This window comes from Oncorhynchus keta, chromosome 26 (assembly GCF_023373465.1).
Source record: "Oncorhynchus keta strain PuntledgeMale-10-30-2019 chromosome 26, Oket_V2, whole genome shotgun sequence".
Lineage (NCBI taxonomy): Eukaryota > Metazoa > Chordata > Actinopteri > Salmoniformes > Salmonidae > Oncorhynchus > Oncorhynchus keta.
This window is the reverse complement of record NC_068446.1, coordinates 2,156,714-2,300,892: the sequence shown is the minus strand read 5'-3', so window position 1 is coordinate 2,300,892 and position 144,179 is coordinate 2,156,714. Positions and strand designations below refer to the sequence as shown.

The following is a 144,179-nucleotide window of genomic DNA, read 5'->3' as shown; positions in this document are numbered from 1 at the left end:
AGGGTAAACCTCAAACAGATATTTATCACTCACTCACTCACTCACTCACTCACTCACTCACTCACTCACTCACTCACTCACTCACCTCTCTCTCCCCTCACTCACTCACTCACCACCACCACTCACTCACTCACTCACTCCTCACTCACACTCACTCACTCACTCACTCACTCACTCACTCACTCACCACTCACTCACTCACTCACTCACTCACTCACTCACTCACTCACTCTCTCTCTCACTCTCACTCACTCTCTCTCTCTCTCTCTCTCTCTCTCTCTCTCTCTCTCTCTCTCTCTCTCTCTCTCTCTCTCTCTCTCTCTCTCTCTCTCTCTCTCTCTCTCTCTCTCTCTCTCTCTCTCTCTCTCTCTCTCTCTCTCTCTCTGATGCAGAACAAGCTTTACAATCTTAACCTCTGCCTACCACCCTCAGCTAGACTCATGTTCTCATCTTAAAGCCTAAATTAGCCACACCAAGTTAGACGGTAAGAAGATTAATCTCTTTGGCCTGATTTATGGCATGGAGGAGATGAAAGGAAGTACTTGGTCTGTTTTACACAGCCCTGGGGGAAGATGGCAGTGGATGGCAGCTCAGAGCTTAACATCGCACAGTGACGTCATCTTTCTGGAAACATGAAGTACCGATGCTTTCCGACCAGAAAACGCCTTTTTATTGGTCAAAGTTTAATACAGGTGCGCTGTTGTATTTCTTAAACCCAGTGCAGACTGGCATGCACTACACAGACACAATAGTGGAAAGAGGAATACAGTTTACTCCTGAGTTCAATGAAAAAGCTCACTCTGCAGACTGGTTTGCTACAGGAGCTGCCCAGTGGTGCCACTATTGATTGTGGCGTTGGCACAGACCTACAGGATGGCACATCAATATCCTACCGCCTAACCCCACTGACTGCACACACAAACACAAACACACACACACACACACACACACACACACACACACACACACACACACACACACACACACACACACACACACACACACACACACACACACACACACACACACACACACACACACACACACACACACACACACACACACACACACACACACGGTCACTGCAGGGTTACAGTAACAGACAGGGTCAAACACCACAGCCACAGGAATAAATGTGATTCCAGTATAATCAATAGGATGTGAAGCGAACGTAATGTTTAATTTACTATATGGCAAAATGAGAGACTGACGATCGCAGACGGTAAGCCGAGGGGTTTAGTTACGCCCACATACTGATCAAAAGGGATCAGAACATAACAAGATTCCCACTCACAAGCTCTCTCTCTCTCTCTCTCTCTCTCTCTCTCTCTCTCTCTCTCTCTTCTCTCTTTCTCTCTTCTTTCTCTCTCTCTCTCTTCTCTCTCTCTCTCTCTCTCTCTCTCTCTCTCTCTCTCTCTCTCGCTCTCTTTCTCTCTCTCCCTCTCTCTCTCTCTCTCTCTTTCTCTCTCGCTCTCTCTCTGTCTCTCACTCTCTCTCTTTCTCTCTCTCTTTCTTTTTCTGTCTCTCTCTCTCTCTCTCTCTGTCTCTCTCTCTGTCTCTCTCTCTGTCTCTCTCTCTCTCTCTCTCTCTCTCTCTCTACTCTCTACTTTCTCTCCACCCTCTCTTGTTTCGATGACTAATCCCTTGTTACACTTCTGTTCTTTCCAGTCCTGTTCTCCAGTAGTTGAGATCAGAGGAATAGCACAGAATATTGATTTCCACTCCTATTCTCCTCCCCACTTCTGGGTATTTGTTGTTCTTATTGAGCTAAAGGAATACAATACAGGAGTTTATAATTAGCTATTATGCTGCCTCGTGCAATCTCCATAGTCTCTAAAAACCTCTTGTAGACAGAAACTGGATCTACAGTGCTTGATTTTCCCCACATTTCGTTACGTTACAGCCTTATTCTAAAATGTATTAAATAAAACATTTTCCTCATCAATCTACACAAAATACCCCATAATGACAAAGCAAAAATAGGTTTGTTGAATTTTTTTTGCAATGTATAAAAAAAAAAAAAAAAATTAAATACCTTATTTACAAAAGTATTCAGACCTTTTGCTATGAGACTCAAAATTGAGCTCAGGTGTATCCTGTTTCCATTGATCATCCTTCAGAACTTGGAGTCCACCTGTGGTAAATTAAATTGGTTGGACATGGTTTGTAAAGGCACACACCTGTCTATATAAGGTCCAAAAGTTGACAGTGCATGTCAGAGCAAAAACCAAGCCACGAAGTCGAAGGAATTGTCCATAGAGCAACGAGACAGGATTGTGTCGAGGCACAGATCTGGGGAAGTGTAGGTTACGAAAACATTTCTGCAGCATTGAAGGTCTCCAAGAACCCAGTGGCCTCCATCATTCTGCAGCATTGAAGGTCCCCAACAACACAGTGGCCTCCATCATTCTTAAATTGAATAAGTTTGGAACCACCAAGATCCTTTCTAGAGCTGGCCGTCCTGCCAAACTGATCAATCGAAGGAGAAGGGCCATGGTCAGGGAGTTGACCAAGAACCCGATGGTCACTCTGACAGAGCTCCAGATATCCTCTGTGGGTATGGGAGAACCTTCCAGAACGACAACCATCTCTGCAGCACTCTGCCAATCAGGCCTTTATGGTAGACTGGCCAAACGGAAGCCACTCCTCAGCAAAAGGCACATGACAGCCAGCTCGGAGTTTGCCAAAAGGCACCTAAAGACTCTCAGTCCATGAGAACCAAAGTTCTCTGGTCTGATGAAACCAAGATTGAACTCTTTGGCCTGAATGCCACATCTGGAGGAAACCTGGCACCATCCATACGGTGAAGCATGGTGGTGGCAGCATCATGCTGTGGGGATGTTTTTCAGCTGCAGGGACTGGGAGACTAGTCAGGATCGAGGGAAAGATGAACGGAGCAAAGCAAGGAGAGATCCTTGATGAAACCTGCTCCAGAGTGCTCAGGACCTCAGACTGGGGCAAAGGTTCACCTTCCAATAGGACAATGACGCTAAGCACACAGCGAAGACAACGCAGAGGTGGCTTGGGACAAGTCTCTGACTGTCCTACAGTGGCCCAGCCAGAGTCTGGATTTGAACACGATCAAACATTTCTGGAGAGCCCTGAAAATAGCTGTGCAGCGATGCTCCCCATCCAACCTGACAGAGCTTGAGAGGATCTGCAAAGAAGAATGGGAGAAACTCCCCAAATACAGGTGTGCCAAGCTTGTAGCGTCATACCCAAGACTAGAGGCTGTAATCGCTGCCAAACGTGCTTCAACAAAGTATTGAGGAAAGGATCTGAATACTAATGTAAATGCGATATACGTTTTTTTTTTATTTGTTATACATTTGCAAAAAATGTAAACTGTTTTTGCTGTGTTTATTATGGGGTATTGTGTGTAGATTGATGAGGGGGAAAAAACAATTTCATACATTTTAGAATAAGGCTGTAACATAACGAAATGTGGAAAAGTGAAGGGGTCTGAATACTTATCTGAAAGCACTGTAAACATGGTATATTGTAACATATGCTTACTGACTTGTGTATTGTGTATTTCGTATTTCTTGTTCTTATTTCTTGTGTTTTGTTCTAGTAATACATTGTTATTGATTATTGCATTGTTGGGTTTTGAGTTCGCAAGAAAGTCATTTCACTGCACTTGTGCATGTGACATTTAAAACTTGAAATTTGTAACTTGAAATGACCGTATAAATTACAGTTTTCCATTAAATGTGCCTTTAATTACAAGAGTCACAAATCTAATAGATGAAGTCGAGTATGAGATAAGCTGTTCTGAGGCAGCAGTATGTGAGGATTGTTTCTTGGTCTTGACCCTGACTATGGTCAGAGAGAACTGAGATGACTCATAGCTTGGCACAGCCAGCACTAACAAGACAGGTCACACAGAGAGGCGAGCTGAGAGGAGCAGCGAGGATATAGCACACACACACACACACACACACACACACACACACACACACACACACACATGCAGTCGCTCTGGATAAGAGCGTCTGCTAAATGACTTAAATGTAAATGTAAATGTACACGTACACACGCACTGCGGGAGTGAGAGAGAGGGAGAGGGACCACAGATGAGTAGCTCAGTGGAGGCAGAGGGATTTGGCATGGTCTTTCTCTGTGAGCTCATGGATGCAAATAGATCTTATGCATGAGTGTGTCTGTCAGGTATGGAGCCACACACACACACACACACACACACACACACACACACACACACACACACACACACACACACACACACACACACACACACACACACACACACACACACACACACACACACACACACACACACACACACACACACACACACACACACACACACACCTCATTAGCTACACACATACACTGCATACACTACACTCGGCACAACCCCCTTTTCCGTCATGCTGCAGGTGTGCTTGTCACTTCAGAGAAGCCACACTGAGTCAGCGAGCAGAGTCTGAACAGAGACTAGATGACATAAACAGTATAGACGAGCAGAAAGTTATCTATGTGTGTGTGCATCTGAGAGAGAGATAGAGATCTTGTTTTGTTTAGTGTCTCATTATGTAGACTTAATGGGGAGGGATGTGTTTTTAGTGCTCTCCTGACAATTTCGGGCGAAACTTGTTTGAAATTATTTTAATCTCTTATTTTAAATCCTCGTAACACGAACAGCAATTTTCTTGGACAATTTCAGGCGTATCTACATCCAATTTATGAATCTACATATAGCCTTCCTAAAACAAGAAGAACATCTCGCAACAGCTTGGATTATGTGACTGTTGGTAAGCTAACTAACATTTGTTAATGTATTAGCTGCTACTGTAGTACTGTAGCTAGCATAACAGTTAAGTGAATAATATGGTGAATGCTAAACTCAAAGTTTTTTTTATATGATTTGTAGCCTGTATTATTTTTGGTACTTTTGATAATTATCTTCCATTGGATTACATAAAACACTGTAAAACGCCTGCAAAGATGTTTAGCGCCATGTTAACAGGCTCAAAATGGCTAATGTTACCTCACATGTTTAGCAAGTGAGCCAGCCATGGCACAGTGGGACCATATTCATTCGTCCTGCACCACCGAGAAGCATTTGGACTACGTTATATGAAGACTTAAGTTTCTATCATATCCTTGGACTAAAATGATTGACACTAAAAGCCTGACATCATGTGCAAATGACCTAACGCTATATTTATGGGCCATGTTGTTACTTTGTAGCTACTAGCAACTGTTCATCTACAACTATTTTGGACTGTCCATACTGTAACTTTAAAATGTAGTCTCAGGCTAGCGTTACTGTTTTAGGTGGAGCTATTCTTAGCTATTTTTCAAATGAATACTGTTGTGATATTTCACATCATCTCGATGGATACGCCTTTAAGGAGTAATAGCCGAGAGAAGAAGGCAGGAGACAGTGTTTTGTTTAGCGTCGCTTAGGATAGACTGCTCCCTCTAATGGATCAGTCGTCCACCAGGCTACGGTTAGGGAGAGGTGGGAGAAGAAGCGGTGGGTGTCTCGCTTAGTGAGACAGGGGAATTGGGGTTCAGTGTTTTACTGTTAGGATAGACTGCTCCCTCTAATGGATCAGTCGTCCACCAGGCTCTACGGTTAGGGAGAGGTGGGAGAAGAAGCGGTGGGTGTCTCGCTTAGTGAGACAGGGGAATTGGGGTTCAGTGTTTTACTGTTAGGATAGACTGCTCCCTCTAATGGATCAGTCGTCCACCAGGCTCTACGGTTAGGGAGAGGTGGGAGAGGAAGTGTTGGGTGTCTCGCTTAGTGAGACAGGGGAATTGGGGTTCAGTGTTTTACTGTTAGGATAGACTGCTCCCTCTAATGGATCAGTCGTCCACCAGGCTCTACGGTTAGGGAGAGGTGGGAGAGGAAGTGTTGGGTGTCTCGCTTAGTGAGACAGGGGAATTGGGGTTCAGTGTTTTACTGTTAGGATAGACTGCTCTCTCTAATGGATCAGTCGTCCACCAGGCTACGGTTAGGGAGAGGTGGGAGAAGAAGCGTTGGGTGTCTCGCTTAGTGAGACAGGGGAATTGGGGTTCAGTGTTTTACTGTTAGGATAGACTGCTCCCTCTAATGGATCAGTCGTCCACCAGGCTATGGTTAGGGAGAGGTGGGAGAGGAAGTGTTGGGTGTCTCGCTTAGTGAGACAGGGGAATTGGGGTTCAGTGTTTTACTGTTAGGATAGACTGCTCCCTCTAATGGATCAGTCGTCCACCAGGCTCTACGGTTAGGGAGAGGTGGGAGAGGAAGTGTTGGGTGTCTCGCTTAGTGAGACAGGGGAATTGGGGTTCAGTGTTTTACTGTTAGGATAGACTGCTCCCTCTAATGGATCAGTCGTCCACCAGGCTACGGTTAGGGAGAGGTGGGAGAGGAAGTGTTGGGTGTCTCGCTTAGTGAGACAGGGGAATTGGGGTTCAGTGTTTTACTGTTAGGATAGACTGCTCCCTCTAATGGATCAGTCGTCCACCAGGCTCTACGGTTAGGGAGAGGTGGGAGAGGAAGTGTTGGGTGTCTCGCTTAGTGAGACAGGGGAATTGGGGTTCAGTGTTTTACTGTTAGGATAGACTGCTCCCTCTAATGGATCAGTCGTCCACCAGGCTCTACGGTTAGGGAGAGGTGGGAGAGGAAGTGTTGGGTGTCTCGCTTAGTGAGACAGGGGAATTGGGGTTCAGTGTTTTACTGTTAGGATAGACTGCTCCCTCTAATGGATCAGTCGTCCACCAGGCTACGGTTAGGGAGAGGTGGGAGAAGAAGCGTTGGGTGTCTCGCTTAGTGAGACAGGGGAATTGGGGTTCAGTGTTTTACTGTTAGGATCGACTGCTCCCTCTAATGGATCAGTCGTCCACCAGGCTCTACGTTTAGGGAGAGGTGGGAGAGGAAGTGTTGGGTGTCTCGCTTAGTGAGACAGGGGAATTGGGGTTCAGTGTTTTACTGTTAGGATAGACTGCTCCCTCTAATGGATCAGTCGTCCACCAGGCTCTACGGTTAGGGAGAGGTGGGAGAGGAAGTGTTGGGTGTCTCGCTTAGTGAGACAGGGGAATTGGGGTTCAGTGTTTTACTGTTAGGATAGACTGCTCTCTCTAATGGATCAGTCGTCCACCAGGCTACGGTTAGGGAGAGGTGGGAGAGGAAGTGTTGGGTGTCTCGCTTAGTGAGACAGGGGAATTGGGGTTCAGTGTTTTACTGTTAGGATAGACTGCTCTCTCTAATGGATCAGTCGTCCACCAGGCTCTACGGTTAGGGAGAGGTGGGAGAGGAAGTGTTGGGTGTCTCGCTTAGTGAGACAGGGGAATTGGGGTTCAGTGTTTTACTGTTAGGATAGACTGCTCTCTCTAATGGATCAGTCGTCCACCAGGCTCTACGGTTAGGGAGAGGTGGGAGAGGAAGTGTTGGGTGTCTCGCTTAGTGAGACAGGGGAATTGGGGTTCAGTGTTTTACTGTTAGGATAGACTGCTCCCTCTAATGGATCAGTCGTCCACCAGGCTCTACGGTTAGGGAGAGGTGGGAGAGGAAGTGTTGGGTGTCTCGCTTAGTGAGACAGGGGAATTGGGGTTCAGTGTTTTACTGTTAGGATAGACTGCTCCCTCTAATGGATCAGTCGTCCACCAGGCTCTACGTTTAGGGAGAGGTGGGAGAGGAAGTGTTGGGTGTCTCGCTTAGTGAGACAGGGAATTGGGGTTCAGTGTTTTACTGTTAGGATAGACTGCTCCCTCTAATGGATCAGTCGTCCACCAGGCTCTACGGTTAGGGAGAGGTGGGAGAGGAAGTGTTGGGTGTCTCGCTTAGTGAGACAGGGGAATTGGGGTTCAGTGTTTTACTGTTAGGATAGACTGCTCCCTCTAATGGATCAGTCGTCCACCAGGCTCTACGGTTAGGGAGAGGTGGGAGAGGAAGTGTTGGGTGTCTCGCTTAGTGAGACAGGGGAATTGGGGTTCAGTGTTTTACTGTTAGGATAGACTGCTCCCTCTAATGGATCAGTCGTCCACCAGGCTCTACGGTTAGGGAGAGGTGGGAGAGGAAGTGTTGGGTGTCTCGCTTAGTGAGACAGGGGAATTGGGGTTCAGTGTTTTACTGTTAGGATAGACTGCTCTCTCTAATGGATCAGTCGTCCACCAGGCTACGGTTAGGGAGAGGTGGGAGAGGAAGTGTTGGGTGTCTCGCTTAGTGAGACAGGGGAATTGGGGTTCAGTGTTTTACTGTTAGGATAGACTGCTCCCTCTAATGGATCAGTCGTCCACCAGGCTACGGTTAGGGAGAGGTGGGAGAGGAAGTGTTGGGTGTCTCGCTTAGTGAGACAGGGGAATTGGGGTTCAGTGTTTTACTGTTAGGATAGACTGCTCCCTCTAATGGATCAGTCGTCCACCAGGCTCTACGGTTAGGGAGAGGTGGGAGAGGAAGTGTTGGGTGTCTCGCTTAGTGAGACAGGGGAATTGGGGTTCAGTGTTTTACTGTTAGGATAGACTGCTCCCTCTAATGGATCAGTCGTCCACCAGGCTACGGTTAGGGAGAGGTGGGAGAGGAAGTGTTGGGTGTCTCGCTTAGTGAGACAGGGGAATTGGGGTTCAGTGTTTTACTGTTAGGATAGACTGCTCCCTCTAATGGATCAGTCGTCCACCAGGCTCTACGTTTAGGGAGAGGTGGGAGAGGAAGTGTTGGGTGTCTCGCTTAGTGAGACAGGGGAATTGGGGTTCAGTGTTTTACTGTTAGGATAGACTGCTCCCTCTAATGGATCAGTCGTCCACCAGGCTCTACGTTTAGGGAGAGGTGGGAGAGGAAGTGTTGGGTGTCTCGCTTAGTGAGACAGGGGAATTGGGGTTCAGTGTTTTACTGTTAGGATAGACTGCTCCCTCTAATGGATCAGTCGTCCACCAGGCTCTACGTTTAGGGAGAGGTGGGAGAGGAAGTGTTGGGTGTCTCGCTTAGTGAGACAGGGGAATTGGGGTTCAGTGTTTTACTGTTAGGATAGACTGCTCTCTCTAATGGATCAGTCGTCCACCAGGCTCTACGGTTAGGGAGAGGTGGGAGAGGAAGTGTTGGGTGTCTCGCTTAGTGAGACAGGGGAATTGGGGTTCAGTGTTTTACTGTTAGGATAGACTGCTCCCTCTAATGGATCAGTCGTCCACCAGGCTACGGTTAGGGAGAGGTGGGAGAGGAAGTGTTGGGTGTCTCGCTTAGTGAGACAGGGGAATTGGGGTTCAGTGTTTTACTGTTAGGATAGACTGCTCCCTCTAATGGATCAGTCGTCCACCAGGCTCTACGGTTAGGGAGAGGTGGGAGAGGAAGTGTTGGGTGTCTCGCTTAGTGAGACAGGGGAATTGGGGTTCAGTGTTTTACTGTTAGGATAGACTGCTCCCTCTAATGGATCAGTCGTCCACCAGGCTCTACGTTTAGGGAGAGGTGGGAGAGGAAGTGTTGGGTGTCTCGCTTAGTGAGACAGGGGAATTGGGGTTCAGTGTTTTACTGTTAGGATAGACTGCTCCCTCTAATGGATCAGTCGTCCACCAGGCTACGGTTAGGGAGAGGTGGGAGAGGAAGTGTTGGGTGTCTCGCTTAGTGAGACAGGGGAATTGGGGTTCAGTGTTTTACTGGATAGACTTATGTTTGTTTGTTCCAACAGTTCTTTACATGTTTTCCTCAATACAAAATATGAATGCGGTCCTTGTGGATACTAAACATATTTTAGATATGCCTTTATGCTCTATCTTTGGTTAAATGACTCCCAAATGCAAAACAGAAATGGACTTTGTGGAATGTTTAAACAGGTTATTAGTAGGCTTCAACAACTTCATGCACCTATTGTGCTCCTTCAACAAACTTGTTGAAGGATGAGCTACTTAAAGTACGCAGGAGATGGCGAGGGCAAGTGATAACATCCAGGTTCTCCTCTCATTCTCGTGGTTGTAATTCACAAAATCTGTTTCCGTTTTCAAGTAGATAATATTGTAACTGATACAGCTGATAGATACATTTTGATACAGGGCACTCTTTTGAATGAGTGTATTAATCTGGTTAATCTTGATGGTCCTAATGATGATAATCCCAAATTCTTTAGGAATGTATTTCTATCGATAGCCTCCCCTTCCTGGTAAAGTCATAATGGCAGGGGATTTTAATTGCACTCTTGATCCTCATCTAGATCGCTCCTCTGGTTTAGACACTTCCCACTCAGTAGAGTAGAAAGAAATGACAGCATTTCATTCAGGACTTGAATCTATGTGAACCTTGGAGGACTCAAGAGTTAAAGGGAGTATTCATGTTACTCGTCGCCATTTGAATCATACTAATATTCTCGTATAGGGAAGTGGATATGATAGTGTTGTTCTGAGTGACACCCGTGTCATTATTCTATAGGGATACAAAACTAGTAAAAAGGATCCTCCTAGATGGCGTTTGCATCCCAGATGGTTACAGGACCCAGACTTCTTACATTACATTGGATGTGCATATAGATGTTTATTTTACAGTGAGACCAAACGTCAGCGAGTACTAGTTGGGAGTCTTTCAAAAGCAAATATTAGGGGGCAAATTATATGTTTTACCAGTTTCAAATCAATTACATCTGAAAAGGAGAGAGATGGACGGGAAGAATCAGAGAATTGGAGAGGGAAGCTTTTTTTCGGATAACTCAGTAGAAGTAAACAAGGAAGTATTTGCTCTTAAAGCTCAGTATGAAGAACTTTTCAGCCTCAAAGGCTGCAAACAGCTTAACGAGGCTGAAAAAGTCCTTCTATGATCAATGTGAAAAACCTGGTAAATTGCTGGCCTGGCACATTAAAAAGCTAAATTCAGACAGACATTAATGCAATTTAAAAAATATATATATTTTATCTTTATTTTACTAGGCAAGTCAGTTAAGAACATATTCTTATTTTCAATAACTGCCTGTTCAGGGGCAGAAGGACAGATTTGTACCTTGTCAGCTCAGGGATTTGAACTTGCAACCTTTCGGTTACTAGTCCAACACTCTAACCACTAGGCTACCCTGCCGCCCCAAATTCAATTTACAAGGACAATTATCAATGGATACTGAAGAAATAACCCAAACATTTGCTTCCTTATACAACACACTTTACAACTCCCTTTATTTCAGAAGACAATAGAAATTGGATGGTGTTGAAATATCTGATGCTATTTTCAATATGAAGGGAGGTAAAGCGACAGGTTCTGATGGGCTCCCAATAGATATTTAGAAGATATTTAAGGACAAACCTCTAGGTCCACTTTTGAATATGTATGCTGAATCCTTTCAGCAAGGTTGTCTCCCCCCTCTCTAAGGACTGCTTGAATCACTCTAATTCTGAAGCCTAATAAATCCCCAACAGAATGTGAAAGTTACAGACCGATTTCTCTTCTGAACTCTGACTCTAAAATATTTGCTAATGCCTTAGCCAGGAGATTGGATAGAGTGCTCTCATATCTAATACACAAAGACTAAAATGGCTTCGTGAAAAACCATTAAGGTTTTCACAATGTGAGGAGAGTACTACTAAACATGTGTGAAGGGTCCCCTCATACTGCCATACTCTCACTTGATGCAGAGAAGGCATTCGATAGAGTTAAGTGGTTATTTATTTGAAGTGCTTAACAGATTTTGGTTTGGGAACTACTTCTTTAAATGGATTAAGATATTATATACGGACCCCACTGCAGAAGTTGCCACTAACAACTTGATTTTATGTAAATTTCAAAGAGTGACTGGGTGTGGAGTCAGGCGCAGAGAGCCAAGGATATGGGAAAAACACGCTTTAATGTCCAACCAAAAAATTTACAAATAGGTGACGCCGAACACAGGCGTAAATACACTCCACCTAAAATACACACTGGTATCTAACCGGACAGCGGAAAACCCACAATCATAACGAACACATTTACATAACAGAAACAAGCAAACACAAGCGGGCTAATCAAACTTAAATAACACCAACCCAAAAACCCCAACAAGGAACAGGTGAAAACAGGAAAACAATTAGACAAAACCAAACGAAAAGGGAAAAAGGGATCGGTGGCAGCGAGTAGACCGGCAAGCCCCACCCGAACAGGAAGGGGAGCCACCTTCGGTGGCAGCGAGTAGACCGGCGACGACGACCGCCGAGCGCCACCCGAACGGGAAGGGGAGCCACCTTCGGTGGCAGCTAGTAGACCGGCGACGACGACCGCCGAGCGCCACCCGAACGGGACAGGGAGCCACCTTCGGTGATATTCGTGACATTTCACAACTTTCTAAGCTTTTTCGGGGCACAAGACAAGGATATCCGGCCAGTCCAAGACTTTTTCTTTTAGCTATAGAACCCTTTGCAAGTGCAGTAAGGCCCCACCCAATTTTGAACATTGAGTGGCACTGTATGCCGATGATACCCTTTAATTCCTAACAGATCTAAAGAATTATATTATATTAATTATTATCTTCCCTCTCCAATTGAATTAATAACTTTGGTCCGTTTTCTGGGTTTAAAGTTAATAAAACCAAATCTTCCATCCTTTTCTGGGTTTAAAGTTAATAAAACCAAATCTTCCATCCTTTTCCTCAACAAGCAAGAGAGACTGAATCCAGTTGCATCCATTTGTGAATACAGAACATGGTTTCACGTGTTTGGTATTAAAATCACACCAGAAATGAGCTCCTTGAGCTCAACGATGAACCCATGGTAATGTGTAACAGAATCCACCAATAGATGGACATCATTGCCTATATCTGTTATTGGTAGAATAAATATTATTAAGATTAATATTCTACTCAAATGTCTTTATCTATTTCAATCAATTCCTCTGGCTCCATCACTTTATTTTCCCCAAAGATCAGAAAGATACTCTCAGATGTTATCTGAAGCAACAGAAAACCAAGGCTTAGCCTTTTCTCGTCTTTATTTGCCCTATGACAGAGGGGAGTTGCCACTTTCAAACCTACAGTGGTATTACTGGCTGCACAACTTACAGCTGCAATGTTTTGGTTCTCCAAGAAACCATACTCACCCTGGCTGTAGACTGAAATGTTGTCCACAAAAGGCTTAACTTCGGATGGATATTTGTACTCTGCTCTCTTTAAGAAACTAAAGAAGAATACGACTAATACCTTTGTTAAAAACACATGGCACAAGTTACAGCATATCTGGGCGAATTCCCTGTATTTTCCAGTTTTACACCAATTTGGGGGCAATGACAATTTCACCCCTGGTAAAACAAAATGAATTGGGGTTTAAAGAATGGGCAAGAAAGGGTTTTGTTAAATGAATGGACTTATACAATGAAAAAAGGGCCCATTTCATTTGAAGAACTAAAGGGAAGATTTAACTTACCACAAAAAGCATTTTTTCAAATATTTACAATTGAGAAGCTTTATTCTTTCCAGTCTAAAACAATCAGCCCTACAACCTCCTTTGAACACTAGAGGAACGCACTCTGTCAATGTGTGTTATGGGAAAGGTCAAATGACGTCATTATATGGGAAATGGTAGCTACACATAAACACAACTCTGATAGTAAGAGACTTCAGTGGATACAAGATGCAGGAAGATATTTAAGCAGAGGACTGGGGTATGATATATGCTCTAGAGCTCAGATACAGTGGATACAAGATGCAGGAAGATATTTCAGCAGAGGACTGGGGTGTGATATGCTCTAGAGCTCAGATACAGAAGATAAACACCCGCCTGAGATTGTTGCAATACAGTTGGATAATGAGAACATATATCACCCCTGTTATGCTCCACAAATTTGACCCTAATATCCCAGACCTGTGTGTTTAAATGTAACACGCATTTAGGCACCTTGTATCAATGCCTGTGGGAATGTGCTGAGATACAAAAGTTTTGGAGCTCAGTACTGTGCTATATCTCTGAGATTACCTCTACTCCAGTACAATTTATCCCTAAACTTTGCATCCTAAATCTTTACCCGGGGAATATCACTTTACATGGAAGAGAAAATAAAATGGTTGACCTATTACAAGCTAGACGTTTAATTGCTTCCACTGGAAGTATGTCAGTTCCCCCTCACTTGGTCATTGGTAAAAAAAAATAATGAATTTGGCACTTGAATAATGTACTTATATAGTGAAAAAGAAAGCCCCAGAGTTTAATGATATTTGGGATCTGTTTTGTGAGATTTTGCAAACCAGTGATAGTGTAGAAGCATGGAAACTGTGAATCTGTATATTCTCCATTGTTTTCCTGTGAATATTGGCTATAGTTGAAGCGTAATCTGTGAATATTGGCTATAGTTGAAGCGTAATCTGTGAATATTGGCTATAGTTGAAGCGTAATCTGTGAATATTGGCTATAGTTGAAGCGTAATCTGTGAATATTGGCTATAGTTGAAGCGTAATCTGTGAATATTGGCTATAGTTGAAGCGTAATCTGTGAATATTGGCTATAGTTGAAGCGTAATCTGTGAATATTGGCTATAGTTGAAGCGTAATCTGTGAATATTGGCTATAGTTGATGCGTAATCGGTGAATATTGGCTATAGTTGAAGCGTAATCTGTGAATATTGGCTATAGTTGAAGCGTAATCTGTGAATATTGGCTATAGTTGAAGCGTAATCTGTGAATATTGGCTATAGTTGAAGCGTAATCTGTGAATATTGGCTATAGTTGAAGCGTAATCTGTGAATATTGGCTATAGTTGAAGCGTAATCTGTGAATATTGGCTATAGTTGAAGCGTAATCTGTGAATATTGGCTATAGTTGAAGCGTAATCTGTGAATATTGGCTATAGTTGAAGCGTAATCTGTGAATATTGGCTATAGTTGAAGCGTAATCTGTGAATATTGGCTATAGTTGAAGCGTAATCTGTGAATATTGGCTATAGTTGAAGCGTAATCTGTGAATATTGGCTATAGTTGAAGCGTAATCTGTGAATATTGGCTATAGTTGATGCGTAATCTGTGAATATTGGCTATAGTTGAAGCGTAATCTGTGAATATTGGCTATAGTTGAAGCGTAATCTGTGAATATTGGCTATAGTTGAAGCGTAATCTGCATTATCTGCGACTGCATATTATACTTTTTATTTATTTGTATTATTGGAAATGTGAGGACCTTTTTATTTTTGTATGTTTCTGTTCATGTTTGGTAGTTATGCTTTTATCTATAATTGTATTTCTGTAATTGTTGATTGTCCTATTTGGAACTAATAGATATATTTTGATTTCCTACATTGCTTTCACGCCCATCCATAAATATAGTCTCATTAATCTCACCCTTACTAAATACACCCTTACTAAATACACTCTTACTAAATACACCCTCACCATGGTGCGTTGTCTCGCAGTGTGGGATCTGCCTGAAATAGATCCATGTTGGTAAACAGAGTTATTGTTATCACTTGGTTATTGATTATGCTTTAACATTCATGACGGGAGAATATCAATAAAACGGACCTCCTGCCTCCGTTCACAGTTATAATGTAGGTTGGTCAATAGAGGATAAATGGTCCTATGGGGCCGGAATATGCCTACGCTTAATGCAGACAGATGACTCTATTTCTATGGGAATGACATGACTGATGAGCCAGGATGGTATTATATTGTGTGGTACTGTATTTCATTTGGGATATAATGTTGAAAAACCTACATGAAGGTCAGGTCAATTTCCTTGTCCTATCTGTGTCACATTTGAAATAACCAGTCAGCAAATTGTTGGATCAAGTTAAATGTTTAAGCAAACCTTATTATTGTTGAGCCATGCTGGATACTGTATATGTTTGACCAAATCTCTACTCTTCTCTGCCAGTAGGTGCCTGTACTACCACTGAGCTCTGAGCAGTCCATGCCCTGATGTTATCCTGAGCAATTGATAGTCGAGAAACGGCAGAGATGATGATGATGATGATGATGATGTCATATAGCCCTAACCAAGTGTTATTGAGTGCTGCAGTGGTAAAGAGGCTACAACGATATTAAAGTACTGAGGATTATGTTCACTGTTCATCACTGGCTGAGTTAAAGGTTCTATGACTCACAGTGCTTCAACAGCCAATCAGCATCAGCCAGGAGGGGGGACTTTTAGCCATGTTGTTATGTCATCACACACACACACACACGGACATGCACACACACACAGAGCACATAGCATGTGGGCACACACACACACGGACATGCACGCACACACACAGCACATACTTGCTCACACTGTGCTAAATGTCATACAAGCATGTGGTCACACACACACAGAGCACACATAACACATATACTTGCAACATGCAAGCACACACGCACACACATGGTTTAAACAGTGTCCTCTGTTTAATTGCCCCATCTTGACTGGTTTACATGAGTGATTACAGAGTGAGTCAGCTTTGATGACTTTTCTCTCCTCTCTGGCTGTGCACCCCTGACTGCTACACTCAAAACCATGACTGGGTTGGGGTGGAGGGGGGTAGAGAGAGAGAGGTACGAGGGAGTGCTTTGGCAATGTAAACATATGTTTCCCATGCCAGTAAAGCCCTTTGAATTGAATTGAGTGTGAGAGCGCGTGTGTGTGTGTGTATGTGCTTGTTCGCGTGTTCATGTGTGTTAGATAGGCAGCATTGTCTGTGTATTGTTACCTCTGAATGAATCTACTGCAGAACGAGCCACTACTGACTGTGACTGTCCTCCATTTACTGTCAACTATCGCCACCTGCTTTTTATAACGGGAAGCTACTGCTGCAATAAGTGATTTCTATAGCTGTCAGCAGGGGGCAGTAACGCTGCATGAATGAACTGGCAATGGTCCACCTATCACTATTATGATTTAAGCTCAACCAGGTCTACAGCATGACAACCTGCCATGGTGTGAGTCAGATAAGACCCTATTTTCTCGTATAGTGATATGTATTAGATGTATACACTGCAATTATTACCTTTGTTCAGCATTCGCTATAGAAATAGCTGATGTATCCACGTTGCACCCTCCTCTTCCTTCTCTCCATCTTCTGTTCACAAGGAATATAGAGAAGGATTGAAGGATGAATCATGAATGATATTGCTGCAGAATCACATTTTCTTCCTAAACTCCTATCTTCCTCTCTCTATCTTCCCCACTCCTAAATAAAATCATTTCTCCCTACATCCTTTCTTCCTCTCTCTATCTTCCCCACTCCTAAATAAAATCATTTCTCCGTACACTCCTATCTTCCCCTCTCCTAAATAAAATCATTTCTCCCTACACTCCTATCTTCCTCTCTCTATCTTCCCCACTCCTAAATAAAATCATTTCTCCGTACACTCCTATCTTCCCCTCTCCTAAATAAAATCATTTTTCCCTACACTCCTATCTTCCTCTCTCTATCTTCCCCACTTCTAAATAAAATAATTTCTCCGTACACTCCTATCTTCCCCTCTCTATCTTCCCCACTCCAAAATAAAATCATTCTCCCTACACTCCTATCTTCCCTCCCTATCTTCCTCTCTCTGTATCTTCCCCACTCCTATCTTCCTTCTCTATCCCCTCTTCTAAATAAAATCATTTCTCCCTACACTCCTATCTTCCCTCTCCTAAATAAAATCATTTCTCCCTACACTCCTATCTTCCCTCTCTATCTTCCCCCTCGATCTTCCCCACTCCTAAATAAAATCATTTCTCCCTACACTCCTATCTTCCCCTCTCTATCTTCCTCTCTCGGTCTTCCCCACTCCTAAATAAAATCATTTCTCCCTACACTCCTATCTTCCCCTCCCTATCTTCCTCTCTATCTTCCCCACTCCTATCTTCCTCTCTCTATCTTCCCCACTCCTATCTTCCCCTCTCTATCTTCCCCACTCCTAAATAAAATCATTTCTCCCTACACTCCTATCTTCCCCTCTCTATCTTCCCCTCTCTATCTTCCCTCTCTATCTTCCCCTCTCGAATCTTCTCCTAAATAAAATCAGAACAAAGTGTTCACGGTCCTCCATTTTGTTTATTTTTGTTTATCTGTCTGGCCCAACTCAGGCCCTGTGTTTAGTTAACCGACCCTCTCTGCCCATTCATCGCCATTTTACCTGTTGTTGTTGTCTCACCCGTTGTTGCCTTCGCTAGCTCTCCCAATCAACACCTGTGATTACTTTATGCCTCGCTTTATGTCTCTCTCAAATGTCAATATGCCTTGTATACTGTTGTTTATGATAGTTATTATTGTCTTAGTTTACTGCGGAGCCCCTAGTCCCACTCAACATGCCTCAGATACCTCCTTTGTCCCACACATGTGATGACCTCACCCAGCATATCCAGCCCTTCCAGAGATGCAACCTCTCTTATCATCACTCGGTGCCTGGGTTTACCTCCACTGTACCAGCACCTGGTCCGACCAATCTGATTCAACGCTTCAAGATTGCTTCGATCACGTGGATTGGGATATGTTCCGCGTTGCGTCAAACAACAACATTGATGAATACGCTGATTTGGTGAGCGAGTTTATTAGCAAGTGCATCGGCGACATCGTACCCACAGCAACTATTAAAACCTTCCCAAACCAGAAACCGTGGATTGATGGCAGCATTCACGCGAAACTGAAAGCGCAAACCACTGCTTTTAATCAGGGCAAGGTGACCGGAAACATGACCGAATACAAACAGTGTAGCTATTCCCTCCGCAGGGCAATCAAACAAGCTAAGCGTCAGTATAGAGACAAAGTAGAGTCCCAATTCAACGGCTCAGACACAAGAGGTATGTGGCAGGGTCTACAGTCAATCACGGATTACAAAAGAAAACCAGCCCCATCACGGACCAGGATGTCTTGCTCCCAGGCAGACTAAATAACTTTTTGCCCGCTTTGAGGACAATACAGTGCCACTGACACGGCCCGCAACCAAAACATGCGGACTCTCCTTCACTGCAGCCGAGGTGAGGAAAACATTTAAACGTGTTAACCCTCGCAAGGCTGCAGGCCCAGACGGCATCCCCAGCCGTGCCCTCAGAGCATGCGCAGACCAGCTGGCTGGTGTGTTTACAGACATATTCAATCAATCCCTATCCCAGTCTGCTGTTCCCACATGCTTCAAGAAGGCCACCATTGTTCGTGTTCCCAAGAAAGCTAAGGTAACTGAGCTAAACGACTACTGCCCCGTAGCACTCACTTCCATCATCATGAAGTGCTTTGAGAGACTAGTCAAGGACTATGTCACCTCCACCCTAGGCCCACTCCAATTTGCTTACCGCTCCAATTGGTCCACAGACGACGCAATCACAACCACACTGCACACTGCCCTAACCCATCTGGACAAGAGGAATACCTATGTGAAAATGCTGTTCATCGACTACAGCTCAGCATTTAACAACATAGTACCCTCCAAACTCGTCATCTAGCTCGAGACCCTGGGTCTCGACCCCGCCCTGTGCAACTAGGTACTGGACTTCCTGACGGGCCGCCCTCAGGTGGTGAGAGTAGGTAAAAACATTTCCACCCTGCTGATCCTCAACACTGGGGCCCCACAAGGGTGCGTTCTGAGCCCTCTCCTGTACTCCCTGTTCACCCACGACTGCGTGGCCATGCACACCTCCAACTCAGTCATACATTTTGCAGACGACACTACAGTGGTAGGCTTGATTACCAACAACGACGAGACGACCTACAGGGAGGAGGTGAGGGCCCCCGGAGTGTGGTGTCAGGAAAATAACCTTACACTCAACAAAACAAAGGAGATGATCGTGGACTTCAGGAAACAGCAGAGGGAGTACCCCCCTATCCACATTGACGGGACAGTAGTGAAGAGGGTGGTAAGTTAAGTTCCTCGGCGCACACATCACGGACAAACTGAATTGGTCCACCCACACAGACAGCGTGGTGAAGAAGGCGCAGCAGCGCCTCTTCAACCTCAGGAGGCTGAAGAAATTTGGCTTGTCACCAAAAGCACTCAAACTTTTACAGATGCACAACCAAGAGCATCCTGTCGGGCTGTATCACCGTCTGGTACGTCAACTGCTCTGCCCATAACCGTAAGGCTCTCCAGATGGTAGTGAGGTCTGCACAACGCATCACCGGGGGCAAACTACCTGCCTTCCAGGACACCTACACTACCCGATGTCACAGGAAGGCCATAAAGATCATCAAGGACAACAACCACCCGAGCCACTGCCTGTTCACCCCGCTATCATCCAGAAGGCGAGGTCAGTACAGGTACATCAAAGCAGGGTCCAAGATGCTGAAAAACAGCTTCTATCTCAAGGCCATCAGACTGTTAAACAGCCACCACTAACATTGAGTGGCTGCTGCCAATATACTGACTCAACTCAACTCATACCCTACATTACTCATCTCATATGCACTGCACTGAGGCTAGGAAACACGGTCTCCACCGATAAATCCATGATTATCGAAAACTTCAATAAGCACTTCTCAACGGCTGGCCATGCCTTCCGCCTGGCTACTCCAACCTCGGCCAACAGCTCCGCCCCCCCCGTAGTTCCTCACCCAAGCCTCTCCAGGTTCTCCTTTACCCAAATCCAGATAGCAGATGTTCTGAAAGAGCTGCAAAACCTGGACCCGTACAAATCAGCTGGGCTTGATAATCTGGACCCGCTATTTCTGAAACTATCTGCCGCCATTGTCGCAACCCCTATTACCAGCCTGTTCAACCTCTCTTTCATATCGTCTGAGATCCCCAAGGATTGGAAAGCTGCCGCAGTCATCCCCTCTTCAAAGGGGGAGACACCCTGGACCCAAACTGCTATAGACCTATATCCATCCTGCCCTGCCTATCTAAGGTCTTCGAAAGCCAAGTCAACAAACAGGTCACTGACCATCTCGAATCCCACCGTACCTTCTCCGCTGTGCAATCTGGTTTCCGAGCCGGTCACGGGTGCACCTCAGCCACACTCAAGGTACTAAATGATATCATAACCGCCATCGATAAAAGACAGTACTGTGCAGCCGTCTTCATCGACCTCGCCAAGGCTTTCGACTCTGTCAATCACCAAATTCTTATCGGCAGACTCAACAGCCTCGGTTTTTCGGATGACTGCCTTGCCTGGTTCACCAATTACTTTGCAGACAGAGTTCAGTGTGTCAAATCGGAGGGCATGCTGTCCGGTCCTCTGGCAGTCTCTATGGGGGTGCCACAGGGTTCAATTCTCGGGCCGACTCTTTTCTCTGTATATATCAATGATGTTGCTCTTGCTGCGGGCGATTCCCTGATCCACCTCTACGCAGACGACACCATTCTATATACTTTCGGCCCGTCATTGGACACTGTGCTATCCAACCTCCAAACGAGCTTCAATGCCATACAGCACTCCTTCCGTGGCCTCCAACTGCTCCTAAACGCGAGTAAAACCAAATGCATGCTTTTCAACCGATCGCTGCCTGCACCCGCATGCCCGACTAGCATCACCACCCTGGATGGTTCCAACCTTGAATATGTGGACATCTATAAGTACCTAGGTGTCTGGCTAGACTGCAAACTCTCCTTCCAGACTCACATCAAACATCTCCAATCAAAAATCAAATCCAGAGTCGGCTTTCTATTCCGCAACAAAGCCTCCTTCACTCACGCTGCCAAGCTTACCCTAGTAAAACTGACTATCCTACCGATCCTCGACTTCGGCGATGTCATCTACAAAATGGCTTCCAACACTCTACTCAGCAAACTGGATGCAGTCTATCACAGTGCCATCCGTTTTGTCACTAAAGCACCTTATACCACCCACCACTGCGACTTGTATGCTCTAGTCGGCTGGCCCTCACTACATATTCGTCGCCAGACCCACTGGCTCCAGGTCATCTACAAGTCCATGCTAGGTAAAGCTCCGCCTTATCTCAGTTCACTGGTCACGATGGCAACACCCATCCGTAGCACGCGCTCCAGCAGGTGTATCTCACTGATCATCCCTAAAGCCAACACCTCATTTGGCCGCCTTTCGTTCCAGTACTCTGCTGCCTGTGACTGGAACGAATTGCAAAATCGCTGAAGCTGGAGACTTTTATCTCCCTCACCAACTTCAAACATCAGCTATCCGAGCAGCTAACCGATCGCTGCAGCTGTACATAGTCTATTGGTAAATAGCTCACCCTTTTCACCTACCTCATTCCCATACTGTTTTTATACTGTTTTTATTTATTTACTTTTCTGCTCTTTTGCACACCAATATCTCTACCTGTACATGCCCATCTGATCATTTATCACCAGTGTTAATCTGCAAAATTGTATTATTCGCCTACCTCCTCATGCCTTTTGCACACATTGTATATAGACTGCCCATTTTTTTCTACTGTGTTATTGACTTGCTAAATTGTTTACTCCATGTGTAACTCTGTGTTGTCTGTTCACACTGCTATGCTTTATCTTGGCCAGGTCGCAGTTGCAAATGAGAACTTGTTCTCAACTAGCCTACCTGGTTAAATAAAGGTGAAATAAAAATAAATAAATAAATATGTATGCATTGTATGCATTCGCACTTCGCTCTGCAGGTTGTATAACTTTTTCATTACATTTCATTATAGTACAAAGGTTGATTTGTCTAATCTTAGCAATTCTTCTTAGCTAGCTACTTAGCCGTCCTTGTATCAGAGATAATTGCATAATTATCGTATTTCGTCGCCCTAACGTAGCCTTCACTGCTATTCGCCCAGGAGCTAGCAACGCTAGCTAACGCACACAGATTAGCATCACTGTAGTGCTATTCACTCAACTGTACGACTTGATTAGTTTACTGTTAGCTAGCTACATAATCTTAGCAATTCTTCTTAGCTAGCTACATAGCCGTCCTTGTATCAGAGATAATTGCATAATTATCGTATTTCGTATTTCGTCGCCCTAACGTAGCCTTCACTGCTATTCGCCCAGGAGCTAGCAACGCTAGCTAACGCACACAGATTAGCATCACTGTAGTGCTATTCACTCAACTGTACGACTTGATTAGTTCAGTGTTAGCTAGCTACATAGCTGTCTTTGTTTCCAAGATAATTGTGTAGTTTAGTGTGTGTAGCCTTGGAGTGATTATCTTAATTCACTGAGGTTCGCTAGCCAGCTATTTGTCGTCCTTAACGTAGGAGACTCTGCTAGCTAGCCAACAGCTAACAGCTAACAGCTAGCCAACGTCACCACACGTTTACTGATTCGAATTCAATCACCGGTCAGGAGTATCACATTTTCATTTCATTACAGTACAACGGTTTGATTTGTTTGTTCGTAGCTAGCTACATAGCTAGCTACATAGCCGTCTTTGTTTCAAAGATAATTGTGTAGTCTAGACCGATTTCCTAGGTTAGCTAGCCAGCTATTGTCGTTCTTTTAACTCAACGTAACGTTAACAACACTGCTAGCTAACCAGCTAGCCCCGAATAGCAGCACTGTAGAAATTATTACACTCAACGGAACGACTTGATTAGTGTAGTGCCAACAACGCAGCTACTGCCAGCTAGCCTACTTTAGCAGTACTGTATCATTTTAATCATTTTAGTCAATAAGATTCTTGCTACGTAAGCTTAACTTTCTGAACATTCGAGACGTGTAGTCCACTTGTCATTCAATTTCCTTGCATTAGCGTAGCCTTTTCTGTAGCCTGTCAACTATGTGTCTGTCTATCCCTGTTCTCTCCTCTCTGCACAGACCATACAAACGCTCCACACCGCGTGGCCGCGACCACCCTAATCTGATGGTCCCAGCGCGTACGACCCACGTGGAGTTCCAGGTCTCCGGTAGCCTCTGGAACTGCCGATCTGCGGCCAACAAGGCAGAGTTCATCTCAGCCTATGCCTCCCTCCAGTCCCTTGACTTCTTGGCACTGACGGAAACATGGATCACCACAGATAACACTGCTACTCCTACTGCTCTCTCCTCGTCCGCCCACGTGTTCTCGCACACCCCGAGAGCTTCTGGTCAGCGGGGTGGTGGCACCGGGATCCTCATCTCTCCCAAGTGGTCTTTCTCTCTTTCTCCCCTTACCCATCTGTCTATTGCCTCCTTTGAATTCCATGCTGTCACAGTTACCAGCCCTTTCAAGCTTAACATCCTTATCATTTATCGCCCTCCAGGTTCCCTCGGAGAGTTCATCAATGAGCTTGATGCCTTGATAAGCTCCTTTCCTGAGGACGGCTCACCTCTCACAGTTCTGGGCGACTTTAACCTCCCCACGTCTACCTTTGACTCATTCCTCTCTGCCTCCTTCTTTCCACTCCTCTCCTCTTTTGACCTCACCCTCTCACCTTCCCCCTACTCACAAGGCAGGCAATACGCTTGACCTCATCTTTACTAGATGCTGTTCTTCCACTAACCTCATTGCAACTCCCCTCCAAGTCTCCGACCACTACCTTGTATCCTTTTCCCTCTCGCTCTCATCCAACACTTCCCACACTGCCCCTACTCGGATGGTATCGCGCCGTCCCAACCTTCGCTCTCTCTCCCCCGCTACTCTCTCCTCTTCCATCCTATCATCTCTTCCCTCTGCTCAAACTTTCTCCTACCTATCTCCTGATTCTGCCTCCTCAACCCTCCTCTCCTCCCTTACTGCATCCATTGACTCTCTATGTCCCCTATCCTCCAGGCCGGCTCGGTCCTCCCCTCCCGCTCCGTGGCTCGACGACTCACTGCGAGCTCACAGAACAGGGCTCCGGGCAGCCGAGCGGAAATGGAGGAAAACCGCCTCCCTGCGGACCTGGCATCCTTTCACTCCCTCCTCTCTACATTTTCCTCCTCTGTCTCTGCTGCTAAAGCCACTTTCTACCATTCTAAATTCCAAGCATCTGCCTCTAACCCTAGGAAGCTCTTTGCCACCTTCTCCTCCCTCCTGAATCCCCCCTCCTCCTCTCTGCAGATGACTTCGTCAACCATTTTGAAAAGAAGGTCGATGACATCCGATCCTCGTTTGCTAAGTCAAACGACACCGCTGGTTCTGCTCACACTGCCCTACCCTATGCTCTGACCTCTTTCTCCCCCTCTCTCCAGATGAAATCTCGCGTCTTGTGACGGCCGGCCGCCCAACAACCTGCCCGCTCGACCCTATCCCCTCCTCTCTTCTCCAGACCATTTCCGGAGACCTTCTCCCTTACCTCACCTCGCTCATCAACTCATCCCTGACCGCTGGCTACGTCCCTCCCGTCTTCAAGAGAGCGAGAGTTGCACCCCTTCTGAAAAAACCTACACTCGATCCCTCCGATGTCAACAACTACAGACCAGTATCCCTTCTCTCTTTTCTCTCCAAAACTCTTGAGCGTGCCGTCCTTGGCCAGCTCTACCGCTATCTCTCTCAGAATGACCTTCTTGATCCAAATCAGTCAGGTTTCAAGACTAGTCATTCAACTGAGACTGCTCTTCTCTGTATCACGGAGGCGCTCCGCACTGCTAAAGCTAACTCTCTCTCCTCTGCTCTCATCCTTCTAGACCTATCGGCTGCCTTCGATACTGTGAACCATCAGATCCTCCTCTCCACCCTCTCCGAGTTGGGCATCTCCGGCGCGGCCCACGCTTGATTGCGTCCTACCTGACAGGTCGCTCCTACCAGGTGGCGTGGCGAGAATCTGTCTCCTCACCACGCGCTCTCACCACTGGTGTCCCCCAGGGCTCTGTTCTAGGCCCTCTCTTATTCTCGCTATACACCAAGTCACTTGGCTCTGTCATAACCTCACATGGTCTCTCCTATCATTGCTATGCAGACGACACACAATTAATCTTCTCCTTTCCCCCTTCTGATGACCAGGTGGCGAATCGCATCTCTGCATGTCTGGCAGACATATCAGTGTGGATGACGGATCACCACCTCAAGCTGAACCTCAGCAAGACGGAGCTCCTCTTCCTCCCGGGGAAGGACTGCCCGTTCCATGATCTCGCCATCACGGTTGACAACTCCATTGTGTCCTCCTCCCAGAGCGCTAAGAACCTTGGCGTGATCCTGGACAACACCCTGACGTTCTCAACTAACATCAAGGCGGTGTCCCGTTCCTGTAGGTTCATGCTCTACAACATCCGCAGAGTACGACCCTGCCTCACACAGGAAGCGGTGCAGGTCCTAATCCAGGCACTTGTCATCTCCCGTCTTGACTACTGCAACTCGCTGTTGGCTGGGCTCCCTGCCTGTGCCATTAAACCCCTACAACTCATCCAGAACGCAGCCCGTCTGGTGTTCAACCTTCCCAAGTTCTCTCACGTCACCCCGCTCCTCCGCTCTCTCCACTGGCTTCCAGTTGAAGCTCGCATCCGCTACAAGACCATGGTGCTCGCCTACGGAGCTGTGAGGGGAACGGCACCTCAGTACCTCCAGGCCCTGATCAGGCCCTACACCCAAACATGGGCACTGCGTTCATCCACCTCTGGCCTGCTCGCCTCCCTACCACTGAGGAAGTACAGTTCCCGCTCAGCCCAGTCAAAACTGTTCGCTGCTCTGGCCCCCAATGGTGGAACAAACTCCCTCACGACGCCAGGACAGCGGAGTCAATCACCACCTTCCGGAGACACCTGAAACCCCACCTCTTCAAGGAATACCTAGGATAGGGTAAGTAAGGGTAAGTAATCCTTCTCACCCCCCTTCTCTCCCCCAACAAGATTTAGATGCAAGTGGCTGTTCCACTGGTTGTCATAGGTGTTTGCACCAATTTGTAAGTCGCTCTGGATAAGAGCGTCTGCTAAATGACTTAAATGTAAATGTATACCACCTTCTCCGCTATGCTATTGGGTTTCCGAGCTGATCATGGGTGCACCTCAGCCATGCTCAAGGTCCGAAACGATATCATAACCACCATCGATAAAAGACAGTAGTGTGCAGCCATCTTCATCAACCTGGCCAAGGCTTTCGACTCTGTCAATCACTGCATTCTTATCGGCAGACTCAATGCTCAAATGACTGCCTCGCCTGATTCACCATCTACTTCTCAGACAGAGTTCAGTGTGTCAAATCTGAGGGCCTGTTGTTTGGACCTCTGGCAGACTCTATGGGGGTGCCACAGGGTTCAATTCTCGGGTCTACTCTTTTCTCTGTATACATCAATGATGTCGCACTTGCTGCTGGTGATTCTCTGATCCACCTCTATGCAGATGACACCATTCTTTATACATCTGGCCCTTCTTTGGACACTGTGTTAACAAACCTCCAAACGAGCTTCAATGCCATACAACACTTCTTCCGTGGCCTCCAACTGCTCTTAAATGCTAGTAAAACTAAATGCATGTTTTTCAACCGATCGCTGCCCTCACCCGCCCGCCCGACTAGCATCACTACCCTGGACGGTTCTGACTGAGAATATGTGGACAACTGCAAATACCTAGGTGTCTGGTTAGACTGTAAACTCTCCTTCCAGACTCACATTAAGCATCTCCAATCCAAAATTAAATATAGAATCGGCCATCTATTTCTCAACAAAGCCTCCTTCACTCATGCTGCCAAACATACCCTCATAAAACTGACTATCCTACTGATCTTTGACTTCGGTGATGTCATTTACAAAATGGACTCCAACACTCTACTCAGCTCATTGGATGTAGTCTATCACAGTTCCTTTCTGTTTTGTCACCAAATCCCGAAATACTACCCACCACTGCGACCTGTATGCCCTTGTTGGCTGACCCTCGCTACATATTTGTCGCCAAACCCACTGGCTCCACGTCATCTATAAGTCTTTGCTAGGTAAAGCCCCGCATTCTCAGCTCACTGGTCTCCATAGCAACACCCACCCGTAGCACGCGCCCCAGCAGGTATATTTCACTGGTCATCCCCAAAGCCAACACCTCCTTTGGCTGCCTTTCCTTCCAGTTCTCTGCTGCCAAAAATCACTGAAGCTGGAGACTTATATCTCCCTCACTAACTTTAAGCATCAGCTGTCAGAGCAGCTTACCGGTCACTGCACGTGTACACAGCCCACCCAACAACCTCATCCCCATATTGGTATTTATGTTTTTGCTCCTTTGTACCCCAGCTACTGTGATTGTTTGGTTGAGGGACAAAGGGCCAAATTGCGGTACTGTCCCACACAATCCGGGACTCACCCTAGTTTCCATACCAGGTGGTGATGTAGCCAGACAGAATGCACCCCCACCCCCCCACTGAGCAGTGATAATCCCCACTCCACTGTAAGTGTGGAGCTGTGATAGCAGTACTGCATGCTGGGAAGGCGACATGCCTGGAGGAGGGTTTTGAGATTTACATTAGCAAACGCACACACACACACAATCTCATTAGCTTGGCAGTATAGTCTTTCTAGCTCCCTACTGGGCTGTAAAGCTATTTGTGTGTGTGTGTGTGTGTGTGTGTGTGTGTGTGTGTGTGTGTGTGTGTGTGTGTGTGTGTGTGTGTGTGTGTGTGTGTGTGTGTGTGTGTGTGTGTGTGTGTGTGTGTGTGTGTTTAGGAGTAGAGGAATCTGGATAAACACTGGAAATGGAAAATCTGCTTCTTTGGCAGTTCAGGCCCCTGCACTAGTGTAGTGAATAGGCCTACAGTATGTGTTTGTGCAGTGAAAGATTGGGTGTAGGCCTATAGTATATATATATATGTTATTTTGATGGCTTTATAGGTATACCTCCACTGTTGTTCAGATTTGATTTAATATCAGGGCTTTTTGTGTTCATAGTGATGTTCCTATTAAGTATTGTGTGTAGGCTGTAGCAACAGAATAAAGTCAGTTATCCGTAGTGGGTGGAGATTAAATAGACCGTCAGCACGCCCATACTGTTGAGAGGCCGTTTCAAATGTCATGACGTAGAGGATTCATAAACCGGGATTGGACCATACAATTATGAATTAGAATACGAAATAATTCATTTAAAACTATATTAGTAATTTAAGGAATACAAACTAAATAAGTCATTTAATAGGATCTCTATGGATTGGACCCGTAAAGAAATGGAAAATAACATTGATTTACTGGATATGAACAAAACATAGCCATGTAGCTACCGATAATACAGATGGACAAATCTCGCAGCCCTAACCTAACTCTGACGTCGTTGGCCCCCGTGCGCAAAAGGTTTGGCCGAATTGGACAGCGACTATCTTAGGTCTGCTGCGCTAGAGCAGAAGGAAGAGACCGTTTCAAACTCCCCTGCCTCCATCTCTGAGAGCTAGAGGGAATCCGGATCAGCGGGTCCACCCCACAGCCGTTCATTGCCTAACCATGGCGGGTCCTGCAAACGCCGGTATGCGCCCCTGGTACTCCTCTGGATCTAGTAACGACGCTGCCTTCCCACTCCCAGCCCTTACCGAGGAGAAGCCGCGGAAGAGGAGAGCATTTTGCCTGCCTCGGATGAAGTCCAACGACAGTGGCAAGCAGCAGCTACCGCAGCAACCCGTGGCAAACAACAACAACAACATGCCTTTCATAATCCACTGTCAGATCGGGAAGGAGATCAAGCACATATGCAGCAACTGCCGTGGCGCTGACCCTCAGGACGGTGAGTGGGGGGGAGAATAGTGTTGAGGTTTTCGCAGCAGCAGCAAGAGGGAGATGTTTTGATCTCCATTTCATGCTGGCGCCGCTCCTCTAAATCGACCGCTCCCTTGCCCTGCACGCTACCTGTAAAAACATATGCCCCGTCGCGGGCAGTTTTTCTTGATGGACGGGGCTGCTGAGACTTTTCCCAATCCTAATAGCACAACTCGGAGTCAGAATATTTACGTGGCTGTATGAGTGTATTGGTTGTTTTTGATACGTTATTGGAGGTAGGCTATAGCATTTTAATAGTCTGTTTATACTTCTGCTGGGCTTCACATGTATGCTGTTACTCTTCAGTAACAGACAGCACCACTTTGAATAGTTCACTGAGATTGTACTTTGTAGGCTATACAAACACAGGGCCCATTGATTCACCAAGATAACAGACATGCTAGTCAACTGAAATAAGTTGAGTAGTTTTGTCGTTCTCTCCTATTATACACAGTATGACCAAATTCCCTCAATGTGCACATATCACTAAGAACACTCACACCTTCATCATGATGTGGTGTGAATGTGAGGTCAGGGGGCAGTGCTCAGTTGGTAGAGCATGGCGCTTGTAACGCCAGGGTAGTGGGTTCGATTCCCGGGACCACCCATACGTAGAATGTATGCACACATGACTGTAAGTCGCTTTGGATAAAAGCGTCTGCTAAATGGCATATATTATTATTATTATTATATAAGACTCACTTACACACTCTTACTGCTTGTGCAGACTAAGAGGTGAGCTGTGTGTGTGTGTGTGTGTGTGTGTGTGTGTGTGTGTGTGTGTGTGTGTGTGTGTGTGTGTGTGTGTGTGTGTGTGTGTGTGTGTGTGTGTGTGTGTGTGTGTGTGTGTGTGTGTGTGTGTAAGAGCGAGACAGACAGTATTTTTATTTGAATTTGAACAAGAAACAAAAATTCCAGCCTGTTGGGAGTTTAGAGGTGAGTGGAGTTTAGAGATGGAAAAATTGAGTAAGGACTCAACTGTATTTACTTTAGAACAGTCTGACGTCTCCCTTACACAGCAGAGATCATCATAGCTCAGGGAGAGAGAGATGGAGAGATGAGTGAAGAGAAATGTAAAAAAAAAAATAGAGAGAGATTGAGAAGTTTGAATGGCACCAAACTGGGCTGTGTATGTACATCATATTGAGAAAAAAATGTAAACCTCATCTGTAAACATTCCCTCTTCATAATTTCTTGTGTAATGATGTCTAATTCCATGGTGTCTTTATGTATTAATTAGAATAATTATTTTAATTGCTCCTCTGAGTTCCACATACTTTGAATCGTATTGTTTTATCGATTATGTGACTGGTTTCTCTCCTCTTCTCTCCTCTTCTCCTCTCTTCCAGTTGAGGAGGTGGAGCGAATAGCGGCGATGCGATCTGATTCGCTGGTCCCTGGCACACACACCCCTCCCATTCGGAGGCGGAGCAAGTTTGCCACCCTGGGGCGTCTCTTCAAGCCGTGGAAATGGAGGAAGAAGAAGAGCGAGAAGTTCAAGCAGACATCTTCTGGTGAGAACCATATCTAACCTTTAACCCTAAGCCCTAAACCAGGAGGATCAAACTCATTCCATGGAGGGCCTAGTGTTTTCTGGTTTTTGTTTTTTCCTTTCAGTTAAGACCTAGACAACCAGGTGAGGGGAGTTCCTTCCTAATCAGTGACCTTAATTCACCAATCAAGTCTAAGGGAGGAGCGAAAACATGCAGACACTCTGCCCCCCGTGGAATGAGTTTGGCACGTTCCCTAAACCCTAACCCCGAAGCCCTAGGCCTTGCTTTCTACCTCTCCCCTAACCCTAAAATCTACCGCCCTAAGATCTACCCACTTAGATTTATCCCTTGTATTCTACCTCTCTGCTTGCCCCTTAAGCACTCCCCCTGCCCCACAGTAGCCGCACTCTTATGTCCTAAAGCTACAACCTTCAGTTGTGGAATAGATCACGGTCTCACCAGCTCACCCCCTAGCAGGAACAGTACGACTCCATTATGTTGACAAATGTAGGTACTATGAGGCACGAGGCAGAAGGCAGTGCTAGGTGGCTATATGCTACAGTATATGATGGGCAGCTAGGTGCTGTACTGGTTAATGGTTATATTATGTAACAGGGGATCAGCAGTTGTAGCACATGGGTACCATGAAGCATCAGAGCCAGGTGCATGGTGTATGATAGTTATATTATGGTTATGTAACAGGGGATCAGCATGAATGCTGTAGGTCAGCTGCAGCTGTATATTATCGCCAACCGGATCAGTGGGGCCAACGATAACACAGGAGACTGGAGCTATGTCCAGGCTCTTCTTTAAAGTTTAAACAGTGGTATTATTACAGTGTGTGTTATTGTGTGTGTGTGTGTGTGTGTGTGTGTGTGTGTGTGTGTGTGTGTGTGTGTGTGTGTGTGTGTGTGTGTGTGTGTGTGTGTGTGTGTTAGACATCGGCAAGACCAGACAGACCCAAGCATAATTGTCCCCTTAAGCCTTTTTGTAAATGATTTGAAATAAAAAAAATACCAAATACTGCTACAGAACATTTACACAAGATCATTCTTGTTCATCAAAAATGTAGAGAACAGCTGTGAAAGTGTTGACGGAAGATTCCCTGCAGATTCAGTTTGATGGCAGATACTGGAGTTCTAGCTAACAATGTCACTTGAATTGAATAATGCTCCAAAATTAAATAAGATATCTAATATAATGATATAAATTACTGGCAACACAGTAGCCAGTAGGTTACTGTAAATTTATAGTAGATTACTGGCAGCACAGAAACCAGTAAATTACTGTAGATTTACAGGACCTTAACTGAAACACACATTTCCAGCATATTACTGTAACACCTGACGACAGCAACGTGCTCTATTTGTATAATTTACATTGCATTACTGGAAGCACAGTGGTTTGTAAACTGTTAGATTTACAGTGCAGGCAGCTAGTGCCAAACAAGGCCAAAATTGATCAAAATCAAAACAGTTTGAAGGTGGACAGCAGTGTGCTTTGCAAGTGCTAATTTGTTTTTACATTTACATTTTGGTCATTTAGCAGACGCCCAGAGTGACTTACAGTCAGTGTGTTAAGGGTTCCCAAACCTTTTCACTCAGCCCCCCTCCCCTTCCAGCATTGGGGAACCTGTCTATTTCTGTCAGTGTATTAAGGGTTCCCAAACCTTTTCACTCAGCCCCCCCCCCCCCCCTCCAGCATTGGGGAACCTGTCTATTTCTGTCAGTGTATTACGGGTTCCCAAACCTTTCCACTCAGCCCCCCTCCAGCATTGGGGAACCTGTCTATTTCTGTCAGTGTATTAAGGGTTCCCAAACCTTTTCCACTCAGCCCCCCTCCAGCATTGGGGAACCTGTCTATTTCTGTCAGTGTATTAAGGGTTCCCAAACCTTTTCACTCAGCCCCCCTCCAGCATTGGGGAACCTGTCTATTTCTGTCAGTGTATTAAGGGTTCCCAAACCTTTTCACTCAGCCCCCTCTCCAGCATTGGGGAACCTGTCTATTTCTGTCAGTGTATTAAGGGTCAGCCCCCCTCCAGCATTGGGGAACCTGTCTATTTCTGTCAGTGTGTTAAGGGTTCCCAAACCTTTCACTCAGCCCCCCCCCCCTCCAGCATTGGGGAACCTGTCTATTTCTGTCAGTGTATTACAGGGTTCCCAAACCTTTCACTCAGCCCCCTTCCAGCATTGGGGAACCTGTCTATTTCTGTCAGTGTATTAAGGGTTCCCAAACCTTTTCACTCAGCCCCCCCCTCCAGCATTGGGGAACCTGTCTATTTCTGTCAGTGTATTAAGGGTTCCCAAACCTTTCCACTCAGCCCCCCACCCCCCTCCAGCATTGGGGAACCTGTCTATTTCTGTCAGTGTATTAAGGGTTCCCAAACCTTTCACTCAGCCCCCCTCCAGCATTGGGGAACCTGTCTATTTCTGCCAGTGTATTAAGGGTTCCCAAACCTTTCCACTCAGCCCCCCCTCCAGCATTGGGGAACCTGTCTATTTCTGTCAGTGTGTTAAGGGTTCCCAAACCTTTTCACTCAGCCCCCCTTCCAGCATTGGGGAACCTGTCTATTTCTGCCAGTGTACTAAGGGTTCCCAAACCTTTTCACTCAGCCCCCTCCAGCATTGGGGAACCTGTCTATTCCTATGTCTGTCAGTGTATTAAGGGTTCCCAAACCTTTCCACTTAGCCCCCCTTCCAGCATTGGGGAACCTGTCTATTTCTGTCAGTGTGTTAAGGGTTCCCAAACCTTTTCACTCAGCCCCCCTCCAGCATTGGGGAACCTGTCTATTTCTGTCAGTGTATTAGGGTTCCCAAACCTTTTCACTCAGCCCCCCCTCCAGCATTGGGGAACCTGTCTATTTCTGTCAGTGTATTAAGGGTTCCCAAACCTTTTCACTCAGCCCCCCTCCAGCATTGGGGAACCTGTCTATTTCTGTCAGTGTATTAAGGGTTCCCAAACCTTTCCACTCAGCCCCCTCCAGCATTGGGGAACCTGTCTATTTCTGTCAGTGTATTAAGGGTTCCCAAACCTTTCCACTCAGCCCCCCTCCAGCATTGGGAACCTGTCTATTTCTGTCAGTGTATTAAGGGTTCCCAAACCTTTTCACTCAGCCCCCTCCAGCATTGGGGAACCTGTCTACTTCTGTCAGTGTATTAAGGGTTCCCAAACCTTTTCACTCAGCCCCCCTCCAGCATTGGGGAACCTGTCTATTTCTGTCAGTGTGTTAAGGGTTCCCAAACCTTTCCACTCAGCCCCCTCCCCTTCCAGCATTGGGGAACCTGTCTATTTCTGTCAGTGTATTCAGGGTTCCCAAACCTTTCACTCAGCCCCCTTCCAGCATTGGGGAACCTGTCTATTTCTGTCAGTGTATTAAGGGTTCCCAAACCTTTTCACTCAGCCCCCTTCCAGCATTGGGGAACCTGTCTATTTCTGTCAGTGTATTAAGGGTTCCCAAACCTTTCCACTCAACCCCCCCCCCCCTCCAGCATTGGGGAACCTGTCTATTTCTGTCAGTGTATTAAGGGTTCCCAAACCTTTTCACTCAGCCCCCCTCCAGCATTGGGAACCTGTCTATTTCTGCCAGTGTATTAAGGGTTCCCAAACCTTTCCACTCAGCCCCCCTCCAGCATTGGGGAACCTGTCTATTTCTGTCAGTGTGTTAAGGGTTCCCAAACCTTTTCACTCAGCCCCCTTCCAGCATTGGGGAACCTGTCTATTTCTGCCAGTGTACTAAGGGTTCCCAAACCTTTTCACTCAGCCCCCTCCAGCATTGGGGAACCTGTCTATGTCCTATGTCTGTCAGTGTATTAAGGGTTCCCAAACCTTTCCACTTAGCCCCCTTCCAGCATTGGGGGAACCTGTCTATTTCTGTCAGTGTGTTAAGGGTTCCCAAACCTTTCACTCAGCCCCCCTCCAGCATTGGGGAACCTGTCTATTTCTGTCAGTGTATTAAGGGTTCCCCAACCTTTTCACTCAGCCCCCTCCAGCATTGGGGAACCTGTCTATTTCTGTCAGTGTATTAAGGGTTCCCAAACCTTTTCACTCAGCCCCCTCCAGCATTGGGGAACCTGTCTATTTCTGTCAGTGTATTAAGGGTTCCCAAACCTTTCACTCAGCCCCCTCCAGCATTGGGGAACCTGTCTATTTCTGTCAGTGTATTAAGGGTTCCCAAACCTTTCCACTCAGCCCCCCTCCAGCATTGGGGAACCTGTCTATTTCTGTCAGTGTATTAAGGGTTCCCAAACCTTTCCACTCAGCCCCCCTCCAGCATTGGGGAACCTGTCTATTTCTGTCAGTGTATTAAGGGTTCCCAAACCTTTCCACTCAGCCCCCCTCCAGCATTGGGAACCTGTCTATTTCTGTCAGTGTATTAAGGGTTCCCAAACCTTTCCACTCAGCCCCCCTCCAGCATTGGGGAACCTGTCTATTTCTGTCAGTGTATTAAGGTTTCCCAAACCTTTCCACTCAGCCCCCCCTCCAGCATTGGGGAACCTGTCTATTTCTGTCAGTGTATTAAGGTTTCCCAAACCTTTCACTCAGCCCCCTCCAGCATTGGTGAACCTGTCTATTTCTGTCAGTGTATTAAGGGTTCCCAAACCTTTCCCTCAGCCCCCCTCCAGCATTGGGGAACCTGTCTATTTCTGTCAGTGTGTTAAGGGTTCCCAAACCTTTTCACTCAGCCCCCCTCCAGCATTGGGAACCTGTCTATTTCTGTCAGTGTATTAAGGGTTCCCAAACCTTTCCACTCAGCCCCTCCAGCATTGGGGAACCTGTCTATTTCTGTCAGTGTGTTAAGGGTTCCCAAACCTTTTCACTCAGCCCCCCTTCCAGCATTGGGGAACCTGTCTATTTCTGCCAGTGTACTAAGGGTTCCCAAACCTTTCACTCAGCCCCCCCTCCAGCATTGGGGAACCTGTCTATGTCCTATGTCTGTCAGTGTATTAAGGGTTCCCAAACCTTTCACTCAGCCCCCCTTCCAGCATTGGGGAACCTGTCTATTTCTGTCAGTGTGTTAAGGGTTCCCAAACCTTTTCACTCAGCCCCCTCCAGCATTGGGGAACCTGTCTATTTCTGTCAGTGTATAAGGGTTCCCAAACCTTTTCACTCAGCCCCTCCAGCATTGGGGAACCTGTCTATTTCTGTCAGTGTATTAAGGGTTCCCAAACCTTTCACTCAGCCCCCCTCCAGCATTGGGGAACCTGTCTATTTCTGTCAGTGTATTAAGGGTTCCCAAACCTTTCCCTCAGCCCCCCCCCTCCAGCATTGGGGAACCTGTCTATTTCTGTCAGTGTATTAAGGGTTCCCAAACCTTTCCACTCAGCCCCCCCCTCCAGCATTGGGAACCTGTCTATTTCTGTCAGTGTATTAAGGGTTCCCAAACCTTTCCACTCAGCCCCCTCCAGCATTGGGGAACCTGTCTATTTCTGTCAGTGTATTAAGGGTTCCCAAACCTTTCCCTCAGCCCCCCTCCAGCATTGGGGAACCTGTCTATTTCTGTCAGTGTATTAAGGGTTCCCAAACCTTTCCACTCAGCCCCCCTCCAGCATTGGGGAACCTGTCTATTTCTGTCAGTGTATTAAGGGTTCCCAAACCTTTCACTCAGCCCCCCCTCCAGCATTGGGGAACCTGTCTATTTCTGTCAGTGTATTAAGGGTTCCCAAACCTTTTCACTCAGCCCCCCTCCAGCATTGGGGAACCTGTCTATTTCTGTCAGTGTATTAAGGGTTCCCAAACCTTTCACTCCCCCCCTCCAGCATTGGGGAACCTGTCTATTTCTGTCAGTGTATTAAGGGTTCCCAAACCTTTTCACTCAGCCCCCTCCAGCATTGGGAACCTGTCTATTTCTGTCAGTGTGTTAAGGGTTCCCAAACCTTTCCACTCAGCCCCCTCCAGCATTGGGGAACCTGTCTATTTCTGTCAGTGTGTTAAGGGTTCCCAAAACCTTTTCACTCAGCCCCCCCCCTCCAGCATTGGGGAACCTGTCTATTTCTGTCAGTGTGTTAAGGGTTCCCAAACCTTTTCACTCAGCCCCCCCCCCTCCAGCATTGGGGAACCTGTCTATTTCTGTCAGTGTGTTAGGGTTCCCAAACCTTTTCACTCAGCCCCCCTCCAGCATTGGGGAACCTGTCTACTTCTGTCAGTGTGTTAAGGGTTCCCAAACCTTTCACTCAGCCCCCCTTCAGCATTGGGGAACCTGTCTATTTCTGTCAGTGTGTTAAGGGTTCCCAAACCTTTTCACTCAGCCCCCTCCCCCTTCAGCATTGGGGAACCTGTCTATTTCTGTCAGTGTGTTAAGGGTTCCCAAACCTTTTCCTCAGCCCCCCTCCAGCATTGGGGAACCTGTCTATTTCTGTCAGTGTGTTAAGGGTTCCCAAACCATTGGGGAACCTGTCTACCTCTGTCAGTGTGTTAAGGGTTCCCCCTTTCACTCCCCCCTTCAGCATTGGGGAACCTGTCTATTTCTGTCAGTGTGTTAAGGGTTCCCAAACCTTTTCACTCAGCCCCCTCCCCTTCAGCATTGGGGAACCTGTCTATTTCTGTCAGTGTGTTAAGGGTTCCCAAACCTTTCCACTCAGCCCCCCTCCAGCATTGGGGAACCTGTCTATTTCTGTCAGTGTGTTAAGGGTTCCCAAACCTTTCACTCAGCCCCCTCCAGCATTGGGAACCTGTCTATTTCTGTCAGTGTGTTAAGGGTTCCCAAACCATTTTCATTTCTCAGCCCCCCTCTCCAGCATTGGGGAACCTGTCTATTTCTGCCAGTGTGTTAAGGGTTCCCAAACCTTTCCACTCAGCCCCCCTCCAGCATTGGGGAACCTGTCTATTTCTGTCAGTGTGTTAAGGGTTCCCAAACCTTTTCACTCAGCCCCCCTCCAGCATTGGGGAACCTGTCTATTTCCGTCAGTGTGTTAAGGGTTCCCATACCTTTCCACTCAGCCCCCCTTCCAGCATTGGGGAACCTGTCTATTTCTGTCAGTGTATTACGGGTTCCCAAACCTTTCACTCAGCCCCCCTCCCCCTTCCAGCATTGGGGAACCTGTCTATTTCTGTCAGTGTATTACGGGTTCCCAAACCTTTTCACTCAGCCCCCCTCCTCCAGCATTGGGGAACCTGTCTATTTCTGTCAGTGTATTACGGGTTCCCAAACCTTTCCACTCAGCCCCCCTCCAGCATTGGGGAACCTGTCTATTCCTGTCAGTGTTTACGGGTTCCCAAACCTTTCCACTCAGCCCCCCTCCAGCATTGGGGAACCTGTCTATTTCTGTCAGTGTATTAAGGGTTCCCAAACCTTTCACTCAGCCCCCCTTCCAGCATTGGGGAACCTGTCTATTTCTGTCAGTGTATTACAGGGTTCCCAAACCTTTCCACTCAGCCCCCCTCCAGCATTGTGGAACCTGTCTATTTCTGTCAGTGTATTAAGGGTTCCCAAACCTTTCCACTCAGCCCCCTCCAGCATTGGGGAACCTGTCTATTTCTGTCAGTGTATTAAGGGTTCCCAAACCTTTTCACTCAGCCCCCCTCCAGCATTGGGGAACCTGTCTATTTCTGTCAGTGTATTAAGGGTTCCCAAACCTTTTCACTCAGCCCCCTTCCAGCATTGGGAACCTGTCTATTTCTGTCAGTGTATTAAGGGTTCCCAAACCTTTCCACTCAGCCCCCCCTCCAGCATTGGGGAACCTGTCTATTTCTGTCAGTGTATTAAGGGTTCCCAAACCTTTCCACTCAGCCCCCCTCCAGCATTGGGGAACCTGTCTATTTCTGTCAGTGTATTAAGGGTTCCCAAACCTTTTCACTCAGCCCCCCTCCAGCATTGGGGAACCTGTCTATTTCTGTGGCCACTGTTCGTGACACAAACTGTTCACACCCCTCTTGTTGGCGGAGAGAAAATGTTACAGCTTTAAAGCTTATTTCCTGACATTCTACACTTTTTGTAATGAGGTGCAGAGATTTCTTTTTTAAAAAAATGTAAAAGATAATTTTCTTAAAATGGTCTAATGTGTATTCATGTCATTTTTGAGTGACTCAAACATTACAACACAATATATGGGCTTAAAAACGTTGGGCTAGTTGATCTGGACATTTCTGACAAGTTATGCCTGACATGACAAGTGGAAAGCGGATGATGCAATACCCCATTTTGAAATTGCACCTCGTGCATTCTACTATTACAACTTTCAAGAGTAAGTTGAAAGCCGGACTAAGTTCCCCACAGTTTGGGAACCACTGCTTTTAAACTAAAACAAACCTATCACAGTCATTGCAAGAAAAACATTTCTGTAACAGTTTTACTGATAAAGTTGTTGTAGTTAAGGATACTTTGGTCTTCAAAGTATTTTTGTACCATCAAAAGGTATCTTTTGCCATCTCTGGCTAGTGCAAAGTACTTTACTGTAATATTCACAGTAACTTGCCATGAGCTTCCGATAAGTTACTGTAGTATCAGAGCAACGAAGCAGAACAATACTGTAAAATTAGCCACTTGTAAGAAAGTAAATGCTACTGTTATCATAATATTGGTATTTTACTGTAATTACATGGGGTTGGCTGCTAGGTATTTGTATTTTACTGTAATTACATGGGGTTGGCTGCTAGGTATTTGTATTTTACTGTAATTACATGGGGTTGGCTGCTAGGTATTTGTATTTTACTGTAATTACATGGGGTTGGCTGGTAGGTATTTGTATTTTACTGTAATTACATGGGGTTGGCTGCTAGGTATTTGTATTTTACTGTAATTACATGGGGTTGGCTGCTAGGTATTTGTATTTTACTGTAATTACATGGGGTTGGCTGCTAGGTATTTGTATTTTTCTGTAATTACATGGGGTTGGCTGCTAGGTATTTGTAGTTTTTACTGTAATTACATGGGGTTGGCTGCTAGGTATTTGTATTTTACTGTAATTACATGGGGTTGGCTGCTAGGTATTTGTATTTTACTGTAATTACATGGGGTTGGCTGCTAGGTATTTGTATTTTACTATAATTACATGGGGTTGGCTGCTAGGTATTTGTATTTTACTGTAATTACATGGGGTTGGCTGCTAGGTATTTGTATTTTACTGTAATTACATGGGGTTGGCTGCTAGGTATTTGTATTTTACTGTAATTACATGGGGTTGGCTGCTAGGTATTTGTATTTTACTGTAATTACATGGGGTTGGCTGCTAGGTATTTGTATTTTACTGTAATTACATGGGGTTGGCTGCTAGGTATTTGTATTTTACTGTAATTACATGGGGTTGGCTGGTAGGTATTTGTATTTTACTGTAATTACATGGGGTTGGCTGCTAGGTATTTGTATTTTACTGTAATTACATGGGGTTGGCTGCTAGGTATTTGTATTTTACAGCATATAATGGATATTTCGTGTTTTAAATCACTTGCATTTCTAGAGGCCTAAACAAAGGCTTCTGAACTGGCCGTGATTACAAGGCATAACACCAGTAAAGGTTTAAGACACGCTGCCGATCTGTCCCCTGTACACTTTAAAGTGTTCAGGTACTACTAACACATATCAATTCATTTGGTACAGCATTCTCACTAACAGGGGCCTTAAATACAGCCTCTTACAAGGCACGTCTCAAAATATGTTCATGAGCCAGAAATTATTTCGCCATCCACAACATTTTCCCACAATGCACCATAATTCACAGTATTCTGCTGTAAATATACAGTAAAACAGGTGCACAGTATTATATTGTACAAATTCACAGCAGTGTAGCGGAATGCCGTTGAGCTCCCTTAATGCATTGCTCTTTACTATACTGTAATATAGAACTGTACATTTATTGCAGTAAATTTACCAAAATGAATTACGGCATTATGGTTTGTTATGCAAGGTAGTCCACACACACACACACACACCAGTGGGGCGCTTTCTTTCTAATCTCATGCTGCTCCCCCAGCTGTCGTTGCAGTTTATGCTTTTTTCTGAACAGAATTATTATGGCATGTTAAAATAATGGCATACATTTTGGCATAATTCAAACAGTCACACATATTCTCTCAGCCAATATACTGTATGTCGACTGTTACACTAACTGGTGTGGTTACACTAACAGTATTATTTGACAGGATTCAGACAGACACCAATGTATCAGAAAAAGAACGTGCCGATTCTGCTGGCCAGTTATAAGCACAGTGAAGTTGGTGATGAAGTAGAATAGAGTAGAATCCTGTACCATATGATGTCAGTTAATGTTGTTGTGATGTCATATCCTGCACCCTCAGTCCTGGAGAGGAAGATGTCGACCCGGCAGAGCAGAGAGGATCTGATCAAGAGAGGAGTGATGAAGGACATCTATGACAAAGGTGAGGGGTCAGAGGGAAGTTAGAACGCAGAGACTTTTGGCAAAACTGTTGTAGTTGTTCTTTGTTGTGTAATCAAAAATACTTTTGGCGGAAACGAAGTCAAGTCATACAGTCGGTATCACAGCATCCACATGGATTGACTCCAGGCCAGATTTGTACTGTGAACATGTGAACATGTCTCTCTCTCTCTCTCTCTCTCTCTCTCTCTCTCTCTCTCAGGAGAGGAGGAGAAGGATGGAGAACGGGAGGTCTCCAGCATTAGGAGGGTCTGATCCATCACCATGTGATGGAGCTGAGCTGATGGATGGAGCAGGGTCAGCCATAGGTATGTCTCAGGCCTTCTATCAACACACTCAAGCAATGGTTCATAGTCTCTCACTGTGCTGTTACATGACATCTGATTGGTCAATGTTGTTCTCAAATCTCAGGCCTTCTCCCAATACGCTCACCTATTGGTTCATTTCCATTCACCCTGTTCTAACATATCATCCGATTGATTTATTCTATGCCCAGGTACAGTTGAGTTCCAGATGTCTGGAGAGGGGGCGTGTCCACAAGACCACACCCAGAATCCCAGCCAGCCTCCACCCACTAAGAAGGTTATGGTGTATCCAGGCGAAGGGGCTGGGGCAGAGTCATCACATCACACCATAAAACATAAAAACCAACCCCCAGTGCCCCCCAAACCGTTCAACAGGCTGCCCAACCACATCACAGGTCTGTAATCCTCTGTGTCTATGCGCCTATCCCTGTGTCATTCTATGTGTTTGCTTGTCTTTCTGTTTTTACTGTACCCCGGCCCACCAGCGTGCCGCTTGTGTGGGTGTATCAATCTGTGTATCTGACTGATTTTTCTCTTCTCTCTCCCTCTAGACGGTATGCCAGTGAAGCTGCCCTGTATGTCCATGAAGCTGTCGCCTCCTCTACCTCCTAAGAAGCTGATGATCTGTGTGCCTGTGGGTGCGGGGGGGAGCATGGAGCCCTCGGCCCTCACCTTTCAGAAGTGCCCCCCTCCCTCCCACCACGTGGGGTCCCTGGGGGGCCACTCCCTACACTACGGGACCCTCCCTGTGCCCCTACACCCCCCCAGCCGCATCATCGAGGAACTCAACAAGACCCTGGCCCTCACTATGCAGCGATACAAGAGGTGAGGATTAAGGAGGAGTGTGTGTGTGTGTGTATCCATATGCCTCCATGTGGATGGATTCAATGGTTCACATATCCAGTCTGCCTTGTACTCTATTCCCATTGGTCCTGCCCTGTGTCTACACTACAGCAGCGAGTTGGATGGGGTCGTTAAGGAGCTTGTTTTTCATGGGTTTTTTCTAATCAGTAGGGTTAAATTGGGAGTTGCCACAATACAGATGTAGGATCTTAATTTGATCACACTTTTGCAGGAGAACTTTCCTGCAACAGGAAATTCAAAACTTGGTGTATTTGAGTTTTTAAAAGTCTTCTGACATGATTTTCCCTTAACGAAAATGTATCAACCCCTACAAAAATGTCCATAAATTACAATCCTATTGCTGCAAGATTATTTTCCTGCTGTAGAAAACTGGCTCACCTACATCTGCACTGGGCAGCATTTTGAAACGTCTGGTCAATCACATCTCAGTACAGAGACCATTTAATCTAAATCTAAATCTATCATTGGCTGGTGTCTAACCAGTTCCAACCATTTTAGAGCGCCACACACACACACACCATCTCCATCTGTCCACAGACACATGACACACGTGGAGAACACTCTGCAATCGACCCACACACTCTGTGACTGATGTGCCGGCGCCAGATTGGCCTCCCATGATCCATCACTCTAATTGGTGGGCCGGCAGGTGGTTATGGACCCGAGCACCTAATAGGATGTAGACATCCTATTCCTTTTGTAGCCCTTTTTTGATTTACTCATTTGCTGTCTGAATGTTATGTAGGGCACACCTAAACTGAGTTTGTAAAAACAACAGAGATCATTATTCTCCGTTACGGGAGCTCCGCAGTTGCTCGATTGCTGCTTGCTTGGTGATCTGTGACGCTGCCTCAAGGCTCATTTGTGATTGGTGTGCAGTTTGTTTCCTCTGTGCCTCTCATCTCTAGTTGAGGCAGGCTGTGTGATTTAGGTGTGGTAATGTGAGCCTCTAAAGCCGACCATGTCTGTTACATCCCGCCCTTACATCTCCGTTACGTCTAGGCAGTATAAGTCATGCAATGCTTCCCGGGCAGAGTGAGGTACCAACGTTATTTTAGGAGCCACTTACTGTGGCAATTAAGGGAGCGCTGGCTTGTTTTTCTACAGTGTTTCAGTCTTGTTTTCTCAGCTGAGGTGCCGTTTACATGAGTTCCAGAGGTCATAGGTCATAGCACCTTTCATAGGAACTGATGGTGGAAACAACCTGACATTACCTAACTACTCCCCTGTCTAACACCACACACACACGCGGATGGACAGACACACAAACGCCCGCCATCTCTTGCTAACCGTTTACCTTTCTCACTGACCTCAGCTCGCTGCACCACGCGGTTCCCGCGGTGATGATAGCGTGTGACTACAACAAAGAGAACCTCCCCAACGAGGAAGACTATCAAGAACTACCTGGTTCGTACAGGGATGAGGATGATGAAGAAGAAGATGATGATGATGAAGATGATGATGAAGAAGAGGAGGAAGATGATGAAGATGAAACACTCTTTACAAGTACGTGTTTGTTTTCTACATAATTGGTTTGGGACAGTGGTGGCCGTTTGGTCTCTGCCTGGTGCCCCTGCTTCCTGGTAACAATGGCCTCTGGCTGCTGGGATATGTGGTTTAAGAGCTCTCCTTTCATTGGACCCCTCCAGTCAGAGCTGTGGTTCACGTCCCTGATTTGAGCGTTGAATGTGACCAATCAAAGCACCGAGGTGACAGTGGCGTGTGAATGAGACATGTCTGTTACGTCAACAACACACACACACACACACACACACACACACACACACACACACACACACACACACACACACACACACACACACACACACACACACACACACACACACACACACACACGGAGACACACACACACACACACACGGAGACACACACACAGACACACACACACACACGGAGACACACACACACACACACACGGGAGACACACACACAGACACACACACACACACACACACACACACACACACACACACACACACACACACACACACACACACACACACACACACACACACACACACACACACACACACACACACACACACACACACACACACACACACACACCATGGCTGTTCCTCAGATCCCCTGTTCCAGTAGTTCCCTTCACTTTTTCATTTTCATGAGCAGTTGTCTGAATGATTGATTTGAGCCCCGTTATGTCTATGAGGTATTTATACACACCTCTCCTCTCTGTGAGAGGGCGATGTAAACAGAAGAGTGGAAACAGTGAACACACGCCCATCCTGTAGCTCTCACTGGATAGGTTACTGCTGTGACAGTTGAATTGCTACTGCATGAGTTAGCTGTGGTGCTAGTAATTCCAATTTTATCAAAATGTTATGGAAAGTTTGCTGATCTTATTCTGGCCTCTCTATAAAAAAAATAAATGTGTGTGTGTGTGTGTGTGTGTGTGTGTACATGTGTATAGGTACCCTGGCTCTGAAGGTGTTGAGGAAGGACTCCCTGGCCATTAAGATCAGTAACCGTCCGTCACAGAGAGAGCTGGAGGATAAGAACATACTGCCCACCCAGTCAGACCAGGAGAAACTGGAGTCACGTTATCGTATAGGCACCAAGCTCACACGGTGAGAGACACGCGCACACACATACAGATGCACACCCTCCCTATAGCAACGGAGAGACTTGAGTCACGTTATCATATAGGCACCAAGCTCACACGGTGAGAGACACGCGCACACACATACAGATGCACACCCTCCCTATAGCAACGCAGAGACTTGAGTCACATTATCATATAGGCACCAAGCTCACACGGTGAGAGACACGCGCGCACACATACAGATGCACACCCTCCCTATAGCAACGGAGAGACTTGAGTCACGTTATCATATAGGCACCAAGCTCACACGGTGAGAGACACGCGCACACACATACAGATGCACACCCTCCCTATAGCAACGCAGAGACTTGAGTCACATTATCATATAGGCACCAAGCTCACACGGTGAGAGACACGCGCGCACACATACAGATGCACACCCTCCCTATAGCAACGCAGAGACTTGAGTCATGTTATCATATAGGCACCAAGCTCGCACGGTGAGAGACACGCGCGCACACACATACAGATGCACACCCTCCCTATAGCAACGGAGATCGTTATCATATAGGCACCAAGCTCGCACGGTGAGAGACACGCGCACACACATACAGATGCACACCCTCCCTATAGCAACGGAGATCGTTATCATATAGGCACCAAGCTCGCACGGTGAGAGACACGCGCACACACATACAGATGCACACCCTCCCTATAGCAATGGAGATCGTTATCATATAGGCACCAAGCTCGCACGGTGAGAGACACGCGCGCACACACATACAGATGCACACCCTCCCTATAGCAACGGAGATCGTTATCGTATAGGCACCAAGCTCGCATGGAGCGAGTCATATTCACGCATACTAATACGCACGCAGGTTCATCTGCTCTTACACGTTGCATACAGTCAAACTGATTGCCAAGCAACAAGCTGTTGTGGTGAGAGATGAACTCACGTGTGCTTGAAATCACAAACGCACACACACACACACACACACACACACACACACACACACACACACACCTCATCTCCCAGTCAGCACCTGTACACCCTGCAGTGGCCTGGTTGAGATGTGACCGGGCTACTTGAGACAGCATGATAGATGACACCTAATAATGGAGAGAGGAAGCCAAGCTGGAAGTGAGGAAGTGAGAAAAGGTAGAGGGATGGAGGGAAATTGATGAGAGGTAGAGGATGGAGGGAGAGTAAGCAGAGAGCCTGTCACATTTTTTATCTTGAATATGCCAGTGAGCGGGCAGACATCTTCATGTGGGATTTTACGCTCACAGAGGACAGAACATGAATACAGGAGGGTTGTGGCAATATCAGTAAACTATATTAACCCTGGATTGCTGATTCATTGAGTGGCTTTGAAGCCACCGGTTGGCCATATTGGCACTGCCCAGTAGGAGCCCAGTAGGAGCCCAGTAGGAAGCCACCGGTTGGCCATATTGGCACTGCCCAGTAGGAGCCCAGTAGGAAGCCACCGGTTGGCCATATTGGCACTGCCCAGTAGGAGCCCAGTAGGAGCCCAGTAGGAGCCCAGTAGGAGCCCAGTAGGAAGCCACCGGTTGGCCATATTGGCACTGCCCAGTAGGAGCCCAGTAGGAAGCCACCGGTTGGCCATATTGGCACTGCCCAGTAGGAGCCCAGTAGGAGCCCAGTAGGAGCCCAGTAGGTAGCCACCGGTTGGCCATATTGGCACTGCCCAGTAGGAGCCCAGTAGGAGCCCAGTAGGAAGCCACCGGTTGGCCATTGGCACTGCCCAGTAGGAGCCCAGTAGGAAGCCACCGGTTGGCCATATTGGCACTGCCCAGTAGGAAGCCACTGGTTGGCCATATTGGCACTGCCCAGTAGGAGCCCAGTAGGAGCCCATTAGGAAGCCACCGGTTGGCCATATTGGCACTGCCCAGTAGGAGCCCAGTAGGAAGCCACTGGTTGGCCATATTGGCACTGCCCAGTAGGAGCCCAGTAGGAGCCCAGTAGGAAGCCACTGGTTGGCCATATTGGCACTGCCCAGTAGGAGCCCAGTAGGAAGCCACTGGTTGGCCATATTGGCACTGCCCAGTAGGAGCAGTAGAGCCCAGTAGGAGCCCAGTAGGAGCCCAGTAGGAGCCCAGTAGGAAGCCACCGGTTGGCCATATTGGCACTGCCCAGTAGGAGCCCAGTAGGAGCCCAGTAGGAGCCCAGTAGGAAGCCACTGGTTGGCCATATTGGCACTGCCCAGTAGGAGCCCAGTAGGAGCCCAGTAGGTAGCCACTGGTTGGCCATATTGGCACTGCCCAGTAGGAGCCCAGTAGGAGCCCAGTAGGAAGCCACCGGTTGGCCATATTGGCACTGCCCAGTAGGAGCCCAGTAGGAGCCCAGTAGGAGCCCAGTAGGAAGCCACCGGTTGGCCATATTGGCACTGCCCAGTAGGAGCCCAGTAGGAAGCCACTGGTTGGCCATATTGGCACTGCCCAGTAGGAGACCATTAGGAAGCCACCGGTTGGCCATATTGGCACTGCCCAGTAGGAGCCCAGTAGGAAGCCACTGGTTGGCCATATTGGCACTGCCCAGTAGGAGCCCAGTAGGAGCCCAGTAGGAAGCCACTGGTTGGCCATATTGGCACTGCCCAGTAGGAGCCCAGTAGGAAGCCACTGGTTGGCCATATTGGCACTGCCCAGTAGGAGCCCAGTAGGAGCCCAGTAGGAAGCCACCGGTTGGCCATATTGGCACTGCCCAGTAGGAGCCCAGTAGGAGCCCAGTAGGAGCCCAGTAGGAAGCCACTGGTTGGCCATATTGGCACTGCCCAGTAGGAGCCCAGTAGGAAGCCACTGGTTGGCCATATTGGCACTGCCCAGTAGGAGCCCAGTAGGAAGCCACTGGTTGGCCATATTGGCACTGCCCAGTAGGAGCCCAGTAGGAGCCCAGTAGGAGCCCAGTAGGAAGCCACTGGTTGGCCATATTGGCACTGCCCAGTAGGAGCCCAGTAGGAAGCCACTGGTTGGCCATATTGGCACTGCCCAGTAGGAGCCCAGTAGGAGCCCAGTAGGAGCGGTCCTCCATATGAAAACATTTAATTCTACAGTATTTCAACAAAAATGAAATGCATATCTTTTTTTACACTTTTTTCTCCACAATTGTCCCTTCACTGCAACTCCCATATGGACTCTGGCTTTAACCCCAGCTTCCCCTATCAGTCATCTAATGTATATATAAGTCATTGGGCAATACAGGAAGGAAACAGAATTCACAAATCATTTCAATTCCTTATAATGCCTCCAACTCTCATTTGTCACACTCACTACAACTTGCCTTCTCCCTCTCTTCCTTCCCCCCCTTTCTCCATTTATCTCCCTCTCCATCCACTCTGCTTCCCTCCTACTCCTTCCTCCCTCCCCTCTCTCCATTTTTCTCCATCTCTTGCCCTCCCTCTGGTTTGCTGTATGAATCATTGTGTCAGACTGTTGAGGTGGTAAATAAATGCATGTAAATCTGAGGCAGTCACGGCTCATAGAAAACCTGCTCTGACATCAGCAAATAAAACACAATAGAAGATAACACAATAAAAGACGTTAGGAAATGGTCCAGACTGACTCTAGTTCTATTTCCTCAGGAAATGGTCCAGACTGACTCTAGTTCTATTTCCTCAGGAAATGGTCCAGACTGACTCTAGTTCTATTTCCTCAGGAAATGGTCCAGACTGACTCTAGTTCTATTTCCTCAGGAAATGGTCCAGACTGACTCTAGTTCTATTTCCTCAGGAAATGGTCCAGACTGACTCTAGTTCTATTTCCTCAGGAAATGGTCCAGACTGACTCTAGTTCTATTTCCTCAGGAAATGGTCCAGACTGACTCTAGTTCTATTTCCTCAGGAAATGGTCCAGACTGACTCTAGTTCTATTTCCTCAGGAAATGGTCCAGACTGACTCTAGTTCTATTTCCTCAGGAGGTTGAGTCAACGGCCAACTACAGAAGAGCTGGAACAGAGAAACATACTCAAACGTAAGTAGCACAGACTAGATAGGCAGAAGACACACTTCCATTTCTTACAAAATTGACAAAGTGTCTATTCTATTCTGTTCTATTCTAACCTGTCTCTCCCTCTCTCCCCTATCTTAGGCCACAATGAGCTGGAGGAGCAGGAGGAGATGAGAGAGCTCAAGAAACGCCTGTCGAGAAAGGTGAGAGAGGGGAGGAAGAGGCTAAGAGGGGGGAATTGGGTATCAATTTCCATTACATGAGAGACCATTGGAAATATGAGTGGGTGTGCGGTGACCCTCAATCACCACACAAACACAGCTGGCAGGTCCAGGGCATAAACGACATAAGCGACTGCTTAGGTCCCTGCGGCCGCTCGGGGGCCCCAGACCCAAAATACAGTTATTTTTGTACAAAACAAATTGGAATGCAGTCATGTTCTCTTCGACAGACTATGCATTATATTGCCCAGATACTCTAAAGATGGAAATAAATGTCTTAAAACATAGAAAGCAGTGGGGATGAGGCAAGTTCAGGTGGGACCATTCTAGCCAATGAGAGGGCTATACGCTTTTGAACAAATATATCGTATTTTTTTTTCAAAGTTGCCAGGATGTCACGCGTCCCACTTGTATCAGTACACTCGTAACAACCTAAGAATTCCAAAATGTCTATTCGATCAAATAAGCCAATGCAGCCACCTGCTGGAGAAGACAGATTGTGGGCCCGGTTGTTCCTCTCACTTTGCCTGTTTCTCTCTGTCGCAACTTACTGTTGAGAGTTACAATAGTAGAATTACACAAGGTGCAATTTTGACATTTGGTTGTGCATCAGCCGTGTTACTCTTGTTATGTCAGTCATTGCCCAGACACCAACAACATTTTGCTTTGAGCCCCCTAAAAGACTTGGGCCGGCCCTGCACACGCACACTCTGATAACCCTTTTCCCCCCTGTACCCAGTTGAGTCAGAGGCCCACGGTGGAGGAGTTGAGGGAAGCTAAGATCCTGACCCGCTTCAGTGACTACGTAGAGGTTGCTGACGCTCAGGACTACGACAGGAGGGCAGACAAACCCTGGACACGACTCACAGCTGCTGATAAGGTAATAACACGTGTGTGTGTGTGTGTGTGTGTGTGTGTGTGTGTGTGTGTGTGTGTGTGTGTGTGTGTGTGTGTGTGTACACACACAAATGCACAGTTATGCAAATACTGTTTTCTCCGACTGATCTCTGGCTCTGTTTGTCCCTCGTAGGCTGCCATACGTAAAGAACTAAATGAATTTAAAAACACAGAGATGGAAGTGCATGAGGGTAGTCGCCATCTCACCAGGTATGTACTGTATGTCACAGCCATACTACATACAAGCTGCAATACAACAAAGACACTAGCCCATACTACATACTACTGCAATACAACACAAAGACACTAGCCCATATTACATACTACTGCAATACAACACAAAGACACTAGCCCATATTACATACTACTGCAATACAACACAAAGACACTAGCCCATACTACATACAAGCTGCAATACAACAAAGACACTAGCCCATACTACATACTACTGCAATACAACACAAAGACACTAGCCCATATTACATACTACTGCAATACAACACAAAGACACTAGCCCATACTACATACTACTGCAATACAACACAAAGACACTAGCCCATACTACATACTACTGCAATACAACACAAAGACACTAGCCCATACTACATACTACTGCAATACAACACAAAGACACTAGCCCATACTACATACTACTGCAATACAACACAAAGACACTAGCCCATACTACATACTACTGCAATACAACACACAGACACTAGCCCATACTACATACTACTGCAATACAACACAAAGACACTAGCCCATACTACATACTACTGCAATACAACACAAAGACACTAGCCCATACTACAAGCTACAATACAACACAAAGACACTAGCCCATACTACATACTACTGCAATACAACACAAAGACACTAGCCCATACTACATACTACTGCAATACAACACAAAGACACTAGCCCATACTACATACTACTGCAATACAACACAAAGACACTAGCCCATACTACATACTACTGCAATACAACACAAAGACACTAGCCCATACTACATACTACTGCAATACAACACAAAGACACTAGCCCATACTACATACTACTGCAATACAACACAAAGACACTAGCCCATACTACATACTACTGCAATACAACACAAAGACACTAGCCCATACTACATACTACTGCAATACAACACAAAGACACTAGCCCATACTACATACTACTGCAATACAACACAAAGACACTAGCCCATACTACAAACTGCAATACAACACAAAGACACTAGCCCATACTACATACTACTGCAATACAACACAAAGACACTAGCCCATACTACATACTACTGCAATACAACACAAAGACACTAGCCCATACTACATACTACTGCAATACAACACAAAGACACTAGCCCATACTACATACTACTGCAATACAACACAAAGACACTAGCCCATACTACATACTACTGCAATACAACACAAAGACACTAGCCCATACTACATACTACTGCAATACAACACAAAGACACTAGCCCATACTACATACTACTGCAATACAACACAAAGACACTAGCCCATACTACATACTACTGCAATACAACACAAAGACACTAGCCCATACTACATACTACTGCAATACAACACAAAGACACTAGCCCATACTACATACTACTGCAATACAACACAAAGACACTAGCCCATACTACATACTACTGCAATACAACACAAAGACACTAGCCCATACTACTGCAATACAACACAAAGACACTAGCCCATACTACATACTACTGCAATACAACACAACTACAACACAAAGACACGAGCCCATACTACATACTACTACAATACAACACAAAGACACTAGCCCATACTACATACTACTGCAATACAACACAAAGACACTAGCCCATACTACATACTACTGCAATACAACACAAAGACACTAGCCCATACTACATACTACTGCAATACAACACAAAGACACTAGCCCATACTACATACTACTGCAATACAACACAAAGACACTGCCCATACTAGCCCACACTACATACTACTGCAATACAACACAAAGACACTAGCCCATACTACAAGCTACTAGCCCATACTACATATACAACACAAAGACACTAGCCCATACTACATACTACTGCAATACAACACAAAGACACTAGCCCATACTACATACTACTACAATACAACACAAAGACACTAGCCCATACTACATACTACTGCAATACAACACAAAGACACTAGCCCATACTACATACTACAAGCTACAATACAACACAAAGACACTAGCCCATACTACATACTACTGCAATACAACACAAAGACACTAGCCCATACTACATACTACTGCAATACAACACAAAGACACTAGCCCATACTACATACTACTGCAATACAACACAAAGACACTAGCCCATACTACATACTACTGCAATACAACACAAAGACACTAGCCCATACTACATACTACTGCAATACAACACAAAGACACTAGCCCATACTACATACTACTGCAATACAACACAAAGACACTAGCCCATACTACACTACTACAACACAAAGACACTGCCCATACTACATACTACTGCATACAACACAAAGACACTAGCCCATACTACATACTACTGCAATACAACACAAAGACACTAGCCCATACTACATACTACTGCAATACAACACAAAGACACTAGCCCATACTACATACTACTGCAATACAACACAAAGACACTAGCCCATACTACATACTACTGCAATACAACACAAAGACACTAGCCCATACTACAAGCTACAATACAACACAAAGACACTAGCCCATACTACATACTACTGCAATACAACACAAAGACACTAGCCCATACTACATACTACTACTGCAATGCAATACAACACAAAGACACTAGCCCATACTACAAGCTACAATACAACACAAAGACACTAGCCCATACTACATACTACTGCAATACAACACAAAGACACTAGCCCATACTACTACTGCAATACAACACAAAGACACTAGCCCATACTACATACTACTGCAATACAACACAAAGACACTAGCCCATACTACATACTAGCTACAATACAACACAAAGACACTAGCCCATACTACATACTACTGCAATACAACACAAAGACACTAGCCCATACTACATACTACTGCAATACAACACAAAGACACTAGCCCATACTACATACTACTGCAATACAACACAAAGACACTAGCCCACTACTACAAGACACTAGCCCATACTACAATACAACACAAAGACACTAGCCCATACTACATACTACTGCAATACAACACAAAGACACTAGCCCATACTACTGCAATACAACACAAAGACACTAGCCCATACTACATACTACTGCAATACAACAAAGACACTAGCCCATACTACAAGCTACAATACAACACAAAGACACTAGCCCATACTACATACTACTGCAATACAACACAAAGACACTAGCCCATACTACATACTACTGCAATACAACACAAAGACACTAGCCCATACTACATACTACTGCAATACAACACAAAGACACTAGCCCATACTACAAGCTACAATACAACACAAAGACACTAGCCCATACTACATACTACTGCAATACAACACAAAGACACTAGCCCATACTACTGCAATACAACACAAAGACACTAGCCCATACTACATACTACTGCAATACAACACAAAGACACTAGCCCATACTACAAGCTACAATACAACACAAAGACACTAGCCCATACTACATACTACTGCAATACAACACAAAGACACTAGCCCATACTACATACTACTGCAATACAACACAAAGACACTAGCCCATACTACATACTACTGCAATACAACACAAAGACACTAGCCCATACTACATACTACTACAATACAACACAAAGACACTAGCCCATACTACATACTACTGCAATACAACACAAAGACACTAGCCCATACTACAAGCTACAATACAACACAAAGACACTAGCCCATACTACATACTACTGCAATACAACACAAAGACACTAGCCCATACTACATACTACTGCAATACAACACAAAGACACTAGCCCATACTACATACTACTGCAATACAACACACAGACACTAGCCCATACTACATACTACTGCAATACAACACAAAGACACTAGCCCATACTACATACTACTGCAATACAACACAAAGACACTAGCCCATACTACATACTACTGCAATACAACACAAAGACACTAGCCCATACTACATACTACTGCAATACAACACAAAGACACTAGCCCATACTACATACTACTGCAATACAACACAAAGACACTAGCCCATACTACATACTACTGCAATACAACACAAAGACACTAGCCCATACTACATACTACTGCAATACAACACAAAGACACTAGCCCATACTACATACTACTGCAATACAACACAAAGACACTAGCCCATACTACATACTACTGCAATACAACACAAAGACACTAGCCCATACTACATACTACTGCAATACAACACAAAGACACTAGCCCATACTACATACTACTGCAATACAACACAAAGACACTAGCCCATACTACAAGCTACAATACAACACAAAGACACTAGCCCATACTACATACTACTGCAATACAACACAAAGACACTAGCCCATACTACATACTACTGCAATACAACACAAAGACACTAGCCCATACTACATACTACTGCAATACAACACAAAGACACTAGCCCATACTACATACTACTGCAATACAACACAAAGACACTAGCCCATACTACTACATACAAAGACACTGCAATACAACACAAACACTAGCCCATACTACATACTACTGCAATACAACACAAAGACACTAGCCCATACTACTACAATACAACACAAAGACACTAGCCCATACTACAAGCTACAATACAACACAAAGACACTAGCCCATACTACATACTACTGCAATACAACACAAAGACACTAGCCCATACTACATACTACTGCAATACAACACACAGACACTAGCCCATACTACATACTACTGCAATACAACACAAAGACACTAGCCCATACTACATACTACTGCAATACAACACAAAGACACTAGCCCATACTACATACTACTGCAATACAACACAAAGACACTAGCCCATACTACATACTACTGCAATACAACACAAAGACACTAGCCCATACTACATACTACTGCAATACAACACAAAGACACTAGCCCATACTACATACTACTGCAATACAACACAAAGACACTAGCCCATACTACATACTACTGCAATACAACACACAGACACTAGCCCATACTACATACTACTGCAATACAACACACAGACACTAGCCCATACTACATACTACTGCAATACAACACAAAGACACTAGCCCATACTACAAGCTACAATACAACACAAAGACACTAGCCCATACTACATACTACTGCAATACAACACAAAGACACTAGCCCATACTACATACTACTGCAATACAACACAAAGACACTAGCCCATACTACATACTACTGCAATACAACACAAAGACACTAGCCCATACTACATGCAATACAACACACAGACACTAGCCCTGCAATACAACACACAGACACTAGCCCATACTACATACTACTGCAATACAACACAAAGACACTAGCCCATACTACATACTACTACAATACAACACAAAGACACTAGCCCATACTACAAGCTGCAATACAACACACAGACACTAGCCCATACTACATACTACTACAATACAACACAAAGACACTAGCCCATACTACAAGCTACAATACAACACAAAGACACTAGCCCATACTACATACTACTGCAATACAACACAAAGACACTAGCCCATACTACATACTACTGCAATACAACACACAGACACTAGCCCATACTACATACTACTGCAATACAACACAAAGACACTAGCCCATACTACATACTACTGCAATACAACACAAAGACACTAGCCCATACTACATACTACTGCAATACAACACACAGACACTAGCCCATACTACATACTACTGCAATACAACACAAAGACACTAGCCCATACTACATACTACTGCAATACAACACACAGACACTAGCCCATACTACATACTACTGCAATACAACACAAAGACACTAGCCCATACTACATACTACTGCAATACAACACAAAGACACTAGCCCATACTACATACTACTGCAATACAACACACAGACACTAGCCCATACTACATACTACTGCAATACAACACACAGACACTAGCCCATACTACATACTACTGCAATACAACAAAGACACTAGCCCATACTACATACTACTGCAATACAACACAAAGACACTAGCCCATACTACATACTACTGCAATACAACACAAAGACACTAGCCCATACTACATACTACTGCAATACAACACAAAGACACTAGCCCATACTACAAGCTGCAATACAGTAACTATTTGAAGAGTTTCATTCCAAAACACTATATATACATTTTCAGAAATGTTGGCAAATGAGCTTTTATTGTTTATAGAAATTCTTCACTACCTAATCATGGCATGGGTTTTTTTTTTTTTTTTTAACCTTTATTTAACCAGGCAAGTCAGTTAAGAACAAATTCTTATTTTCAATGACGGCCTAGGAACAGTGGGTTAACTGCCTGTTCAGGGGCAGAACGACAGATTTGTACCTTCTCAGCTCGGGGGTTTGAACTCGCAACCTTCTGGTTACTAGTCCAACGCTCTAACCACTAGGCTACGCTGCCGCCTCTACACTCTAACCACTAGGCTACGCTGCCGCCTCTACACTCTAACCACTAGGCTACGCTGCCGCCTCTACACTCTAACCACTAGGCTACGCTGCCGCCTCTACACTCTAACCACTAGGCTACGCTGCCGCCCAGCGTAGCCTGTTGTTCACTGACTGATATGTATTTGTTTAAGATGTCTTGGTGGTTTCATTTCAGTGGCAATTTTAGTTTTTTTGCTAAATGCTATATATCCACAATAAATAGTCCTGCTAGGTTATATATGTAGTAAATAACGGGGGGAAAATTTAAGAATGTTACATTTGTGACAGCAATATTTAAATGTTTTTTTAAATAATTCAAAACAGTCATATGAGATCTGTATGTAAAACATTTGTCATGTAGCAGATACTGTAAGTCGCTCTGTATAAGAGTAAGTAAGATAGCTAGGTGAGACAACCACATATCACAGTCAAATATACAGGATATATATACACACACATTCCATCTAAACAATTAAAATAGCATTTAGCAAAAAAAGCCCATTTTCATACACCTCTAAAAATCTATTATTAAGAAATCTGAGAACAGTAATATTTTACACACACATGAAGGTACCCAGAAGCAATCATTTCTGATGAGAAAACACAAATGTTTAAAATTGGTGGATATAGCGTTTGGGGAAAAAAAAAACTTCAATTAGCTCTCTCGCTGTCTCTCTCTCTCTGTCCTGTAGGTTTCATCGACCGTAGTTCTTCTTCTGCCATCTTTTACAATAACCTCAAGTGCTGGATCGCAAACTACTGCCTCTGTGTACCACACCCCTTCGCTTCCAGACCAGAACACAACAAGACCAAAACTGGACCAGAACCACACTAGAACATGTCCTGAAACTGACCCGAAATGTAATCTGAACCTGGAGGGGTGTGTGTACAGAACTGGGCAGCTGACACTACTCCAGGCTCCAGTGTTGACCCAAAATATGTGCCAATATCTAGAGAGGGTAGACTGGACCAATCACAACATTATCTTGGTTCTGTGTTTATAGAGAGGTCACAGTGTGGCCATGTTGGGGTTGTGGAGAGGGAGCATCGTACACATGGAGAGAGTGTGATGGAAAGCACTGGATGGACTGACTGACTGGGTTCTCCTCTAAACGGAGATTATATGGACTAAAACGTATTGTTTTTAACAGCCTTTTATTATCCTTTTTAATTATGAAGATAGTTAATGTGTTTACTTTACTGCACTTTAGTTTTTGACGGTACTCTACGGAGGGGTTATGGAAATCTATTCCTATATCTGTGCCAACAAGACTTTGGGATTGTGGGAGATTGAGTCTGGGAGGGCATCCGTAAGGAATACAGAGAGACATCCAATAACTGATTGGTTAAAAAATGATTATCCTCCATTGGTTAATGTTCCTGCCTTTTTTAATACTTTTTGGTACATTATCAGTTTGCCTATTTTCCATTCTGGGCTGCTGTTTCCAAAACAGAGGGACCGAACCCTTTTAATCTGATAGTACTGCAGAATAGGATTCTGTAATAAGTGTGTTGTGGTTAAATTACTATGTACTACAATACCGTGCTATTCTGAAGGAAACTGTAGTAGGAGAATATGATCGGAATATTTACCTCTAAAAACGTCGAAATGCAACACAAAACTCTCCTGTCCATGTTGTGTTCATGTTGGGATATTGACATGTGAACCAAGCAATAATTGAACTTTTCTTTCCTCCATCTGTCTGTCTTTCTGGGCTGCATTCAAGTGAACAAAGTACTGGGAACATTTCGGAGAGCTACCTGCTCAATACCAAATACACTTTGAAATGCTGTTGTGATCTTGAATGCAGCCCAGATCATCATTCTTACTGTTGAGAGTTCCGCAACCCTCTGTATAGTGTTGTATTGTTTACAGGGATGAAAACATTGCCAAATGTACATTGCCAAATGTACTTTGTTTGAATGACATTTGATCAAGTATGTTGTCAATATGTTTCAGTAGCGTGCTCCATAGACTGGTAAGTATCAGTTCTGAATGGAATGGAATTGTTCAATGTTCTCAAAATGTTCTCAAAATGTTCTCAAAACAGGAATTGTATGGTTCCACCTGGTTTGGCCTCATAGTGGAGAACCTATATTAGACCACCCTTTGGCTGTGAATGAAAGTACAGTGCCACCTTTTGCTCACAAAAAGCCAGACACCTCAAAATACAAGGAAAAACATTATTCTTTTTTTAAAAATGTTTTTACAATGAACACATGCAGTTGATGAGTTGGTCTTGATCGTTTAGTCTGAACCCTTTGACTTGTGTGTGTGTGTGTGTGTGTGTGTGTGTGTGTGTGTGTACATATTCATTAGGCACAAAACAGGAAAATGTTTTACAACTGAGTGCTTACTTAACACGACCCAAGACTCAGTGTTGTTTCCCTGTGCCTCTCTCCTGTATCCAAACTAACAAAAGAGGACACTCGTTGTATAATATATGTACATAATACAAAAGAAACTTAAATATTTAAATGTGAATTTAAATATGTTTTTCTTTTTTGTACAGAAGGAAACTGCATGTGATGATTTGTTTTATACCTGGTTCTAAATTGGGTCCTTGGTCCGGATCTTGTCCAAATTCTGGTTTTGCCCACATTACTAGGCAGGTGTAGAAAATCAAAAGACACATTGTGATTAGATCATTCTCTCCTCTTTTTGTTTAAAATTATTTTTATTTTACCTTTATTTAACTAGGCAAGTCAGTTAAGAACAAATTCTTATTTTCAATGACGGCCTAGTGGGTTAACTGCCTGTTCAGGGGCAGAATGACAGATTTGTACCTTGTCAACTCGGGGGTTTGAACTCGCAACCTTCCGGTTACTAGTCCAACGCTCTAACCACTAGGCTACCCTGCCGCCCCATCTTCCGGAGGTCGTCAGGCAAGAAACCATTTAAATCACCGTTATTCTGCCGTCTAAAATCATTGCTAGGTGGCACCATTGACTGATTACATCAACTTAACTTACAATAAATAAATATTATTTTGAAAGAATAACTGTGAAATAATTTGCATAAAGGAAGGAAATCTGATCACAACCAAGACACAGTGGACAGATAAGACATTTTAATAGCCTGTGTAGACACATTTCTGGAAATGTGGGCACAATCAGAATGTAGAAAAAGATCAGGACAACGAACCTATAAAAGCACCAGGTATAAACGGGGCTTGTGATGTCTGCAGTTTCTTATATAAAGGAAATATATATAAAACCAACTTTTAAAAACGTTCATAGCTGCTTTTTTTCTTCATCCTTCTCTATTCCATATATACAGTGGTGTACGAAATGATTGACTGACTGACTGGGTTCTCCTCTAAACTCTAGGGAGTTTTTCCTAGTTATAATCTCCACCCGGCACAGCCAGAAGAGGACTGGCCACCCCACATAGCCTGGTTCCTCTCTAGGTTTCTTCCTAGGTTTTGGCCTTTCTAGGCAGTTTTTCCAAGCCACCGTGCTTCTACACCTGCATTGCTTGCTGTTTTGGGGTTTTAGGCTGGGTTTCTGTACAGCACTTTGAGATATCAGCTGATGTACGAAGGGCTATATAAATACATTTGAAATTTGAATTGACACCCTGGATAAAAGATGAGCAAAATTACTGTATAAAATAGTTCAAATATTAAGATATATTGTAATGCTCCAAAAATTGGGAAATTATATTATTTTATACTAAGTAATAATATTTTTTCAAAAATAGGTCAAAATCATTGACACCCATGTTTTTAATACATTTAAATACCTCACATTGCAAAGATAACAACACTGAGCCTTTTTCTAAAATACACGTGTATAAAATATTTCATAAAAAGGCTCAGCGTTGGTAAATTCACTCAGGCTATCTACTCCGATTTCAAAACATTCCTCTGAGTGTGCCAGAGTGCAGAATAACTGAGGAGTTTACGAACGTGCATCACCTGTTGAATATTGAATATGACTGGTGTCACTAAACGTCGGCGGAAGAACGTGATTAAATTGTTGCCAGCAGCAGTTACAGTCAAACGGAGTCTGTATTGAATACACATCAGGGGAGATACCTATTTAGACAATCCCTAGCTGCTGGGCTACTCAGCCCTGGGGTCTGTCGTACTGTTGGCTGCTGGGCTGCTCAGTCCTGGCCCTGGGGGTCTGTCGTACTGTTGGCTGCTCAGCCCTGGGGGTCTGTCGTACTGTTGGCTGCTGGGATGCTCAGCCCTGGGGGTCTGTCGTACTGTTGGCTGCTGGGATGCTCAGCCCTGGGGGTCTGTCGTACTGTTGGCTGCTGGGCTGCTCAGTCCTGGCCCTGGGGGTCTGTCATACTGTTGGCTGCTGGGCTGCTCAGCCCTGGGGTCTGTCGTACTGTTGGCTGTTGGGCTGCTCAGTCCTGGGGTCTGTCGTACTGTTGGCTGCTGGGCTGCTCAGTCCTGGCCCTGGGGGTCTGTCATACTGTTGGCTGCTGGGCTGCTCAGCCCTGGGGGTCTGTCGTACTGTTGGCTGTTGGGCTGCTCAGTCCTGGGGGTCTGTCGTACTGTTGGCTGCTGGGCTGCTCAGTCCTGGCCCTGGGGTCTGTCATACTGTTGACTGCTGGGCTGCTCAGCCCTGGGGGTCTGTCGTACTGTTGGCTGTTGGGCTGCTCAGGGGGTCTGTCGTACTGTTGGCTGCTGGGCTGCTCAGTCCTGGCCCTGGGGGTCTGTCATACTGTTGGCTGCTGGGCTGCTCAGCCCTGGGGGTCTGTCGTACTGTTGGCTGTTGGGCTGCTCAGTCCTGGGGGTCTGTCGTACTGTTGGCTGCTGGGCTGCTCAGTCCTGGCCCTGGGGGTCTGTCGTACTGTTGACTGCTGGGCTGCTCAGTCCTGGCCCTGGGGGTCTGTCATACTGTTGGCTGCTGGGCTGCTCAGCCCTGGGGGTCTGTCGTACTGTTGGCTGTTGGGCTGCTCAGTCCTGGGGGTCTGTCGTACTGTTGGCTGCTGGGCTGCTCAGTCCTGGCCCTGGGGGTCTGTCGTACTGTTGGCTGCTGGGCTGCTCAGTCCTGGCCCTGGGGTCTGTCATACTGTTGGCTGCTGGGCTGCTCAGCCCTGGGGGTCTGTCGTACTGTTGGCTGTTGGGCTGCTCAGTCCTGGGGTCTGTCGTACTGTCCTGGGGGTCGTCGTACTGTTGGCTGCTGGGCTGCTCAGTCCTGGGGGTCTGTCATACTGTTGACTGCTGGGCTGCTCAGTCCTGGGGGTCTGTCGTACTGTTGGCTGTTGGGCTGCTCAGTCCTGGGGGTCTGTCATACTGTTGACTGCTGGGCTGCTCAGTCCTGGCCCTGGGGTCTGTCATACTGTTGGCTGCTGGGCTGCTCAGTCCTGGCCCTGGGGTCTGTCATACTGTTGGCTGCTGGGCTGCTCAGTCCTGGCCCTGGGGGTCTGTCGTACTGTTGGCTGTTGGGCTGCTCAGTCCTGGGGTTCTGTCGTACTGTTGACTGCTCAGTCCTGGGGGTCTGTCGTACTGTTGACTGCTGGGCTGCTCAGTCCTGGGGGTCTGTCGTACTGTTGGCTGCTGGGCTGCTCAGCCCTGGGGTCTGTAGTACTGTTGGCTGCTGGGCTGCTCAGTCCTGGGGGTCTGTCGTACTGTTGGCTGCTCAGTCCTGGGGGTCTGTCGTACTGTTGGCTGCTCAGTCCTGGCCCTGGGGGTCTGTCGTACTGTTGGCTGCTGGGCTGCTCAGTCCTGGGGGTCTGTCGTACTGTTGGCTGCTGGGCTGCTCAGTCCTGGGGTCTGTCGTACTGTTGGCTGCTGGGATGCTCAGTCCTGGGGGTCTGTCGTACTGTTGGCTGCTGGGATGCTCAGTCCTGGGGGTCTGTCGTACTGTTGGCTGCTGGGCTGCTCAGTCCTGGGGTCTGTCGTACTGTTGGCTGCTGGGCTGCTCAGTCCTGGGGTCTGTCGTACTGTTGGCTGCTGGGCTGCTCAGTCCTGGCCCTGGGGGTCTGTCGTACTGTTGGCTGCTCAGTCCTGGCCCTGGGGGTCTGTCGTACTGTTGGCTGCTGGGCTGCTCAGTCCTGGGGGTCTGTCGTACTGTTGGCTGCTGGGATGCTCAGTCCTGGGGGTCTGTCGTACTGTTGGCTGCTGGGATGCTCAGTCCTGGGGGTCTGTCGTACTGTTGGCTGCTGGGCTGCTCAGTCCTGGGGGTCTGTCGTACTGTTGGCTGCTCAGTCCTGGCCCTGGGGGTCTGTCGTACTGTTGGCTGCTCAGTCCTGGCCCTGGGGGTCTGTCGTACTGTTGGCTGCTGGGCTGCTCAGTCCTGGGGGTCTGTCGTACTGTTGGCTGCTGGGCTGCTCAGTCCTGGGGGTCTGTCGTACTGTTGGCTGCTGGGCTGCTCAGTCCTGGGGGTCTGTCGTACTGTTGGCTGCTGGGCTGCTCAGTCCTGGGGGTCTGTCATACTGTTGGCTGCTGGGCTGCTCAGTCCTGGGGGTCTGTCGTACTGTTGGCTGCTCAGTCCTGGCCCTGGGGGTCTGTCGTACTGTTGGCTGCTGGGCTGCTCAGTCCTGGGGGTCTGTCGTACTGTTGGCTGCTGGGCTGCTCAGTCCTGGGGGTCTGTCGTACTGTTGGTTATCACGCTGGCCTTGGTTTAACACACCTGAAACCAATAATGAATGTTTCACTAAGATCCTAAAGATGAGTGGGGTGTGTTGGGTTGGGGCGCTGCAGGGCTGTGGACCCCTAGGGGCAGGACAGGGTGACCCCGATTTATTGTGTACAAAAAGAGCTCTACAGAATGATTAGGCCAATGATATCATATGGAGGATGTACTGTTTGTGTGTGTTAATGTGTAGGTATATGGGTGATTTGATTAAACTTTGGTTTTTTTCAAACCTTTCCTCTTGAGACAAAAAAAAGATGGGAAGGAAGTTGTTGGGGAGAGAGTAGAGTGATTGACTAGACTGGTGGTGGTGGTGGGGTCAGGCATGCAGGAGGCTCGGGCTGGCTGGGTGGCCTGGCTACTAGACTGGTGGGGTCAGGCACGCAGGCGGCTCGGGCTGGCTGGGTGGCCTGGCTACTAGACTGGTGGTGGTGGTGGGGTCAGGCATGCAGGCGGCTCGGGCTGGCTGGGTGGCCTGGCTACTAGACTGGTGGTGGTGGTGGGGTCAGGCATGCGGGCTGGCTGGGTGGCCTGGCTACTAGACTGGTGGTGGTGGTGGGGTCAGGCATGCAGGCGGCTCGGGCTGGCTGGGTGGCCTGGCTACTAGACTGGTGGTGGTGGTGGGGTCAGGCATGCAGGCGGCTCGGGCTGGCTGGGTGGCCTGGCTACTAGACTGGTGGGGGTGGTGGGGTCAGGCATGCAGGCGGCTCGGGCTGGCTGGGTGGCCTGTCAGGCATGCAGGCGGCTCGGGCTGGCTGGGTGGCCTGGCTACTAGACTGGTGGGGGTGGTGGGGTCAGGCATGCAGGCGGCTCGGGCTGGCTGGGTGGCCTGGCTACTAGCTGGGGGGTGGTGGGGTCAGGCATGCAGGCGGCTCGGGCTGGCTGGGTGGCCTGGCTACTAGACTGGTGGTGGTGGTGGTCAGGCATGCAGGCGGCTCGGGCTGGCTGGGTGGCCTGTCAGGCATGCAGGCGGCTCGGGCTGGCTGGGTGGCCTGGCTACTAGACTGGTGGGGGTGGTGGGGTCAGGCATGCAGGCGGCTCGGGCTGGCTGGGTGGCCTGGCTACAATTTGACAAAAGTTATGTCTGTACTTTATTTGTGAGAGTTGTTAGGCTATTGGTTAAAGGTGCAACACAATATTGATTATTGAATTATCATTGATCTAGTTCAGTCTAATCAATCAATAAACATATTTAATAATGATCTCTTACCCAGTGGTGGAAAAAAAGTACTCGATTGTCATACTTGAGTAAAAGTAAAGATACCTTAAAAGAAAATGACTTGAGTAAAAGTGAAAGTCACCCAGTAAAATACTACTTGAGTAAAAGTCTTAAAGTATTTGGTGTTAAATATACTTAAGTGTCAAAAGTAAATGGAATTGCTAAAATGTACTTATATTAAGTAAATAATTTAAAAATCCTTATATTAGTCAAACAATTGTTTCTTGTTTTTTTATATTGATGGACAGCCAGGGGCACATGCCAACACTCAGACATCATTTACAAACAATGCATTTGTGTTTAGTGAGTCCTCCAGATCAGAGGCAGTAGGGATGAGCAGGGATGTTCTCTGTTTAGTGAGTCCTCCAGATCAGAGGCAGTAGGGATGAGCAGGGATGTTCTCTGTTTAGTGAGTCCTCCAGATCAGAGGCAGTAGGGATGAGCAGGGATGTTCTCTGTTTAGTGAGTCCTCCAGATCAGAGGCAGTAGGGATGAGCAGGGATGTTCTCTGTTTAGTGAGTCCTCCAGATCAGAGACAGTAGGGATGAGCAGGGATGTTCTCTGTTTAGTGAGTCCTCCAGATCAGAGACAGTAGGGATGAGCAGGGATGTTCTCTGTTTAGTGAGTCCTCCAGATCAGAGGCAGTAGGGATGAGCAGGGATGTTCTCTGTTTAGTGAGTCCGCCAGATCAGAGGCAGTAGGGATGACCAGGGATGTTCTCTGTGTAGTGAGTCCTCCAGATCAGAGGCAGTAGGGATGAGCAGGGATGTTCTCTGTTTAGTGAGTCCTCCAGATCAGAGGCAGTAGGGATGAGCAGGGATGTTCTCTGTTTAGTGAGTCCTCCAGATCAGAGGCAGTAGGGATGAGCAGGGATGTTCTCTGTTTAGTGAGTCCTCCAGATCAGAGGCAGTAGGGATGAGCAGGGATGTTCTCTGTTTAGTGAGTCCTCCAGATCAGAGGCAGTAGGGATGAGCAGGGATGTTCTCTGTTTAGTGAGTCCTCCAGATCAGAGGCAGTAGGGATGACCAGGGATGTTCTCTGTTTAGTATGTCAAAACAGATCTATCTAGATATGTCTTGACAGTGTTATGACCATATTATGACAAGTTATGTCAGCTGTTACAGTGAGTTTGGCATCGAAATGACCCGGAAACCAGCTACTCCAATGTGTCAGAGGAAACACTATTCAACTAATGACTGAAGTCAGCCTGCAGGTGCCTGGCCCGGCCCAAGGAGTCGCTAGAGTGCGATGAACCAAATAAAGATAATCTCAAGTCTCTGGACTGAAAACTAATTTAAAACATATGGTTTGAATTGAAGAGGGCAGCCCATAAGCACATAGAACCCTTCCAGATCCTTGATATCCTGTCTTAAGATCCCTCCCAATATGTTCCCCAAAACATAAAAACACTTTAGAAACGGTTCAGTGTCATTATCCTATTGAAAACAGGAGTGTCAATGGTTGTCTCTCTTTGAGAAAATAAAGTATTACTTGTTAAACAAAATCTCTACCTCTGAGCAATTGTATGAGTACACTTTTTTTTGTGTGCATACAATATAGCTCAGTATTTGAATTATCTTATGAAGTTATTTTTTAATCAAGTGTCAATTTCAGATCCCACCGTATATAACTTTATAACTTCCCTTCACTAACTGAAATCAAACTGTTCTCATAATAGAAGAGTATTATATCTCTGGTTTTAATTCACTCAACTTTCTCTGTCATTAAATGCATGTTTATTGATATATAAAGACATGATTCAACTGTGATCTTCTGCTAGATGTTCACATGTCAAGCAAAGCCACCTCCAAATCCCTTCCTTTGGGACACATGTTCAAGGAAATGGGCTTCATTTCAAGGAGTCTGAACTGAGTCGGTTGGAATTGACAAGACAAACAGATCTGAGACCAGGCCATAAATATAGTGGATTGCTGCTACGATCCAAACCTGTCTGCTTAGTAAACCTCCCTAAGCACAGGTTTAGGACCAGTTTCCCCATAGAAACAACCATAGTAACCTCAACCGTGACAGGCCCTGGACCAGCCTTTTGTACTGTTGCGTTAGTGGCAGAGGACTGGATGCTCTCCTGTTAACCCTTTACACTCGTGGGAATTGGCCTATATGGATAAGGATAAATTGAAATTCTTCTGTAAGAAAAATTATGAAAATGGAAACATGAGCATTTGGACATTAGACCGGTGGAAATCTGTCCTTTGGTCTGATAAGTCCAAGAGATTTTTGGTCCCAACCGCAGTGTCTTTGTGAACGGTTGATTGATGTGTGGTTTCCACAGTGAAGCATGGAGGAGGAGGAAGTGTGATGGTGTGGTGTGGAGGGGGGAGGGGCTTCGCTGGTGACACTGTTAGTGATGCATTTGGAATTCAAAGCACACTTAACCTACAGCATTCTGCAGCGATACGCCATCCCATCTGGTTTGCGGTTAGTGTGACTATCATTTGTTTTTCCACAGGACCATGACCCAACACACCTCCAGGCTGTGTAAGGACTACTTGACCAAGAAGGAGAGTGATGGAGTGTTGCATCAGATGACCTGGCCTCCACAATCACACGACCTCAACCCAATTGAGATGGTTTGGGATGAGTTGGACCGCAGAGTGAAGGAAAAGCAGCCTTACAAGTGCTCAGCGTATGTGAGAACTCCTTCACGACTGTTGGAAAAGCATTCCCCATGAAGCTGGTTGAGAGAATGCTAAGAGTGTGCAAAGCTGTCAAAGGCAAAGGGTGGCTACTTTGAATCTAAAATATATTTTGATTTGTTTAACACTTTTGGTTCCATATGCATTATTTCATAGTTTGTCTTCACTATTATTCTACAATGAAAAAAATAGTAAAAAGAAAAACCCTTGAATGAGTAGGTGTGTCCAAAACGTTTTACTAGTACTGTATGCCGTCCTTTGCCGTCACATTTGTTGAAAACTAAATCTGAAAATGCTCTTGATACATTCAGTAACAGGATAAGAATATTCCTGGAAAATGTGGGGTAGGTACAACATAAGACAAAATAAATTACACGGGTTTGAGTGAGAGGATTAACTGGTATCTCCAAGTGGCCACACCTTTCTAAAGGGTGCACAGTTTCTAAGTCATTTCAAATGCACTTTTATGATTTAAAGAAGAGTCGTCAACTATAAAGGTGAGCTGTGCCATTCAGGAACTAGAGCAGCAAGCACACTTGTAGTTATTTGTGTTTGGAACAACACTGCATCCCCGCAATCACACAATTACAGTTACTTACGCAATCCAAAATGGTCCATTATAAATCGCAATCGGAGTCAGGTGGGCATCATTTCAAAGCCTGTTCCATTGTCAACATGACTAGAAAAGGTATAAAATTACTATATTACAGTGTTAGACAAAGACATTATAAAAAAAAAGTCTTTCACAATGCAATTTAGGGAAACAGATCAGAATTTTGTTGCGCATAGAAAGGAGTCATGAGCGCATTCAGGTGCGTGCGCCGTGGCAAATGTTCTTCACAATACAGAGACCGAGGATCATTCTGTTCAGAACAACCCAGGGTATGACGGCATGTCATCGTGTAACTGGACACGAAACATAGTGATCATAAACGTTGACACGGTATAAGACACGTTTTATGACATGGAAATGTGAAGTGCACATTTTGGACTCAAGGGTGTTTGGCTTGTATGACATCAATTTGGTATTTATTATCAATCCTCAAAGTTTCAATTTTTCAAAATATACTGAATAAAATATAAAACGCAACATGTAAAGTGTTGGTCCCATATTTGATACGCGGAATTAAAAGATCCCCAAAATTTTCCATATGCACGAAAAGCTTATTTCTCCTCAATGTTGTGCACAAATGTGTTTACCTCCCTGCTAGTGAGCATTTCTCTTTGCCGAGATAATCCAGCCACCTCACAGGTGTGGCATGTCAATAAACTGATTAAGCAGCATGATCATTACACAGGTGCAACTTGTGCTGGGGACAATAAAAGGTGCAGTTTTGTCACACAACACAATGCCACAGATGCCAAGTTTTGAGGGAGCGTGCAATTGGCATGTTGACAGCAAGAATGTCCACCGAGCTGTTACCAGAGAATTGAATGTTCATTTCTCAACCATAAACTGCCACTTACATTGTTTTAGAGAATTTTGGCAGTACGTCCAACAGGCCTCACAACCGCAGACCACGTGTATGGGCGAGCAGTTTGCTGATTTGAACGTTGTGAACAGACTGCCCCATGGTGGCGGTGGGGTTATGGTTTGGGCAGGCATAAGCTATGGACAATGAACACAATTCCGCAGACCACATGTAATTACTACGCCAGCCCAAGACCTCCACAATCGGCTTCTTCACCTGCGGGATCGTCTGAGACCAGCCACCTGGACAGCTGATGAAACTGAGGAGTATTTCTGTCTGTAATAAAGCTCTTTTGTGGGGAAAAACTCATTCTGATTGACTGGGCCTGGCCCCCCAGTGGGTGGGCCTATGCCCTCCCATGCCCACCCATGTCTGCACCCCTGCCCAGTCATGTGAAACCCATAGATTAGGGCCTAATATATTTATTTCAATTGACTGATTTCCTTATATGAACTGTAACTCTGTAAAATATTTTAAATTGTTTCATGTTGCGTTAATATTTTTTTCAGTATACATAGAATCCTCTTAATTTACAGCATTTCCCTCAAAAGTTGCCCAATTTAGCGGGAGGGATGGGGGCAACTTCTTGTCGTGCGAGATGCTCAAGTTCAGAACGGCTGTCAGTCAAAACCCATACAGTGCTGTGAAGAGCAGAGCCAGAGTTCTGACGTCATGCAATGGCTGTACAGTAACGTTTCCAATTTAGGCATGCCCAAATCTGCCATTTTCTGCAACCGGGTCCTGCCCTTCCCCACCTGGACAAAGGGAACAGCTATATGAGAATGTTGTTCATTGACTACAGCTCAGCATTCAACATCATAGTGCTCTCAAAGCTCAACACTAAGCTAAGGACCCTGGGACTGAACACCTCCCTTTGCAACCGGATCCTGGACTTCCTGACAGGCTGCTCCCAGGTGCTGATGGTAGGCATCAACACGTTCGCCACACTTACCCTCAACACGGTGGTTCCTCAGGGGCACATCCAGTCAGAGGTTGAAAAGACCCTCAGGTCCTCAAAAAAGTTCTACAGCGACACCACTGAGAGCATCTTGACTGGCTGCATCACCGCCTGGTATGACCATTTCTTGGCATTGAAGCGCAAGGCTCTGCAGAGGGTAGTGCGTACAGCTCAGTACATCACTGGGGCTGAGCTCACTGCCATCCAGGACCTCTGTACCAGGCACTCATCACATACACTGCTTATCTATACTGTTGTCTCGTCACTTTATTCCTAGTTATATGAACATATCTACCTCAATGACCTTGTACCCCTGCAGATCTACTTGGAACTGGCACCGTGTGTGTATATAGACATGTTATTATTACTTTTATATTATTTCTCTCTGCATTGTTTGGAAGGGCCCGTAAAGAAGCCGTTGCACTGCTAGTCCACATCTGTTGTTTTACGAAGTATGTGACGAATAAATGTGATTGATTTGAGTCCAAGCGTATCCCAATGTCAATGACCCCATCCAGAGGGTCCGGCAGGAGACCTGTGATCCTATACAGAGTGCATGGGGGTGCCACAGTACTTGTGCCACAGGTCGATGGCCTTAGTCACTATTGCGTCAGTGTTCTCCTGGGGCATCTGGGTAGTAGAGGAGAAAAACAAATCAATGTGATTGGTTGACAAAAAGGGGAGAAAAGCCTCAAAACCTCCAGCGGATCCTATGACGATGACGTCACTCACGTTGCACAGGATGTTGACCACTCCCTCCGGTCTGCTGGTCCCCATCACCACGATCTTGTAGCTGAGAAGGATCTCCATGGCAACGAAGACCAGGATCTTACAGGACCCGCTGATCACCTTGTCCCACACCCTGAAAGAGCAGAATACATGACATGAGTCAGAACGCCAGCGTAGAGCGATGAGTTTCCTGAAAGCGTCATAGCTGACATGGTACATGACTTCTCCCAAGTCCCAGACCCACGTCACAGAACAGCAAAGTGCTTCGTGCAACAAATGTGGTTTGTTGATGCAAAGATTACACCTCTCACGCCTGTGTGGCTGGGTTGTTGAGAGAAACAAGCCTCAGTGTGCCTAACCTCTGCAGGCTGGACTCAGGCAGGCAGCCAGCAAAACATCGTCTGAACCACAGGCTGTATGGCAGCATGGCGAGGGCCCCAGTATTCTTCAGATGGTTCAGTAGCCGGGGCTCCTCCACACTCAGGTAGTGCTCCAGACTCTTGGGCTAAACCAACCGGACACAGATGTGTTGAGAGGTAGATGCAGTGTGTTGAGAGGTAGATGCAGTGTGTTGAGAGGTAGATGCAGTAGATGCAGTGTACACATCAGCTACATGTATAATTTTTATGTTGGATATTTGACTATAACAGTAACAACAACAATGAGCAAGGCAACACCATACAACGAGTGTAGTCCAGACCACCCCTTTCATCCCCTTACCCCACCCTCCAATCCACTGCTCACCAGGTGGGGAATGGAGTCTCCACACTTATTGTTGAACTGGTTGACAAAGCTCTTGATCAGCCAATAACAATCCATAGGGTCTTCTACGATCTCCTCCATGGCTCGAGCTATGGACAGGAAGTCCTCATCCTCCTCGTCCTGAAACAGAGACACACCCGTCAGTCTCACACATAAACAGCCTATCCTACAGCCTATCCAAGTACAGTGAAATGACTTTCTCGCAAGCTTTAAACCCAACAACGGAGTAATCAATGTCAATGTGGTGCTAAAAAAAATAACCTAAGGCTGGACAAAACACACAAGTAATAAAAATAAGAAGAACACGAGAAGTAAGTAAGCTGGATACAGAGTCAGTTCCAATACAATATTTACAATGTGTAGGGATACTGGCAGAGGTAAGTTCAGAACAAGAGATTTAATTTAATCTCCAACTGTTTACGTTCAGAACAAGAGATTTAATTTAATCTCCCACTGTTTACGTTCAGAACAAGAGATTTAATTTAATCTCCCACTGTTTACGTTCAGAACAAGAGCTTTAATTTAATCTCCCACTGTTTACGTTCAGAACAAGAGATTTAATTTAATCTCCCACTGTTTACGTTCAGAACAAGAGATTTACTTTAATCTCCCACTGTTTACATTCAGAACAAGAGATTTAATTTAATCTCCCACTCCAACTGTTTACGTTCAGAACAAGAGATTTAATTTAATCTCCAACTGTTTACGTTCAGAACAAGAGATTTAATTTAATCTCCCAACTGTTTACATTCAGAACAAGAGATTTAATTTAATCTCCCACTCCAACTGTTTACGTTCAGAACAAGAGCCTGATTTAATTTAATCTCCCACTCCAACTGTTTACGTTCAGAACAAGAGATTTAATTTAATCTCCCACTCCAACTGTTTACGTTCAGAACAAGAGATTTAATTTAATCTCCCACTCCAACTGTTTACGTTCAGAACAAGAGATTTAATTTAATCTCCCACTCCAACTGTTTACGTTCAGAACAAGAGATTTAATTTAATCTCCAACTGTTTATGTTCTGTTTACTTTAAAAAAAGAAAGGCCCAGTGCAGTCAAAAACGTGATTTTCCTGTGGTTTATATACAGCGCCCTCCATAAGTATTGGGACAGTGAAGCATTTTTATGTTATTTTGGCTCTATACTCTAAGAGTTTGGATTTGAAATCAAACAATGACTAGGAGGTTAAAGTGCAAACCGTCAGCTTTCATTTGAGGGTGTGTTTGTCCACTTTGGGTGAACCGTTTAGAAATTACAACACTTTTTGTACATTGTCCCCCCATTTAAGGGGAGCAAAGTATTGGGACAAATTAACTTACGTGTGTATTAAAGTAGTAAGAAGGGAAGTAATTTGGCACGCAATGACTACATCAAGCTTGTGACTCAACAAATGTGTTTGATGCATTTGCTGTATGTTTTGGTTGTGTTGCAGATGATTTTATGCCCAATATTAATTCATTGGTAAATAATGCATTGTGTCATTTTGGAGTCATTTGAAAAGTAAATAAGAATGGAATGCGTTTCTGAACACGTCTACATTAATGTGGATGCTACCATGGTTACAGATAATCCTGAATGAATCGTTAATAATGATGAGTGAGAAAGACGCACAAATATCATACCCCCAAGACATGCTAACCGCTCAACATTACAATAACAGAACAGGGGGAGGTTACCATTTTTTTTTTTTTTGGGGGTATGATAGTTAGAAGCACAACTTTCTCATTCACGATTTTATATTGCGATAAAAACAGCTGTATTGGACCTTTAAATTATTATTATTATTATTATTATTATTATTATTATAATAATTAAAAAATGTATATATATATTTTTTTATTTATTTAAATAAATAAATATTTTTTCTATTTAAAAAAATAATACATTTAAAGGCCCCTCTTATTCTCTCTCGCTCTCCTCTTACCGGGGCTGAGGTATCCGAGCGTCTGGGCAGTACTTGGCTCTCCAGCTGGAACATGCGTAGGTACACCTGCGTCTGGGGAGTGGCCATGTGGACAAACCTCATCACCTTCAGGGCCTCCAACACATCCTGGTACTGTTCCCGCCTGTACCCTCCCACCAGGGAGTGGGAGTCACTGTGGGGAGGAAGGATACCTAGAGACAGACACAGGGTGGGTCACATCAGCAAGTCACGGCAGCGGGTTGGTCTGTCAGACGGATCTGGAGAGAAATAGGGTTTTCTATGGGCTGAGAGGCGTGCTGGTATGTGAAATATGCTCTGAATCCTGTGGGTAGTCTGTGATAAAAGACTTACCCAACAGCACTTTCCATACATGGATCCTGTACATTGAGGGCAGAGGGAATCTCTGACTGAAAATGCTCAGCTTCTCCACGTCTGACGAAGGAACACAAAAAAACGCATACGAACAGACTTGGAGGTAGAAGCAGAACAGCAGTGATAATAACAATGATGTAACCCGTTGTAACAGTAGTAGTAGTACTGTAATGTACATACCCAGTGGGTTGTCCTTCAGTAATATCTCCAGTGATTTCTTCTCCTCCACCCCTCTGAAGCCCACCTTCTCATAATAGGCAGAACGGAAGTTCCTCTGAGGGTCCTCAGCCATACTGTCACCTGGAAAAGCAGTGTTAAAGAATGGTAATTTATTGATAGCGTCTCGTGAAAATGACATCAAAACCACAGCACACTTACTTTGTCGGGCACTGGCAGGCTTAGAACGCTAAAGATACTTAGACTAACGCCATCATCTCTACGGACACTGGAGTTAACATTAAGGGCAAATCCACAATAATGGAATTACGCTAAGACTAGGATTTCTCACTTTAAAATGTATAACAAACAAAAACCATTGATTTCAAGGTTTAACAATCCATACAACTCTATGCACAACGGCTACTTTGAACAATTTACACAGTAAATCAAAACTATAAAAACATTTATTGCAGATGCAAAGTTTAGTAACAGAATTCTGGTAAAGTCTCACTATTGTATTCTGTTACCAAACTTTGTATCCGCACAGTTCTTCCTGTAAATGTGTTTTTGGAAAATGTTCAAAGTAGCCCTGTACACCCCTCTGTTCTAGATGGTAGAGGCCAGTAGCCCTGTACACCCCTCTGTTCTAGATGGTAGAGGCCAGTAGCCCTGTACACTCCTCTGTTCTAGATGGTAGAGGCCAGTAGCCCTGTACACCCACCCCTCTGTTCTAGATGGTAGAGGCCAGTAGCCCTGTACACCCCTCTGTTCTAGATGGTAGAGGCCAGTAGCCCTGTACACCCCTCTGTTCTAGATGGTAGAGGGCAGTAGCCCTGTACACCCCTCTGTTCTAGATGGTAGAGGCCAGTAGCCCTGTACACCCCTCTGTTCTAGATGGTAGAGGCCAGTAGCCCTGTACACCCCTCTGTTCTAGATGGTAGAGGCCAGTAGCCCTGTACACCCCTCTGTTCTAGATGGTAGAGGCCAGTAGCCCTGTACACCCCTCTGTTCTAGATGGTAGAGGCCAGTAGCCCTGTACACTCCTCTGTTCTAGATGGTAGAGGCCAGTAGCCCTGTACACCCCTCTGTTCTAGATGGTAGAGGCCAGTAGCCCTGTACACCCCTCTGTTCTAGATGGTAGAGGCCAGTAGCCCTGTACACCCCTCTGTTCTAGATGGTAGAGGCCAGTAGCCCTGTACACCCACCCCTCTGTTCTAGATGGTAGAGGCCAGTAGCCCTGTACACCCACCCCTCTGTTCTAGATGGTAGAGGCCAGTAGCCCTGTACACTCCTCTGTTCTAGATGGTAGAGGCCAGTAGCCCTGTACACCCCTCTGTTCTAGATGGTAGAGGCCAGTAGCCCTGTACACCCCTCTGTTCTAGATGGTAGAGGCCAGTAGCCCTGTACACCCCTCTGTTCTAGATGGTAGAGGCCAGTAGCCCTGTACACCCCTCTGTTCTAGATGGTAGAGGCCAGTAGCCCTGCACACCCCTCTGTTCTAGATGGTAGAGGCCAGTAGCCCTGTACACCCCTCTGTTCTAGATGGTAGAGGCCAGTAGCCCTGTACACCCCTCTGTTCTAGATGGTAGAGGCCAGTAGCCCTATACACCCCTCTGTTCTAGATGGTAGAGGCCAGTAGCCCTGTACACCCCTCTGTTCTAGATGGTAGAGGCCAGTAGCCCTATACACCCCTCTGTTCTAGATGGTAGAGGCCAGTAGCCCTGTACACCCCTCTGTTCTAGATGGTAGAGGCCAGTAGCCCTGTACACCCCTCTGTTCTAGATGGTAGAGGCCAGTAGCCCTGTACACCCCTCTGTTCTAGATGGTAGAGGCCAGTAGCCCTGTACACCCCTCTGTTCTAGATGGTAGAGGCCAGTAGCCCTGTACACCCACCCCTCTGTTCTAGATGGTAGAGGCCAGTAGCCCTGTACACTCCTCTGTTCTAGATGGTAGAGGCCAGTAGCCCTGTACACCCCTCTGTTCTAGATGGTAGAGGCCAGTAGCCCTGTACACCCACCCCTCTGTTCTAGATGGTAGAGGCCAGTAGCCCTGTACACTCCTCTGTTCTAGATGGTAGAGGCCAGTAGCCCTGTACACCCCTCTGTTCTAGATGGTAGAGGCCAGTAGCCCTGTACACTCCTCTGTTCTAGATGGTAGAGGCCAGTAGCCCTGTACACCCCTCTGTTCTAGATGGTAGAGGCCAGTAGCCCTGTACACCCCTCTGTTCTAGATGGTAGAGGCCAGTAGCCCTGTACACCCCTCTGTTCTAGATGGTAGAGGCCAGTAGCCCTTTGTTCCCTTGTGCAAATAGTTATACGGTTTGTTAAACTTTGAAAATCACTGGTTTTTGTTGGTATCCATTTTAAAGTGATTCACCGTAACATTACTATGGAATTCCATGGCAGGTTAGCTAGATTATAATAGAACACTGATAAAACACTACATGATCTACATTGAAAAGTGATATAGATTGTGAGACAACACCTCTTCCTTTTTAGCTTGTAGCAAGGTTGAGAACATTTTACTCTGGTAAATATTTACGTTTCTAGAAAAGACAACATTTCTGTTTCACAGAACGTTTAAAAAGGTCCCGAACAGTGAAAATCATGCTTTTCATCAAATTGATTGATATTTGGATGAAACCAGTTCAAAGTTGGATGACCCAAGTATGAGAAATGACTGTAGCTGGTATATTGATCAAATAGTCATTGGTCCCCAGGGCCTCCCGAGTGGCGTAGCTGTCTAAAGGCACTGCATCGCAGTGCTTGACGTGTCACAACAGACCTGGGTTTGATATCAGGCTGTGTCACAGACGGCCTTGACCGGGACACCCATAAGGGGATGCACAATTGGCCCAGCGTCGCCCGGGTTAGGGGAGGGCGGCTGGGATGTCCTTGGCACATCGCGCTCTAGCGCCTCCTTGTGGCGGGCCGGGCGCCTGCACGCCGACTTCATTCGCCAGATGTACGGTGTTTCCTCCGACACATTGTTGCGGCTGGCTTCCGGGTTAAGCGGGCAGTGTCAAGCAGCAGTGCGGCTTGGCAGGGTCGTGTTTCGGTGGACGCATGGCTCTTGATCTTTGCCTCTCCCAAGTCCGTACGGGTCTTGCAGTGAGTGGACAAGACAAACTACCAATTGGGGAGAAATAACATATGCACACCCACACACACTCACAACCGTTCAAAAGTTTGGGTCACTTAGAAATGTCCTTGTTTTTGAAAGAAAAGCTAGTTTTTTACCATTAAAACATCAAATTGATCAGAAATATAGTGTAGACATTGTTAATGTTGTAAATTACTATTGTAGCTGGAAACGGCTGATTTTTTAACGGAATATCTACATAGGCGTATGGAGGCGCATTATCAGCAACCATCACTCCTGTGTTCCAATGGCACGTTGTGATAGCTAATCAAAGTTAATAGAAAACCCTTTTGCAATTGAGTTAGCACAGCTGAAAACTGTTGTTCTAATTAAAGAAGCAATAAAACTGGCCTTCTTTAAACTAGTTGCGTATCTGGAGCATCAACATTGGTGGGTTCGATTACAGACTCAAAATGGCCAGGAACTTTCTTCTGAAACTTGTGAATCTATTCTGTTCTGAGAAATAAATACACACACACACACAGAGAAAATTACTGGTCCCCTCCCCTCGTGTCATACACTTGTCTTAAGGAGGCAGGCATTACCAATGATTTACTGCTGTCCTCCCAATCCACACAGAAATGCATACAAAGCTCTCCATCAACCTCCATTTGGCAAATCTGACCAGTGCATCAAAGGATTCGTCCCCACAGTGACCGTACACATATCCCAACCATAAGCCATCGTTTACTGAGCTAAAGGCAGATTACAAAGGGAAACCCATCTGCAAGCTACCCAGTGACATCAGTCTACCAGACAAGCTAAATGCCTTCTATGCTCGCTTTGAAGCAAGCAATACTGAACCATGCATGAGAGCACCAGCTGTTCTAGACGACTGTGTGATCAGGCTCTCCATAGCCGACGTGACTAACACTTTTAAACAGGTTAACATTCACAAGGCCGCAGGGCCAGAGGTCTACCAGGATGGCAGGGTTTCTGTTAACCGGTAAATGCTGGTTTAAAAAAGAAAAGCCAATAAATTGAATTGACGGCCAAATTGCCCCCAAAGAATCCATTGCAAAATAATGCTTTTTATTCATTGATGGAAATAACAAATATACTTCATAGGCTAATAAATCCACAAACTGCTTGGAAATTAGTGTCGGGTAAGTATGTTTCTATTTTTACTCATGCAAAAGACGCAAAGGGACTTCCGCTAAAATGTACCTTCCGACAGGGCAAAATATTGTGTGGATTATCCCGGTTTCCAGTGTGCCCGCCGAGGTTAAATCTTTCTCCAAAACAGGGTAAAGACGGCCTCGAGGACAAAGTAACGAAGCTGATGCGCACGCAAGCTGCACCCATGCGTTGGGACAGTTTTGATTTCAGGCCAAGGTCTGCCGCAAACGCAAGTAAATTAGAAGCAAATTGTGGTCGTCAGGCCCGGTCCTAGCAGTTCTGCATCAACATATGCCACTCTTAGTATAAGGATTTGGAATGGATTGATAGACTAGAATAGAGTAATAATGTGTATAATGCGTAATTGGTGCATTTCAGTTGAGCTCATTTCAGTGGAACTTGGAAATGAAACGAGTGAGATGTAATTTCAGTTTTGGAAACACGTACTTTCATAAAAACATGACGTTCACAGGAGGATTTTGTTTATTTACATAGCATGTACATGACCGTTCAAAAGTTTGGAAATAGAAATGTCCTTGTTTTCCATGACAACATACATGAAATGAGTTGCAAAATGAATAGGAAATATAGTCAAGACGTTGACAAGGTTATACATTGCCATCACATTGCCCCCACCATGCTTGACAGATGGCGTCAAGCACTCCTGCAGCATCTTTTCGTTTTTTCTGAGTCTCACAAATGTTCTTCTTTGTGATCCGAACACCTCAAACTTAGATTAGTCTGTCCATAACACTTTTTTTCCCCCAATCTTCCTCTGTCCAGTGTCTGTGTTCTTTTGCCCATCTTAATATTTTCTTTTTATTGGCCAGTCTGAGATCTTGGCTTTTTCTTTGCAACTCTGCCTAGAAGGCCAGCATCCCGAAGTCGCCTCTTCACTGTTGACGTTGAGACTGGTGTTTTGTGGTACTATTTAATGAAGCTGCCAGTTGAGGACTTGTGAGGCGTCTGTTTCTCAAACTAGACATTCTACTGTACTTGTCCTCTTGCTCAGTTGTGCACCTGAACCTCCCACTCCTCTTTTTATTTTGTCTAGAGCCAGTTTGCGCTGTTCTGTGAAGGGAGTAGTAACCAGCTTAGTACGAGATCTTCAGTTTCTTGGTAATTTTTCACATGGAAGAGCCTTCATTTCTCAGATCAAGTTTACACTGACAAGTTTCAGAAGAAAGTACTTTGTTTCTGGCCATGTTGAGCCTGGAGTGATGGTTGCTGACAATGGGCCTCTGTAGATATTTCATTTACAGCATTAACAATGTATTTCTGATCAATTTGATGTTATTTTAAAAATGGACAAAAAAAATGCTTTTCTTTCAAAACAAGGTCATTTCTAAGTGACCCCAATTTTTTTGAATGGTAGTGTACATATCAAATTTGATTGTCCAATATGAGTTTTATAATTTTCCACTGATGTGATGCTGAATCGCAGCGGGATGGGGAGTGGGGAGGGCAGGCCCGGTGATGGCTAGACGGAATCCAGCTTTTGTCAAAATCAACATCAAAAGTAGATTTTTTTTCTCTTTTGCATTTGAGCTAATTCTCCTAACCTGCGGAGTAACTTCTCCTAATCAGCTATGAAAAGGCAAATCTGACATCAATTTGACAAAAGTTGGAACACTTCTATCCATGACCGGCCTGACCTGGTGCTTGTAAACAGCCATGTTTAATTATTAATTAGGCCTAATTAAAATGTTCAAGCCTAGGCTAAATTAAATTAGAGAGGCCTAGATGATATTAGAAAAATGCTGTTTTGTTATTTATTCATGAAAATGTTCATACAGATAGCCTAAAGGACAGGTCGTTCGAAAATTATATAATATTTGGAAGTTATATTTTATTATTGGCTGTGTGCTTAGTCATTGTCCTGTTGGAAGGTGAACCTTCGCCCCAGTCTGAGGTCCTGAGCGCTCTGGAGCAGGTTTTCATCAAGGATCTCTCTCTCGACTTTGCTCCGTTCATCTTTCCCTCAATCCTGAATAGTCTCCCAGTCCCTGCCACTGAGAAACATCCCACAGCATGATGCTGGCACCACCATGCTTCACCATAGGGATGGTGACAGGTTTCCTCTAGAAATTACACTTGGCATTCAGGCCAAAGAGTTCAATCTTGGTTTCATCAGACCAGCGAATCTTGTTTCTCATGGTCTGAGAGTCTTTTGGTGCCTTTTGGCAAACTCCAAGCGGGCTGTCGTATGCCTTTTACTGAGGAGCGGCTTCCGTCTGGCCACTCTACCATAAAGGCCTGATTGGTGGAGTGCTATAAAAATGGTTTCCTTCTGGAAGGTTCTCCCATCTCCAAAGAGGAACTCTAAAGCTCTGTCAGATTGACTATCGGGTTCTCGGTCACCTCCCTAACCAAGGCCCTTCCCTCCGATTGCTTAGTTTGGCCGGGCAGCCAGCTTTAGGAAGAGTCTTGGTGGTTCCAAACGTCTTCCATTTAAGAATGATGGAGACCACTGTGTTCTTGGGGACCTTCAATGCTGCAGACATGGGTTGGTACCCTTCCCCAGATCTGTGCAGTGCCTTTGCAAATGTATTTACCCCCTTGGCATTATTCCTATTTTGTTGCAACCTGTAATTTAAATAGATTTTTATTTGGATATCATGAAATGGACATACACAAAATAGTCCAAATTGGTGAAGTGAAAGGAAAAGAATGTCTTGTTTCAAACATATGAGTGGTTTAGGAGGAAATATGTAAATGTCTTGGAATGGCCTCGTCAAAGCCCAGACCTCAATCCAATTGTGAATCAGTGGTATGACTTAAAGATTGCTGTACAGCAGCGGAACCCATCCAACTTGAAGGAGCTGGAGCACTTTTGCCTTGAAGAATGAGTCCAATCAAGTTATAGAAACATCTCAAGGATGATCAATGGAAACAGGATGCAACTGAGCTCAATTTCGAGTCTCATAGCAAAGGGTCTGAATAATTTTATAAATAAGGTATGTTTTTTCTATATACATTTGCAAGAAATTCTAAAAACCTGTTTTCGCTTTGACATTAATGGGGTACTGTGTTTAGATTGCTGAATATTTTTATTTTATTTAATCCATTTTAGAAAAAGGCTGTAATGTAACAAAATGTAAAAAAGGTCCAGGGGAATACTTTCCAAAGGCACTGTATGTCTAAGCTTCTACGGTGCAGAAGTTGCTTTACAAAATATTGCGAAGAATCAGTCAACTGTATTCTATGAAATTTAACGCAAATGTAAAGTGTTGGTCTCATGTATCATGCGCTGGAATAAAAAAAGTACCAGAAATGTTTCATATGCACAAAAATTTTGTGCACACATTTGTTTACATCCCTGTTAGTAAGCACTTCGCCTTTGCCAAGATAATCTATCCACCTGACAAGTGTGGCATATCAATTTTGTCACACAACACAATGCCACATATGTCTCAAGTTGAGGGAGTGTGCAATTGGCATGCTGACTGCAGGAATGTCCACCAGAGCTGTTGCCAGACAATTGAATGTTAATTTCTCTACCATGTGCCACTTCTAACGTTGTTTTAGAGAATTTGGCAGTAATCGGCCTCACAACCGCAGACCACGTGTAACCACACCACCCCAGGACCTCCTCACCTGCGGGATCGTCTGAGACCAGCCACCCAGACTTTCTTTTAAGGTACTGTATCTGTGACCAGGAGATAGATTAGAATACAACTTCATTGGCCATCCGGGATGGCCATTTTTCTTCGGCATCACCTTGCATTAAAATAATGACACACCTACATTCTCACATCATATACAGTCAGTCCATCACGTGGCATACACTAACAACATAGATGCATATCTGTATTCCAAGTCATGTGACATCCATAGATTAGGGCCTAATGAATTCATTTAGTTTGACTATCTTCCTTATATGAACTGTCACCCAGTAAAATCTATGATTTATAATTTTCTTTATATTTCAAATCAAATGTTATTTGTCACATGCGCCGAATGCAACAGGTGTAGTAGACCTTACCGTGAAACACTTACTTACATACAAGCCTTTAACCAACAATGCAGTTAAGAAAAATATTTACTGAAAAGTTTTTTATAAATAGCAACAATAAAATAACAGTAACGAGGCTATAGGTACCGAGTCAATGTGCGGTGGTACAGGTTAGTTGAGGTAATTGCGGTAATATGTAACAGTACCAGTCAAAAGTTGATGTCTTCACTATTATTCTACAACGTAGAAAATAGTAAAAATAAAGAAAAACCTTGGAATGTGTAGGTATCCAAACTTTTGACTAGTACTATACATGTAGGTTGGGGTAAAGTGACTATGTATAGATACTAGATAATAAACAGCCAGTAGCAGCAGTGATTATCTGTTTTTTTTGTTCAGTGTAATTACAAAACAATAGAAATGCAATTGTGTATTGCTGCTGTTTTGTCTGCTTATCCAACAGTCCATGAATAGCTCTGTTGACCAGGAGAGAGAGCATTTTTCAGAGAAAATGGGTTGAGTCAAGCCAATGAGGATCTGGATGACATGTGGCTCATTGTTTCACTTGTCATCCATTGTTTATCTTGGTACCTGGAAACGACCACATGGGCAACTCCAATAACTGTCAGTCGATGCGATCTCATGAATATAAACTGCCACCCCACTCAGCATTTCCTTAATGTTTCCTGATAGTTAAAGATCCAAGAAAGTATATAATTTCTTCAATTCTGACCATTTTAATAGCTTAAAAATATTATGGGTGATGTGTTGGTCATTCAAAGGCTATTTTTTACTTGAGAAATAGGATGATTGTGCGGGACCTTTATGGGTTAAGGTTCGTTTTAGGTAAGGTTTATAGTTAAGGTTAGAGGTTAAAGTTAGGCTTAGGGTATGGACGTCCCAAGGATCCACGATAGCCCTAAACTTGAGTTTCTAGTATTTTCTGTGACAGTGTTAAAATGACACTTTACTGAAAACCATTAAACTGCTGGATGAATAACGTAACAGAAGTAGAGTTTACTGTTAAAATGTGCTTTATGTCAAGCTTATTTAGCCTCCTACCTGGTTGTACCAATGGGCCTCACCGCATCCACGTCCTTTCCAGCTTGCAGTCACCGGGGAAGGAGCTCTGAAGCCGGGCGCGACCTACACGACTGTCTGCAACCTGCTATAGCTATCGCTCTAGCTAGATACTGTAACCACTATTGGTACATCTCCTTCTCATATAAGTATATCAACGTCACTATGCAAGCAATGGAACCCAAGCTAGCAATACCAAAGATGTTTGAATAACAGAAATCACATGCCCAGCAATGAGAAGGTGAAACGCAGGCTATTGATCCATTCATACCATGTTGACCATTTCCTCATCGACAGCACGTGCAACCAGCAGATGGCAATGAACATTATATTATTTGCTGTAGTTACAGATATCTGCCAATAGAGGGTGTACTGTAGCTGGGTAACAAACATTCAATGTTACTTTAATTTATTTTTATTTGACTTTTATTTAACTAGGCAAGTCAGTTAAGAACACGTTATTTACAATGACGGCCTACACTACGGTCTACTGCCATTCTACACTGAACAAAAATATAAACGCTACATGTAAGTGTTGATCCCATGTTTCATGAGAAAAAATAAAATATCCCAGAAATTTTTAATTCCCATAAAAATCTGTAAAAATCAAAACAAATTTTGCACAGATTTGTTTATTGTTTGTTTCCATGTTAGTGAACATTTCTCCTTTGCCAATATAATCTTTCCACCTGACAGATGTGACATACCAAGATAATGATTAAACAACATGATCATTACACAGGTGCACCTTGTGCTGGGGAAAATAAAAGTCACTCTATAATGTGCAGTTTTGTCACACAACACACGCTTTGGAGGGAGCGTACAATTGGCATACTGACTGCAGGAATGTCTAGCAGAGCTGTTGCCAGAGAACTTAATGTTCATTTCTCTACCATAAGTCACCTCCAACGTCATTTTAGAGAATTTGGCAGTATGTGCAACCTCACGACCACAGACCATGTGTATGGTGGTGTGTGGGCGAGCGGTTTGCTGATTTGAACGTTGTGAACAGAGTGCCCCAAGGTGGTGGCGGGGTTATGGTGTAAGCTATGGACAATGAACACAATTGCGTTTTATCAATAGCAATTTGAATGCACAGAGATACCATGACGAGATCCCGAGGCCCATTGTCGTGCCATTCAACCGCTGCCAACACCTCACGTTTCAGCATGATAATGCACGGCCCCATGTTGCAAGGATCTGTACACATATTCTGGAAGTTGAAAAAGTCCCAGTTCTTCCGTGACCTGCATGCTCACCAGACATGTCATCCATTGAGCATGTTTGGGATGCTCTGGATTGACGTGTACGACAGTGTGTTCCAGTTCCCGCCAATATCCAGAAACTTCCCACAGCCATTGAAGAGGAGTGGGACAACATTCCACAGGCCACAATCAACAGCCTGATCAAATCCACGTGAAGGAGATGTGTCGCGCTGCATGATGCAAATGGTTGTCACAGCAGATACTGACTGGTTTTCTGATCCACGCTCCTATCTCTTTATTAAGGTATCTGTGACCAACAGATGCATATCTGTATTCCCAGTCATGTGAAATCCATAGATTAGGGCCCAATGAATTGATTTAAATTGACTGATTTCCTTATATGAATTGTAACTCATTCAAATCTTTGAAATTGTAGCAGGTTGCGTTTATATATTTTTTTCGGTATAGTTTGGCTCACTTGTATAGTTTAACATTGTAAGGATAAACTATTCATGATTTGATTGTTCTGTAGTTATATTCTCTAAACCAGATGTAGAAACTGCTCTCTCTGAATTGCAGATTAGTTTAGGCTTTATGTGAGGGCCATCTGGCACATTCTAAATGATCATTGATGATTTCTGTGTTTATTTCACGCAATATTTATGACTGTGACTACAGTGTCTAAGGACACTGGCCTATTGTAGGCTTAGCGTGGTATTTTTTACGCACTCGTACAAAGACCATTACATCATTTTACTGACCATAAATAGGCTATTTCACACAGAAACCAAAGAGCAAGGATGTAACATTTTATTTTGGAGAAATAGAAAAATAGTTACATTGTGTTAAATAAAAGAAGACAGCCCCATATTACACTAACAGTATAAACACTAAGCAATGTTATTATGACACTGTCTCACATCCCATGCACGAAACAGTACTGTACCTCACACCTATTAGGAATGTTCCCCAAAACACACAACAGTACTGTACCTCACACCTATTAGGAATGTTCCCCAAAACACACAACAGTACTGTACCTCACACCTATAAGGAATGTTCCCCAAAAACACACAACAGCACTGTACCTCACACCTATTAGGAATGTTCCCCAAAACACACAACAGTACTGTACCTCACACCTATTAGGAATGTTCCCCAAAACACACAACAGTACTGTACCTCACACCTATTAGGAATGTTCCCCAAAAACACACAACAGTACTGTACCTCACACCTATTAGGAATGTTCCCCAAAACACACAACAGTACTGTACCTCACACCTATTAGGAATGTTCCCCAAAACACACAACAGTACTGTACCTCACACCTATTAGGAATGTTCCCCAAAACACACAACAGTACTGTACCTCACACCTATTAGGAATGTTCCCCAAAACACACAACAGTACTGTACCTCACACCTATTAGGAATGTTCCCCAAAACACACAACAGTACTGTACCTCACACCTATTAGGAATGTTCCCCAAAACACACAACAGTACTGTACCTCACACCTATTAGGAATGTTCCCCAAAACACACAACAGTACTGTACCTCACACCTATTAGGAATGTTCCCAAAACACACAACAGTACTGTACCTCACACCTATTAGAATGTTCCCAAAAACACACAACAGTACTGTTTTATTTTTATTTTTTTATTTCACCTTTATTTAACCAGGTAGGCTAGTTGAGAACAAGTTCTCATTTGCAACTGCGACCTGGCCAAGATAAAGCATAGCAGTGTGAACAGACAACACAGAGTTACACATGGAGTAAACAATTAGCAAGTCAATAACACAGTAGAAAAAAATGGGCATTCTATATACAATGTGTGCAAAAGGCATGAGGAGGTTGGCGAATAATACAATTTTGCAGATTAACACTGGAGTGATAAATGATCAGATGGGCATGTACAGGTAGAGATATTGGTGTGCAAAAGAGCAGAAAAGTAAATAAATAAAAACAGTATAAAAACAGTATGGGAATGAGGTAGGTGAAAAAGGGTGAGCTATTTACCTATAGACTATGTACAGCTGCAGCGATCGGTTAGCTGCTCGGATAGCTGATGTTTGAAGTTGGTGAGGGAGATAAAAGTCTCCAACTTCAGCGATTTTGCAAGTCGTTCCAGTCACAGGCAGCAGAGTACTGGAACGAAAGGCGGCAAATGAGGTGTTGGCTTTAGGGATGATCAGTGAGATACACCTGCTGGAGCGCGTGCTACGGATGGGTGTTGCCATCGTGACCAGTGAACTGAGATAAGGCGGAGCTTTACCTAGCATGGACTTGTAGATGACCTGGAGCCAGTGGGTCTGGCGACGAATATGTAGTGAGGGCCAGCCGACTAGAGCATACAAGTCGCAGTGGTGGGTGGTATAAGGTGCTTTAGTGACAAAACGGATGGCACTGTGATAGACTGCATCCAGTTTGCTGAGTAGAGTGTTGGAAGCCATTTTGTAGATGACATCGCCGAAGTCGAGGATCGGTAGGATAGTCAGTTTTACTAGGGTAAGCTTGGCAGCGTGAGTGAAGGAGGCTTTGTTGCGGAATAGAAAGCCGACTCTGGATCTGTACCTCACACCTATTAGGAATGTTCCCCAAAACACACAACAGTACTGTACCTCACACCTATTAGGAATGTTCCCAAAACACACAACAGTACTGTACCTCACACCTATTAGGAATGTTCCCCAAAAACACACAACAGTACTGTACCTCACACCTATTAGGAATGTTCCCAAAACACACAACAGTACTGTACCTCACACCTATTAGGAATGTTCCCCAAAACACACAACAGTACTGTACCTCACACCTATTAGGAATGTTCCCCAAAACACACAAAAGTACTGTACCTCACACCTATTAGGAATGTTCCCAAAACACACAACAGTACTGTACCTCACACCTATTAGGAATGTTCCCCAAAACACACAACAGTACTGTACCTCACACCTATTAGGAATGTTCCCAAAACACACAACAGTACTGTACCTCACACCTATTAGGAATGTTCCCCAAAACACACAACAGTACTGTATCTCACACCTATTAGGAATGTTCCCCAAAACACACAACAGTACTGTACCTCACACCTATTAGGAATGTTCCCCAAAACACACAACAGTACTGTACCTCACACCTATTAGGAATGTTCCCCAAAACACACAACAGTACTGTACCTCACACCTATTAGGAATGTTCCCCAAAACACACAACAGTACTGTACCTCACACCTATTAGGAATGTTCCCCAAAACACACAACAGTACTGTACCTCACACCTATTAGGAATGTTCCCCAAAACACACATAAGACACTAACCCTCTCCCATCCAACTTTTTATACATTTATAAATGTGTTACATTATTGTCATCAAAATGATACATTTATACTGTAGTACAACAGTTTTGAAAAAATATTATCTGGCAGCAAAATGCTCGTATCATGATGTCAGAGAGAACAAATACAATTTACATGAAGTCTTTTTTTCCCATTCAAACACCCAGGAATGTTTGTTTCATTGTTATCAGTCTGCAGCCACTTTAAACAGAAGATACAACATTTGATGGGACCTCTTTATTTAGGACAGACACATTTCTAACTGACCAATAAGCAGGGCTTCCTTACATACGTAAAGCAAAAGGTCATATGTGAAACAAAAAACTAAAAGTATGCAGAGGTTAAGACAAGGACTAAGTTAATGTAACTAATTAATAGTTATCTCTATTTTTCCCTCTTCTCCATCACCCTATGACATGGAGCTGGAACTGAAGGAGGTGCGGCTGTAGGTGGTGCTGCTGACGATGCTGTATCGTCTGGAGGAGCCAGATGATCCCAGGTCCAAGCTGCCTCTCCGAGAGCTCGCCCTCGACCCGGTCCTGGAGCCCGATGTGGACCCGGGAGTGGATGAGTTGTACGGACTACTGATCCCTCTGGAGGAGGCAGAGGCAGCCTGGAGCATCTTGACTCCTGTATTCTCCTCCACCAAGCAGTTATCCATTGCTTCTTTGTAAGAGATCTTCAGCTTGGTCTTGGGGCAGGTCAGGTTCTTGGCATGGTGCCTCGTGTCCTGGAGCTTCTGGGCCCCTCTTCCATCCAGCCAGCCCTCTTTGAGAGCTTCCTTGATGGTCCTCCTGCGGCCCAGCTCTGGGTCATACAGGCCTCCAGTAACAAACTGGAACTCCAGGAAGCGGTGGCCCGCCTCATAGGGAAGCCACTTCTCCCTCATGGCCTCAGCAGCGGACATTTTATGTTTACACTTGATGTCTTCAAACCCGATGTAGGCCTTCTGGGCGGGCTTCAGCCTGGTAGCCATGTCGTTCTCGATGATCCCCTGGCTGGAGGCCTCCTGGATGGACAGGTGCCGTCCATCGGAAGGGTTTACAATGCCTCCGGTGCAAGCCTGGGCCTCCAGTAGTCTCTGGGCAGAAATGCTGTCCACCAGCCCACGTTTGTGAGCCTCGGCGATGGAGATCTTCTCTAGGGCCTCTATGTCAAAGATGGCGCCCACGGGGCTCTGCTCCCCATCCAAGACCACAGCTTCAGCAGGGCAAGCCAGGGAGACAGAGATACTGGCGATATGCTTCCGAGTGCTGGGAGAGGAAGGGCCATCGGGCTGGGTAAAGGAGCTGCTGGTGGTGGATCTGGTGATGGTGGAGCAGTCGCCAATGATGGAGCTGCCAATGATGGAGCTGCCAATGATGGAGCTGCCAATGATGGAGCTGCCAATGATGGAGCTCGTCTTCTCAGCCTTGATGGAAGTAGATGATGTTGAAGTGATCCGTGGTGAGTAGGTGGTTGATGAAGACAGCGGGGATGAGTATGCTGCTGCTGATGTTGCTGCTGCTCTGGCTTTGGATGACGATGTCGATGAGGAGGAGGAAGACGAAGCAGAGGATCTGTTTGCTTTGGTCTTGCTGGTGATGATGTCAGCAAACTGTGTGAGAGTAATCATCTGCGATCTGTACTGGTCGTACAATGATTGGTTGATCACACTCTTCTCCAGCAGCTCTCTGATGTCATACTGGATCTCCGTCTTTCTGTCGAAGATGACCAATCTCTTGGATCCATCCTAGGTGGGTGGTGATTTCCACTCTTGCTGCGACAGCTCCAGGAACATCTCGTGGTCGATCAGCCCCTTGTCGTACGCTTCCTTCACCGACATATCCTTATTGGTGTCTGGGTCTACAATCACCACCCTCCTCTTCCTTTGAGTGCTCTTCTGGGTGATGGGCTGAGGCGGTTCCTTCTTCTTCTTGATGGAGAGGAGAACCAGGCCAGTCTTCTGGTCTATGATGCAGCGTTTCTTTAGCTGGAGATAAGTTAGGTTGTCCTGGTTGTTTGGATCGAAGAAGCCCTTGGAGTTGTCCCCTTCGTCTGTCAGGATCTGGTTCATTTCCTTGCTGAAGTAGCCCTTCTTATAGGCAGTCACCACCTCGATGCGGTGGCTGTGTCTGGGGTCGATGATGCCCCCGCTGGCAATCTGAGCCTCGAGTAGATGGATCCCATGTCCCTTCTCGATCAGCCCCTTCTCTATGGCCTGGAACAGGGAGATGATCTTGTCCGTGCCTGGGTCTTTATACCCGGTGACGGCCCTCTCTGCAGACAACAGTTGGTCTTTGAACTCCGGCCCAGCCAGGCCCCTCTTGTAGGCATCGACCACGGTCAGACAGAGGTTGTTGACGGGGTCAATCATGAATCCAGAGGCGGCCTGGGCTTCAAGGAGCTCCAGGGTGGTGCTGGGCTTCAGTAACCCTTCCTTCATGGCCTGGTAGATGGACAAGGTCTTGTCGTTTGCCTCGTTGTAGACCCCGGCAATACAGGTGGAGCCACGGAGGTACGACCTCAACCGGTGCTCGATGTCCTGGCTGGTCAGTTTGCCTTCCTTCAGTTGGTCCATGTCAGATTTCTCCAAGAGGTCAGGTCTGTGACAGACACCTCTCCCCTGAGACCCTTCACTGTCATGGGCTTCTCTGGAGCGGGGAGAATCAGGAGACCTGTGGTGGGTTCGGCCTTGCATCTCCTCTTCAGGGATACGTAGCTGGCTCCCAGCTGGGTGTCTGGGTCCAAGTAACACTCAGGTTGTTGGTTCAAGGCTCGGTACAGATCCTCGTCGATCAGGTCCCGGTCCATGGCTGCATCTTTAGGGAGGAAGACACTGAGGACAGGGTCTATGATTCCCCCTACTGATTCTTGTGCCTGGAGCATCCGCAGAGCTGTGACTCTATCGATCAGGCCCTTCCTCATAGCCTGGCCTGCTGACAAGAGCTTGGTGGTGTTGGGGTCACGGTACCCCAGACATGCAGCCTCAGCAATCAGCAGCCTCTCTCTGTCCTCCTCATATACCACTCCTCTCCTGCACGCCTCCTGCACCGTCATCTTCTCGTTGGCTCTGGGATCCACAATGTGGCCTGTGGCAGCTTGGGCCTCTAGCAGCAAGATGGCGCTGTCTTCAGAGAGGATGTTCTCTCTCTTGGCCTCTGTGAGGGACATTTTACCTTGAGGTCCCACATCCACACCAGAGATACTACCAGTCCCCTTAAGATTGAGTTTGATTTCCACAGACACCTCGCGGACGGTCTTCTGACCGTTCAGGAGCTGTCCGTAAGTCACTTTGTTGAAGACCCCACAGTCCAGCAGCTGCTTGGCAGTCACCATTTTGCGGACACCTTCGAAGACCAGCGTGGCGCGGTCCAAATATTTCTTTCCGCTCTCGTCCATCTGGGTGTGTTTGGCGAAGGCGTAGGGCCTCTCCCTGAGTTTACTCAACTCTGCCTCCAGGGAGTCTCTGACGGAGGTGAGTTCAGAGAACTGGGTCTGGGTGATCAGCAGCCTGCTCTTATAACGCTCCTCCACCTCCCTCAGCTCTCTCATCAACCGCTCTATCTCAGTCTTCAGAGAGCTCCTCTCCCGCTCCAGCTTCTCCTTCTCCGAGTTAAACTGCCTCACCTCGCCTTCCTTGGACTCGTACTGGCCCTTCCAGTACAGGAAGTCCTTCTTGACCTGAATGGATGAATAAATGTATTAATTGATGGATGAATAAATAATATAAAATATGATAATAATACAAATTAATTTAATATGAATCATAAATGAATGAATCAATGGATGGATGGATAGATAAATAAAGGAATGAATTAATTAATCAAATTTAAAATACATATATAAGATTGACTCCAGACAGCAAAGTGAAATCAACAATACACACCTTCTCGTTCTCCTCCTGCAGGCACAGCTTGATGCGTGACTCGGACTCAAGAGAGACTTTCATGTGGTTCAGCTCTTCCTCTAGCTTCTGAGAGCGAGCTCTGTCCTGGTTTGTCTGCTTTAGCTTCAACAGCAGAGCATCTCTCTCCATCTCTATCTCGTTGTACTGGGTCTCAGTGGACTGAATCAGACAGGATGTCTGGATGGGGAGAGACAGGGGGGGAGAAGGGTCAAGGGAGAGAGAGAGAGAGAGGAAGAGAAGGAGAGAGAGGCAGTCACCAGAGGGGTGAAGGTGTGATAGACAGATAGACAAAGGGGCAGAATATTAGCAGGTTAGCGTTTTTCGTCATTAATCTTGTTCTTGAGGCATCTCTGCAGGGTGGTCACTAATTGGCACAGTTTTTTTAAAACCTAACCTTAACCATACTGCTAACCCGAATGCCTAGTGGTTCCCGTAACCTTGAATTAAGCTTAGTTTTCATAAATATTTACAATATAGCCCATTTAGATTTTGCAGCTGGCCTATCTAAGCGGAAATCGCTCAGTTCTGCCTCCAGGACAAGATTCATGACAATAAATGTCCACCTGCAAAATATTAGTTGAGTGATTAGTTTTAGAATAATGATGAATTATTTTGTCAGAAAATGTCACAGAATTAGCTGATTTGGCATTTACAATAAGAACAGCATGCTCTGTTATTGAAAAACAAAACACAGCTCTCAATAACTTACCCACACATTGGCAATAAGCAGTTCTCATTGGTCAATTAAAATGACCCGAACATGGAAACAAGAGTGCAATTGGTTTCCTGTACATTCAAAGGAAATAGACAGATACTGTCAGAGACTGATTACCAGTTTACTAGACTAGACAAACAATAATCTATCTACTAATATTACTAGATACATGGACACGACAATAATTACAAGGACAGAGACTACATTAAGACCAGAGGACAAGATCAGTGATGATGTAGACACTGTGGATCACTGGAGACAAAACAAAGCAAAGGCAAAAAGCCTGATGATTGGTAAATCAACAGAGGAAGTATCTAGTTGTGGGCAGGGGTGTGAGAAAGCAGTATGGTGAAGGCAACCCCATTGGATGCACAGATTGCATTTGCATTCCTTTTTTTTTTCAATCTTTCAATTGAAAATGCAAATCACAACACATACAAGGATGCATGCCTTGCATGGGTTTCACAATAAACAAGCAAAGGCAGGCATCTCCATGAGGTTTGCCAGCATGCAAGATAAACGGATTGTCTGCAGCCAGCTAAAGCTATCCACCAACTAACTAAATCAGTCTGATTTGAAGAAACACAAAACAGTCCGACATGAACCTCTGAGGTTCAAGACAAGTACCTCAAAGACCTGACCCTGGAGTTGCCCTATCTCCATCCTGAGTTTCTCCCTCTCCGAAGAGAGCTCTGCCACCAGGCTCTGGGTATCCAGGCTGCTTCCCGAGCTGCTCTTCAGCTGCAGCTCCAGGACAGTGATCTGGGCCACCAGCTCGTCATCAGCCCCCTGTCTGGTCCTCAGCAGCTCCTCCCTCTCATGTTTCACCCCCCTCAACTCCTCCTCGAGCCGCAGTCGCTCTTTGGTCAGGGTCTGGGTCAGGGTCTGGAGACGCTCGTGTTCTACCGAGCTCTCGTTGAGCACTCGGGTCTTCTCCTCGATGGTCTTGTAGAGTGTTTCGTTACGGAGATTAGCGGACCTTGGCCTGCTCCTGGAGGAGATGCTGTTGGAGTGACTTTAGCTCGGAGCTCAGAGACGCCAGACACTCCGTGGAGGCTTTGAACTCCTTCAACCTCCTCTCTAGCTCCTCCTGTGCTCCTCTTCTCCCCTCCTCCCCACGGCTTTGGCCTCCTCCTGACTGCGACGCAGGGTGGTGATGGTGCTGGTGTACTCCCGCATGGTGTGGTTGGTTTTCTGGAGCTCTGTCTCCACGTGCCTCCTCTTGATCACCTCCTCCTGGCCGGTTCTCCTCAAAGCCTCCACCTCCCCATCTTTCCTTTCAAGAGTAGCCTGCAGCTCCTTGATGCATCCCTGTAACCTGGCTACAGTCTGCTCTGCCTTGTTCTTCTCACCGCTCACCTTCTTAAACTCTGTACAGATACTAACCAGCTCCTCCTCCACCTCCCTCAGCCGGGTCACAGCCTGGGAGGAGGAGGTCCATTTGCCCTGAATCACCCCCAGAAGCAGCTCCATCCTGGTCCTCTCCTCCTCCAATGCTCTCCTCCTCCTCTGCTCCTCGTCCAGGCTGTGTGTGAGGAGGACCAGCTGGTCGCTTCTGTCCTGCAGGGCCTTGGTGAGCTCTGACACCTCACCTCTATACTGACTACTGTCCTCCCCTCTCTGCCTGACTAATATCTCCACCTGCGCCTCCAGCTCCCTTCTCCTCCGCGCCTCCTCTGTGACCACAGATCTCTGAGAATGGGCCTCCTCCTCCGCCATCGTCCTCTGCTCCTCGGCCTGACTCAGAGACACATTCAGCCTCCTGAGCTGGTCCTCCTGGTCCCTCCTATCAGCCTCTAGCCGTTCACACTGCAACTTGATGCCCTGGTCCACCTCCTCCCTCTGGGAAGACAGGTGCTGGATGTCCGTCCTGCAGATGGTAATCTGGGACTCGTAGCTGAGCTTTAGCTTACTGATCTCCACACTGCATTGTCTCCTTACCTTAGACAGCTCTTGCTCCAGCTCTTTGAAGCGCTGCTCCTCCTCCTCCAGCTGCTTCCTTAACCGCTCTGCCTCCCTCTCCTGGGTCCCCACGCTCTTCTCCACCTCCATCTTTGCCCAGTTGGCCTGCTCCAACTCCTTCTGCCTCCTCCTCAGCACCTGCTCGTGCTCATCCTGCTGCTCCCCGTAGCGCTCATCCGCCATCCTCCTCTTCCTCTTCTCCTCCTCGACGAGGGAGTTGAGGCGGGTCACCTGCTCCTGCAGCTCCTTCAGTTGGCCGCAGGTGGAGGCAAGGGAGTCCTGAGTGGCGCTGCACTGCAGGGCCGTGCTCCTCTTCACCTCCTCCACAGAGAGGAGCTGCTCCTGCGACTGGGACAGCTCAAGCCGGTAGCGGACTAACGCCTCCTCCAGAGAACTGTTCTTAGCGTTGTGGTCCTCAATGTCCTCTTTGAGCAGCCGTAGCTCCTCCTCCAACAGGTCGATCCTGGTGTTACGCATCTACAGGTGGAGAATGAAGGATTAGGGTCAAGTAGAGTGGATAATAATATTTGCAACTTGGCAAATAAACTTGAATCTATAATGAAAGCCCTACTACAAGGTCTAAAACAGGGGTGTCAAACTCAATCAGCACAAGGGCCATCTTGAAAAAACACAACAAATTTGCATCGTGGCACCCTTGCACTTTTTTCAAGTAACTCACAATTTTCACAAAAAATATGTTGAAATTTACCAAAATATTTGGTCTCCACAATTCTGTATTTCCCCGTTAATATTACCAAACTTTTTTTTTTTTTTTTTTAAAGAACTTAATATATCCATTTAAATAAGATAATAAACAGAAATGGCATTGATAAAATTATTGACACCCTAGACTTATATATTATTTGGTAGCACATAGATCTGGACTCATTGCTGGCCACATCAGAACAGTCCAGTGTTTTATCTTGAACCATTCCTGGGTGCTTTTTGAAGTGTGTTTGGGGTCATTGTCCTGCTGGAAGACCTATGACCTTCAATGAGGACCCAGTTTTCTGAAATTGGTTCTGACATTACATCTAAAATGCCTTGTTATTCTCCTGATCCATGCACACGTTCAAGGCCAGAGGCAGCAAAGTAACCCCAAAAACATCACAGATGTTTGACTGTAGGGAAGGTGATATAACATCATAGATGTTTGACTGTAGGGAAGGTGATATAACATCACAGATGTTTGACTGTAGGGAAGGTGATATAACATCACAGATGTTTGACTGTAGGGAAGGTGATATAACATCACAGATGTTTGACTGTAGGGAAGGTGATATAACATCACAGATGTTTGACTGCGGGGAAGGTGATATAACATCACAGATGTTTGACTGTAGGGAAGGTGATATAACATCACAGATGTTTGACTGTAGGGAAGGTGATATAACATCACAGATGTTTGACTGTAGGGAAGGTGATATAACATCACAGATGTTTGACTGTAGGGAAGGTGATATAACATCACAGATGTTTGACTGTAGGGAAGGTGATATAACATCACAGATGTTTGACTGTAGGGAAGGTGATATAACATCACAGATGTTTGACTGCGGGGAAGGTGATATAACATCACAGATGTTTGACTGCGGGGAAGGTGATATAACATCACAGATGTTTGACTGTAGGGAAGGTGATATAACATCACAGATGTTTGACTGTAGGGAAGGTGATATAACATCACAGATGTTTGACTGTAGGGAAGGTGATATAACATCACAGATGTTTGACTGTAGGGAAGGTGATATAACATCACAGATGTTTGACTGTAGGGAAGGTGATATAACATCATAGATGTTTGACTGTAGGAAGGTGATATAACATCACAGATGTTTGACTGTAGGGAAGGTGATATAACATCAGATGTTTGACTGTAGGGAAGGTGATATAACATCACAGATGTTTGACTGTAGGGAAGGTGATATAACATCACAGATGTTTGACTGATATAACATCACAGATGTTTGGGAAGGTGATATAACATCACAGATGTTTGACTGTAGGGAAGGTGATATAACATCACAGATGTTTGACTGTAGGGAAGGTGATATAACATCACAGATGTTTGACTGTAGGGAAGGTGATATAACATCACAGATGTTTGACTGTAGGGAAGGTGATATAACATCACAGATGTTTGACTGTAGGGAAGGTGATATAACATCACAGATGTTTGACTGTAGGGAAGGTGATATAACATCACAGATGTTTGACTGTAGGGAAGGTGATATAACATCACAGATGTTTGACTGTAGGGAAGGTGATATAACATCACAGATGTTTGACTGTAGGGAAGGTGATATAACATCACAGATGTTTGACTGTAGGGAAGGTGATATAACATCACAGATGTTTGACTGTAGGGAAGGTGATATAACATCACAGATGTTTGACTGTAGGGAAGGTGATATAACATCATAGATGTTTGACTGTAGGGAAGGTGATATAACATCACAGATGTTTGACTGTAGGGAAGGTGATATAACATCACAGATGTTTGACTGTAGGGAAGGTGATATAACATCACAGATGTTTGACTGTAGGGAAGGTGATATAACATCACAGATGTTTGACTGTAGGGAAGGTGATATAACATCACAGATGTTTGACTGTAGGGAAGGTGATATAACATCACAGATGTTTGACTGTAGGGAAGGTGATATAACATCACAGATGTTTGACTGTAGGGAAGGTGATATAACATCACAGATGTTTGACTGTAGGAAGGTGATATAACATCACAGATGTTTGACTGTAGGGAAGGTGATATAACATCACAGATGTTTGACTGTAGGGAAGGTGATATAACATCACAGATGTTTGACTGTAGGGAAGGTGATATAACATCACAGATGTTTGACTGTAGGGAAGGTGATATAACATCACAGATGTTTGACTGTAGGGAAGGTGATATAACATCACAGATGTTTGACTGTAGGGAAGGTGATATAACATCACAGATGTTTGACTGTAGGGAAGGTGATATAACATCACAGATGTTTGACTGTAGGGAAGGTGATATAACATCACAGATGTTTGACTGTAGGGAAGGTGATATAACATCATAGATGTTTGACTGTAGGAAGGTGATATAACATCACAGATGTTTGACTGTAGGGAAGGTGATATAACATCACAGATGTTTGACTGTAGGGAAGGTGATATAACATCACAGATGTTTGACTGTAGGGAAGGTGATATAACATCACAGATGTTTGACTGTAGGGAAGGTGATATAACATCACAGATGTTTGACTGTAGGGGAGGTGATATAACATCACAGATGTTTGACTGTAGGGAAGGTGATATAACATCACAGATGTTTGACTGCGGGGAAGGTGATATTTTCTTTGGAGGCTTCATTTTGTTTTCTGTAAACATAGAGATGGTGTGCTTTACCAAAAAGCTCTAATTTGGTCTCATCTATCCACAGGACATTCTCCCAGAATGATTTTGGCATGTTCAGGTGTGTTTTGGCAAATCAGGCTTCCTTAAGTCTCTCTCTCTCTGCAGTGGGATCCTCCTGGGTCTCCTACCATATAACCCCCTTTCATTGAGTTGGCGACGGACGGTGTGAGTTGAAGCTGTCGTACCTTGTGTCTGAAGGTCAGCTTGAATCTGTGTGGCAGTTGATCGAGGTGTTTTCTCCACCAATCCAAACAATCCTTCGCTGCAATATTCCATCAATGTTTCACTTGAGGCCACATCCAGTGAGGTTTGTAACAGTGGCACGGGCCTTAAACATCTTGATAACATTACGTACGGTGGAAACAGGAACATCAAGGACTCTGGAGATGGACTTGTAGCCTTGAGAATGACCATCCTTCGCTGCAATCTTCCATCACGTCCAGGGTGGTTGGCTGGTCCAGGCACAGGCCTTAAACATCTTGATAACATTACACACGGTGGAAATAGGAACATCAAGGACTCTGGAGATGGACTTGTAGCCTTGAGAATGTCCATCCTTGGCTACAATCTTGTGTCGGACCTCCTCAGATAATTCTCTGGTTTTCTTTCTTTTCTCCATGCTCAGTGCGGTACACACGGTGACACAAAACAGGAGAATTAGTCCTTTTCTCTATACAAACTGGTTGAATGAGTGATGTTTATATTGGAGGCACCTGCAACTCACCACAGGTGAGTTCAATTCCAAAGTAAAGATGAATCACTTGCTCGAAATCGAATTATTTTCTAAATACTTCTAGAAGGTGCCAATAATATTTCCCAGGGCATTTTAGGATTTCGTTGCGGAATAAGCTAACATTTAGTCAATTATTCCGATTTGTTTTGTGTTGTTCAACTGCAAACCAAATACATACAGTTGTGGATACCAAAATATGTTTGAATTCAACCGTTTTCTGGAAGAAATGGTGCATTATCAGAAAAAGGCGCACGGGTGCCAATAATTTTGCCTTCATTCACAATTACAATTGATAGCCTGATATTGTCACCCATGGGACTTGTGAATTTAATCTGATCTTTAGACTGCATCTATTGTTGTTGTTATTATTATTATTATTATTATTATTATTATTATTATTATTATTATTATTATTATTATTATTATTATATGTGTGACATTATTTTCAGGATCCTGTGTAACATATTAAAACAAAAGAGATATATTATATTTTCCCTTTTCCTTTGCTGCTATCCTTGCAGATGTGCATAGTATGCTGCGACCCTAACCAAAACAAAGTATTCTTTGCTGCTATCCTTGCAGATGTGCATAGTATGCTGCGACCCTAACCAAAAAAACTATTTGAATAGCTCCAAATAACAAAAACATAGCTAGGTTGTTGTGACATTTAAACTCAAAACATGTTTTTCATTTTTTTTTTTTTGCACTGCATGGATCACTGGTGCGATTGAATGCAGTATTGCTGTATGGCCACTCAAAATGTCTTGTGGCTGAGTAGCCAGCCGAGGCAACTGCTCAAACGTTGCTGTAATGTTGACTCCGCTCGGTAAACGGGACACACTAAAGCAGCACAACTGACCTTGAATTCACCAATGAGAGCACATCAGGCAGTAATTTCATGAAGTAGATCACTCAACTGTTGACTCGTTTATACTCGCTTGTGTATCCTATTGCCCTTTAGTAGTAATTTATACCCGCGTGTAAATCCTTTATCTTATTACGTTTTGACACGCAACATGACATTTTCTGTAGGCTACAGCAATGATCTGTCGGAACCCTGGCATGGTCATTTAGCCTACAACACCTTTAAACTTCCGGTCCGGGTCAGTGCCATTAGTGATGATAAGATACAGTGCACTGGCTGGCTTGTGTGCAGGTGTGTGTGTGTGTTTGGGAGGAGGGGTGTGTGAATGGCAATGCTATTTGGCATGCAGGAGGTTGGCAGTGGTTGCTGTGACATAGTAGTGAGGCTCGGGCTGTATGGAAGCGGACCACCCATATCATTGTGCAGGCCGGATGAGACCCGTGTCACGGGGCGGTGACACGTGGTCTAAAAGCTCATTGTTGTAAAAACACAGAGGAACAGATTGAATCTCCAGTTCCGTGTGGTTCCTCCCAGTACCTTGAGCGTCTCCATGTTATTGTGTAGTTCTCCCAGGTATTTGTTGTAGTCACCAGACAGGGTGAGCAGCTCTATGTAACGGGTCTGCAGCAAAGTAGTCTGGGAAAGAAAGCACCGTTAAATAATGGAGACACACAATGACACAAACCCCTCAGAGACAGAGACATACAGTGCCTTCGGAACGTATTCACACCCCTTGAACTTCACATGGAGACATTAAGATTTTGTGTCACTGTAATATAACAAATCTCCCCGGCGTGAAATCGTTCCCAATCGTTCTGATCGCGTTCTGATCGCGTTCTGATCGTGTTCTGATCGCGTTCTGATCGTGTTCTGATCGCGTTCTGATCGTGTTCTGATCGCGTTCTGATCGTGTTCTGATCGCGTTCTGATCGTGTTCTGATCGCGTTCTGATCGTGTTCTGATCGTGTTCTGATCGCGTTCTGATCGTGTTCTGATCGTGTTCTGATCGTGTTCTGATCGCGTTCTGATCGTGTTCTGATCGCGTTCTGATCGTGTTCTGATCGCGTTCTGATTGTGTTCTGATCGTGACGTCATGCTGAAAAATGTATGCATCAAAGTGCGGAGGGTTGATGTGAGAAGAGATTTTTTGCGGTTGCAAAGACTTGGGCGCTACTTTTTCGATTGACAGTGCATATACTGAATTTGTTAGTTAGTTAGATAGCTAAAACAAGGGCGAGGGAGGGTGTGAGAGAAACATCCGCATGAGCTCAACCATCCACATAAACAGACGCACATGCAATTATTGAACAGGGAACATGTTCACGCTGTGGAAATTTTACAACATGATGTCACTATTTCACTCTGGGAAGATTTTTACTTGACACCCGACACACAATACCCCATTCTGTCAAAGTGGAATTGTTTTTCTTTTGTTTTTCTCAAAGGGTTATGTTTAGGGCAGATCCATACCCAACACATCACCGAGTACCACTCTTCATATTTTCAAGCATGGTAGTGGCTACATCATGTCATGGATATGCTTGTCATTGGCAAGGACTAAGGATTTTTTTAGGATAAAAAATAAACTGAATAGAAAGAACTAAACACACAAAAATCAGTTCAGTCTGCTTTTTAACAGACAGAAAGACAATCCTAGAGGAAACCCTGGTTCAGTCTGCTTTCCACCAGACACTGGAAGACAAATTCCCCTGTCAGCAGGACAATTACCTAAAACACAAGGCCAAACAGACACTGGAAGACAAATTCCCCTGTCAGCAGGACAATTACCTAAAATTACCTAAAACACAAGGCCAAATATACACTGGAGTTGCTTACCAAGAAGACATTGGTTGCATCACCACCTGGTATGGCAACTACTCGGCGTCTGACCGTAAGGCGCTACAGAGGGTAGTGCGTATAGCCCAGTACATCACTGGGGCCAAGCTTCCTGCCTTACAGGACCTATATAATAGGTGGTGTCAGAGGAAAGCCCATAAAATTGTCAGAGACTCCAGTCACCCAAGTCAAAGACTGTTTTCTATGCTACCGTACGAGAGAGAATGATTATCACCACAGCAAGTAAGGTACTTGGAGTCAAACAGACAGGCCTGGATGAGATCTTTAAGGTCAGGACCCTCCGCAAGGCTCACAAAACCATTTTCGACCCAAGCCCCTGTACACGGACTGACTACTCCCCTCTGGGTATAAGGCACCCCTCAGCAGGAAAAACAGGCCACTTTGACGTTACAGAGTATTTTGTTTAGATCGTTAACAAAAAAAGGACAATTCAATCCATTTTAATCCCACCTTGTAACACAACAAAATATGTAAAAAGTCAAGGGGTGTGAATACTTTCTGAAGTCACTGTAGATACTGAGTGGGCTGTGTGTGTAACAGAGATATAAAAATAAACGTCCCTTTTTCAGGACCCTAAGATAATTCATAAAAATCCAAATAACGTCCTTCACAGATCATCATTGTAAAGGGTTTAAACACTGTTTCCCATGCTTGTTCAATGACCCATAAACAATTAATGAACATGCACCTGTGGAACGGTCGTTAAGACACTAACAGCCTACAGATGGTAGGCAATTAAGGTCACAGTTATGAAAACTTAGGACACTAAAGAGGCCTTTCTACGGACTCTGAAAAACACCAAAAGAAATATGCCCAGGGTCCCTGCTCATCTGCGTGAACGTGCCGTAGGCATGCTGCAACGAGGCATGAGAACTGCAGATGTGGCCAGGGCAATAAATTGCAATGTCCGTACTGTGAAACGCCTAAGACAGCGCTACAGGGAGACAGGATGGACAGTTGATCGTCCTCGCAGTGGCAGACCACGTGTAACAACACCTGCACAGGATTGGTACATCCGAACATCACACCTGCGGGACAGGTACAGGATAGTAACAACAACTGCCTGAGTTACACCAGGAACGCACAGTCCCTCCATCAGTGCTCTGACTGTCCTCTATAGGCTGAGAGAGGCTGGATTGAGGGCTTGTAGGCCTGTTGTAAGGCAGGTCCTCACCAGACATCACCGGCACAACGTCGCCTTTGTACACAAACCCACCGTCGCTGGACCAGACAGTAATAGCAAAAAGTGCTCCTCACTGACGAGTCACGGTTTTGTCTCACCAGGCGTGATGGTCGGATTCACGTTTATCGTCGAAGGAATGAGTGTTACACCGAGGCCTGTACTCTGGAGCCGGATCAATTTGGAGGTGGAGGGTCCGTCATGGTCTGGGGCGGTGTGTCACAGTATCATCTAACTGAGCTTGTTGTCATTGCAGGCAATCTCAAAGCTGTGTATTACAGGGAAGACATCCTCCTCCCTCATGTGGTACCCTTCCTGTAGGCTCATCCTTACATGACCCTCCAGCGTGACAATGCCACCAGCCATACTGCTCGTTCTGTGCATGATTTCCTGCAAGACAGGAATGTCAGTGTTCTGCCATGGCCAGCGAAGAGTCTGTGCCCTTTTGGATTGGAGCGTGAGGGCTAGGGCCATTCCCCCCCCAGAAATGTCCGGGAACTTGCAGATTCCTTGGTGGAAGAACGGGGTAACTCTCTAAATCTCACAGCAAGAACTGGCAAATCTGGTGCAGTCCATGAGGAGGAGATGCACTGCAGTATTTAATGCAGCTGGTGGCCACACCAGATACTGACTGTTACTTTTGATTTTGACCCCCCCCCCCCTTTGTTCAGGGACACATTATTCAATTTCTGTTAGTCACATGTCTGTGGAAATTGTTCAGTTATGTCTCAGTTGTTGAATCTTGTTGTGTAAATACAAATATTTACACATGTTAAGTTTGCTGAAAATAAACGCAGTTGACAGTGAGAGGACGTTTCTTTTTTTGCTGAGTTTAGACACACATTTTGTTGACTGGATGTTGTGATTACTGTTTACCTCCTCAGTGAGTTTCGTAGAAGGAGATTGTAGCATGGTCCTCTTCATAGGGATGTTTAGTAGTGTCTCCAGACCAGCACTGTATGAGGCCAACTCCAGCTCATAGTCCTAAAAACATAAAGTCACATTAAAACAAATGTACAATACAAACACATTTTATTACATCACAGAAATGTTAAAACAGACAGGTACTGTTAGATATAGTGTGTCAGAAAGGGTCTGTACCTTGATGGAGTTGACGCAGGCGTCAGTGTCTCCAAGAACACTCACCACACTCTCCCTCTTCCCCTCAGATCTCAGAGTTCAGCACCTAGACAGACACATACATTCAGATGTTGGGTGTTCGTCCAGGGCTGTGATGCTATCTATCTTGGTGGCCTGCAGCGCGTCATGTTTCTGACGAGTAGCACCAATCCACTCACTGAGGACTGAGCTCGTGGTTGTGTACTGCTGGAGCAGATGGAGGTACCCCTCCAGGTCCCGCAGTCTGAGAGAGAGGGGAAGCGAGATACTTTTAAATAATCTATTTACAAAAACTGTATGTCTTTTTAAGTAATCGAAATGTAAAGGAAGGGCGGATAAAATCAGGTGTATTGGTGTGGAGAACAGGAAGTCTGTAAACAAGAATCAGAGGGACGACACACAACAAAACAGATCAAGCTACGGAGTGAGATATACACTATATTTACAAAAGTATGCGGACACCCCTTCAAATTAGTGGATTTGGCTATTTCAGCCACACCCGTTGCTGACAGGTGTATAAAATCTAGCACACACAGCCATGCAATCTCCATAGACAAACATTAGCAGTAGAAATGCCTTACTAAGGAGCTGAGTGACTTTTAACATGGCACCGTCATAGGATGGCACCTTTCCAACAAGTCAGTTCGTAACATTTCTGCCCTGCTAGAGCTGCCCCGGTCAAGTGCTGTTTTTGTGAAGTGGAAACGTCTTGGAGCAACAACGGCTCAGCCGCAAAGTGGTAGGCCACACAAAATCACAGAACGGGACCTTCAAGTGCTGAAGTGTGTAAAAATCGCTTGTCCTCGGTTGCAGCACTCACTACCGAGTTCCAAACTGCCTCTGGAAGCAACGTTAGCACAAAAAACTCATCAAGAGCTTCATGAAATGGGTGTCCATGGCCGAGCAGCCGCACACAATCCTAATGTCACAATGCGCAATGCTAAGTGTTGGCTGGAGGTGTGTAAAGCTCGCCACCATTGGACTCTGGAGCAGTGGAAACGTGGTCTCTGGAGTGATGTATCACGCTTCACCATCTGGCAGTACAACGGACGAATCTGGGTTTGGCGGATGCCGGGAGAACGCTACCTGCCCCAATGCAAAGTGGCAACTGTAAAGTACGGTGGAGGAGGAATAATGGTCTGGGGCTGTTTTTCATGGTTCGGGATGTCTATTGTAGTGAGAATGAGAAAAGGAACCGATAAGGTAAAGACAGGTCCATACCTAGAGTCTAGCTGGCTCTGGATGCGTCTCCAACGGTCAGACAGCTGGTTGACCTGTTCGCTGTATATGGACAGGTCCACGTCGCACCTGTGGAAGGCTCCGCCCACCTGGCCATTCCAGTGGACCGCCTTCCCCAGCTCCGTCTCCATGGAGACCAGGACGGCCCTCTTCCCCTCCAGCTCCGCCCTCATACTCTACATACACACACACGCACACACACAACAGAACAACCTAGATTTTAATCAGAAAGTTAACGGTCCCTTTTAGAGTACATACCGAGAACCCAAATAACCACAAAACTCACAGACTTCAAAACATTTACTAGGGCCCTATAAAATCTATTTTATTTTTTCCCAAATTCCGTTTTCTCAGTTTTGTTTTTCCAAGTTTCAGATTTGTCCCCTTTTCAGGTTTTCACTCTCAAAATGGACACTTACCCTCCTCCATCCCCAATGGACATGTATCATTGCTACAGTTGTAAATGGACCCTTACCCTCCTCCATCCCCAATGGACATGTATCATTGCTACAGTTGTAAATGGACCCTTACCCTCCTCCATCCCCAAGGGACATGTATCATTGCTACAGTTGTAAATGGACCCTTACCCTCCTCCATCCCCAATGGACATTTATCATTGCTACAGTTGTAAATGGACCCTTACCCTCCTCCATCCCCAAGGGACATGTAATCATTGCTACAGTTGTAAATGGACCCTTACCCTCCTCCATCCCCAATAGACATGTATCATTGCTACAGTTGTAAATGGACCCTTACCCTCCTCCATCCCCAATGGACATTTATCATTGCTACAGTTGTAAATGGACCCTTACCCTCCTCCATCCCCAATAGACATGTATCATTGCTACAGTTGTAAATGGACCCTTACCCTCCCCATCCCCAATGGACATTTATCATTGCTACAGTTGTAAATGGACCCTTACCCTCCTCCATCCCCAATGGACATGTATCATTGCTACAGTTGTAAATGGACCCTTACCCTCCCCCATCCCCAATAGACATGTATCATTGCTACAGTTGTAAATGGACCCTTACCCTCCTCCATCCCCAATGGACATTTATCATTGCTACAGTTGTAAATGGACCCTTACCCTCCCCCATCCCCAATAGACATGTATCATTGCTACAGTTGTAAATGGACCCTTACCCTCCCCCATCCCCAATAGACATGTATCATTGCTACAGTTGTAAATGGACCCTTACCCTCCCCCATCCCCAATAGACATGTATCATTGCTACAGTTGTAAATGGACCCTTACCCTCCTCCATCCCCAATGGACATTTATCATTGCTACAGTTGTAAATGGACCCTTACCCTCCCCCATCCCCAATAGACATGTATCATTGCTACAGTTGTAAATGGACCCTTACCCTCCTCCATCCCCAATAGACATGTATCATTGCTACAGTTGTAAATGGACCCTTACCCTCCTCCATCCCCAATAGACATGTATCATTGCTACAGTTGTAAATGGACCCTTACCCTCCTCCATCCCCAATAGACATGTATCATTGCTACAGTTGTAAATGGACCCTTACCCTCCTCCATCCCCAATGGACATTTATCATTACTACAGTTGTAAATGGACCCTTACCCTCCTCCATCCCCAATAGACATGTATCATTGCTACAGTTGTAAATGGACCCTTACCCTCCCCCATCCCCAATGGACATTTATCATTACTACAGTTGTAAATGGACCCTTACCCTCCTCCATCCCCAATAGACATGTATCATTGCTACAGTTGTAAATGGACCCTTACCCTCCTCCATCCCCAATGGACATTTATCATTGCTACAGTTGTAAATGGACCCTTACCCTCCTCCATCCCCAATAGACATGTATCATTGCTACAGTTGTAAATGGACCCTTACCCTCCCCATCCCCAATAGACATGTATCATTGCTACAGTTGTAAATGGACCCTTACCCTCCTCCATCCCCAATAGACATGGTATCATTGCTACAGTTGTAAATGGACCCTTACCCTCCTCCATCCCCAATAGACATGTATCATTGCTACAGTTGTAAATGGACCCTTACCCTCCTCCATCCCCAATAGACATGTATCATTGCTACAGTTGTAAATGGACCCTTACCCTCCTCCATCCCCAATAGACATGTATCATTGCTACAGTTGTAAATGGACCCTTACCCTCCTCCATCCCCAATAGACATGTATCATTGCTACAGTTGTAAATGGACCCTTACCCTCCTCCATCCCCAATAGACATGTATCATTGCTACAGTTGTAAATGGACCCTTACCCTCCTCCATCCCCAAGGGACATGTATCATTGCTACAGTTGTAAATGGACCCTTACCCTCCTCCATCCCCAATGGACATTTATCATTGCTACAGTTGTAAATGGACCCTTACCCTCCTCCATCCCCAATAGACATGTATCATTGCTACAGTTGTAAATGGACCCTTACCCTCCTCCATCCCCAAGGGACATGTATCATTGCTACAGTTGTAAATGGACCCTTACCCTCCTCCATCCCCAAGGGACATGTATCATTGCTACAGTTGTAAATGGACCCTTACCCTCCTCCATCCCCAAGGGACATGTATCATTGCTACAGTTGTAAATGGACCCTTACCCTCCTCCATCCCCAAGGGACATGTATCATTGCTACAGTTGTAAATGGACCCTTACCCTCCTCCATCCCCAATAGACATGTATCATTGCTACAGTTGTAAATGGACCCTTACCCTCCTCCATCCCCAATAGACATGTATCATTGCTACAGTTGTAAATGGACCCTTACCCTCCTCCATCCCCAAGGGACATGTATCATTGCTACAGTTGTAAATGGACCCTTACCCTCCTCCATCCCCAATGGACATGTATCATTGCTACAGTTGTAAATGGACCCTTACCCTCCTCCATCCCCAATAGACATGTATCATTGCTACAGTTGTAAATGGACCCTTACCCTCCTCCATCCCCAAGGGACATGTATCATTGCTACAGTTGTAAATGGACCCTTACCCTCCTCCATCCCCAATAGACATGTATCATTGCTACAGTTGTAAATGGACACTTACCCTCCTCCATCCCCAATAGACATGTATCATTGCTACAGTTGTAAATGGACCCTTACCCTCCTCCATCCCCAAGGGACATGTATCATTGCTACAGTTGTAAATGGACCCTTACCCTCCTCCATCCCCAATAGACATGTATCATTGCTACAGTTGTAAATGGACCCTTACCCTCCTCCATCCCCAAGGGACATGTATCATTGCTACAGTTGTAAATGGACCCTTACCCTCCTCCATCCCCAATAGACATGTATCATTGCTACAGTTGTAAATGGACCCTTACCCTCCTCCATCCCCAATAGACATGTATCATTGCTACAGTTGTAAATGGACCCTTACCCTCCTCCATCCCCAAGGGACATGTATCATTGCTACAGTTGTAAATGGACCCTTACCCTCCCCCATCCCCAATGGACATGTATCATTGCTACAGTTGTAAATGGACCCTTACCCTCCTCCATCCCCAATAGACATGTATCATTGCTACAGTTGTAAATGGACCCTTACCCTCCTCCATCCCCAATAGACATTTATCATTGCTACAGTTGTAAATGGATCCTACAGTTGTAAATACCCTCCTCCATCCCCAATGGACATGTATCATTGCTACAGTTGTAAATGGACCCTTACCCTCCCCCATCCCCAATGGACATGTATCATTGCTACAGTTGTAAATGGACCCTTACCCTCCCCATCCCCAATGGACATGTATCATTGCTACAGTTGTAAATGGACCCTTACCCTCCTCCATCCCCAATAGACATGTATCATTGCTACAGTTGTAAATGGACACTTACCCTCCTCCATCCCCAATAGACATGTATCATTGCTACAGTTGTAAATGGACCCTTACCCTCCTCCATCCCCAATGGACATGTATCATTGCTACAGTTGTAAATGGACCCTTACCCTCCTCCATCCCCAATGGACATGTATCATTGCTACAGTTGTAAATGGACCCTTACCCTCCTCCATCCCCAATGGACATGTATCATTGCTACAGTTGTAAATGGACCCTTACCCTCCCCCATCCCCAATGGACATGTATCATTGCTACAGTTGTAAATGGACCCTTACCCTCCTCCATCCCCAAGGGACATTTATCATTGCTACAGTTGTAAACAGTATACTATTATTATTTTTGACTCATCTTTGTTTTTGTCCTGCACTGTAGGAGCTCAGAGCATAAACATTTCACTTAAGCCGGAGATGACATCAGTGACCCTGTCTGTACATGTGACTAATAAACTCGTCTAATTTAAAAAAATACAACAAATAATCACGTCTTTTCTTTTTTTTTGTTACGGAAAACAATCAAATTGGATGTTCTAAGTTCACAACTTAAAGCTTAAACCACATCAGGAGAGCACGTTTGAGGTGTGGGAAGGATCTAAGAAATTATACCCTTTAATTCAAGTGCACATCAGCAAGAGACTTGCTTGGTTAGCAGTGTTTCTGTAGCACACATGCGAGTGCAGAGTTTGCTAAACAAATCACCACTGGGTCGATGCAAATAATCATGATATCATTCTGCCAGATAGGCATAGACTACTTTGTAATTTACATTTCTTTGAGATCATTTTTTGGAAAGCCTTTCCATCTACCAGAAGACGGTTGTCATTAGCTTCATCGCTTAGGGGCTACATCAATAAAATAAAAAATAAATTGTTCAATTCCGTTTTAATGTCTGGATTCCGTACTCGTTTTCCACATCACGGATTTCATTGGGCCCTAATTTACAAACGGACCGTTTTATCATGGAAGTACCACATACAGCTAACTGACAGGCTGAATAATTGATGTGACAGACACCGAAATCCCCACATTCTTTGGGCTTGTGTGTCATACAGTAACTGTTACCTTCAGAGTGGACCTGTAGTCCCCCACCTCTGCAGGATTCAAGGATGTGGTCTCCTTCTCTGTCAGTCTGGCCTCATGGACCTTAATGATGTCCTCAGCCCTGGACACACTTTGCAGGAGGACCCTTAGAGCCCGTAGCCTGGGAGGGAGAGAGGGGCGGAGGACAGAGGAGAGAGAGAGAAGAAGGGGGAGAGATGCAAAGAATGAGAGAGAGATGGAGAGAGAGAATTTGTCAAAACAAATGAGTTACACTTGAGCAATGAGTGGTGAGTGTGTATGGATGAGTTTGCCTGTTATTAGAGCACCACTATGGGTATACTGGCAAGGTAACTTTTTCAGGCTGTGGGTGTATGCTCATACACTACAGTATAATGTTTACCTCTGTAGGTATGCTGCGAAGCACTCGTCCAGACTGCCCAGTCTCTCGTTGATGAGGCCGAGTTGGCTCTGTAGGAACGTGGCTTTGTCAGAGTCAGTCATGTTCTCCAGTTCCTTCAGAACACGCTCATTTAGACGCAGGTACTCCTCACGAATACAGTCCACGTCCCACTGTACAGACTGGGGAAAACACACACACTCAGTCACATGCACAAACCCAAACCTACATACGCAGTAGTAGTCCTAGTAAAGTACACTCCTAGGTATATTCCATCTATCTGTGTGTGTGTGTGTGTGTGTGTGTGTGTGTGTGTGTGTGTGTGTGTGTGTGTGTGTGTGTGTGTGTGTGTGTGTACCTCTAGCTGTGTGATCCTCAGGCCACAGTCGTGTGCTCCATCCTCTGCCAGACAGATGTGGATGTGCTGAGTAAGCCCCGCCTCTGCCCCCTCCAGTCTCAGTCTGAGCTCGTGCAGCTCCGTCAGGCTCTGTGATGTCACCGACGCCACCTTCTTCTTCACCACTACCTTCTTCACATGATCTTGCTTAGTCCCCACTACCTTGTCTTCCTCTTTCTCGGCCGCCAGTATCCTGGCTTCCTCCTCTGCTTTGATCTTCTCCTCGTTGCCGGTCTGTTGTGCAGCTAGGGACAGAGAGATGAAATGCTGGTGTCATTTACTGTGTGGTACAGATCAAATTTAGGTTATTGACATGCACTCAGAGTAGTCAGGTGTATATCTTCTCACTGTAAACAGGTAGCTGGACCAGCAGGCGGTCGTAGTGAACATGGGCTCCAGTGTACTGGCTCTCGATGCTCCGCTTGTCCTCGTCCTCGAACATCTCGGAGCCATGGCAACAGTGGGTGAACTCTGAGTAGTGTGCCTCCAGACTCTTCAGGATGCTGCGGTACTCCTCGGGACGCATACGGGACAGCTGAAAGGACACAATAATGCAGTTATCGTTCAATTTTTTTTCAAAGGGCATACTTATTTAGGTTATATATTGTTATTACCATTTTTAGGTATTTGTTTTTGTAATCTTAGTATATAGTATAAGTAAACAGTGGGCTGTAAAGCAAAGCGCAACCCTGACACTTGAGCTAAGGAGATGATGGTGGTGACAATGATAGTGGTTACCGCGGTGACTTATAGACTTACCATGGTGACGGTGAGTGAGTTGATACGTGTGAGGTCCTGGACATAGTACTGCCAGGAGATGAGACTCTTGATGTTGATGTAGAGCTGATTCCACACAGACAGGATGGCCTCATAGTACTGCTCATTCCTGATGGACCACACAACACAGATGGTGATTTAAGTCTCACATTGTGTGTGTGTGTGTGTGTGTGTGTGTGTGCGTGTGTGCGTGCGTGCGTGCGTGCATGTGCATGTGTGCGTGCGTGCGTGCGTGCGTACTGCGTGTCTGCATGTGTGTGTTCTTACTTGTTGGCCAGGTTGATGCCAAGGGAGTTGGGTGGTGGCACCAGCAGACAGACAGAGGGCACCAGCATGTCCAGTCCTCCTGGTCCTGTTACCTGCCACTTACTGCGCTGGGAGTTGTCTTTCAGTATGCCCTCGTTGCCCTTCAGAATCACCTTCTATAGAGGGACATGCACAATGTTAGACAGGAGTGTGTGTGTGTGCATTCATGTAAGAGAGAGAGCTTGTGTGTGTGTGTATGTTCATGTCTCGGACCTGGTCTTGTTTGAAGTCACACAGGGCCTGTACCATAACAGGACTACAGCTCTTCTCCTCTTCAGGGTTACGTGGTTTGAGCCTCACGATGCTCTTGGACTTGTTGACCAGGTGCTGCACCTGCCTCTTATTCTCCATGATTCGCTCCTTCTCTTTCTGTTGGAGGTTAAGGGTCAGAGGTCAACATCCCTACCAGAGGAAAGGGGGAGCAATTCTATTCTATCTTCACAAATTACTTCCTATTCCAGACGTAGTGAACTTGTTCTTCACCAGAGTGACTACTATAAACATGTGATATATAGAACCCTAAAGGGTTCTTTAGCTGTCCCCATTGGAGAACTCTTTGAAGAACCCTTTTTGGTTGCAGGTAGAACCTTTTGTTCCAGGAAGAACCCCTTTGGGTTCCATGTAAGAACCCTTTCTACAGAGGGAACCCAAAAATGGTTCTACCTGGAACCAAACATGGTTCTACCTGGAACCAAACATGGTTCTACCTGGAACCAAACATGGTTCTACCTGGAACCAAACATGGTTCTACCTGGAACCAAACATGGTTATCTTATGGGGACAGCCAAAGAACCCTTTTGGAACCCTTTTTTCCAGGAGTGTACAGTGCAGTCTGTAAGTAGTGCTCTATATGCAGAATTGGGTGTTTGAGATATAACATCTTACCTCCAGGCCTTTGAGTAGTTCCAGCAAGTTTTCAAGAGGCGTGTTTCTGCCGCTGGTGAACTTCTTACGGATGTTCTCATGCGCCTTCTGCAGCTTATTGTACATCTCATTGGCCTCCTTGAAGAACTGGCTGTAGTCAGCGTTCTCCTTCAGGTGGACATGGATACACTTGGTGATCTGGAGGAGCCAGCTCCACTGGGTCTGCAGAGTGTCCATGTAGGCCTGGAAGAAATTTTAAAAAAGAAGGATAGAGGGATTAAAGAACGAATAAAAGGGGGATTGAAAGGAAGATGAGAACTCATATCAAATCCCTGCGAATTAGATAGCTAGACATTGCTGGATATCATGGGCCCCAGGAAGAGTGGCTATTGCGACTGTAACAGCTAATGGCGATCCAAATAATCAAGTAGATATTCTTCTAGACAGACATCTCCTAACCTCGATCTTGTCAGAGGCAGGGTGGGGGTTCTTCAGAAGGCTGTCCACTTTCAGCTTCAGTTTATTCAGGTCCTTATCCTTCTCCTCCAGGGCACTCGTCAGTTTCTGACAGAGAAAAACAACACAGTTAGGGGAAAACTGGAGAGATAGAATGACTGTTTGGCCCTGGGGACCCATTGGGACTGAAAAATGATATGTGGTTTCATTGCACAAGTCTCAGAGGTTTGGCAATTGGCATTATACTTCCCCAGGGTACATAATGCAAAACAGATGAACAGCACATAATGATATACAGACACACAATACACGAGACGTCACGGGCCAAACATCACCAATGAACAGGAACAATTACAGCTGGCCTGCGTCCCAAATGGCACCCTATTCCCTACATTAGTGCAGAGCCCTGGTTAAAAGTAGTGCACTAAATATGTCAAATGGCACCCTATTCCCTACATTAGTGCAGAGCCCTGGTTAAAAGTAGTGCACTAAATATGTCAAATGGCACCCTATTCCCTACATTAGTGCAGAGCCCTGGTTAAAAGTAGTGCACTAAATATGTCAAATGGCACCCTATTCCCTACATTAGTGCAGAGCCCTGGTTAAAAGTAGTGCACTAAATATGTCAAATGGCACCCTATTCCCTACATTAGTGCAGAGCCCTGGTTAAAAGTAGTGCACTACATATGTCAAATGGCACCCTATTCCCTACATTAGTGCAGAGCCCTGGTTAAAAGTAGTGCACTAAATATGTCAAATGTCACCCTATTCCCTACATTAGTGCAGAGCCCTGGTTAAAAGTAGTGCACTAAATATGTCAAATGGCACCCTATTCCCTACATTAGTGCAGAGCCCTGGTTAAAAGTAGTGCACTAAATATGTCAAATGGCACCCTATTCCCTACATTAGTGCAGAGCACTGGTTAAAAGTAGTGCACTACATATGTCAAATGTCACCCTATTCCCTACATTAGTGCAGAGCCCTGGTTAAAAAGTAGTGCACTAAATATGTCAAATGGCACCCTATTCCCTACATTAGTGCAGAGCCCTGGTTAAAAGTAGTGCACTACATATGTCAAATGGCACCCTATTCCCTACATTAGTGCAGAGCCCTGGTTAAAAGTAGTGCACTAAATATGTCAAATGGCACCCTATTCCCTACATTAGTGCAGAGCCCTGGTTAAAAGTAGTGCACTAAATATGTCAAATGGCACCCTATTCCCTACATTAGTGCAGAGCCCTGGTTAAAAGTAGTGCACTAAATATGTCAAATGGCACCCTATTCCCTACATTAGTGCAGAGCCCTGGTTAAAAGTAGTGCACTAAATATGTCAAATGTCACCCTATTCCCTACATTAGTGCAGAGCCCTGGTTAAAAGTAGTGCACTAAATATAGGGAATAGGGTTCCATGTGGGATGCCTGTATGTATGTATACAGGCAGCCTGTATTGCCACTATGGGAATCATCAATTAGCCTCTCCACCCTCCCACTGTGACACTTCCCCCTCTGACGCTTGATCTTTAACCCTTGACCCAGTCCTTACCGAGTAGCTCTCCTGCTTCTCGGGGATGTAGAGGTCGATGTTCTTGTCCCCCCCAGTCGAAACACCAGCTCCGCCTCCTCTCTCACGTTCACCCACATGATCTGTCTACTGATCGCCTCAATGATCTGCTGCATCTCCCTCAGCTGGTTGCTACGACCACGAGACATTTTCTGACAGAGCGATAAACATGGTGAGATTCATCAGTAGTTACGTAGGTACAATCAATAAAGTCACAAATCCATTGTGGCAGGACTAACATAGACAGACGAATGAAAACAAAGATGTTCAGTACAACACAAACCTAAAGAAAGATGATATAATGGAACAACAACTGTATTATACAGTAATGCAGGGGTGTGTTTGTGTGTTTTCCCCAGAGCCTCTGTCACCTGCAGCGTGTCCCATTCCTGATCCAGAGCATACTGGTTGGCCTTGTCTCCTTTCTTAATCTGTAGGGAGGAACACACAAAGACTGAGAGAGAATCACACACACACTTAGTCAGAATCACACACAAACACACTCCCAGAAATAGAATGTATGTGAGAGACAGTGTGAAAGTAACTGTGTCTGTGTTTGTGACAGGTGTATGTGTGTGTGTGAGTGTGACAGGTGTATGTGTGTGAGTGTGACAGGTGTATGTGTGTGAGTGTGACAGGTGTATGTGTGTGTGTGTGACAGGTGTATGTGTGTGTGTGTGTGTGACAGGTGTATGTGTGTGTGTGTGTGTGACAGGTGTATGTGTGTGTGTGTGTGTGACAGGTGTATGTGTGTGTGTGTGTGTGACAGGTGTATGTGTGTGTGTGTGTGTGTGTGTGTGTGTGTGTGTGTGTGTGTGTGTGTGTGTGTGTGTGTGTGTGTGTGTGTGTGTGTGTGTGTGTGTGTGTGTGTGTGTGTGTGTGTGTGTGTGTGTGTGACAGGTGTATGTGTGTGTTTGTGTGACAGGTGTATGTGTGTGTGTGTGTGACAGGTGTATGTGTGTGAGTGTGACAGGTGTATGTGTGTGAGTGTGACAGGTGTGTGTGTGTGTGTGCGACAGGTGTATGTGTGTGAGTGTGACAGGTGTATGTGTGTGAGTGTGACAGGTGTGTGTGTGTGTGCGTGCGTGCGTGCGTGTGTGTGTGCGTACCCACCAGTTCAACCTTGGCCTTGTCCACCTCGGGGCTTGTCTGTATCGAGCTGTGGAATACTTGCTGTGGTTAATCAGCTGCTGCTCAGTGTCTGCAGAGTTATCTCCCCACTGAGCGGTCTCTATCAGATTACGATCACATTATAACTGCATCTCAAATACATTATAACAGCATCTCAAATACATTATAACTGCATCTCAAATACATTATAACAGCATCTCAAATACATTATAACTACATCTCAAATACATTATAACAGCATCTCAAATACATTATAACTGCATCTCAAATACATTATAACAGCATCTCAAATACATTATAACTGCATCTCAAATACATTATAACTGCATCTCAAATACATTATAACTGCATCTCAAATACATTATAACAGCATCTCAAATACATTATAACAGCATCTCAAATACATTATAACAGCATCTCAAATACATTATAACAGCATCTCAAATACATTATAACAGCATCTCAAATACATTATAACAGCATCTCAAATACATTATAACAGCATCTCAAATACATTATAACAGCATCTCAAATACATTATAACTGCATCTCAAATACATTATAACTGCATCTCAAATACATTATAACAGCATCTCAAATACATTATAACAGCATCTCAAATACATTATAACTACATCTCAAATACATTATAACAGCATCTCAAATACATTATAACTACATCTCAAATACATTATAACAGCATCTCAAATACATTATAACTACATCTCAAATACATTATAACTGCATCTCAAATACATTATAACTGCATCTCAAATACATTATAACAGCATCTCAAATACATTATAACAGCATCTCAAATACATTATAACTGCATCTCAAATACATTATAACAGCATCTCAAATACATTATAACTGCATCTCAAATACATTATAACAGCATCTCAAATTCATTATAACTGCATCTCAAATACATTATAACAGCATCTCAAATACATTATAACAGCATCTCAAATACATTATAACTGCATCTCAAATACATTATAACAGCATCTCAAATACATTATAACTGCATCTCAAATACATTATAACTGCATCTCAAATACATTATAACTGCATCTCAAATACATTATAACTGCATCTCAAATACATTATAACTGCATCTCAAATACATTATAACAGCATCTCAAATACATTATAACTACATCTCAAATACATTATAACAGCATCTCAAATACATTATAACAGCATCTCAAATACATTATAACAGCATCTCAAATACATTATAACCTCACAACCACAACACACACCTTAACCTTAACACAAATACACATCTTAACCACACACACACACACACACACACACACACACACACACACACACACACACACACACACACACACACACACACACACACACACACACACCTTAATCATAACACAAATACACCCTCGAACACAACACACACTCACACACAGCTCAACCATAGGGAGTAGGCTCCCATGCTAGAACACTAGGTGGTGATAGAGTAGTGTGAAGTACGGTAAACGCTTACCCTCTAAGCCTAACACTAAAACCCAACCAAGAAGAAAATGTGGTGTGTCAGGAATTCACCGATAGACAGGGAGTCTGGGCCACTAACACCAGAACATAGCCTAGCTTTCACCTAGGTTTGTGCAAAGGGGGGTGCATAGCATGAGTGTGTGTGTGTGTGTGTGTGTACAAAGTATTCTACTTGGTACAATGCTTAACATACACTACGTCTAGCCTCTAGCGTGACTTCTGCATGTGAGAACTGTACATTGCAGTGGGAGGGTTAAGGTTACTTTAAGACAATTACAATACTGCGTGTGATTGTGTGTGTGTGTGTGTGTGTGTACCATTTAAGGTGAATTCAGATCTAAATGAAGTTTGAGTGTCAGAGTGTTATCTGCACTGACTTCTCAGACACACACCTGCCCTCCAGGACCAGTTCATGTACAGTGGCAAGAACAAGTACATTTAAGTCACTTCATTTAAGTCACAACAATAGACAAACAGTCTGCTTAAACTAATAACACACAAATGATCAATGGAAAAATGAATTTCCAAGTTTATCAAGACATTTTGCATAATAATGTTATCTGTCTGCCAATTGAAGCTCAACAGAAGTTGGGTGATGCAACAGGACAACGACCCAAAACAAAGAAGTAAATCAACAACAGAATGGCTTCAACAGAAGAAAATACTCCTTCTGGAGTGGCCCAGTCAGTCCTGACCTTCTGGAGTGGCCCAGTCAGAGTCCTGACCTTCTGGAGTGGCCCAGTCAGAGTCCTGACCTTCTGGAGTGGCCCAGTCAGAGTCCTGACCTTCTGGAGTGGCCCAGTCAGAGTCCTGACCTTCTGGAGTGGCCCAGTCAGAGTCCTGACCTTCTGGAGTGGCCCAGTCAGAGTCCTGACCTTCTGGAGTGGCCCAGTCAGAGTCCTGACCTTCTGGAGTGGCCCAGTCAGAGTCCTGACCTTCTGGAGTGGCCCAGTCAGAGTCCTGACCTTCTGGAGTGGCCCAGTCAGAGTCCTGACCTTCTGGAGTGGCCCAGTCAGAGTCCTGACCTTCTGGAGTGGCCCAGTCAGAGCCCTGACCTTCTGGAGTGGCTCAGTCAGAGCCCTGACCTTCTGGAGTGGCTCAGTCAGAGCCCTGACCTTCTGGAGTGGCCCAGTCAGAGTCCTGACCTTCTGGAGTGGCCCAGTCAGAGTCCTGACCTTCTGGAGTGGCCCAGTCAGAGTCCTGACCTTCTGGAGTGGCCCAGTCAGAGTCCTGACCTTCTGGAGTGGCCCAGTCAGAGTCCTGACCTTCTGGAGTGGCCCAGTCAGAGCCCTGACCTTCTGGAGTGGCCCAGTCAGAGCCCTGACCTTCTGGAGTGGTCCAGTCAGAGCCCTGACCTTCTGGAGTGGTCCAGTCAGAGCCCTGACCTTCTGGAGTGGCCCAGTCAGAGCCCTGACCTTCTGGAGTGGCCCAGTCAGAGCCCTGACCTTCTGGAGTGGCCCAGTCAGAGTCCTGACCTTCTGGAGTGGCCCAGTCAGAGTCCTGACCTTCTGGAGTGGCTCAGTCAGAGTCCTGACCTTCTGGAGTGGCCCAGTCAGAGTCCTGACCTTCTGGAGTGGCCCAGTCAGAGTCCTGACCTTCTGGAGTGGCCCAGTCAGAGTCCTGACCTTCTGGAGTGGCCCAGTCAGAGTCCTGACCTTCTGGAGTGGCCCAGTCAGAGTCCTGACCTTCTGGAGTGGCCCAGTCAGAGTCCTGACCTTCTGGAGTGGCCCAGTCAGAGTCCCGACCTTCTGGAGTGGTCCAGTCAGAGTCCCGACCTTCTGGAGTGGCCCAGTCAGAGTCCCGACCTTCTGGAGTGGCCCAGTCAGAGTCCTGACCTTCTGGAGTGGTCCAGTCAGAGTCCTGACCTTCTGGAGTGGCCCAGTCAGAGTCCTGACCTTCCGGAGTGGCCCAGTCAGAGTCCTGACCTTCCGGAGTGGCCCAGTCAGAGTCCTGACCTTCTGGAGTGGCCCAGTCAGAGTCCTGACCTTCTGGAGTGGCCCAGTCAGAGTCCTGACCTTCTGGAGTGGTCCAGTCAGAGTCCTGACCTTCTGGAGTGGCCCAGTCAGAGTCCTGACCTTCTGGAGTGGCCCAGTCAGAGTCCTGACCTCAATCTGGAGTGGCCCAGTCAGAGCCCTGACCTTCTGGAGTGGCCCAGTCAGAGTCCTGACCTCAACCTAATTGAGATGCTGTGACCTCAAGAGAGCAGTTCACACCAGACATCCCAAGAATATTGCTGAACTGAAACAGTTTTGTAAAGAGGAATGGTCCAAGATTCCCCCTGACCATTGGGCAGGTCTTATCCGCAACTACAGAAAACATTTGGTTGAGGCTATTGCTGCCAAAGGAAGGTCAACCAGTTATTAAATCCAAGGGTTCACATACTTTTCCCACCCTGCACTGTGAATGTTTACACTGTGTGTTCAATAAAGACACGAAAACGTATAATTGTTTGTGTTATTAGTTTAAGCAGACTGTGTTTGTCTATTGTTGTGACTTAAATGACGATCAGAACAAAATTTTATGACCAATTTATGCAGAAGTCCCGGTAATTCCAAAGGGTTCACATACTTTTTCTTGCCACTGTAAGTGTGGGGGAATGGAGAAGATTCCCAAAAGTGTCAAAGGTTCAAGTGTTTCCAAAATGATGACTTTAATACTATATGAACTGGGGGTGTTTTGCAACACATTGTCAGAACCAATTTTGTCTCACACTAAAAAAATATAAATATATAATATATATATCTACCAGTAAATACAACATGTAATATGTTAATGTCCATATAGAGTATTGAAAAATACTAAAAACAAATATATGACATCTTTCTGGCAGGTTGCTGGTACACAACATTGACGTTGTGCAAATCATATGTAACTCATATGGATCATACGCTTTCCTGCACTGGCATTACACAGATGACTGCAGGCAGTTCATCTGAAGGGGAACAGGTGGTAGCAATAATATTATGCAATCCTGTAGCATATGCCTTCCTACACATCTGTCCTGTGGTGGGTGGTTCTCCTTACCTTCTGGTGTCCAATCCAGACTATGGCCTCATTGAAGCGCCACCCAGCTTCCTCCCAAGCGCCACTCCCTCTGCTCCCCCGGCTCCGCCTCTGCATGGTTCCGTTTATGGCCATGTGGACTCCCGTCAACTGGTCCCTACACATCTCCACACTATGGAGGGGGTAGGGGGAGCGGGGGGAGAAGGGGGAATGGGAGGAGAAGGGGGAGTGGGAGGAGAAGGGGGAGTGGGTGGAGAAGGGGGAGAAGGAGGAGAAGGGGGAGTGGGGGAGAAGGGGGAGTGGGAGGAGAAGGGGGAGTGGGAGGAGAAGGGGGAGTGGGAGGAGAAGGGGGAGCGGGTGGAGAAGGGGGAGAGGGAGGAGAAGGGGGAGAAGGGGGAGAAGGGGGAGCTGGTGGAGAAGGGGAGCGGGTGGAGAATGGGGAACGGGGGAGAAGGGGAGTGGGTGGAGAAGGGGAGCGGGTGGAGAAGGGGAGCGGGTGGAGAAGAACGGGGGGGAGGGGAGCGGGTGGAGAAGGGGAGCGGAGGGGAGAAGCGGGAACAGGGGGGGAGAAGGGGGAGCAGGAGGAGAAGGGGAGCGGGAGGAGAAGGGGAGCAGGAGGAGAAGGGGGAGAAGGGGGAGCGGGTGGAGAAGGGGGAGCGGGTGGAGAAGGGGGAACGGGGGAGAAGGGGGATTAGGAGGAGAAGGGGGAGCGGGAGGAGAAGGGGGAGCAGGAGGAGAAGGGGAGCGGGGGAGAAGGGGAGCGGGAGAAGAAGGGGGAACAGGGGAGAAAATGGCTGCCTAAATATGGTTCCCAATCAGAGACAACGATAATCACCTGACTCTGATTGAGAACCGCCTCAGGCAGCCATAGACTATGCTAGACACCCTGCAAAATCCCAAGACAAAACGCACCACAAAAACCCATGTCACACCCTGGCCTGACCAAATAAATGACGACAAACGTACTATACTTCGACCAGGGCGTGACAACTCTTCCCGAAACTCTTCCCCAGGTCGTTGCTGTAAAATATAATTTGTCCTCAACTTACCTGGTAAAATAAGATGACATAAATAATAAACGAACACCTGACAGTGTAGAGGAATAATAAACGAACACCAGACAGTGTAGAGGAATAATAAACAAACACCTGACAGTGTAGAGGAATAATAAACGAACACCTAACAGTGTAGAGGAATAATAAACGAACACCTGACAGTGTAGAGGAATAATAAACGAACACCTGACAGTGTAGAGGAATAATAAACAAACACCTGACAGTGTAGAGGAATAATAAACGAACACCTGACAGTGTAGAGGAATAATAAACAAACACCAGACAGTGTAGAGGAATAATAAACAAACACCTAACAGTGTAGAGGAATAATAAACAAACACCTGACAGTGTAGAGGAATAATAAACAAACACCTGACAGTGTAGAGGAATAATAAACGAACACCTGACAGTGTAGAGGAATAATAAACGAACACCTGACAGTGTAGAGGAATAATAAACAAACACCTGACAGTGTAGAGGAATAATAAACGAACACCTGACAGTGTAGAGGAATAATAAACAAACACCTGACAGTGTAGAGGAATAATAAACGAACACCTGACAGTGTAGAGGAATAATAAACGAACACCTGACAGTGTAGAGGAATAATAAACGAACACCTGACAGTGTAGAGGAATAATAAACGAACACCTGACAGTGTAGAGGAATAATAAACGAACACCTGACAGTGTAGAGGAATAATAAACGAACACCTGACAGTGTAGAGGAATAATAAACGAACACCTGACAGTATAGAGGAATAATAAACGAACACCTAACAGTGTAGAGGAATAATAAACGAACACCTGACAGTGTAGAGGAATAATAAACGAACACCTAACAGTGTAGAGGAATAATAAACGAACACCTGACAGTGTAGAGGAATAATAAACGAACACCAGACAGTGTAGAGGAATAATAAACAAACACCTGACAGTGTAGAGGAATAATAAACGAACACCTGACAGTGTAGAGGAATAATAAACGAACACCTAACAGTGTAGAGGAATAATAAACGAACACCTGACAGTGTAGAGGAATAATAAACGAACACCTAACAGTGTAGAGGAATAATAAACGAACACCTGACAGTATAGAGGAATAATAAACGAACACCTGACAGTGTAGAGGAATAATAAACGAACACCTAACAGTGTAGAGGAATAATAAACGAACACCAGACAGTGTAGAGGAATAATAAACAAACACCTGACAGTGTAGAGGAATAATAAACGAACACCTAACAGTGTAGAGGAATAATAAACTAACACCAGACAGTGTAGAGGAATAATAAACTAACACCTAACAGTGTAGAGGAATAATAAACGAACACCTGACAGTGTAGAGGAATAATAAACGAACACCTAACAGTCTAGAGGAATAATAAACGAACACCTAACAGTGTAGAGGAATAATAAACGAACACCTAACAGTGTAGAGGAATAATAAACGAACACCTGACAGTGTAGAGGAATAATAAACGAACACCTGACAGTGTATAGGAATAATAAACAAACACCAGACAGTGTAGAGGAATAATAAACGAACACCTGACAGTGTATAGGAATAATAAACAAACACCTGACAGTGTAGAGGAATAATAAACGAACACCAGACAGTGTAGAGGAATAATAAACAAACACCTGACAGTGTAGAGGAATAATAAACGAACACCTGACAGTGTAGAGGAATAATAAACGAACACCTAACAGTGTAGAGGAATAATAAACGAACACCTGACAGTATAGAGGAATAATAAACGAACACCTGACAGTGTAGAGGAATAATAAACGAACACCTGACAGTGTAGAGGAATAATAAACGAACACCTGACAGTATAGAGGAATAATAAACGAACACCAGACAGTGTAGAGGAATAATAAACGAACACCTAACAGTGTAGAGGAATAATAAACGAACACCTGACAGTATAGAGGAATAATAAACGAACACCTGACAGTGTAGAGGAATAATAAACGAACACCTAACAGTATAGAGGAATAATAAACGAACACCTAACAGTGTAGAGGAATAATAAAAGAACACCTAACAGTATAGAGGAATAATAAACGAACACCTGACAGTATAGAGGAATAAACGAACACCTGACAGTATAGAGGAATAATAAACGAACACCTGACAGTATAGAGGAATAATAAACGAACACCTAACAGTGTAGATGAATAATAAACGAACACCTGACAGTGTAGAGGAATAATAAACAAACACCTAACAGTGTAGAGGAATAATAAACAAACACCTGACAGTGTAGAGGAATAATAAACGAACACCTAACAGTGTAGAGGAATAATAAACTAACACCAGACAGTGTAGAGGAATAATAAACTAACACCTAACAGTGTAGAGGAATAATAAACGAACACCTGACAGTGTAGAGGAATAATAAACGAACACCTGACAGTGTAGAGGAATAATAAACGAACACCTGACAGTGTAGAGGAATAATAAACGAACACCTGACAGTATAGAGGAATAATAAACGAACACCTAACAGTGTAGAAGAATAATAAACGAACACCTGACAGTGTAGAGGAATAATAAACGAACACCTAACAGTGTAGAGGAATAATAAACGAACACCTGACAGTGTAGAGGAATAATAAACGAACACCAGACAGTGTAGAGGAATAATAAACGAACACCTGACAGTGTAGAGGAATAATAAACGAACACCAGACAGTGTAGAGGAATAATAAACAAACACCTGACAGTATAGAGGAATAATAAACAAACACCTGACAGTGTAGAGGAATAATAAACGAACACCTAACAGTGTAGAGGAATAATAAACTAACACCAGACAGTGTAGAGGAATAATAAACTAACACCTAACAGTGTAGAGGAATAATAAACGAACACCTGACAGTGTAGAGGAATAATAAACGAACACCTAACAGTCTAGAGGAATAATAAAGAACACCTAACAGTGTAGAGGAATAATAAACGAACACCTAACAGTGTAGAGGAATAATAAACGAACACCTGACAGTGTAGAGGAATAATAAACGAACACCTGACAGTGTATAGGAATAATAAACAAACACCAGACAGTGTAGAGGAATAATAAACGAACACCTGACAGTGTATAGGAATAATAAACGAACACCTGACAGTATAGAGGAATAATAAACGAACACCTAACAGTGTAGAGGAATAATAAACGAACACCTGACAGTGTAGAGGAATAATAAACGAACACCTAACAGTGTAGAGGAATAATAAACGAACACCAGACAGTGTAGAGGAATAATAAACGAACACCAGACAGTGTAGAGGAATAATAAACAAACACCTGACAGTGTAGAGGAATAATAAACGAACACCTAACAGTGTAGAGGAATAATAAACGAACACCTAACAGTGTAGAGGAATAATAAACGAACACCTGACAGTGTAGAGGAATAATAAACAAACACCTAACAGTGTAGAGGAATAATAAACAAACACCTGACAGTGTAGAGGAATAATAAACGAACACCTGACAGTGTAGAGGAATAATAAACAAACACCTAACAGTGTAGAGGAATAATAAACGAACACCAGACAGTGTAGAGGAATAATAAACAAACACCTGACAGTGTAGAGGAATAATAAACGAACACCTAACAGTGTAGAGGAATAATAAACTAACACCAGACAGTGTAGAGGAATAATAAACTAACACCTAACAGTGTAGAGGAATAATAAACGAACACCTAGAGGAATAATAAACACACCTAACAGTCTAGAGGAATAATAAACGAACACCTAACAGTGTAGAGGAATAATAAACGAACACCTAACAGTGTAGAGGAATAATAAACGAACACCTGACAGTGTAGAGGAATAATAAACGAACACCTGACAGTGTATAGGAATAATAAACAAACACCAGACAGTGTAGAGGAATAATAAACGAACACCTGACAGTGTATAGGAATAATAAACAAACACCTGACAGTGTAGAGGAATAATAAACGAACACCAGACAGTGTAGAGGAATAATAAACAAACACCTGACAGTGTAGAGGAATAATAAACGAACACCTGACAGTGTAGAGGAATAATAAACGAACACCTAACAGTGTAGAGGAATAATAAACGAACACCTGACAGTATAGAGGAATAATAAACGAACACCTGACAGTGTAGAGGAATAATAAACGAACACCTGACAGTGTAGAGGAATAATAAACGAACACCTGACAGTATAGAGGAATAATAAACGAACACCAGACAGTGTAGAGGAATAATAAACGAACACCTAACAGTGTAGAGGAATAATAAACGAACACCTGACAGTATAGAGGAATAATAAACGAACACCTGACAGTGTAGAGGAATAATAAACGAACACCTAACAGTATAGAGGAATAATAAACGAACACCTAACAGTGTAGAGGAATAATAAACGAACACCTAACAGTATAGAGGAATAATAAACGAACACCTGACAGTATAGAGGAATAAACGAACACCTGACAGTATAGAGGAATAATAAACGAACACCTGACAGTATAGAGGAATAATAAACGAACACCTAACAGTGTAGATGAATAATAAACGAACACCTGACAGTGTAGAGGAATAATAAACAAACACCTAACAGTGTAGAGGAATAATAAACAAACACCTGACAGTGTAGAGGAATAATAAACGAACACCTGACAGTGTAGAGGAATAATAAACAAACACCTAACAGTGTAGAGGAATAATAAACTAACACCTAACAGTGTAGAGGAATAATAAACGAACACCTGACAGTGTAGAGGAATAATAAACGAACACCTGACAGTGTAGAGGAATAATAAACGAACACCAGACAGTGTAGAGGAATAATAAACAAACACCTGACAGTGTAGAGGAATAATAAACGAACACCTGACAGTATAGAGGAATAATAAACGAACACCTAACAGTGTAGAAGAATAATAAACGAACACCTGACAGTGTAGAGGAATAATAAACGAACACCTAACAGTGTAGAGGAATAATAAACGAACACCTGACAGTGTAGAGGAATAATAAACGAACACCAGACAGTGTAGAGGAATAATAAACGAACACCTGACAGTGTAGAGGAATAATAAACGAACACCAGACAGTGTAGAGGAATAATAAACAAACACCTGACAGTATAGAGGAATAATAAACAAACACCTGACAGTGTAGAGGAATAATAAACGAACACCTAACAGTGTAGAGGAATAATAAACTAACACCAGACAGTGTAGAGGAATAATAAACTAACACCTAACAGTGTAGAGGAATAATAAACGAACACCTGACAGTGTAGAGGAATAATAAACGAACACCTAACAGTCTAGAGGAATAATAAACGAACACCTAACAGTGTAGAGGAATAATAAACGAACACCTAACAGTGTAGAGGAATAATAAACGAACACCTGACAGTGTAGAGGAATAATAAACGAACACCTGACAGTGTATAGGAATAATAAACAAACACCAGACAGTGTAGAGGAATAATAAACGAACACCTGACAGTGTATAGGAATAATAAACAAACACCTAACAGTATAGAGGAATAATAAACAAACACCTAACAGTATAGAGGAATAATAAACAAACACCTAACAGTATAGAGGAATAATAAACAAACACCAGACAGTGTAGAGGAATAATAAACAAACACCTAACAGTATAGAGGAATAATAAACAAACACCTGACAGTGTAGAGGAATAATAAACGAACACCTAACAGTGTAGAGGAATAATAAACTAACACCAGACAGTGTAGAGGAATAATAAACTAACACCTAACAGTGTAGAGGAATAATAAACGAACACCTGACAGTGTAGAGGAATAATAAACGAACACCTAACAGTCTAGAGGAATAATAAACGAACACCTAACAGTGTAGAGGAATAATAAACGAACACCTAACAGTGTAGAGGAATAATAAACGAACACCTGACAGTGTAGAGGAATAATAAACGAACACCTGACAGTGTATAGGAATAATAAACAAACACCAGACAGTGTAGAGGAATAATAAACGAACACCTGACAGTGTATAGGAATAATAAACAAACACCTGACAGTGTAGAGGAATAATAAACGAACACCAGACAGTGTAGAGGAATAATAAACAAACACCTAACAGTGTAGAGGAATAATAAACGAACACCTGACAGTATAGAGGAATAATAAACGAACACCTAACAGTGTAGAGGAATAATAAACGAACACCAGACAGTGTAGAGGAATAATAAACGAACACCAGACAGTGTAGAGGAATAATAAACGAACACCTGACAGTGTAGAGGAATAATAAACGAACACTAGACAGTGTAGAGGAATAATAAACGAACACCTGACAGTGTAGAGGAATAATAAACGAACACCTGACAGTATAGAGGAATAATAAACGAACACCTAACAGTGTAGAGGAATAATAAACGAACACCAGACAGTGTAGAGGAATAATAAACAAACACCTGACAGTGTAGAGGAATAATAAACAAACACCTAACAGTGTAGAGGAATAATAAACAAACACCTGACAGTGTAGAGGAATAATAAACAAACACCTGACAGTGTAGAGGAATAATAAACGAACACCTGACAGTGTAGAGGAATAATAAACGAACACCTGACAGTGTAGAGGAATAATAAACAAACACCTGACAGTGTAGAGGAATAATAAACGAACACCTGACAGTGTAGAGGAATAATAAACAAACACCAGACAGTGTAGAGGAATAATAAACAAACACCTAACAGTGTAGAGGAATAATAAACAAACACCTGACAGTGTAGAGGAATAATAAACAAACACCTAACAGTGTAGAGGAATAATAAACAAACACCTGACAGTGTAGAGGAATAATAAACAAACACCTGACAGTGTAGAGGAATAATAAACAAACACCTAACAGTGTAGAGGAATAATAAACAAACACCTGACAGTGTAGAGGAATAATAAACAAACACCTGACAGTGTAGAGGAATAATAAACTAACACCAGACAGTGTAGAGGAATAATAAACTAACACCTAACAGTGTAGAGGAATAATAAACGAACACCTGACAGTGTAGAGGAATAATAAACGAACACCTGACAGTGTAGAGGAATAATAAACGAACACCTGACAGTATAGAGGAATAATAAACGAACACCTAACAGTGTAGAGGAATAATAAACGAACACCTGACAGTGTAGAGGAATAATAAACGAACACCTAACAGTGTAGAGGAATAATAAACGAACACCTGACAGTGTAGAGGAATAATAAACGAACACCAGACAGTGTAGAGGAATAATAAACGAACACCTGACAGTGTAGAGGAATAATAAACGAACACCAGACAGTGTAGAGGAATAATAAACAAACACCTGACAGTGTAGAGGAATAATAAACGAACACCTAACAGTGTAGAGGAATAATAAACTAACACCAGACAGTGTAGAGGAATAATAAACTAACACCTAACAGTGTAGAGGAATAATAAACGAACACCTGACAGTGTAGAGGAATAATAAACGAACACCTAACAGTGTAGATGAATAATAAACGAACACCTGACAGTGTAGAGGAATAATAAACGAACACCTGACAGTGTATAGGAATAATAAACAAACACCAGACAGTGTAGAGGAATAATAAACGAACACCTGACAGTGTATAGGAATAATAAACAAACACCTGACAGTGTAGAGGAATAATAAACGAACACCAGACAGTGTAGAGGAATAATAAACAAACACCTAACAGTGTAGAGGAATAATAAACGAACACCTGACAGTATAGAGGAATAATAAACGAACACCTAACAGTGTAGAGGAATAATAAACGAACACCTGACAGTGTAGAGGAATAATAAACGAACACCTGACAGTATAGAGGAATAATAAACAAACACCTAACAGTGTAGAGGAATAATAAACAAACACCTGACAGTGTAGAGGAATAATAAACAAACACCTGACAGTGTAGAGGAATAATAAACGAACACCTGACAGTGTAGAGGAATAATAAACGAACACCTGACAGTGTAGAGGAATAATAAACAAACACCTGACAGTGTAGAGGAATAATAAACGAACACCTGACAGTGTAGAGGAATAATAAACGAACACCTGACAGTGTAGAGGAATAATAAACAAACACCTGACAGTGTAGAGGAATAATAAACGAACACCTAACAGTGTAGAGGAATAATAAACGAACACCTGACAGTGTAGAGGAATAATAAACAAACACCTAACAGTGTAGAGGAATAATAAACAAACACCTAACAGTGTAGAGGAATAATAAACGAACACCTGACAGTGTAGAGGAATAATAAACAAACACCTAACAGTGTAGAGGAATAATAAACAAACACCTAACAGTGTAGAGGAATAATAAACAAACACCTGACAGTGTAGAGGAATAATAAACGAACACCTGACAGTGTAGAGGAATAATAAACAAACACCTAACAGTGTAGAGGAATAATAAACTAACACCTAACAGTGTAGAGGAATAATAAACGAACACCTGACAGTGTAGAGGAATAATAAACGAACACCTGACAGTGTAGCGGAATAATAAACGAACACCTGACAGTATAGAGGAATAATAAACGAACACCAGACAGTGTAGAGGAATAATAAACGAACACCTAACAGTGTAGAGGAATAATAAACGAACACCTGACAGTATAGAGGAATAATAAACGAACACCTGACAGTGTAGAGGAATAATAAACGAACACCTAACAGTATAGAGGAATAATAAACGAACACCTAACAGTGTAGAGGAATAATAAACGAACACCTAACAGTATAGAGGAATAATAAACGAACACCTGACAGTATAGAGGAATAATAAACGAACACCTGACAGTATAGAGGAATAATAAACGAACACCTGACAGTATAGAGGAATAATAAACGAACACCTAACAGTGTAGATGAATAATAAACGAACACCTGACAGTGTAGAGGAATAATAAACGAACACCTGACAGTGTAGAGGAATAATAAACAAACACCTGACAGTGTAGAGGAATAATAAACGAACACCTAACAGTGTAGAGGAATAATAAACGAACACCTGACAGTGTAGAGGAATAATAAACGAACACCTGACAGTGTAGAGGAATAATAAACGAACACCTGACAGTGTAGAGGAATAATAAACAAACACCTGACAGTGTAGAGGAATAATAAACAAACACCTGACAGTGTAGAGGAATAATAAACTAACACCTGACAGTGTAGAGGAATAATAAACAAACACCTGACAGTGTAGAGGAATAATAAACGAACACCTAACAGTGTAGAGGAATAATAAACGAACACCTAACAGTGTAGAGGAATAATAAACGAACACCTGACAGTGTAGAGGAATAATAAACAAACACCTAACAGTGTAGAGGAATAATAAACAAACACCTGACAGTGTAGAGGAATAATAAACGAACACCTGACAGTGTAGAGGAATAATAAACGAACACCTGACAGTGTAGAGCACATATGTCAGAGTCAAGGCCCGCGGGCCACATCCGGCCAGCGAGAAGATTTTTACGGCCCCTGGGATGATCTTGATTTATTATTAGAACCGGCCCGCAGACCGCAGCAAGCCGGCAGCCCGCAGATCTTTTACACGCACCAATACTACATTTCCCACAATGCAACGGTGACGCACCGAGCAGTAGGCTGCTTCATTTCAATATTTATTGGCACAGCAGTTGTCAGCATCACAGTAAAATTAACTTTCAGATACCCATCAAAAATGGCAAAACGGAAGGTGGACACTGAGAACCGGGGTTTCAAACAAGGTGGGAGTCGGAGTATTTGTTCACGGAGGTAGCTGGAAAACCTGTGTGTCTTCTGTGTGGAGAAAGTGTGGCGGTACTGAAAGAGTATAATCTGAGACGACATTATGAAACGAAACACGCGGACAAAAACAAGAATATGGACATGGAACAAAGGCTACAAAAGGCAGAGGAATTAAAACGAGGCCTCAAATCTCGACAGGCTCTGTTCAAAAAAGCCAAATCACAAGGCCAGGCTGCTGTCAAGGCCAGTTTTATTTTGGCAGAAGAGATCGCTAAATTAGCCCGGCCATTTACGGAGGGGATTTCATCAAAAACTGCATGATTAAAGTTTGTGACGAAGTTTGCCCAGAAAAAAGGCAACTCTTTTTAAATGTGAGTCTGAGCAGAAACACCATTGCCGAGAGAGTAGACCAGTTGTCCATCAATCTAAAAGAGCAGCTTGTGAAAAAGGGAAAAGATTTCATTGCATATTCCTTGGCTGTGGATGAGAGCACCGACATTTCTGACATTGCCCAGTTGTCAATTTTCATCCGCGGAGTGGACTCCAGCCTAAGCGTGACAGAGGAGTTTTTGGCTTTACGTCCTATGCATGGCACAACTACGGGGCATGATTTGTATGAAGAGGTGTCAAGATGTGTAAATGAGATGGAGCTGCCTTGGGAAAAACTCGTGGGTTTGACAACCGACGGAGCACCTGCGATGTGTGGACACAGGAGCGGACTGGTGGCGAAGATACGGGAAAAGATGCAAGAGGAAAACGCGACAGGTGAGCTGACAGCTTATCATTGTATCATACACCAGGAAGCGTTGTGCGGTAAAGCCTTGAAAATGGAGCATGTAATGAGCATCATCACGCGCACAGTTAACTTTATCAGAGCCAAAGGTTTGAATCACCGCCAGTTCAAGGCATTTCTGACGGAGTTAGAAACGGAGCATGGTGATTTGCCTTATCACACAGAGGTGCGATGGCTAAGCCAGGGAAAGGTGCTTCAAAGATGTTTCGAGCTTCGTGAGGAGATTTGTCTGTTCTTGGACAGCAAAGGGAAAGACACAACACAACTCCGAGACGAAATGTTTCTGTGTGAAATGGCTTTTCTGTGTGACATTACGAGTCATCTGAATGCAATGAACTTGCAGCTGCAGGGTCGGGATCGTGTCATCTCTGATATGTACAGTACAGTGAAGGCATTTAAAACCAAACTGACTCTGTGGGAGACGCAGATGCGGAAAGAAAATTTGAGCCACTTTCCCAGCTGCCAGACCATGAAAGAGAAGCTCTCTACCAGTGCGTTCCCGAGCGCACAGTTGGCTGATAAAATAGGTATGCTTGCCGCTGACTTTCGACGCCGATTTGCTGACTTTGAAGCACAAAAAAGCAGGTTGGAACTGCTCGGTAACCCATTTGCTGTTGACGTGGAAAGCTCACCACCAAACCTCCAAATGGAGTTGATTGACCTCCAATGCAATGATGCACTGAGGGCAAAATATGCGGCAGTGGGTGCTGCGGAGTTCGCCCGTTTCCTCCCGACACAATGCCCCAGCTGCGCATCCAGGCTGCTCAAACGTTGTCTATGTTTGGCAGCACATACCTGTGTGAACAACTGTTTTCTTTGATGAACTTGAACAAAACATCACACAGAAGTCGACTTACTGCTGAACACCTCCACTCAATTCTGAGGATTTCCTCAGCTCAGAGCCTTACCCCGAACATTGATGAACTTGTGGAAAAGATGGGACACCACCAAGTATCACCCTCAACCTCAAACAAGTGAACATTACTGTGCAATCACATATTTAGAGTTTTTACTCAGTTCAAGTTTAAAAGTTAAAGTTTAATATTTGTTTTCACTGCATGTTACTTCTCCTTAAACAAAGTGTTGTTTTTGATTAATAGATTTTTGCACTTTATTTTATTGTATTTCAATCCAATTATATTTTAAAAATATTTCAGTTGAGTGGATGATAGAAAATTGCTATTATTGTTTTTTTCTTTGAAGTAAATTTAGCCCACTTTTGCTAAAATAGAAAATATAGGCTACTGATGGTGCCTTGAATACCGGTTTCTTTCATTTAATGTTCATGTTATGGGGATTTTTATATAAAGGAAATTTGTCTTTTGTGTCTGTTGAAAATTAAAGATTACTGACAGAGCCATAAGAAAATATTGCTTTATTTATCTGATCATATTGGAATATATTTGTTAGGTTTTCAGTAGGTTCAATTAGGTTCACTAGACTATATGCGTCATTTAAAAATTTTTCAATGAACATTCGAACAGTCCGGCCCTCGGCTTGTAGCTAAATTTTTTATTTGGCCCTCCGTCCATTTGACTTTGACACCCCTGGTTTAGAGGAATAATAAACGAACACCTAACAGTGTAGAGGAATAATAAACGAACACCAGACAGTGTAGAGGAATAATAAACAAACACCTGACAGTGTAGAGGAATAATAAACGAACACCTGACAGTGTAGAGGAATAATAAACAAACACCTAACAGTGTAGAGGAATAATAAACGAACACCTGACAGTGTAGAGGAATAATAAACAAACACCTGACAGTGTAGAGGAATAATAAACGAACACCTGACAGTGTAGAGGAATAATAAACAAACACCTGACAGTGTAGAGGAATAATAAACAAACACCTGACAGTGTAGAGGAATAATAAACTAACACCTGACAGTGTAGAGGAATAATAAACAAACACCTGACAGTGTAGAGGAATAATAAACGAACACCTGACAGTGTAGAGGAATAATAAACGAACACCTGACAGTGTAGAGGAATAATAAACGAACACCTGACAGTGTAGAGGAATAATAAACGAACACCTGACAGTGTAGAGGAATAATAAACAAACACCTGACAGTGTAGAGGAATAATAAACAAACACCTGACAGTGTAGAGGAATAATAAACGAACACCTGACAGTGTAGAGGAATAATAAACAAACACCTGACAGTGTAGAGGAATAATAAACAAACACCTGACAGTATAGAGGAATAATAAACGAACACCTAACAGTGTAGAGGAATAATAAACGAACACCTAACAGTATAGAGGAATAATAAACGAACACCTAACAGTGTAGAGGAATAATAAACGAACACCTAACAGTGTAGAGGAATAATAAACGAACACCAGACAGTGTAGAGGAATAATAAACGAACACCTGACAGTGTAGAGGAATAATAAACGAACACCTAACAGTGTAGAGGAATAATAAACGAACACCTGACAGTATAGAGGAATAATAAACGAACACCTGACAGTATAGAGGAATAATAAACGAACACCTGACAGTGTAGAGGAATAATAAACGAACACCTGACAGTATAGAGGAATAATAAACGAACACCTGACAGTATAGAGGAATAATAAACGAACACCTGACAGTATAGAGGAATAATAAACGAACACCTGACAGTATAGAGGAATAATAAACGAACACCTGACAGTATAGAGGAATAATAAACGAACACCTGACAGTATAGAGGAATAATAAACGAACACCTGACAGTATAGAGGAATAATAAACAAACACCTGACAGTGTAGAGGAATAATAAACGAACACCTGACAGTATAGAGGAATAATAAACGAACACCTGACAGTATAGAGGAATAATAAACGAACACCTGACAATATAGAGGAATAATAAACGAACACCTGACAGTATAGAGGAATAATAAACGAACACCTGACAGTATAGAGGAAAATAAACGAACACCTGACAGTATAGAGGAATAATAAACGAACACCAGACAGTGTAGAGGAATAATAAACGAACACCAGACAGTGTAGAGGAATAATAAACGAACACCAGACAGTGTAGAGGAATAATAAACGAACACCAGACAGTGTAGAGGAATAATAAACGAACACCTGACAGTGTAGAGGAATAATAAACGAACACCTGACAGTGTAGAGGAATAATAAACGAACACCTAACAGTGTAGAGGAATAATAAACGAACACCTAACAGTATAGAGGAATAATAAACGAACACCAGACAGTGTAGAGGAATAATAAACGAACACCAGACAGTATAGAGGAATAATAAACGAACACCTGACAGTATAGAGGAATAATAAACGAACACCAGACAGTATAGAGGAATAATAAACGAACACCTAACAGTGTAGAGGAATAATAAACGAACACCTGACAGTATAGAGGAATAATAAACGAACACCTGACAGTGTAGAGGAATAATAAACTAACACCAGACAGTGTAGAGGAATAATAAACAAACACCTAACAGTGTAGAGGAATAATAAACGAACACCTAACAGTGTAGAGGAATAATAAACAAACACCTGACAGTGTAGAGGAATAATAAACGAACACCTGACAGTGTAGAGGAATAATAAACAAACACCTGACAGTGTAGAGGAATAATAAACGAACACCAGACAGTGTAGAGGAATAATAAACGAACACCTAACAGTGTAGAGGAATAATAAACGAACACCTGACAGTGTAGAGGAATAATAAACAAACACCTGACAGTGTAGAGGAATAATAAACGAACACCTGACAGTGTAGAGGAATAATAAACGAACACCTGACAGTGTAGAGGAATAATAAACAAACACCTAACAGTGTAGAGGAATAATAAACAAACACCTAACAGTGTAGAGGAATAATAAACGAACACCTGACAGTGTAGAGGAATAATAAACGAACACCTGACAGTGTAGAGGAATAATAAACGAACACCTGACAGTATAGAGGAATAATAAACGAACACCTGACAGTGTAGAGGAATAATAATCTAACACCTGACAGTGTAGAGGAATAATAAACAAACACCTGACAGTGTAGAGGAATAATAAACGAACACCTGACAGTGTAGAGGAATAATAAACAAACACCTGACAGTGTAGAGGAATAATAAACGAACACCTGACAGTATAGAGGAATAATAAACGAACACCTAACAGTGTAGAGGAATAATAAACGAACACCTAACAGTATAGAGGAATAATAAACGAACACCTAACAGTGTAGAGGAATAATAAACGAACACCTAACAGTGTAGAGGAATAATAAACGAACACCAGACAGTGTAGAGGAATAATAAACGAACACCTGACAGTGTAGAGGAATAATAAACGAACACCTGACAGTGTAGAGGAATAATAAACGAACACCTAACAGTGTAGAGGAATAATAAACGAACACCTGACAGTGTAGAGGAATAATAAACGAACACCTAACAGTGTAGAGGAATAATAAACGAACACCTGACAGTATAGAGGAATAATAAACGAACACCTGACAGTATAGAGGAATAATAAACGAACACCTGACAGTGTAGAGGAATAATAAACGAACACCTGACAGTATAGAGGAATAATAAACGAACACCTGACAGTATAGAGGAATAATAAACGAACACCTGACAGTATAGAGGAATAATAAACGAACACCTGACAGTATAGAGGAATAATAAACGAACACCTGACAGTATAGAGGAATAATAAACAAACACCTGACAGTGTAGAGGAATAATAAACGAACACCTGACAGTATAGAGGAATAATAAACGAACACCTGACAGTATAGAGGAATAATAAACGAACACCTGACAATATAGAGGAATAATAAACGAACACCTGACAGTATAGAGGAATAATAAACGAACACCTGACAGTATAGAGGAATAATAAACGAACACCTGACAGTATAGAGGAATAATAAACGAACACCAGACAGTGTAGAGGAATAATAAACGAACACCAGACAGTGTAGAGGAATAATAAACGAACACCAGACAGTGTAGAGGAATAATAAACGAACACCAGACAGTGTAGAGGAATAATAAACGAACACCTGACAGTGTAGAGGAATAATAAACGAACACCTGACAGTGTAGAGGAATAATAAACGAACACCTAACAGTGTAGAGGAATAATAAACGAACACCTAACAGTATAGAGGAATAATAAACGAACACCAGACAGTGTAGAGGAATAATAAACGAACACCAGACAGTATAGAGGAATAATAAACGAACACCTGACAGTATAGAGGAATAATAAACGAACACCAGACAGTATAGAGGAATAATAAACGAACACCTAACAGTGTAGAGGAATAATAAACGAACACCTGACAGTATAGAGGAATAATAAACGAACACCTGACAGTGTAGAGGAATAATAAACGAACACCTGACAGTGTAGAGGAATAATAAACAAACACCTGACAGTGTAGAGGAATAATAAACGAACACCTAACAGTATAGAGGAATAATAAACGAACACCTGACAGTGTAGAGGAATAATAAACAAACACCTGACAGTGTAGAGGAATAATAAACAAACACCTGACAGTGTAGAGGAATAATAAACAAACACCTGACAGTATAGAGGAATAATAAACGAACACCTGACAGTGTAGAGGAATAATAAACAAACACCTGACAGTGTAGAGGAATAATAAAAAACACCTAACAGTATAGAGGAATAATAAACAAACACCTGACAGTGTAGAGGAATAATAAACGAACACCTGACAGTATAGAGGAATAATAAACGAACACCTGACAGTATAGAGGAATAATAAACGAACACCTGACAGTATAGAGGAATAATAAACGAACACCTGACAGTATAGAGGAATAATAAACGAACACCTGACAGTATAGAGGAATAATAACGAACACCTGACAGTATAGAGGAATAATAAACGAACACCTGACAGTGTAGAGGAATAATAAACGAACACCTGACAGTATAGAGGAATAATAAACGAACACCTGACAGTATAGAGGAATAATAAACGAACACCTGACAGTATAGAGGAATAATAAACGAACACCTGACAGTATAGAGGAATAATAAACGAACACCTGACAGTATAGAGGAATAATAAACAAACACCTGACAGTGTAGAGGAATAATAAACGAACACCTGACAGTATAGAGGAATAATAAACAAACACCTGACAGTATAGAGGAATAATAAACGAACACCTGACAGTATAGAGGAATAATAAACGAACACCTGACAGTATAGAGGAATAATAAACGAACACCTGACAGTATAGAGGAATAATAAACAAACACCTGACAGTATAGAGGAATAATAAACGAACACCTGACAGTATAGAGGAATAATAAACGAACACCTGACAGTATAGAGGAATAATAAACGAACACCTGACAGTATAGAGGAATAATAAACGAACACCTGACAGTATAGAGGAATAATAAACGAACACCTGACAGTATAGAGGAATAATAAACGAACACCTGACAGTATAGAGGAATAATAAACGAACACCTGACAGTATAGAGGAATAATAAACAAACACCTGACAGTGTAGAGGAATAATAAACGAACACCTGACAGTATAGAGGAATAATAAACGAACACCTGACAGTATAGAGGAATAATAAACGAACACCTGGCAGTGTAGAGGAATAATAAACAAACACCAGACAGTGTAGAGGAATAATAAACGAACACCAGACAGTGTAGAGGAATAATAAACGAACACCAGACAGTGTAGAGGAATAATAAACAAACACCAGACAGTGTAGAGGAATAATAAACGAACACCAGACAGTGTAGAGGAATAATAAACAAACACCAGACAGTGTAGAGGAATAATAAACGAACACCAGACAGTGTAGAGGAATAATAAACGAACACCTGACAGTGTAGAGGAATAATAAACAAACACCAGACAGTGTAGAGGAATAATAAACGAACACCTGACAGTGTAGAGGAATAATAAACTAACACCTAACAGTATAGAGGAATAATAAACGAACACCTGACAGTGTAGAGGAATAATAAACTAACACCTGACAGTGTAGAGGAATAATAAACGAACACCAGACAGTATAGAGGAATAATAAACGAACACCTAACAGTATAGAGGAATAATAAACGAACACCTGACAGTATAGAGGAATAATAAACGAACACCTAACAGTATAGAGGAATAATAAACGAACACCTGGCAGTGTAGAGGAATAATAAACGAACACCTGACAGTATAGAGGAATAATAAACGAACACCTAACAGTGTAGAGGAATAATAAACGAACACCTGACAGTGTAGAGGAATAATAAACGAACACCTAACAGTGTAGAGGAATAATAAACGAACACCTAACAGTATAGAGGAATAATAAACGAACACCTGACAGTGTAGAGGAATAATAAACGAACACCTAACAGTGTAGAGGAATAATAAACGAACACCTGACAGTATAGAGGAATAATAAACGAACACCTAACAGTATAGAGGAATAATAAACGAACACCAGACAGTGTAGAGGAATAATAAACGAACACCTGACAGTGTAGAGGAATAATAAACGAACACCAGACAGTGTAGAGGAATAATAAACGAACACCTGACAGTATAGAGGAATAATAAACGAACACCTGACAGTGTAGAGGAATAATAAACGAACACCTGGCAGTGTAGAGGAATAATAAACGAACACCTGACAGTATAGAGGAATAATAAACGAACACCTAACAGTGTAGAGGAATAATAAACGAACACCTGACAGTGTAGAGGAATAATAAACGAACACCTGACAGTGTAGAGGAATAATAAACGAACACCAGACAGTGTAGAGGAATAATAAACGAACACCTTACAGTATAGAGGAATAATAAACGAACACCTGACAGTGTAGAGGAATAATAAACGAACACCTAACAGTGTAGAGGAATAATAAACGAACACCTGACAGTGTAGAGGAATAATAAACTAACACCTAACAGTGTAGAGGAATAATAAACGAACACCTGACAGTGTAGAGGAATAATAAACGAACACCTTACAGTATAGAGGAATAATAAACGAACACCTGACAGTATAGAGGAATAATAAACGAACACCAGACAGTGTAGAGGAATAATAAACGAACACCTAACAGTGTAGAGGAATAATAAACGAACACCTGACAGTGTAGAGGAATAATAAACGAACACCAGACAGTGTAGAGGAATAATAAACAAACACCAGACAGTGTAGAGGAATAATAAACAAACACCTGACAGTATAGAGGAATAATAAACGAACACCTGACAGTGTAGAGGAATAATAAACGAACACCTGACAGTGTAGAGGAATAATAAACGAAAACCAGACAGTGTAGAGGAATAATAAACGAACACCTGACAGTATAGAGGAATAATAAACAAACACCTGACAGTGTAGCGGAATAATAAACGAACACCAGACAGTGTAGAGGAATAATAAACAAACACCTGACAGTGTAGAGGAATAATAAACGAACACCTGACAGTGTAGAGGAATAATAAACAAACACCTGCGTAACCCTAACAGTGTAGAGGAAAAAGGGAAAGAGAGGTATATTGTACGGAGCAATATTAGTCATCTGTTTTGCGTGTCTGACCTCAAACAGTGAGAGGGAATGGGGAATAGAGAGAGAAACAAGGAGAATGGATATTGGTTTATCTGTATGCGGTAGTGGTGGTCATCTCATAGTGTGTCTAACCTTCGGACCACGCTGTCATTGGGTTGTCCCATCTGTCTGAGGTCCAGAGCACATGCCTTCAGCTGCTCTATGGTCTCTCTGGCCAGGGCCATGTAGTGACCTGCCTCTACTGTGCCGCGCCCAGAATCGCTGCCCTGCAGGACACACGGGGAAATGTCAGACACACGTTATGACTTTGTACATCAGGTTCAGTCTCGCCTCAACTTGCCGCTCTGGGTTTCTCAAACGGGAATACTGTAGACCATATTCAGTCAGGTAAATCCTTCAGTTCAAGACCCAGTCAAAGATAGAACCGTGATGCATAGATCATGAGGATGATCTTTCCGTCCAGATAGCTTCTATCTGTAGGCTAACTGACTGTTGGTACAGTGGTGTACTTTAATAGTTAAAAGACTACATTCTGTGACAGGTCACGGCCAAATGAACACTTTCCCTGGGTTTGTTTTCATTGTTGGTGTGTGTTTAAAGATAATTCCTGGGTTTACTGCTGACTGTGTGCCAGACACACGCTGAGATGCACTTCTTGTTTTCACTTCACGCGTGACCAAAACGCACACACATGCTGAGTCGACATGTAACGAACATGCTGAACATGCCAAATACGGTAGAGACAGGTGAGGAATATAATCTGACAAGACGTGGCTTGACAGGCTGAACGTATTTAAAAGCTGTTTTAAGATCTTCTGCGCGCATGAAGCGGAAGGGCGGAGTCAGAGCCTGACAGAGCATATTTCACAAATGCCTCAGCCAACCACAGACACACAGTTGTGAGGACTCGTCATCAGCGTGGGTGTGTCCCAGTCTAATGACCTGTTATGGATCATCTCATTATTTTTATTTTTTTTTTATTTTATTTAACCGGGCAAGTCAGTTAAGAACACATTCTTATTTTCAATGACGGTCTAGGAACAGTGGGTTAACTGCCTGTTCAGGTGGCAGAACGACAGATTTGTACCTTGTCAGCTCGGGGGTTTGAACTCGCAACCTTCCGGTTACTAGTCCAACGCTCTAACCACTAGGCTACGCTGCCACCCAAATTATAAGATAATAGACCTGACATTTAAAGGGATAGTGCGAGACTTTGGCCATACGAGCTGTACCGGTAGACTTCCCAGTCATTTCGCTAACTCTAGTTAGCTTTAGCTCACAAAACAACCTGTAACTTCTTTCAACGCTGCACGTAGAGACATGAAAAATAACATCCTCGAGTTCATCTGATCCTGGGTAACGAGGCAAATGCTGAAGTGGAAAATGTCGCAGTATCCCTTGAAGAAACGTAACAGTCATGTTTATTTGTTGATTAAATGCATAGGCCTATGTGTACTAACACACCACAATTCCCCTAAAGCAAGTCAAGGGGGAGCTTGGTTGCAGGACTGGTATAGTAATCTCAGCGTTCATACCTCAGTCTACAGGTGCAGTACATGTCTTAGAGTGTCTGATTACATTTACTGTTGCCAGACATGAGACGAAGTGTACTTAGACTAACATCATGACCAAAGCCAGTATCTCAAAGCAGACAGGACATGAAGTGACTCACAGCCTGTAGGTAGTACAGAATGAAACAGAATGTTGTTATATATCTAAGGTGGGTAGTGACTCACAGCCTGTAGGTAGTGTTCTGCGTTCCTCAGGTTGTCCTGACACTGGCCCTGCAGGATGTACGCTTTCTGGTGGAGGCCACTGAGGGGGAACTGTCTGTAGGAGACATGGAGGGGAGGGTTATAATCAACATCTTCCTGTAATCCAACCGGTCCATGCAGAGTTCACATTCAACAGGCTTCCACCAAAATCGATCAAATAATATTTTGCAAACCGGTTGTGTTGTTGCTGTTGCGTTATAGGCTACCTGAGGCCGAGGACCTGCATGTAACAGGGTTTAGCCTGGAGCAGTTTAAGTCAGAGGTAGACACATATCAAATATGTCCGTTTCTGTTGCATTCTCAGATACTGCTCCCCTCATTCTCAGATACTGCTCCCCTCATTCTCAGATACTGCTCCCCTCATTCTCAGATACTGCTCCCCTCATTCTCAGATACTGGTCCCCTCATTCTCAGATACTGCTTCCCCTCATTCTCAGATACTGCTCCCCTCATTCTCAGATACTGCTCCCCTCATTCTCAGATACTGCTCCCCTCATTCTCAGATACTGCTCCCCTCATTCTCAGATACTGCTCCCCTCATTCTCAGATACTGCTCCCCTCATTCTCAGATACTGGTCCCCTCATTCTCAGATACTGCTTCCCCTCATTCTCAGATACTGCTCCCCTCATTCTCAGATACTGGTCCCCTCATTCTCAGATACTGCTCCCCTCATTCTCAGATACTGCTCCCCTCATTCTCAGATACTGCTCCCCTCATTCTCAGATACTGCTCCCCTCATTCTCAGATACTGCTCCCCTCATTCTCAGATACTGGTCCCCTCATTCTCAGATACTGGTCCCCTCATTCTCAGATACTGCTCCCCTCATTCTCAGATACTGGTCCCCTCATTCTCAGATACTGGTCCCCTCATTCTCAGATACTGCTCCCCTCATTCTCAGATACTGGTCCCCTCATTCTCAGATACTGGTCCCCTCATTCTCAGATACTGGTCCCCTCATTCTCAGATACTGGTCCCCTCATTCTCAGATACTGCTCCCCTCATTCTCAGATACTGGTCCCCTCATTCTCAGATACTGGTCCCCTCATTCTCAGATACTGGTCCCCTCATTCTCAGATACTGGTCCCCTCATTCTCAGATACTGCTCCCCTCATTCTCAGACACTGCTCCCCTCATTCTCAGATACTGCTCCCCTCATTCTCAGATACTGGTCCCCTCATTCTCAGATACTGCTCCCCTCATTCTCAGATACTGGTCCCCTCATTCTCAGATACTGCTTCCCCTCATTCTCAGATACTGCTCCCCTCATTCTCAGATACTGCTCCCCTCATTCTCAGATACTGCTCCCCTCATTCTCAGATACTGCTCCCCTCATTCTCAGATACTGCTCCCCTCATTCTCAGATACTGCTCCCCTCATTCTCAGATACTGCTCCCCTCATTCTCAGATACTGCTCCCCTCATTCTCAGATACTGCTCCCCTCATTCTCAGATACTGCTCCCCTCATTCTCAGATACTGCTCCCCTCATTCTCAGATACTGCTCCCCTCATTCTCAGATACTGCTCCCCTCATTCTCAGATACTGGTCCCCTCATTCTCAGATACTGCTCCCCTCATTCTCAGATACTGGTCCCCTCATTCTCAGATACTGCTCCCCTCATTCTCAGATACTGCTCCCCTCATTCTCAGATACTGCTCCCCTCATTCTCAGATACTGCTCCCCTCATTCTCAGATACTGCTCCCCTCATTCTCAGATACTGCTCCCCTCATTCTCAGATACTGCTCCCCTCATTCTCAGATACTGCTCCCCTCATTCTCAGATACTGCTCCCCTCATTCTCAGATACTGCTCCCCTCATTCTCAGATACTGGTCCCCTCATTCTCAGATACTGTTCCCCTCATTCTCAGATACTGCTCCCCTCATTCTCAGATACTGCTCCCCTCATTCTCAGATACTGCTCCCCTCATTCTCAGATACTGCTCCCCTCATTCTCAGATACTGCTCCCCTCATTCTCAGATACTGGTCCCCTCATTCTCAGATACTGCTCCCCTCATTCTAAGATACTGCTCCCCTCATTCTCAGATACTGCTCCCCTCATTCTCAGATACTGGTCCCCTCATTCTCAGATACTGCTCCCCTCATTCTCAGATACTGCTCCCCTCATTCTCAGATACTGGTCCCCTCATTCTCAGATACTGCTCCCCTCATTCTCAGATACTGGTCCCCTCATTCTCAGATACTGCTCCCCTCATTCTAAGATACTGCTCCCCTCATTCTCAGATACTGCTCCCCTCATTCTCAGATACTGGTCCCCTCATTCTCAGATACTGCTCCCCTCATTCTCAGATACTGCTCCCCTCATTCTCAGATACTGCTCCCCTCATTCTCAGATACTGCTCCCCTCATTCTCAGATACTGGTCCCCTCATTCTCAGATACTGCTCCCCTCATTCTCAGATACTGCTCCCCTCATTCTCAGATACTGCTCCCCTCATTCTCAGATACTGCTCCCCTCATTCTCAGATACTGCTTCCCCTCATTCTCAGATACT

At 44.5% G+C, this 144,179-nt stretch overlaps 3 protein-coding genes, 2 long non-coding RNA genes and 1 pseudogene across 7 annotated transcripts in view; 1 reads left to right on the top strand and 5 right to left on the bottom strand.

Annotated features, from left to right (window-relative positions):
• The first annotated feature begins 28,686 nt into the window (after positions 1-28,686).
• Positions 28,687-59,941, top strand: phactr1 (phosphatase and actin regulator 1). The gene is made up of 13 exons (XM_052481149.1): positions 28,687-29,278; positions 30,660-30,824; positions 41,034-41,121; positions 41,339-41,439; positions 41,628-41,831; positions 41,988-42,261; positions 43,616-43,806; positions 44,753-44,909; positions 48,820-48,875; positions 48,993-49,054; positions 49,812-49,952; positions 50,103-50,179; positions 57,399-59,941. The coding sequence occupies exons 1-13, from the start codon at positions 29,002-29,004 to the stop codon at positions 57,412-57,414; spliced, it is 1,809 nt and encodes a 602-aa protein (XP_052337109.1). The 5' UTR covers positions 28,687-29,001; the 3' UTR covers positions 57,415-59,941.
• Positions 59,942-67,391: 7,450 nt separating this feature from the next.
• Positions 67,392-83,175, bottom strand: tbc1d7 (TBC1 domain family, member 7). The gene is made up of 8 exons (XM_035736754.2): positions 82,837-83,175; positions 73,581-73,700; positions 73,380-73,460; positions 73,029-73,219; positions 71,083-71,220; positions 70,698-70,843; positions 70,342-70,471; positions 67,392-70,239 (listed from the first exon to the last, which is right to left on the bottom strand). Exons 2-8 carry the CDS (start codon positions 73,690-73,692, stop codon positions 70,153-70,155), a joined length of 885 nt encoding a protein of 294 aa, XP_035592647.1. The 5' UTR covers positions 73,693-73,700; positions 82,837-83,175; the 3' UTR covers positions 67,392-70,152.
• A 1,680-nt stretch (positions 83,176-84,855) lies between these two features.
• LOC118382413 (desmoplakin-like) lies at positions 84,856-119,938 on the bottom strand (annotated as a pseudogene).
• Positions 119,939-123,506: 3,568 nt separating this feature from the next.
• On the bottom strand, positions 123,507-135,800 carry LOC127911974 (uncharacterized). 2 transcript variants are annotated; one of them, XR_008079904.1, is made up of 4 exons: positions 135,590-135,800; positions 125,861-125,891; positions 124,469-125,119; positions 123,507-123,642 (listed from the first exon to the last, which is right to left on the bottom strand). It is a non-coding gene; the product is annotated as an uncharacterized LOC127911974 (long non-coding RNA). The 2 variants fall into 2 exon arrangements; XR_008079903.1 differs by lacking the exons at positions 123,507-123,642; positions 124,469-125,119; positions 135,590-135,800 and adding exons at positions 125,141-125,181; positions 134,381-134,650.
• Positions 129,874-133,355, bottom strand: LOC127911973 (uncharacterized). The gene is made up of 3 exons (XR_008079902.1): positions 133,173-133,355; positions 132,956-133,048; positions 129,874-129,952 (listed from the first exon to the last, which is right to left on the bottom strand). It is a non-coding gene; the product is annotated as an uncharacterized LOC127911973 (long non-coding RNA).
• Positions 135,801-138,493: 2,693 nt separating the features above from the next.
• Positions 138,494-144,179, bottom strand: part of LOC118358682 (uncharacterized) — a 17,488-nt gene continuing 11,802 nt past the window's right edge. The window contains exons 2-5 of one of the 2 annotated variants that reach the window (XM_052480031.1): positions 141,628-141,721; positions 139,742-140,157; positions 139,122-139,152; positions 138,494-138,718 (exon numbers count right to left, since the gene is read on the bottom strand). In XM_052480031.1, coding sequence (XP_052335991.1) covers positions 140,008-140,157; positions 141,628-141,721 — 244 coding nt within the window. In that variant the 3' untranslated portion in view covers positions 138,494-138,718; positions 139,122-139,152; positions 139,742-140,007. Of the gene's footprint in view, positions 138,719-138,873; positions 138,905-139,121; positions 139,153-139,741; positions 140,158-141,627; positions 141,722-144,179 lie in introns of both variants that reach the window. The other variant, XM_052480030.1, reaches the window with a different exon arrangement.

Excerpts from the sequence above, each read along its gene's own strand:
- phactr1 (XM_052481149.1), top strand. The coding sequence starts at position 29,002 with ATGGCGGGTCCTGCAAACGCCGGTATGCGCCCCTGGTACTCCTCTGGA. Across the intron at positions 30,825-41,033 it reads GTTCAAGCAGACATCTTCTG|TCCTGGAGAGGAAGATGTCG; the intron begins GTGAGAACCATA and ends CTGCACCCTCAG. Across the intron at positions 43,807-44,752 it reads AGATGAAACACTCTTTACAA|GTACCCTGGCTCTGAAGGTG; the intron begins GTACGTGTTTGT and ends ACATGTGTATAG.
- tbc1d7 (XM_035736754.2), bottom strand. The coding sequence starts at position 73,692 with ATGGCTGAGGACCCTCAGAGGAACTTCCGTTCTGCCTATTATGAGAAG. Across the intron at positions 73,220-73,379 it reads TGTATGGAAAGTGCTGTTGG|GTATCCTTCCTCCCCACAGT; the intron begins GTAAGTCTTTTA and ends GTCTGTCTCTAG. Across the intron at positions 70,472-70,697 it reads CCTGAGTCCAGCCTGCAGAG|GGTGTGGGACAAGGTGATCA; the intron begins GTTAGGCACACT and ends CTGCTCTTTCAG.